The sequence below is a fragment of the Cinclus cinclus genome, chromosome 18 (assembly GCF_963662255.1).
Source record: "Cinclus cinclus chromosome 18, bCinCin1.1, whole genome shotgun sequence".
NCBI classification, from domain to species: Eukaryota; Metazoa; Chordata; class Aves; order Passeriformes; family Cinclidae; genus Cinclus; species Cinclus cinclus.
In genome coordinates this window covers 10,375,135-10,518,649 of record NC_085063.1, presented here as the reverse complement: position 1 = coordinate 10,518,649, position 143,515 = coordinate 10,375,135, and the positions used below count along the sequence as shown (strand labels likewise).

The 143,515-nt window shown below is 46.0% G+C and overlaps 2 protein-coding genes across 2 annotated transcripts; both read left to right on the top strand.

The window, feature by feature from the left end:
- Window positions 1-44,054: 44,054 nt before the first annotated feature.
- SLCO4A1 (solute carrier organic anion transporter family member 4A1) lies at window positions 44,055-56,584 on the top strand. Its single transcript, XM_062505137.1, has 11 exons — window positions 44,055-44,880; window positions 46,128-46,218; window positions 47,143-47,264; window positions 47,579-47,690; window positions 52,030-52,184; window positions 52,865-53,060; window positions 53,583-53,748; window positions 54,355-54,527; window positions 54,915-54,979; window positions 55,495-55,643; window positions 56,435-56,584. Exons 1-11 carry the CDS (start codon window positions 44,055-44,057, stop codon window positions 56,582-56,584), a joined length of 2,205 nt encoding a protein of 734 aa, XP_062361121.1.
- A 28,459-nt stretch (window positions 56,585-85,043) lies between these two features.
- Window positions 85,044-134,825, top strand: NTSR1 (neurotensin receptor 1). The gene is made up of 4 exons (XM_062505128.1): window positions 85,044-85,703; window positions 122,183-122,384; window positions 132,124-132,214; window positions 134,576-134,825. The coding sequence occupies exons 1-4, from the start codon at window positions 85,044-85,046 to the stop codon at window positions 134,823-134,825; spliced, it is 1,203 nt and encodes a 400-aa protein (XP_062361112.1).
- Window positions 134,826-143,515: the final 8,690 nt, after the last annotated feature.

The window sequence follows — 143,515 nt, the reverse complement described above, 5'->3', positions numbered from 1 at the left end:
AGAGGCCACACGAGCCCACAGTGGCTGTGCTGGCTGGGCTCTGGCCACTACATGCTCACACATAATTCCTGACCTCAAGTCGAAAATATAATTCTTTCTGCCACATCTGACATTTAGCTGTACAGCGATCCTTGCCAGGAAATTGCCATCGTTTCAGTTCTGCTCCCAGCTACCCTTCTGATTTATATTTTTGTTTTTATCCAATTTTTCTGACTTGTTTTGGTAGGGTGGACAAAATGTTCTCACTCAAGACAGATGACAGTTTGCCGATAAGAGGAGCAACTTATCACCAACAGCTCTGATTCTTTCTCAAATGCTTAGTCTGTTGGAACAGCTTTAAAGTCTAATGTGATATCACAGGTTAGCCCCAAATCTGCTTCCCCTCCTGTATTGCATACTTTATGGCTCTGAGCATCACTCCTTTTAAAACAAAACACTTCAATCTTTTTCAGATCATCATGGCATTCCTTCCACTTTTTTCCCCCCTTTTTTACTTCCCTTTTCTTAATTTAACTATTTAAAAATTCTTTGGGTATGGCAAATAAAATAAACACCAGAGATGAGTGACCTCTTAGAAGCTTGGTGTCCTTGAGTCTAACTTTAGAAATCATTTGTCACAGGCACAGAAATGTGCACTGCAATCAGAATTAGCTGCCAGATTTTTTTTTTTTCAAACAATGATATTGTAATTTGAGTGACATTCTTGATAATAGCTCAGGTTCTCCAGACTTCTCCCCATGCCCCAACAAACCATACACTAAAAAATAAAACTTCTCTCTGATTCTGATTTTTTTTGTTTTTGTTTTTGTTATTTATCATCTAGAAAATAAATGAGAGAGAGAAGAGAGACAAGGAAGTTGAACAGCTTTGAGCTCTGGAGATAAGCCCAGTAGGCTAACAAGGTATTTTGCAGTTGGGTTTAGTTCAGCAAAAAACAGGACATTCTATGAGAACTAGGTGAATAATTTGCAATTAGTAATTTGGGACATAAAAATCCAGGTTATTTCGCAACATGCAGCTTTACAGGGTGAAATGCCCTCTTCTGCTCGTGGTTGGCATGCTAGCAAAGCACAGCGTGTTCTGATCAGGGCTTTCACTGCTTGGAATTGTAGATATTGTGGCAAAATTACTTTTTATCTGAAAATGTGTAATTCCTATGTGAATGTTTATCACTCTTGCTCGGGCTGCGTTGATGCCTTGCACAGGACAAGAGATGCTCTGGGGTTTGTGAAGGGATCAGCCCCTGGGGACAGGTCCTCTATGGATCCAGGAGCAGCTCCATTGGATTGCTCCCTCTGCCCTGCATTAAATGGTTTCCATTTTTTTTTTTTTTTTACATCAGCACAACCTTCAGTTGCTGAAACCACCCTGTGAATGTGCAAGAGATCCCTGCTGGGTGCTCATCACCTGCAGGGCAGCACTGACGGACGGGGGACATCACCCTCCTTGTCTTCAGGATCAGTCGCTGCACACAGAAAATCCTTTTGGATTTTCACGGCACCTGAAGTCCTCCTGGGAGCTCCTGCTCCCACCCAGAGCGACTGTGGGTGGGTTTGCATCACCCCGGGGTACACGGGGTGGGAAGAGCAATTCCTGATCCCTGGATTTGGATTATGGATGAGAACTCCACGGGGGTGACTCACTTGAATTGATACACCTTTTGTGAAAAGCCTCTGGATTTGTAGCATTATGTGAGAGCAGGAGAGAGACGCAGTGTGCTGAAATTAGGGTTGCTGGAGCTGCTGCAAGGTGGTTGTTCAGGGTCAGGTCTCTTGGAGGATTTTTAAATTTCGAAAAAGCTTTCTGGGAGCTCAAAACACAGCTGCCAGCCGAGTGCCATCACTGCAGACCCCTCTGCAGACGTGGGTCTGGCAGGAAGGTGTGCCATGAAAAGCGAAGCTGCCTGTCCCCACCGAGGGCACAGTGCCAGGGCAGGGCTCATTCCTCAGATGTGCCACCATGCGTCCCCAGAGCAGCTGCACCTGAGCAGCGTTAACCTCTCCCAGAAGGGATTCCCCAGATGTGCCCTGCACGATGTGGAGCATCCCAGAAGGCACAGAATCCATGGATCCTGCCCCAGCAGGATCCTGCATGACACCAGCAAACCTCTCCCAAGGTCAACCCCCTCCACTCAGCGCAGTGGAGCCTCCCGGGATCCCTAAGACTGAGAAAGTTTGAAATTCAGCTCTAAAAATGTGTTCAGCCAACAGGGTGCCTCCTCGACACCTGGTTGTTATCTGGAAATAGGACATGAGGCTTCATTTTCCCTGTGCTTGAACCCCCCCAGTGCTGGTGACTCCCTGTGACTTTCCAAGCCCTGAACGTGCAGAGGGAATTGCAGGAGACACTTCCACATCTCTGTGTGATGGAGTTATCCTCCTGCCACTAAATAAATGCCCACATGTGCACTTCTAGCCTGTATCTGAACAGGAGGCACTGTGTGCCCGACTCTTTCAATTTTTCATCCTCCCGGAGGAAAAATATGATAGGAAAAGCCTAAAAATTAAAAAAAAAAAAAAAAAAGACAGAGTGAACAGCTATACCTAACACCTTTTTCAGCACAATCCACCCAATTATTTTCCTTTCTCTGGCTATTTTAGTTTTAAAGCTTCCTCCAAATGTAGGTCCCAGGTCAGCAGGGCATTAAGGCACCCCTGAAGTACTTTGACTTTAAAACATATCTCGTGGAAAGGACAGTAATTATCTCTTGCATCTTTAACTAAAGATACAGCATTTTATCTGGGATCCTGAGTGTGCCTATAAATATCAGGCAGGGAAATGCTTGATCCATTACAGAAATGAGTAACCTAAATCCTGGAGCAGGCTGGGGCTCACCCAGGGTTAACCTTTGTCCTGGGAGGGAGCTGGACCAAAATTTGTGCATGGCAGGATGTCCAGGTGATATTACAGAGCCAACAGCACAAAAAGCTGTTTCTGTAAAGATGTCCAAAATAATCTCATCTTCTCCAGGTTGTCTCACAGCCCCATGGGCATCTCGGGTGAGAGGTACCTGCCCCAGTGAGAAGTGATTGCTGATCCAGAGGTGTGAGGGTAGAGGACACATCTGGAGGAGACCCTTCAGAAAATAAGATGGGCAAAAGCCTCTTTCTCATCCCTTCTGCTGGTGGTGGGTGACCATAATTAAGATAAAGAAGGTGATCTGCTTGCCATCCAGCTGTACCTAGATCACAGGTGTGCAGCACTTATATATAGCTAAATACAGCTAAATTCAAAACTTCATGGCATTTCAAACCTTTTAATTTTGGCTAGCATTTTCCTTGCTTTTTATTATCCTAAAACCAAATTTTTTTCAAGGCACTGGTCCCCTAGAGAAGGGAAACCTCTCTGAGAGCACCAAATCAGCCTTTTGTGAAGCAGAGTGGGCTGTGGGTTGGGCTGAACAGATCTCCCTTCTTCCTCAAGCACAGCTGGGGTCCCTCTGCACCCCAAGGCAGATGCTCACCTGTAAAGGCTGTTCCCAGGAATGTGGTGGCAGGGACAGTGCCAGCCCAGACAGCAGGAATGCTGCTGCATGTGTTATTAGAGTCATTTGTTGTGGTTAGTGAGCAAAAGCACCCAAGCTCATTTCTGTTCCATTAGAGGAAGGGGGGAAAAAAAGGAATAGAATAACTCACTTCGAGGTAATCTGCTGGGGATTTTGTGTATGATCAAGAGGGTTGTAAAAAGTGGGAACACTTAGAAAAGTTTGATATGTGTCTTGAGAGAAAAGTATCACAAAGTTATCAAACATGGACAAAGTGAGACCGAAGTGAGTGGTTTTGATGCATTTTGCCCGTCTACAGATCACAGAGTGCCCCATGCTGGTCTGCCCAGCCCACAGCTGCTTTTCTGGATAGTTTGATGAATTTCTGATGAGATCTCAGAGGAATGTCACCGCACTGCCTGGCAGCTCCTTGGGCAAGGATTTGATCCTGAGGTTTGGCACGTGCAAGGTGTGATCTTCCTCTGTGATCAGCCACCACATGGACCTGCCACAGATCCTGATTCTTTCCTATGTTCCCCACAACTGGGGAAGTGAGAGGAGACCCACAGTGAGCAAGGGACCCTTCCCATAGGACACAGAACATAAGGAGTCCCTCCAAACATGGACATAAATTCCAAACCACCACCAAAAGACAGCCCATAAAGCACTGGCTGCTCTTAGAAGCGAACTGGAGATTTCTTCTGCTAATTATAAAAATGGCAGACAAAACCCTGCACGATATGATTTCTTACATTAAACAAATTTTATGGTGGAGAAGACTTTTAGTGGCACTATTTGCAGAGCTGGCCTTTTGCCAGCTGTCATTAATTCCACCAATCTTAAGTATCAGCTGCACTTACTCCAAGGGGCTATAAATAAACCCCTGAAGCCTATTAAAGGAGCCAGCTTCCTCAGGCTGTTTGTCAAGCCTGGACAGACTGACATGGGCAGTGTTCAGGCAGCTCTGGCCAGTGCTGAGCATGTCTGGGTTCAGGTCTTTCACATGCTCACGTATTTATCTTTCACCTTGCTGGGCACATGGAACTTCTTATTAAAAGAAAACCTCACTCTAGGCAGGCCAACAAATAGTGCTGGCTCTGTTAAGGCTGGGCAAATCCTTGACCACATGCCTGAAGCACGGAACTGTTTGAGCTTTGCTAGCTGAATGGGTTAAAAATGAACAAGAGGTTGGGAAAGGAGAAGAATTGGAGCTGATATTTTATAAGACAAGGAGGTGTTTTAATGTAAGATATGGAGAATTTACCACTCCCAGGACGTTTATCAGTCACACTTGCACTCAGGGCTGTCACCATCCTGGCTCTCCTCTGGCATTTGCCAGGTGAAAATCCAGGCCATGGGTTCCCCCCACCACCCTGAGGAGCCCATGGGCTGCAGGCAGGATATTCCAGGATGCAGCAGCCATGCTCTGCCTCTCTGGTGCAGCTCCTATGAAAAATGGGTGGCAGTACTAATGTGTGCTTAATGACCCATGGTGCAGAAATGACTACGATGCAGGAATTAAATTTACAATCAACTTTTTTTTCCCTTTTTTTTTTTCTTTTCTTTTTTTTTTTTTTTAATCCCCTTGAAACCAAAGTTCCTAATCAGACAAGTCCATGTAAGTGCCTCACTGCTCCCAGGCAGGGCAGGTGACTGCAGGCAGCTGCAGGATTAGAGCTGGTGCTGTCACCGTGCCAGGCGTGACATGGGGCTGCTTCAGTGGCAGGGTAAATTGATGACACAATCTCAGGAGAGCTCACTAGTTGATGCCAGGCTTATTTTTGTAAGTGCAAACTAATGAAATTTAGAGTTTTAATAAAAAAAAAAAAAAGGGAAAGAAAAAAGTGGAAGCTACAATTTATAAATGGAATTCATCATGGAGCAGAGTGCCAATTGCATTAAGGAAACGAGCAGCTCAGGCTTTTACCCAGAAGAGCCCCCAGCGTTTGTTTTTTGTTTTGGAAAGAGGCAGGAAGTTCCAGTTTGTCCCAGTGAAGCTCCTGGCTCCACACTGTCCACCTGTCCTGGCCTCAAACTGGGGGAAACCACCATGAGGAGTTTGGGATGATGTTTGTCCTGGAGCAGGCACTGACCTTTACCACAGATCATTTATCCTTCTCCCATTCCCACACCACTCAGCCGGGGTGGACCTTGCTCTTCATGTTCTGAATTTGAAAAGGTAACAACAAAATTGTTTAAAAGGCAGTGAAAGGGATGGAAATTTAACCATAAACCCACAGCAGAGGCATCCCAGAAAATGAAGGTGAGTATCCAGGAGGAGATAAAAAGACGTCTCCCAAAAGGAGGAGTGTGCAGTTCAGAGCAACCAGGAGGCTTTTTGTAGCTTTTTTTATTTTAAAGACTTTCTGCTCTCTTCTCCTGTGCTTCATCACCTCTCTACTCAGAGATTTGCCCCTAAATACTCGGATGGATTGAAGAAGATGGAGGGGGCTATTTGCAAGAGTGAGAATAGGCACATCCTCAGGCACAGAGCCTGGGTATGGCCAAACCTAGACAACTGCTGTAGTTTGATTTTTTCCAACGTGAACAATTCTGATTCTATGAGTCTATGGCTCTGTGATTCTGGGATTCTGTGTTATGGAGTCAACACAGCTTGTCCCGAGATGGATTCAAGCCTGCACAACCTTGGAATACACACCAAAGGCAGGAGATGAGGAGGTGAGAGGGAACCTTCAGATCTCCAACCACAAATGCAGTGCCCTAAGCAAAAATCTTCCTCTCTCTTGGCTTGTCTTTCACAAAATAGAAATCTGGAAAATTTGGGAATTTTCTCTGTGGATAAACTCTGGAAATCCTCTGGGGGCCAAAAGGCAAGTGAGATTTTACCCCAAATGTGATGTTTCCGTGGAAGCCAAGGACAAGCACTTCTGTGGGCATGGGGAAAGGTCCCAGCAGCTTGAGCTGAACATGGGAAGTGGCTGCCAGAAGAAATTGTCAGGTTAGGGGGACTGTCAGCAGCAGACTCATGACAAATTGTTCCTTGAGTCATCCTGCATCCACTGCCATGGTGACCCTGGAATCTGTGCTGTGACTGGGCTGAGGTTTTCCTTTCTACTGTGCCAGCTGTTTGGGCTGGTGACCTTTCTGGAAGGAGGGAACTTGTAATGGATGAGCAGGAGCAGGCACTGTGAAGGAATGTGAGGAAGCACAGAAATGTTTCAGCATCCGTCCCTATCCCTTGCCCAAGTAAGAAATGAAGCTATGGAGAAAAGAGCTGATGAATAAACCTTCAGAAGTGAGGAGAAGAACATTAATTGGCTGTACAGCAGAGTCTGAGCAATAAGAAGAACTGGGAACGACTAATTTGTGAGTACAGATTCTTTTTGGAGACTATGGCTTGGGGAGAAAATCCACGTGCCTGGAATATCAAAATCAATAGTTTTAACCTATTCAGAAAGAACTGAGTGGGCAAAGAAGGCACGGGAGGGATAATCAATACCTGAAGTGACATTGCTGCGTTCTAGTGCACACTGCTAGAAACTGAAGAGAAAGTGACCTCACATACCAATAAAAACCAAAAGAAGGCGTTTGTCCAGACCATCAACTCTCACTAGAAAACAGGGATTGCTCACTTCTTAGTCACATATCTGTAATATTTAAGAAAACTTCCCTGTGCTGTCCTGGGGAACTTTAACTCGAATGATGTAAGCTGGACAGGTCACAGCGCTGATTTGGGAATTTTCTAAATGTCCTAGAAGAGTGTTTCCTAACCAAAACCAGGAGAATTCTCAACAGGATCATCTTGACAGCTGCAGGACTGTTTATAGACCCAAAAACTGGCTACAGCCAGCTCAAAGGTGACCCCATTTCCATCATATATGCAGGGCATAGACAGGAAAGCTTGGGCTGACAGTGGGTCCCTGTGCTTTTCAGTGCTGTGAGCCAGGTCACCTGGAGGGTTTTTAATAGAAAATGTGAGTGATGCTTGGCAACTCCTTGATTAAAGAAACTCTGGCTTCTAGGAAATCTAGTGAAACCTCAGAGCTGGGAAAGAGAAGGTTATTCTGGCTGAAAAATGAAGCTCAAAGGACAGTGAAAGTAGGCAAACTCCCAGAAAGAAGGAAGGGAAAGTGAATAATAATGAACATAAACCAGCCCCAAGCAGAAGCCTGTCAGGTGAAACCTGTGGCTAGCAGAGCTGAGGGCAACAGGGGTGTGCTCTTTAGATACAAGAGACTCAAAAGTAGTTGTCTAGACAGAATAGCAGACATGAAAAAAAAAAGAATACATAAAAGGCAGACACTAAATATTTAATTTCTCTATTTTGGGGGGGAGAAAATGCTGAGTGAAATAGCCGTGTAATATGATGACATGGAATATCTTCTGCTCCAACTCAGGATGTTATACAGCTGTTACTACAGCTAGAGGATTTTTTTTTCTTTTTCAGCAGCTCCAAATATTCAGTGCCTGAGAGTTTTAAAATCTGTCCCAGGAGCGCCCCAGGCCAGCACAGAGCTTTCTAGAAGACTGAAGCAGTGTTGACTTTGAGCCAACAAATAAATGTCGATGAGGAGGATGACTTGCGTAATTATAAATCTGATTGTTTGATGTTGATTTTGTGGAGAAAAAAATAATGGAAGGGCTGATAAGGGACTTGATTAATAACAATTTAAGGAGAATAACTAATTACAATCAACATGAGTTAATGGAAAATAGATCTTATTAAATGAAATTGATATAATTTTTCAAGAATGTGATTATAGATTTGATTGATTTAGTACATTTCATCAACACTGTTACGTTTGACTTCAGCAAGGCATTTAACTTAATGTTGTCTCATTTATTAGGAAGCTAAAACAATGTAAAATCAACACAGCCCATGCTAAACGGATGAGAACCCTGGTGATAGGTTTAGACATATCCGAGGAGCATCCCAAGCGTCCGTCTTTCTGTTCATCACTTTTAGCAAACGGTAAAAAATCAAAGCTCATTATGGTCAAAGTTTGCTGATGAGATTTGGAGCTGGACCGTGGCTAGAATGTGGCTGGGTCTCTGCCTCAGACCTGCACTGCTCCTGAAGCAGAGGGAAGCGAACTCCAGTTGGTTTAACACAAAGCTGCACTTCCAGGAACCAGGATCTCACCGCAGAGAGGAGGGATCCTCTTACACAGCGCTGGAAACCCGATAAAACAGTGGAGTGAAATATCTCTGGTGTAACACCTAATGGGACACTGCAGCTATTTCTGGTGCCTGTGACTCCAGAAGGAAGGTGATGAATGGGAGAGGGCACACGGGAATGACTGAAGCGTCACAAAACATGCCTTATAGTGACAGACTCAAGGACCCCCATGTGCTTAGCTTAACAAAGGGAAGGTTAAGAGATAGCTTAATGACAATCCAGATGTATTTAGACAGGGTACAGGGATGAAGAGAGGGAGAGCCTTTCAGTCTAAGAGACAGAGTGATAAAAAGAGCTGGTGACTGGAAGCTGATGCTGTTAAATTCCATCTGGGAAGGGTGTGCTTTATGTTTGGCAGAAGTAACACCAGAACAACTTCCCAACAGATGGTTTCATCATCACTGGCCATTTCAAACTCATGCTGTTTTTTTCCCTTTCTTCTTTTTTAAAGCCATATCCTGGATCCACCAAAGATCACTGGGAATCAACACACAGGCACCCACACTGCATGAATGGGATGGGCCTTTTTGGGGGTTTTAATCTTCCTAATAATGAGTATTTAAGCCATCATCCTCAAGCACTGAGTGGAACCATTCCCTTTCCCCAGAGTTATTGGTCTGGCCTTGGTGGGCACTCATGCAGACACCTCAGTGCTATTTGTACCTCATCTTTGCCAGTGGAGAAGCTGGAAAAGTCCACTAAAATCCATAAAACAAGCCCAGCCTACATCCCCCTGCTATACAAAACCCCAAAATGCAGTGCCAAAGAGAGCAGCTCAAAGCTCAAAACTCAAAATACATGAAGAACGTGCATTCCGGTGGTTCAATAAAATCCTGATGATCCCCATCTGCTGCTGTAGCTTGATGGACTTTTCAGGGAAATGACACATCTGTGTTCCTCAAGAGTTGCTAAAATTGTGAGTGGAAAAGGTGTAGTTTCATAACAGACTCATCTACACCCAGGAAAACACAGAACGAGAGAGTGCTGCAATCCTGGGGACTTTCTGAAGGAGCCCCATCACATCTCAGCTCTCTGGTTGGGAAGCTGCTGAAATTTCTCCTTCCATGGAAATTATTCAGCAGAAATTCTGGCTACGGACCCCTCAGTCAGGAAACTCCAGGAGCCATGTATGGACTTCTCTTGGGACTGGTCTGCAAGACCCAGCTGATATCTTACTGTGCATCCAGATGTACCTGGGGACCAAAGAGGGATAAATATATATACATCTATCATTTTTTTCTTTGGGTACTAGGCCATTATTTCTGTGTTTTAAGCTCAGTAAACAGTGTCACAGAAAAGTTTTCCCTGTAAAGAAACACTGTGATTGGTAAAAGTGATCAGATAAGAACTGATATGCAAAAGCTGAACAACTGAAGTTGTTTCATAATTGATTTCTATATACAGGACTTTATCTTCTGGTGAGGTCTTTACCTTTAAAAGCAGGTCTGTACCTTATAGAAAGGATAGAAAAGAGAGGTCATTTGTTATCTTATCTTGTAATGAGATCAGGAAAGACTGAGTTTTAAGGCCCTCCACAGTTTATTCATGATATCAGCATGGTTCTTCAATTGCAGGATCAATCCAGGTGTAAATTGGGATGCTGGGACCTTGTCTCTTCCCTTCTGCCCACATCAAGGAGCATCTGGGACCATGTCTGTGGGTCCTGAGTAATTCTGGATTTACCTCTGGTGTGATCCAAGCCATTGCTGCTGTCCCCTCTGCCTGCCATCTCTCTGCTGCTGTCACCACAGTTGATAATCCAGATTATCAGTGAGTAGGGAGGAGGCAGCACTGCAGGATGTCACCCTCACCCCCACACACACACCTTTGTGCCTCCTGCTCAGGGCAGAAGCCATCACCCAGAAACTTCTTCAGTAGTTTCAATTCAGTCTGCCAGAGCCCTTTCCTCATAATGCCATTTAATCCAGTTCCTTGTTAGCTAGCCAATAAATTTTTCACTGATATCAGGTTTTGGCCCAAGAACAGTGCAGATCCTTTTGAACCGACATCTTAAGCACAACACTTACATTTTGTCAGAAAAAAGCCTGAACCAGCAGAAACTCTTTTAAAGCCAGGGCAGCATCATTACCATAGAGGCAAACACTAATTTAATGTGGTTCACAGTAACAACACACCATTTATTTAAATACTTCACCCTCTAATTTATTCAGGATTTTATATTGAAGAGTATTTTCATTAGGATTCCTCTGCAAAACCAAAGAAGGCATTAAATCATTTAATATACTGACAACTCGCTTAATTTATTTAAGCACAGGAGTCTAATTCAAAAAAGCCAAACCTTATACAGAGCCCTGTCTTTACAGCCCTGGCATACAAGGGCCTATTAATTTCAGGGTAGTGTGTTACAGGAATTTATTTTGAGATCCCAGTACGTGTTCTCCTCTGGTCAGCAGCCTGCTGTGGGGCTGCACCTGCCAGAGCTGCCTTGAGGAATTCCTCCCAGAGCACACCAGTCCCACTCCATGCCTTTTGCTTCTGCTAATGCTGGTGAGCATCCAGCCCTTTGCATTTGTCACCTGGCTGGGTTTGTTTGGTCCCTGATGTGCCACAGGGTGACCAGCATGGCTGGAGCAGCAGAGGTCAGCAGGGAAACAGGGCAATCAGCAAGCACTGGGGTCATCAATGATGCCTTCAGTGTAACTCTCATTAAATGGCATCCAGAGCACTTGGTAAAGTCTGGGGGATCCACTGCAGTGTACCCCTGACTCAGCTGATACTGAATTAAGCAGAGACACTCAGTTCTGTGGTGAGGCCCCTCCAGCCCTGCTCTGAAGGTGCTGAGCAGCCTCAGGACTGTCCACAATTGTCACATCAAAGCTCTCGCATCCTGCCTGAAGCAAATCCCCCACTTGGTATTCTGGGTGCTCAGCTCCTTGGGCAATCCAGTCCTTGTGGCTTATTACTGATGTCCCCAGATGTCCCATAACAAATGGCACAGAACAAAATTGTCACCTACGACAAAGCTCTGGGTGATATTGGGGTCCCCAGTGGCTCCTGGTTTGGCTGCTTTCCTTGATTGGTGCTGAAGCAGAACCTGGGAAACAATAGCACATTTTCAATAGGATGCACGGGGTGACATTAATAAACATTAGGGGGCTTGATATGATCAGGCAAAAGCAGCACAACGAAATGAGGTACCAGAAGCAGGCTGGAGAGGAGGGGAAGGCACCTGAACAGGGTGTTTAATGACTTGCCTGGCTGTGAAATGCAGCAGAGGGCAAGGCTGGGAGAGAAAACCTTTTAATGAATTCAACATGTGTGCACCCTTTGAAGGCTTAGCTCCCCATTCCCCAGTGGTGTTTGACCCACCTGTAAATACAGATCATACAGAAAATAATAACCAGTAAGTAATAATAATAATAGCAATAATAGGAAGAGCAGGACCTTCATCTCCAATTCATATTTATAATCCAGCAAATATCTCACCTAAAGCCACAAGATTTATGGGTTTGCATCTATAATTAATATCCTTCCTTAAGCAGGAAAGGGTATGTTTTCCTACAAATAAATCTGGTGGTCTAGACCTGGATTTTGAAAACTAATATTTAAATCCCCAGCAAGACACAGTTATTGATTGTATAGATGTCTACAACAAAGACTCACCATTCGCATTTATAGAGATAGCATTGTGCAGCTAATTTAAAAATAAATACAGTTCCTCTCTTAAATGTAATAGATGAAGCTTAATAAAGAAAAAAAAGGAGGAAGATGGGGAGGTCGACTTGGTGTCTGCTCTAAACTGTCCCTATTTCCCAAAGATTTTGTTTGCATCAGGCCCCTTGCTAAAAGCAGGGCTGTTCCTGGGTGCCAAGACACGTAAAGGGCTTTGAGACAAAGGTAATCGATTTGGTTTTAGTGTTATGAGGAAAATAAACAGTTAGGCTGATATAACAGTAAAAGGGTCAAACAGGGCCAGGGCTAATGAAGTGACTTACGGCAGGTTGGAATTAAAACACCCTTCCTTTTTTCCATCCTCCCCTCCAGGAGTGATCTCTGTGATCCCTGTGTCCCCAAAATCACACCTGTGGGTGACAGCAAAGCACCAGCTAAGGGTCACCCGGGGCTGGGCACTGGACTTGCTTTGGCTGAAGGTTTCCATGTCCAGCAGCACCTGCTGAGCTATGGAAAACTCCAACCAAGGCAATCCCTGCCCTTCATATTCCCATCATGGACCACAGCCACTGCACATAGCCAGGGAGGCTCAAAAAATCATCCCTCCAGAGCTGAACTGGCCACTGGTGGGTGGAGGATCCCTTTGAGTGTCTGTGGTGTAGGCTTGGAGCACGGCAACCTCAGGACTAGCTTGGGTCTCGAGAAACAACCACCTTGCTACCCCACACTGGGTCAGCTTGCCCAGCATTTGCTGGCTCTGGTCTGTGCTTAAGAGGTCTCCTCACTTTCTGAATATTTTCAGAAACAAACAAGTTTCAAAGGTTTTATTTGGGTTTTTTTGTTTGGTTGGCTCTTTTCCTCAGAGGTTTCTTTTCAATTTTGTGAGTTGTAATGAACAAAGTGGGCAAGGAACCAAACCTGGGAAAACACAGCTTCTCTGGAGCAAGCATGGATATATCTGAAAAAATATTGAGAACTACTGGAAATTTAAACGTAGGCACTCAATTAAGGTCAAGAGTGGAATCATCATCTCCCTTAGTGGTGGACTTACCAACAGAGGTAAAACACTTCTAAAGAGTAAAGACATGAACAGAGCCCAGATACTTGCATTTATACTGTCCTAAGGCATATAAGACCCCCATTTAATGGAGATTTTAGTTAGTTATGTTTAAATACTATTCATCAAAAATCTTTAAAAAGCCTTTGTGCACTCAGTCATTTAAGGAATTCATCACTGACTGCCTGTGAGAGCCTCATTCAAACCTCATGGGGAAAGAGCTTCTCCCCATATTATGGGCTCCCAGAAGGGAGATTATACCCAGGGGAAGGAGAAGGAAGGAATTGGCTATAACACTTGTGTGGTGCCACAAAGGGGTGGGGGGCTGGCTGCACACTGCTTTGGGGAGTCAGCTCCATCACCCATGGATCAGAGATGGTCCTTCCCCCAAATGTGACTTTCAAGGATCATGAAGCCTCTGTGGAAGGAGGGAAAAAAAGAAGCAAAAGAAACCTTCTGGCAAGCACTGTGCTGCTCCAAATCCTAGACCATGGAGAAGCTTTCCCTACAAATATGCTGTCCAATGCAAATCCTCATGATTTTTATCTCCGTGAAGAACATGGGCTGTGGGTGCCCAGACACTGCACTTCTCTGCAGCTCTGAAAGGGGAAGAAATTCATGGCTGTTGCTCTTCAAGGCCAAGTACCAGTAGCACAGGGGCTTGGGAAGCTGCAACCAGTGTGGGGTACTCAGCCAAGGCAAAGCTTTGGTTTTCATGATTTATCATTCCTGCTGTAAATAATTGATACTAATGTAAGTGAGATAAGAGACAGACTGTCTGTGGGCTGGGAGGAAGTGGATCCTGGTGACATCCACCTGGAAATGTGCTTGCGGATTTGTCTGAAATAAAAACGTTGAAAAGCCAAACACAATGTCCAAGAGGTGGGGAGGGAGCAGGGATGGGAAAGGTAATCAGTGATCAGCTCGGAGCACTCTCATGTCTCTAAGAAAAAGCTACCACTAAAAATTTCCTTAAAAAGAGAATTCTTGCACTAACTAGCACTTCCTCTCTCCCTGAGCATGGCTCTCACACTAGTCCATAAGCTGTGTTCCTGCACTGCCAGAGAGCTGGGTGGGTGTTAGCACAATTTATGGAATTAAAATGTCATTAAGGGGGTGCATGGAGCACACCCTTCCTGGTCGGACACCATGCCAGCAGGAAAACGCCAGTGAGCTCAGCGTGTCTGATGCCTTTGCCTTAGGTTATCTACAACCAGCTGAGTACCAGGAAGGAGCTCTCCTGAATATCAGGCTTTGAAACCGGAGAAGGTAAAATTATATCTCTGGTCCTGCGAGGGCGGCCGTGAGACGGGCGATGGAGACAATCCTGCTGGATGGTGAAGGGGAGATTTCCCTGCTGGGAACCTTGGAATCCAGCACATCCCTGGGACCATTACACCATATCCATTTCGAAATCCTGATTTGGAGGCTGCTATTGGCGTTTTGCATCCTCTGAGGAGTCTGTGCCCGGCAGCAAACCGACATTCACTTCCCCCCACATGACATAGTGCCTGTTTTCATCCTGTCTAGTGGATATTAAAAAAGATAATGTCAGCTGAAAAAAAAAAAATGACATCACTATCGAGCCACTTTACAGCTCTCTGCTTCTCTCTCTCCTCTGTCTCCATCTTCACATCCCGCCTCTGTTACCTGTTGCTCATCAGCCCAAGGACTTTCCCACAGCTGCTGCACAAGGTACATGTGCCTGATGGCTTTAACTTGCTGGAGGATTCAAGTGCCAAAGTGAAAGGAATTCCTTCATTTTGAACTATTTTCTTGTAAACATAAGGAAGGTCCCTCATGTCCTCTGTCTGCCATGCCTACAGCAGGCAGCTTCTACTCCTCTCCTGAAGGCCATGCCTTTACACACAGCTCTGGTAAGCACATATTCAGGGCTCTAAATTTGTTTTAAAATACACTTCTTAACCTAGAGATTTCATGCAGAAAGGCAGAGGAAAAAAGCTGCTTTGGAAATGTAAGGAAGGAGCAGCATTGACTCATCAGTGATATGAATGGGGAAAACCAGAGGGACCTTCTCATCTCTAATGTGATTTTATGATTCAGTGAATAATGCATATTAGCATAATACTAACTAAAAAAATCCATACTCATCATAGAATCTCAGCTATCAACATTATCCTATTATTAATTATTAACATTTACACTATCAATCAGCCCCTGGCTGACTGATAGCTTAAAATCTTGCATAAAGATTGTTACAACAATAGCCACAGTACATCACGTAATGTGCTTCACAGTCAGGTTGTCATATCCTCATCTATAAAGCCTTTTACTAATGCACTTTACAACATATCTTACAGTACATGGATGAAGAATGTGGCTGCACCCAGTAATAATTCCATTAATTATGAATAGAGCATTTACAAATGACATCCTTATTTAAAATTAGTGATGAACACATTTTGGTTTAATGCAGATGCACTGTGTAATTTGTAATTGGATAAAAAGCAATGTTGGCATCATGGGGTAAGGAAAAAGGGCCAAGATCTTATGATCTTTGCATCAGCAAGGAAAGGGGAGGGGGGGGGGAAACAGTGAAGAAAATGATTGACAAACAACAAAACATTGGCATAAAGCTGACCAAATTCCAAGGTAATGGTTGAAAGTAATGATTAAAGGTGCCCTGCAGAGCTGAAAGGGAAAAATCCTTACCCACTGACCTTGCATTGCAGTTGTGTTAATAAAACTCACTCCTATATTAATAAAGTCTATATTTTCATTGCTTTCTCTCATTTTAGTGTTTTCAGCTGGCTGGCAGCTCACCAAGACTCGTTAGCCACGTACAGTTTGCCTTTGCAGTACCTTGGTACTGCTTTGTCCTGTAGGCTCTTGGAGATGGCAGAATATTTATTACATACAATATTTCACTGAGGCTACTTACGTCAAGAGGCTATAAATACATTACTCTTCCTAGTTTACTTAAGGGATAAAAAGTGAGTAGCTAAGTTTACAGAGCAGGCTCAGGCTCTATTAATGTGTGGTCTGTTCATTTTCATATAGATCTCAATTGTTTGAAATTATTTTGCAGATTAATCCTATGAGTGATTCTTGCCTTGCTGATCATTTCTGAGCACTGCTGGTCTACTTGTGCAGTGGTCATATTCAAGTTATTACATGTATTATGGAAGAAAAGTTAATTTAAACTCATCAAGCCTTTTAGTAATAAAGCTGTGAATATTTATGTGGTCATAGATTTCTACCGAGACCCTTATGCTAAGAACTTCTTATACTGAGGTTCAACTGTTTCAGTGTGTCCCAACTGGGGATGCAAAAATCCCAGCAGCTCACTTCTGGCCGCACTGGTAGGGGAACAAGAGAACTGGTGGTCAGGAGAAAGTCAGCAAAGTCCTTTCAATTTTATTTTCCTTTCATTTCCCCAGTGTTTACAGCAGTCTGGATCAACAAGGTGCCTGGATAATGCACAGGCCATGGTGTCATGTATCTCTTAGCACGGAGCCAGAACTGTGCATAGTGCTGGGTGTTGAGGGTGGTGCAGGGTTCTGCAGACTCAGAGAATCAGAGAAGAGAGACCTGGATCCATCATATAAAGTGAAAAGAATTGCCCCTGGAGGGACCTAGTTTTAGGTTCAGGCAGATCTTCTTACACATTTTCCAAGGAGATGAGATTGCAAACCAGAGCTAAGCCAGTCAGGAATTCTCTCTGAATTATCTTCACATTCTGTTTTAGTGTCCCATCCACGGGTGATACGTAGTGCAAAGCACGACGCCTGACATGGCCCTTTCCCCATATTTCCAAGTTAATAAACATAGTAAAAAATAATATACAGTGTTTATTGCCAGCACTGTCAAGGAGGACACTGTGCATTCCCCCTCTCCTTCCAAACCCAGGCAGTGTAGGAGAGGCTGCTGAAATAACAGGTCTCCTTGTGCAAGACTGCTTTGAAATTCCCAATATTTCTTCAAACCACCAGCAAGTTGGTTTTCAGAGCTGCCTGACAGAAAATTTATTTATTAAGGTCTTGGCTGTTTGCAGCAGTGGCTGGGCAGCAGCAGTTCCGCAGAGTTATCAAAAATCTATTCCTTCGCAGAGTCACAAGTAAAATATCAAACCCCCTTCGAAAAGCCAAGAGCAACATTTACATTTTAATCTCCCCGAACACTTTGGTTTCTGACAAACTGGGTTTTTTGGTCTGTGTGTTATGGAGAGGAAAGGCAGTGTGGCTGGAGGAGGCAGGTTTACAGCCCTGGGAGGAAGCGTGGGCTGCTCTGAGTGTGTGACACTGCTGGCGTGGCATGGTGACCTCCCCGTGAGCAGGGACTGACTGCAAGGTCTGTCACCCTTCAACACTGCCAGGGCCAGGTGGGAAAGAAAAGCAGCCTGGCCCCACAATCTAACAGTGCAGGAGCATCAAACACTGGCTGGGCTAGCAATCACATGTATATGCAAGGAGAGCAGCAGCTCTGTGCTGTGCTGGGCACAGCCTCTCCTGGCTGCAAACAGCCCAAATGGGGGCTCAGCGTGGACTCGTGTGGGGCTGGCAGTGGCCACTTCCAGCCACTTATCTATAGGGGCAAGTAACCCTTATTTCACTGTTTATTCACACCTCTGCCCACAGGTTAATTGGGATGAAGTGAAGGAGCTGGCTGAACCCAAGCTCTACAGTTTGCAGTCTGGCAACAAAAGCAACTCTGGCAGGGTGAGGTTCTGTGCTGCCTCTGTGGAGTCACTGCAGCAAACCATGAATTATGGATGACATGAGAAACCCCAGCCCGGTGCACAGAGGGAATATGCAAAGTGCAGAGAGATCACCTGTGTGTGTGAGCCTTGCTTTGTGCCACCTTCACAGGCACGAGCCCCAAAATGCCCCACTCTGCCTCAGCCCACAGGGCTCAGGATTCCCTCCTCCCGAGATGTGGGCTTTAAAAAGGTGTTTATTAATTTGAAAAGCATGTCCTTGTGCTGGGTGGGATCTTCCTGAGGGTGCTGTGTGGATAAGCTGTGTGGAATTCACGTGCAGAAGTGCAGGCATCGGGCAGGTGTCTGGGATGGGCTTGCCCTGGGGAATCTGGCACGATGCAGATCCCTACTCCAGGTGTGTTCCTGAGCACATAAACACACATTTACAGGTGAGGTGATGCAGGACTTCCCACCCAGGCAGGCTTTGAGAGCTGAGCCAGGCACAACCTTTCCACACAGAGGTGACAGTTCCCAGCAGAGCTCCCTTTTCTTGAAGCAAAGTGCTGGAAAACTGCTTGACAGGCTCTGACTTTAAGACTGTGATTTAGGGAAGCTCAGTCTTTCTACTCATAACTTCTCCTTCAGAGAGAAGATGACTTTCAGGAGGCATTTTTAAAATGTCTTTTAATTTTTAAACACTTTAGCTCCTCCCTTGCAAATCCAGCTCTCTGCTTTTTTGCACCATCTAATAATGTGCTTCCACACAGCCATTTCTGAGTGTGCAATATCAACATCTGTGCTAAAACCAAGCAGAAATTTTTCCCTGAAGCAAAATTTTGCTCTATATTATTGTTACTGTCTTTTTTCCCCATTTAATGGTTTGCTTGTCTTGGGGCCTCTTCAGCCTCTTATTTTCAGGAAATGAAGGTTCTCTGCCTCTTGCTCCTTGTCAAAGACACCCTGGCAGGCTAGAGCATCATCATCTTTACCCCACCTCCTAAATGCATTTTACTTAGTGCTCACTAAAACTGTGTTGCAATAAAACACCTCACTGAACTGAGTGCCTGATATGCAGTAGGTTGGCAGAATTAATTTACTGGTGTTTGTACAGCCTTTTGAACTTCTCCTGTTACATAGGTGTCAATAATGATGATAAAAATAAAATCATTATTTTATTGTTATTTTTATTTTTATTCTGACTTTTCATCATAACCAATGATGAACATTCCTCTGTGCAGGCATTTAAGCTATCCAGTGGGAGAAGTTTTGTTCTTAATTTTGATTATTTTACGAAGTCCTTTAGCACCTCAAACAATCTCCCTGCGCGAGGATTTACAGGAAGGTCTTGAGAGCTGTCAGAGTAATGTTTTTCCAGCAGTGAAAACTCAACCTCCTCTTTGATTTTCATTTCTGTTTTGTCCAGGGTGTAGCTGCAGCGAGTGCTCCGTCACAGCCATCAGGATGGAGGAGATGTGTTGTCAGTTGTTTTATTTTTGATCCCATTTGAATGTGTCAGTCAACTGCCTCAAATCAAAGAAAGTGAGAAGGAGCCTTTAACAGTTGTGATTGAAAACTTCAGACTTACCTTTTTTTTTTCCTTATTTTTTACAGACACTCAGTAAATGGTTGGTGGGTTCTTGTGAATCATAAAATTTCTAAATATATAAAAGAGGCTTTTTGCCAAGCTGCTGGAGAAGGTGGTGTCTATTCCTATTGACTCCTTTCTCCCCTTCAGACTACTTTTGCATTTAATTTCAAATCATAAAGCAAAAAATCAGGGACTCTTAACTAGACTGGCTAAGGCTGTGATTAATGAAAGTGTAATGCAAGCTACTGTACAGCCATTAGAAACCAGTTAGTTAATTAGTGTAGTCACAGAGGTGGAAATAATTAAGAGACCATAAAATAGAGGTAACCTAATAACAACATTTTCGTCTGACCCAGAACTGGTGAGAAAAGGATGTTTTGTTAGGTTAGGAACGGAGAGGAGTGAAGATGGAATATTCTGTGAGTAATCACTGTCAGGGAGGTCTCAGAGCACAGACAAGTAAAACAGAGCAGATTTTACACCAACATAATCCAGACTGCAGCAGAATCCTCTGGCAATGATGCTTCACACCTCTGCATTCATCTCCCATCCCATGCACTGCCACAATTCAGTGACAGACAATCAAGACAGGGTGAGGCAGGAGCAGGCTGCCTTGCTCTTTCTTACTTTGTTCCCTTTCTTCTTTCCCAGGTTAACAGCAAATATAATATTAAAACTAACTTCATCTTGCAGTGCCTGAGTCGATCAGGTTTGGTTTCAGGAAAAGGAGAAATCAGTGTCCTAAGGTATTTAAGTAGAAAATCCTGTTAGAGGATTCCCTATATTTATAGAGCTACTCATTTATTTATGTATGTTCTTCACTGTAGTTCCACAGGACTCTACAGCTGGTTGAAACATCCCATGCTAAGAGGGAAGAGTCCTTCTGGGCAGGGGAGAATGTTGCAGTGATTGAGGAGGGCAGCAGTCACTTCCAGAGCTGCTCCCAGTAGATGGGTGCCAAGCAGATGTGTCAGCCTTTCAACCTTCATCTGCTGCCTTTGCACCCAGGGCAGTAGCAACACACTGGATCCTGAACAGCCCCAAAATGTGCCCCAGTGCTCCCCATGCAGGACTGTCTGGGTAAACGAGAGATGTGGGACAGTGTGATGGGCTGGATCTCACCCTTGGGGATTAGAAGTGACCTACCACCGGCTGCCGGATGAAACAGCTCCATTTAACAGGCAATAAAAATTCCTAACCTGTAATTTTCCAGCTGGAATGGGTCACCACTATGACCATCCCCGTTGGTTCTTAGCATTTCTGCCACGGTTTGTGTGTATTTCGTTTGACCCGGGTCTAATGAGCAGAGAAGAGGAACGAGCTGCAGACGCACAATCAAGGCTCAGCCGCCGAGGCTGATGAGTCTGCCGAGACTGCTAAGTGGGTATTCATTAGCTATTCACAGGCGAAGAGCTACCCTTATTTAGTCTTCTTTCCTAGGTGAATCTATTTTTGAATATCTTCTGTAATGATCTTGTCTGGGGAGGGTGGTGGGGAGATTGGATGGAGTGCACCACTACTGCCGGTTAACCAGATTATTGTCCTGGAAAAACAGGCTGTGACACCAGGCTGGCAGCAAGCTGCAAAGAACAAACAATGCGATGCCATTTGGAGAAGGAAGGAATCATTTTCCCCTGTGACGTCTCTGGTGGGAGGCAGAACTTTATCTTCTCTTTGCAGCTCAAATGAAACATCACAGCAAGTAGCATTAACTGTGCATCCACGTTTCCAGTTTGTCTTTTCATTAACTTTTTTTTTTTCCCTTTGTGCTGTAGCAGGGAACACTTTTCCAGGGAGGGTTTGCGGGTGAGTCACTGGAGCTGCAAGCCCAGGATGTCCCAGGTGGGTCCCCAGGCTGTGGCGCTCGTGGTGCTGCTGCAGCCAAATAGATGAGCCTGGGAGTCTGCAGTGAAGAAGAGAAACCTGATTTTGGAGCAGCAGGTCACGGTGAGCCTTGCTCCAGGTGTGCTTTTGTCCCGCCAGCTCGAACATGTGGATCGCGTCCTGGGACATCCTCGAGGACGCAGTGGGGACAGTGCTTGACCTCCGGCAGCACCACCGGCTCCATGTTTCATATTAACAAGCCCCTTTTCCACGCTGGGCGCTTAAACGCTCTCCTTTAAGCTTTTCCTCGGGCGGGGCTGGGCCGGAGGGTGCAGATCCTCCCGCCCTCACCTGCTGCGGCTAAGGCTGCCCTCTCCCGACGCGCCGGGATCCGAGGGATGCGGTGGAGGAGCAGGGCCGGCATCCCCGGCAGGGCCGGGATCCGAGGGATGCGGTGGCGGAGCAGGGCCGGCATCCCCGGCAGGGCCGGGATCCGAGGGATGCGGTGGCCGAGCAGGGCCGGCATCCCCGGCAGGGCCGGGATCCGAGGGATGCGGTGGCGGAGCAGGGCCGGCATCCCCGGCAGGGCCGGGATCCGAGGGATGCGGTGGCCGAGCAGGGCCGGCATCCCCGGCAGGGCCGGGATCCGAGGGATGCGGTGGCCGAGCAGGGCCGGCATCCCCGGCAGGGCCGGGATCCGAGGGATGCGGTGGCGGAGCAGGGCCGGCATCCCCGGCAGGGCCGGGATCCGAGGGATGCGGTGGCGGAGCAGGGCCGGCATCCCCGGCAGGGCCGGGATCCGAGGGATGCGGTGGCCGAGCAGGGCCGGCATCCCCGGCAGGGCCGGGATCCGAGGGATGCGGTGGAGGAGCAGGGCCGGCATCCCCGGCAGGGCCGGGATCCGAGGGATGCGGTGGCGGAGCAGGGCCGGCATCCCCGGCAGGGCCGGGATCCGAGGGATGCGGTGGCGGAGCAGGGCCGGCATCCCCCGCATCCCCCGCCCTGCTCCCCGCTGCACCCCGTGCGCAGCCCGGCGCTGTCCCTCCCCGTGAGCGCAGACCAGCTCGGCCTCGGGCATCCCCCGGGCTGCAGCGGCCCCATCACCGCCTGCCTCTGACGCTAAAACAGCCTGCAAGCCCTCCGGCATCTTGGGGATGCTGCTTGAGGAACCTCCTGCTGATTTCCTTTTTACCTGACCGATCCCAGCCCTTCCAAACCTGCCCAGTACTTTTTCCCTCGTTGTTCGATTTTTATAATCTGGTAGTGTAGGTGTGAATCCCGTAGTCCTCTGAGTTTGTGCTTCAGACTGTGTGGGTGACACCCTCGGGAAAGCCACGTTTAGCAGCACGTTGCTCCAGGAAGGTGTTTTTATATGAACAGAGATGTGAGACAAACTCTTGCACCTCTAGGGTTGGCAAACAGCTGATCCATGAGAGATGACTTTTTTTCCCCCCTTGTGATTTTGACCTTATTTGCTGAAAGTGAAACATCATCCAGCCTTCCAGGAAATACCACAAATCTTCTATCTGACAGGAGAACATAAATCTTCTGTAAGGGTTCATCCATTCTGCATCTCAGGTCTCTGGAACCAAATTGTGGACACTGGAGTGGGAATCTCAGCCTCCTGAACCCAGTGCTGCTGAACCTGAGCCCCTGCACCTCCCCAACCTGGGCAAAAATATCCCCATAGGGTTGGCCTTTACTGAGCTGGTTCTACACCAGTTCCTCATGGACAAAGGTGGGGGGGGGGGGGGGGTGTCTGCCTGAATCACCTTGAGCGTCTTCAAGTTTTGCAGCAGACATGAAACCTTTCCCCTCCAGCTCTGTGTGTCTGGCTGAAATAAAACACAGCTTTACAGCCCAGAGTAACCCACCTCTCCATGCTTCAGCCTTCCCCAATCACCTCCTAAGAGAGGCTGCTGAACTGCAGAGGTTTTGGGCTCTGCACCCCGTGCTCAGCAGGGCAACCCCAGCTCACACCTCCAAGATCAGATTTCCTGAGAGGATGCCTGCAGGTCCCTGACCTTGCCTGTGCACCAGCCTTCACGGGTTGTGCCCTCACCCTGCTTTTTGGGGGACCACAGAGGCTTTTCTGAGAAGGCAGTGGAGCAGCCACTGTGGGGCTCACATGTGATTATTTGGCGATAAGAGGATATTTGTAGGAAGACGTGGCTGCAAAATTTCACACCTCCCACCCTCCACGAGTGGTTTAGGAGGTTCTTTTGCTCAAGAAGTTTGTGCTTTTACTTTTGCTCCCCCTGGGCTGTATCCCTCAGTGTGCAAACCTCTTTGCTTCATGGCTCTTTCCCAGAGTAGTGGCACCCCAAATCCCGCTGGACCCTGGGAAGGACTCAGACCCACCTTTGCACTTTGCTGTGTGTCCCTCTGGATCAGCTCGGTGACATTCCCAACCCTCAGCGTCCTGGGGATTATGGCTTTAACTGAGCCCACAATGATACCCCTTCAAAAGCTCCAGAAAGTGAAAGTTTCCTTTTTTTCTGGCTGGACCACTTTTCCTTGTTTTACCACTAGATGGGAGAGTGAGACTGGGCTAACTCAGCTGCTCCCCTCCTTATCCCGGCAGGAATTCCGAGGGGACAAGAGAACTGAGAAATGCCCGAAGGTCATCCCACAAATCCTCCCACCTCAGGAAGGGATCAGGTAACTCCCAAAATGTCTAGTTGTTGCTTAACCCTAAAAGTGCACGGTTAAGAGGCACTAAAGGCTTGCCTGGTGCATTCCCAAAATACCAGGAACCCCGTGGTTCCTCTGCCTTCATGGAAGTGGGATTCACTTACACAAAGACTGGATATATTCTTGGGTTGAAACAACTCATATTTTTCTTCAAATCCTCCTGTCCTAGAGCAGAGGGAGATAGGGGAAGCACTTGCAATTCATTCCTCTCCTCCATACCCCAAATCCTGCTTCCCAGGAATCCAGGTGACACCAAAATTTGGAGAGGTTTGGAGAGGTTAAAAAGTCACAGAATGGTTGGGACTGGAAGTGACTTTTGGAGATCTTCTAGTCCAACATCCAACAGGTAAATATAAATAAAACAGAATTGTCTCCTCCTTTCCTTCTGCAGGATTTTCTTTCTCCTATAGGATTCTTGTGCAAGGATCCTCCCAGTGATACCATTTTCCTGCCGAAAATAAAACTGGATTGTTACAATGATTGCTTGTGAAGAAGAATTCATGCCTTGGTCTGACACCACTCACCTCGGGAGCTGCTGTGGGTGAGGGAGGGGACAGCCCCTGCTTCATTAATGTCTTAGTAAATTTACTTTAACTGCAGCACTTCGCAGCTCCTGAGACTTCTCAAGGTTATGCTGAGACTCGGTTTATTTGGGAATTCCATAGCTGCAGAAGCAGTTTCTCAAACCAATCAGATTGTCCAGTTGGACTATTTTTATTATTGTTATGTTTGGGGCTTTAAAAAGGAACATCTTGCTTCCTGAGATTTCACAGATTTTGCAAGAAACCTCACAGTAGGCAAATTTTCCAACTGCCAGTGTGACTACATCAGAAGATGTATGTGGAAATTATCTTTTTGGAGGATTCTACCCTCTGCCCAACCTTCTTAATTTGCAAGTTCTTTAGAGAAGTGACTCATCGTATTTGTTTAATGCCTGGCAGAATTGGGCAATGAAATGTAATAATTCTAGTAACTTCCCTAACTGCAGTACCCTTGTTTCCTCCATTGGGGTCTCCTGGCTTTGCCAACACAGGAAATATCTGACATTATCCTTCTAGACAGAAATAATGTCTTCTTTAGAAGACAAAGTCTGTGTTTTTACTGGATCTTTCTACTCTTATTTTCCTTAAGCAACAGCCACCCCACCCTGGAGGTGCAATGAGGCCACTGAGTCACCATGAAGGAGTGACCAGCTCATTCACCTCCCAGGGGAAGACCAAAAATCCCCTCCAGAGAAAGGAAGAGGCATCTTCCTTCAGATGATGATTAGAGGTGGGGGGAAAAAAAATCCAGACCTGGATTTTTAAATTCAGCCAGAACTAGAGTGATCACGGCCTTATATGAGATAGAGACAGAATTTAGCCTCGTAGTTTCTTTTCCGTGTTTGCAGGGATAATATTTTTCCAGAGTTCAAAGTCTTCCTCTGAAAGGAAGCATATGATTTGCTTTGCAGTCACACCATATTCTGGTGCTATGAACAATTAAAGAAATCAATTTCTGGAGCAATATTTTCTATGTTTATAATCTGTGAACTAATTACAGGGCTGGAAAATCGATAGCTATCTGGAAATATTTCCAATACGGCCAACTAAGCATGCTACAGATCATGCTGGAATATATTCTTCCCAAACACATGCTGCTTCTGACCATCTCCCAGATCCCACGGGCAGATGATAGCACTGTCAATAAAGCTCTGTACCTCACTGCACTGCAATGGCAGTATTTACCAAAATCTGCAGGGGGCATTGGGCTGAGAAAATTGCTGAGAGCTGGAGCAATGCTTGTGCCAGCAATCATTTTGTCATTTTAAGCCAATGACAAAAAAAAAAAAAAAAAAAGTTGAAAGACTGAGTTAATTCAACAGGAACCTAAAAAACGAGTGTGAAATAAAGAAATTTTAAATCCATGCCTTAGTTATAACGCTTTTTCATCAGGCTTTACTTTATTAAAATAAAAAGTAGTACCTTTGGTGACCGAAAATAACCTCCTTCTCAAGTTTCCTAGCAAGAGAGAAGCAGCGTTCAATGGGCAGTTTGATGGCGATTACACTTCAGGAACACACCTAAAGAGGAAGGGTGTTGCTCTAATGAACAGATCTCCTCTTGCTGTACAAACACTCTGTGTTGACCGTGGCAAATCAGCTGGAAGCAGAGCTCAAACCCTTGTGCTGGTGCTCTCCTCACTTCCCACACACTGCAGGCATTGCCAGGATCCTCTCCAAGATGCTGCCGCCTCCATCGTGCCCTGTGAGAGCTCAGGGTGCTCCTCCTTGCTGTGCTGGAGTTTGTGCTGCTGCTAAATGAGGACAAATATTCCCACTGGACACGGTGCCAACAGCACAGTGAGTGGGTAAGAGGCACAGAACAGAGCGTGAGGGGTTTTTCCACACACTCCCATTTGCACTCCTGCTTGGTACAAGAATGTGATGGATTCTGAGCTGTCACAATGCCACAAAGTGTTTGCTTTGATTTCATATGTTTTTCTCTGATTATTTTTCATAGCTTTTTCCTTCCAGTGAACTGAACAGAGGAAAAGTAGGACTGGGGCACATCTCTGCCCTCACTGCCTCTCCAAGCTGGGGGATTTCCACAGCTCCCCAGATGGGTGATCCTCATCCTGCATTCCCACAGCTCCCCAAAGGGGTGATCCTCATCCTGCATTCCCACAGCTCCCCAAAGGGGTGATCCTCATCCTGCATTCCCACAGCTCCCCAAAGGGGTGATCCTCATCCTGCATTCCCACAGCTCCCCAAAGGGGTGACCCTCATCCTGGAATCCCACAGCTCCCCAAAGGGGTGATCCTCATCCTGGAATCCCACAGCTCCCCAAAGGGGTGACCCTCATCCTGGAATCCCACAGCTCCCCAAAGGGGTGATCCTCATCCTGGAGTGGATTTAGCAGCCCATGGAGTAAGGTGCAGCACATGCCTTGTCCCAGCCCTCATCTCAGGAGACAGGCCATGATTTATAGTCCCTCCTAAATAAGAACTTGGCAGGTTGGTTATGCTGAAAGAATTTAAATTTTGGAGCTGAACATGACATATTCAACGATCTGGACTGTAAATTTTGTTATTGTTAATTTCTGTTTGCACTTTTGTAGCACTCCCACGTGTAATTAAGGAGCTCCTGTGTACCTTGGAACAGAGGAAGGAGCCCTTGAGCTGCTCAGAACAGAGAGCCCACACCTGAGAGGAGCCAGGGGAGATGATGGCAACAGCACCCAAAACACACCAGTGGTGTGGCTTGGCTAATCTGGGCTGCTTTCTGCCGAAAAACAACAGTTATAAAAGCATCGTGTTTACCATCACCACAGTGCAAATTCCCCTTTTAACTGCTAAGGCTGAAAGGTCCTTGGTGGGGACATGGAGCTGCCAGGTGCCATGCACTGCTCAGGTCTGCAGGAACACACCTACAGCTGCTGCACTCAGCTTCAGCGTGTTTTCCCTTCACATGATGGTGTCTTTGGACCCTGCTATCACTCTTGAAATGTTAATGTCATATTTCCTTCAAATAAAACTCAGCTGGAGAACTCGCTTCTGTTTCCCTCTTAGGAAAGGAAGGCTGCAGTGTTTTCACATTACCTAAAGGGAAAGATCTGCAGAAGAAGAGCTTAGACCCTTAAGAAATTTTTCAAAGAGAAATCTCCAACTCTCCCTTACCTCTTTTAAAATTAACACATCAAATTTTGCATATTTACACATCATATTTATGCTGAGCTACAAATTTCCTAATACAACTTCCTAATAACCCCCAGGCCTGGTGGGGCAGTGCTGTTGTTTTATAAAGAGGGTGAGACCAGGACACTCACTCCCCTGGCCAGTGACAATCAGCAGCTCAGGGTCACCCTGAACTCGAAGTTTGCACAGAGATTATGGGGTTTTACAGCCACCAAAGCATATGTCATGCATGAATTTGTATAATTCTTCCTTAAACACCGTTACACTTTCGTCTCTGTGATGCCTCTGTCACCAGTTACTCTTGTTTAATCAGCAGCCACTTTAAACCTCCTACCTCACCACTTCATTTACAGGAACCTTTGGTCTTGTAATAATGAAGGAAGCTCACAGAACTGAGCAGGACAGATTCTGATGGTCCTGTTTGCAAAGGCAGCAGTGTCTCACAACAGGATGACACAAAGTCTGGTAAAAATCCCAGGGGGTGATTTTCAGTAGTGTTTTTCTTGCTGCAATCCAGCACCAGCAATCTGGGAAAACCCCATTCTTATTTTCTATTTATTATATGTTTCCTGCAAATGAATTTCTGGCTCAAATTAGACTTATAATAAAAATCTAAAAAATTCTGCTTTTCTTTTTTTTAATGTTATTCCTCTGTTCTTCCTTCCTGGAGATTCACTGCTTGTTCTGCAACAGGAGATGTGAATCATGGAAGTATTTATAACAGCAATATTAGGAAATGATCATTCAGGCACCAGAAATCCATAAAAGACATTATGGCTTTAAATAAATTGTTTGTTGCTATGTTAATTTAATCTTGTAAATACGTGCACACTTAACTATATTAAAATGTAAATGCTCCCAAACCTGGGCTTCACATGATGAATAAACAACTCCTCTTTTTTGCCTTGTCAGCTCTGTGGGTCTTGGAAAAACAAGATTTGATGGGCATTGAGAAGGTTGGTGTCTGCACAGATTTAGCCAAATTATTGTCACAATCATCTCAGGGCCCACGTGGCTCACAGGACTGAACTTGAAGAAACCTCTTTCAACATCTGCTCATGACAGAGCAATTGCAGATCCAGGAATGCCTCCAGACAGTGTCTCCCCTTCCGTGGCACTGAATTTGCATTAATTCAAAACCCAGAGTTTTAATGATTTATGGAAATCTATAAAAAACGGCAGCCCAGAGCTGCTGACAATCTCAAAGCTTCTGACAGGAGTACAACACATCATAAATCCATCCTGGTGTGAAATATTGAATGAAAACTGGTGCAGGCATATCTGCAAGTGTTAACATGGCCCATAAAATAAAGGATTCTGGCAAACTAAAATTATCAGTGTGCCTCAAACCCGAGGAGATAACATATCTAATAACAATAGTATAACAATTACAATGTTAGTAATGACACTACTAATAGAGTTACGAGTCTCCTTGCCATTGTTCATTATTGTCACTGCCCTGATAATTCTCAGCTCTGAGGACAGAGGACAGAGGCAGACTGTTTCTCATGCTTTGAGAAACAACCTCTGTGCTTTGGGAAACAAATTCCAGCTTCTGCTATCCCTCAGAACAGCTACCTGGGATCTTTGGGATAACAGATCTTTGGGATGAGCCCGGAAAAGCTCTGGAGGAGCCTTCTGCCACTCACACAGCAAGGTGTGCATTGGTTCATGCTGAGCCCCAGAGTTTGAAAAACTGGAGTTTAAACAAATATGCCCCTAGCACAGACTCCTTTTTATGCACAAATGAATCAGAAGAGATGGCAAGGCTGATTTACAGTGCCTACCCAGCATCTCTTAGACTTTAATAGGAGACAGACTTCTTCCAGGCCTCTGTTCTGCCTTGCCACACCTTCCCCCTTGGTTACTTTATCACAGTTGCTATTAGCTCTTGCAAATCCACCGTACAAGCTCCTTATCTTTGCATCTTCCTCACCCAAAGGTAACCTACTTTGAGATGCTGAGCAACAACAACAAAAATCACTAAAAACTAAGTAAAAAAAAATTACTTTGCACCTCTGAGGACAGCTTCAGCCAAGGCAGAATGGACTAAAATACATGTGGAGAAGTGAGCTGAGCTGAGCTGAGCTGAGCTGAGTGAGGAGCAGGATGCATCCCCCTGCAGCCAGAGCCAACGATTCCTCAGCTCTGCATCTTGGAACTGGAAACGTGGGGGGGTTCCCCAGCTTGGATGCCTTTGATGTACTGCTTCACCTTTGTATATCTGTTGTCCTTTCCACCTTGTTTATTTAGAATAAAAAGGGTTTGAAGAAGTTCCTAATAATTGGTGACTGCACAGCACCAACCAACACAACACCCCAGCTTTGTTGTGCAGGAAATGATTTGTATATAATAAAGCAATATAAGTTTGTACACATATAGCAAATGTTTCCTGGTTTGCCTGGCCACAGCCTGTTGTAAAAAAGCAGTCTCTCTCTACACCTCATTTTATTTTAAAAATAGATTCAATACCTCCCAATTTAATCAAACCCCACAAGATCCCCATCTATTTCCAGCTCCAATGGGAGCAAGGATGGCACAAAAAGGCAGCACCTTCCAGCTGCATCTTGGAGCCACAGAGGATGAGGAGGAGGCAGTGATGTGAAGAGCACATCACCGCAGCCCAAGATGAATTCTGGGTCTGATTCTGCCTCAGCCTCTGCCCCAGCTCTTGGTTCCTTGTGTGTCCCTGAGCTCTGGTAGCAGCTGTGAGAAAGGTGCCCCACTGCTGTCCCTGCAGTGCACAGAGAGGGGATGGCAGGGCTCGGCATGGCAGCTGGATGTCAGATGTCTGCTCACGGCTTTGCCCTCCTCTCTGCCCCGTGCAGCGTTAGCCGGGCTTTTCCATTTCCCCGGTTATCCTGTGCACTCCGGGAAATGGAGTGCTGATTGCACTTCGGGAGCTAAACATGCAGGGCCTGAATTATTTATCTCCGAGTGTGCAGAAATGAGCCAAATCCCCAGGTGATGTGAAACAGCTCTTGGAAGAAATGCAAAAGGGATGCAAAGGCTGCACGGGTGGGCATGAGGAGCTGCATGGTCAGAGCCCCACACGTGCACATCACATCTGCTGGGACTCTTCCTGCCCAGGTGGTTTGTGTACTGGAGGGCGAGGAGTGCTCAGGTGTGGGTTCTGATCCAGACACTCTTCTGTGAAACTGCTCAAGAGCCAGCTGTGTGCCTCAAACCAACCACTGTGACGGCAAGTCCCCAAAAAGCAAAGAAAGACGCCCAAACAAATGTGTTAATACAAATGCAGGGGGGTTGGGGCGTCCCACAGCTTTCCTGCTCAAGCTCCCTCAACTCAGGAGGGATTGTGGATCCTCTGCAATCACTAACTCAGCCGTGCCCAGCCTGACAGAGCCTGGCACACTATGGAACCGTGCAGATAGTGCCACGATAGCCGTGTTGGTGACCCGGGTTCAAAAACGGCCCTGCACCTGCTCCTGCACTTTCGCTTTTACAGCAGCTCAGCTCCAGCAATAGCTGGAGGAAACACCGAGCTCCTGTCGTTGCTCTCGGCCGCCACAGAAGCGGATGCAGCTCCTCCAGCACTGTTTGCCCCTCGGTTTAGTGCAAGAATGTATCCCAGAATTTCTCCATGAGCCTGCCGGGGGTGCAGGGAGACTGAGATAGCCCCGGATAAGGATGGGCGGCCCGAGCCTGGGGTCTGCGAGGCTGCAGGTGCGTAGGGGGCCAGGAAATAGGGGGGGTTTGATGTGATGCCCAAGCCCTTATCCCTATCCCTATCCCTATCCCTATCCCTATCCCTATCCCTATCCCTGCTCTCTCCTCACCCCCTTCTTCTCGCACCCCCACCCCTCTCCTCCTCTCCTTGCTCCCAGACACAGGACCCTCTCCCTGCCCTTCCTCACCCATCTCCGTCCCTCTCCCCGCACTCCTCCCGTCCCTCCCTCTCGCTCGCATCCTCTGCCTTTCCCCGCTTTCTCTTCGGCCTCAGTTTCCCCCTCATTGGCCCGACCGGCGGCGGCATCCCCGGCGATTGGAGGAGGTTTCCATCCGTCAGAGCGCTGCCCGCCCCGGCCCCGCGCCGGAGCCCGGAGCGGAGGCGGCGGAGCGCGGGCAGCGGCGGCGGCAGGTACCGGGCACCGGGCACCGCAGCGGGCACTGCAGCGGGCAGGGGGTGCGGGGAGGGATGCGAGACCGGGGGATGCTCGGGCGAGCCTCCCCGCTCCTCGGCAGGACCTGGCGGGCGGTGCCCGCAGGAGCCCCGAGGGCGCGGGGTGGGCGCGGGGGATGCGGAGCGCACGGGGGGCTCGGCTGGGGCTCAGCCCCGCTCTGCGGGCTTTTGGTGGCCGCACCGCGTGGTCCGTGGCGGGAACAACCCCGTGGATGTGACGGGGGGAGAGTCAAGGAAATGGCCCGAGTCGCTGAGGTTTTCGCTTTGAGATGATCTGCGAGGATGCTGCAAGGCTGGGTTGCTGCCTGGAACTGCGTTCGGACTGAATCACTGCGGTTTGGGGTTTCCCTTACAGCGTGACCGTGTCTTTCTATGGAAAAATTAAATGATGAGGAGAAAAGACAGAAAGTAAGGAAAGGTAGTAAAGTGGCATGGCAGGATCCTTACAGGAAGAAAAATTGTTGCGTTAATGGTAAATTAATTCCTGTTTCACAGGAGCAGAGCTGAAGTTAGTAGCGGGCAGGATGCTGGATGGAATCGGAGCACTTTAGTTACTTGCTCTGTATTACTATTATAACCCATTTGTTCAGATGATACAAATCAAAAGCTGCTATAATAAAACCATATTTTACAGCTCTGCAAGCCTAAAAAGCACAAGTGGACCTTAATCACATGATTTTGTTGCATTAACATGTTATTACCATTTTATTGGCTGTTTGATTTTACCAGGCAACAAACTACAAACCTAAAGTTATCCCTGCCTGGCACATCTTTATTTATTTATTTATTTCTGGGCTGCTTCTTTCTGTAGTGCCACTTGGTTGTAAAAACACACATCAAAATAGCATTTGAGGCAGAAATGAACACAAAGGAGATCTTCAGAAAAGTGTGTCAGAGCACTTGTAAACGTGAGAAAGGATGAAACTGCCGGGGGAGCGGGTTACTCATATAATGAAAAAGGGTGTGTGTGGGGGGGGAAATGTAGTTATTTATATGCAAAGAGATCTGGCTTGCAAACTGCCAAAAGTGATCGGAAACTGAAGCAGCCTCTCTGTGCACTGGGCGGGCTGGGAGGGACAGATCAGAGTCACCTGCCCCGCCAGGACTCCATCACAGCCCTGCGGTGAATGCTGAGCGTGGTCCGGTGTCCCAAGTGCCACCTAAAGCCCTGGGAAGTGGCAACTCCACTGATATTCCCTTAAACTGTCCTGCACGTGGGGCAAACCCGCTCGGTGATAGTGGCAGAAACATTAGTTGTGACCCTGGGATGAGAGATGAGGCTCGGAAACAGCGATTCCTGCAAGGGTTGGGTGTTCTTGGCCAGTGGAAGCAGGAACTACCTGAGCAAGTACTCGCTCGAAGTCTTTACAGAGATTAGAGATTGGAAAGGGGAAGATGGGATCAGCCACGAACAAAAGAAATACCCACCGGCTTAGGGAGATCAGCATCCAGCTGCTCGGTGCCTCATGACTGCAAACTCCTCCAGGCAGTTTTAATCTCTCTTTTTTTGTGCATGTCTTTGCAGCACGGAGCATGCTGGGGAGGATCCAGTTCTCCCATTTGGGACTTTACACCCTGCAGTAGCAGGGAATCTTGGTTCTGTTTTATGCTGCTCCTTTTGCTCAGTCAACCCCAAACAGCAGCACTGAGCACTTGCTTAGCTTTTCTTTATTTTAATTGGGTGTTCCAAGCCCAGAACCCCACCTTTGCACAGATGAAGGTGCTCATGTGCAGGATGCCATACATTCTGCTTTACCATTTGGGTTTTTTGTCTTCCTCACATGGTTCCATGAGGTGCTGCCTGTAACTTGATTATTCAGAGCCTGGGACATTTGTATCTTGCATAATCACAGTGAATGGTGGAAAAGTTTTGCAAGACTCTGCACCCACGAAACAGAGTTGGCAGCTTTTTACTAGTGTGTTAGTGAAATGCTGGGTATGATTTCAGGGGAAAGCTTCCCCCTTTGGATTTTGTGCTTAATGAATTGAGGTTGCTGTGTTAAGGCAACATGTAAGAGTTATCAAACACACACAGGCTGTTACGGGCGTGAGCATCGGCCTGGGTTTCTCTGGCCACCCTGAAGGGTTCTCTGCTTCCCCAGCACAGTTAAAACCTGCATTGTCTTGGTCTGGTGAGGGGCTTATCCTTGTGCAGAGAAGCAGAATTTGGGAGCTGTAACAGCCCAGAGCACACCACAGGCAGGATCAGGGGCTTTGTCCCCAGGGTCAGTGGCAGCGTGGCTCTCCCTGCACCTGTCCCCAGCTATCCCAGCCCCGTAGCTCTGGGATCTCCTCTCCTGCAGCCACTGTCCTTTCCCTTTTCAAAACTGATTTATTGCTAGACCTCCCTGCCACAGAATTAGTTTTGTTCCATCTTGGCCTTGGGTGACCTCCTGGCGTGCGAGCGCGGGCGCTGAACGGCGGCACTGGAGAACAGAGTTCCTGCACACACGTTCTGGGGAAAACGCTCCAGAGAGGTCAAAGACTTCATCTGCTTTATGAATCCCAGACAAAAGCATCCATCCTACTTCAGTAGATGGGATAAGTGATTGTAGACAAGCACTCAGAGAGGGGCACTAACTGTAGTGGATTTTACGTCAGAGGTCTCTCTAGTACAAAGCAGAGCATGTGATGAGGCAGTGAAGTGTTTAATAATAGCAGAGCAGTGTTCTAACCTCAAATCTCTCTTCAGGTTCTACAGTGTTGCTGCTGACAAAAATAGTGTCGTTCCACCTCTAGATTGTAAATGAGCTCAAGCAGTGGGCATATGATAGCACTGGGAAATACTCTGTTTATTCTGGTTCAGCAAAGTGCTGAGCCTTTCCAGCAGATTTTTTCTGGAGCAGTGAAGTCCCCTTTCTTCTCCTGTGCTATTTCACTGATATCTAACCAAATTTAATTGATGTTGTTAATGGCATATTGCTGTATGGCATCAATAATTTTCAGTCACTGGAACTCCCAGAGCTTGGCTTGGTTGCTGCAAGAAAAAAAAAATGCCAACCAGCTTTGTTTAACTGTGGTGGTTTGAAGGAGTTAGGGAGTCATTTTCATGTTGAGAAAGCAAGATCAAGAACTTATTTCCCTAAAAAAATGCTTTGACTTTGTAATATTCTGTCTGAAAGAAAAATCCAAGAAAAAGTACTTTTTGTCATTTTTTTATAGCTTCATATTTGTCAGTTCAAGTGCTTTGTATATCCTCTGTGATAGGTGTTTATTTTTCTAGATGGGATTAAGAAATAGAAAATATACATTTAGATTCTAGAGTTTTGATAAATGGTAGCTACCCATGACACAGAAATAAACAGTCCCCAAAATATCTGAAGGACCTGAGCTCTTTTAGACATTTTCTCTCATAGCCTCTCCTTGAAAAACTGCATCAATCTTTTTAGCTTGCTGTATTCCAAATAAATCAGATTTGAAATTTTAACTCAATATTCTTTTGCTTTAAAAACCCTGTAGGAAACAGAATCTCAGCCAGTCAGGGCAGTGATGAGGCTGCTCTACCTTGCCTGGGCTGGAAGGGTTTGCCCAGGGCAGATGCTGTGGAGCTTTATGTTAGCATAAGAATTCCCAGAAATAAAGGATTTCCTCAAAGTGCTTTCAGAGCTACTTTATGGTCTCCTTGGGTTGCTGGAGTGAATTCAGTTGTTGAGAGTTTAGATCTTTGAGCCAGATGTGGGTCTTGGTTATAGCAGAATCAGCCTTTTCTGGAGTTCCCATATAACCCTGAGTAACCTGTGATCCCTTTAGGGTTGCATATTCTCCTCTTATTTGGCAGTAAACATTGAAAAGAGTTTAATTCAGAGAAACTGAATTAAAAGGAGTGAAAAGTAGGTACCCAGGTTGTCATACACTGATTGCCTGCCTACAATATTCTTGTTTTTAAATAATTTAAATTTTGAAATACTGCCTTTTTTCAAGAGACAATAAAAATAATTTGCCTACTGCCACAAACCTGCCAGTTGTTGTTCCCATGAATTCCCTGTTGCTTTCTTTGAGCGATCTTGGGAGCCCTGCTTGGATGCCTTGTGTGAACACACACCACCCTGGTTGAGCAGCAACGGCAGGATCTGGACCATCATTTCTTAAGGAACACGGGTCAAACTCAGTGTCCTCCTTGAGCCAATGGCCAAGGACAAGGTTATTCTGCTGTTCTATTTCTCCTGGTGTGGGGGTTGTGGGATGTGAACAGGTCCTCACCAAGGAAAGCAGAAAAGTTCCTGAGCCAGCAATGGAAACCATACCACGCTACTGCATGGAAGTGGGAATCCCTTGAAGGCAGCTTCCAGATTTCCAAGTGAATCCTTCCTCCAGCATCTGCTGTCCGAGGCTGTGATTCCTGGTGCATGAGAAAGGGGAGGGCACGAGGCAGAGTGTGTCTCCCACTGCTCAAGGAAAACTTCTCCGAGTCCAGCAGGTGCTTGGGGTTGACAGTGGGAACATTATATGCCTGTTTGTTCCTTTATCTCAGGAAGAAACAGCAATTTGGCACCAATTTGCTCCCTGGCATTTGGAATGAATTGCTGACCTGGTTGAGCAGTGTCAGATGAATGATGTACCAGCCTGCAGAGCCTGTGGTAGTTGCAGAGAGTGTGCACTCAGCTCTGGACACCTCTTCCTCTGTCCCTTAGTGTGGATATTGATGTGTGTGAGTGTGGAATTGCTGTTTCATACTGACCTGGGGTTCTCAGAGAGGCCTCTTAATGCTGAAGGATATGGCTCAGCATTTTTCCACCTCTCAAAGGAGTCAGTGGAGTCTCACCTCTTCTGATGGGGGGGATTTTTATTTATTCATTTATTTAGAGGCATCCAGCCATGGGAGAAGCCAGCACCACCTGCCCATTTACAGCCCCATGTGCTCTGTGGCTGTGCTTGAGGTTTTCAGTGCTTTCTGCATGAGATATTGCTGCACCCTCTGCTAGAACTTGGCAGTACAAGGAGTTGCCTTTGGAACGAGTCTGAGGTTTCTAAGGGAAGTACCATGCCAGGCTGGCTTCTTCCCACCCATCCTTGGTGGCAGTGGTACTGTGCTGATCTGTGCTGCCACTGTGCTGATCTCGTGCTCTGCCCCAGTTCCCCTTTGGGCCTGAGTTCCTGCCTTTTACTTCATAGCTGCTCTAATTTTTGGTTGTGGTACTGGTCTGGGATTTTGAGTCAGATAATGAAGAGGAGTCATCCCTTTGAAAGTGTTCATCATTTCCTCTTGATGACACAAATAGGGATCTGCCCTCTTCAGAGAAATCCCCCAATATACCACAGCCTGTCAAGATCTAGGGTATTGCATGAGCAAATGCAAATTATCTGCAAGCTGACATTCTGTTTATCTAAAAGTATGAAATAAAATGAAGAGTGATGTCTGCTTAGCTCATCTTTAGGGGGTGGATGTACTTTAAGGGGAGTACTTGCTATCAGGAAACTTAGAGGCTGCACATGCCATGCCAGAAATCTTACAACCATGTGAGCCTGTGCCAGTGCTGGACCAAATTCCCTGTGCCACATCAGATTTGTGCTGAATGGGTTAATTTTGCACCATCTGGCTTTGTGCTAGATCAAATATTGTTTCTGTTGTGGTAGCCAACATAAGGCCAGAATAAGCTTGGAGTAATATCCTCAGCTAATCCAACAGAAATATGATTATGTACATGTTCCTTCTCCAGATCATATCTGCAATAATGGGTGATTTAGCAACATAAAATATTCCTTCTGGAGGCAGGGGAGAAGACTGAGGGTGGAGTACTTCTGCTGGGAATACAGGCTCTGACAGCTGGGGTTGTTCAGCCTAGAGAAAATATGGCCCTGGGGAGACTTTAGAACCCCTTCCAGTGCCTAAAGGAAGCTGGACAAGGAACTTTTTCAGTGGCATGGAGTGATAGGACAAGTGGGAAGAGCTTCAAACTGAAACAAAGTAATTTTAGGTTAGATATTAGGAAGGAATTCTTCCCTGTGAGGGTGGTGAGGCCCTGGCACAGGTTACCCAGAGAAGCTGTGGCTGCCCCATCCTTGGAAGTGTCCAAGGTCAGGTTGAACAGGGTTTGGAGCAACCTGGGATAGTGGAAGGTGTCCCTGCTCATGGGCAGGAACTGAGGTCTCTGAGGTCCCTTCCAATCCAAACCATTCTGTGATTCTGTGACTTGAGGGCTGTGGATAACCCAAATGTGATAATCTCCTTGCAGCTGGCTACAGGGACACAATAGGAATGTCTGACTCAGATTTGGTACTTAGCTTTAAACAAGTCATTATAGGCAAAAAAATTGCAGTCCTAGAGCAGAATGGCTTCCTGGGGAGTCACCTGAGACACAGAAATGGAGGTGATTTAACTTTGCATTTTGCACACCGCAGTGACCTCCAAGGTGCTAATCTGAGGTTAACCAAAGCAGAACAGCTGAAGTTCTACTGCATTTTGAAGTATTGCACCTTTCAAGCAGTGAGTTCATTTAAGTGCTGTCTGGGAGGCTCTGCTGCTCCCCTGCTTGGCAGGAATCTCAAGACTAATACCTAAGAGGATTAGGGAGCATCACTGGATGTTAAACAAGATCCAGGCTAAGCAGTGTGCACCGGTGAGCTCGTGCTCCCAGGGCTGTTTGGGGAAGCTGTTACTTGCTGGTCTAGAAAAAATGAGTGAATTTGTGGGGAAATACCCTTCCCTCTGCTGAATCCTTGGCGTGTGTCTTTCATGCTCCCACCTGGCTCCATGTTTCCACCTGCCCATCTCATGTTGTCCTGTGCTCACTGCAGTGCTGAGTGTTGCAGGAGATGCTGATGAACAGCAAGTTTGTGTCCCCATGATGATTTTAGCTCTTCTAATGTGCTCCACTGAGCTCTGTGTTGTCTGGTTGGACATGAATGAGTGGGAATCCAGCCCACCAACACAAGGCTGAGCTGCAGAACCTGTCTTAGAAAGCTCAAGCTAAAGTCTGTCCTTGGCTGGTAGAGCAAAATGACCTTATGGTGTGTGATTTTCCCCACAAAGTCCCCATAGTGCAGAGAAGAGGTGTTGGAAGGGAAAAAGTGAAGTTCAAGGTAGTTTCATGGTATCATTCCATCTGGTTTTCTTTTTTGCTTCTACCTTCATATTGATCAAACCGTAAGGATGAAAAAGTGTCAAGTGCCTGTAAACCGTGGTAGATGTCAACATTACTGAAATACATCTATTCTGAACACAGCATCCTTGAGTTGTATAACATAGGATGCTGCATTTTTTTGCATTTTAGTTCTTCTATCTTTAGAAGCACCAGAGAATCACATGTCTCACATTCTTTATTTGGGTTTTGCTCCTTTTGTTTAATTCCTTACATCATAAAGGATTTGCCTGAGTCTTCATCTTCTGCTTGGAAACAAAGAAGGGACAGCTGTAGGAACTAACTGGTAATTTTTGGGAAGAGCTGACCAGCAGCTCATGCAGAAAGAGGGTGCTGAATATAGAACATCCTTTAATGTGTTGCAAGAGTCAAAATGATGGAAAATAACACCATGCAGGGCTAGAGGTTGGGAAATGCTGGTGGTGTATCTGGAAACACCCAGCTCCATGGGCAGTGACAGAGAGGGAGAGCACAGCACTGTACCAGCACAGAAACCTTCCCAGCATTGGTCAAATGCATGGAAAGGAAAAAGACATTAAAGCCAGAGTGACATTAGGGAGGGAGAGTTAGGAATTATAGCATAAAAGATTCTTTTGTTTGGTTAATCTGTGCTATGACAAAAAGTAGTGTCTGGGTTAAATCTGCTCCATACGTTGGCACTGCAAGTTTTTAAAGATGGTCTGAGGCAGCTGCAGCCAATTGTATTTACACAGATAAGCTGGAACAAGTAAACAGACTCAGAAAATCTGTCTAGATTTATCTTCAAAGCATTTTCAAGCAGCTAATTGAAAATTATCCAAGCCACCTTCCTGATTTCCTGCATATTATTGCAATAATTTCCCGGTGAATGGAAAGCACTTGGAAAACATACAAAGGGTTTCTGAGTGCTAAGCTCCACTGTTTGGAATTTATGTAATTATAAATATGTCCTTGCTCATGTGATAATTCAAAGCCAGTTTCTGCTGCTCACTTCCATGCTTCAGACTCCAGTAGGGCAAATCATGTAAAAGCAGGTCTCTGACATGAGAGGTGGGTCAGGATATTCTTATTGCCCCCCATTCCTAGGAACTTCCTCCCTCATCCTCTGTCTGTCCCTGCAGCACTGATGGTGAGCACTGCATTTGGTACACGGTCAGCTGGCTGCTCTCTGGGTGTGTTTCTCATTCTTGAAACTTTTCCATGTGTGCAGGACCATGCTGTTCCCACAGGAATTGCTTATCAAAGGCTCCAGTCTGGTCTTGGTGCCAGTCCACAATAGCAGCATCCTCTGTATTGCTGATCCAAAGGGATGCTTTCTAAAAGTGGGCTAAAAATGTAAGACTTGCATGTGGTGTGAGCTGGGTGAAGTTCCTCAGCTGCCCGGAAACCAGTTCAGTGTTACTCAGAACAACTCACTCATCCCATTCTTGCTTTTATCTCCCTTGCACTGAACCAGTGCCCTAAGGACAAGCCCTGTTCACAGGACTGGGAGGTGGATTTATCTCACTTCTGGGAAGCTTCCCCACTCCTAAAGCAGCCTGTGGATTACACTTGACCCATATGGTGTTTATCAGCCATGACAGAAGGAGTGCTGCTAATCCTGTGAAGCCAAACTCTCCAAGGAAAATTCAGTGTGTGTTACCAAGAGAAGTTAAATGGACAAAAGCGAATGGATTTATCCCTTGCTCCAGTAATATGAGCTTGGTACTTGGATGTGGATTTTCCCAGATTCTAACTACTTGATCAGTAAGTCCAGGCTGACTCACATGTTGAGGAAAATACAAATAGAGGAGACCCATCACAGCCACCAAGCATTGCCTGGGGCTTCTCCTCTCCTGTTTGCAGCATACTTCCTGACCATTTTTAATCCCTTCCCTGTGTTCATTAGTAAAAATCTCCATGTATGCAATAGAATTGAAAAAAAATGCTAAACCTACTCATAAACTGTGCTTAGCTATGGAAAGCAGAAGTTATGTATAGATGTTATTTGCCACAATAATACCATATAAAAGTCAAAAAACAATAATATGGAAGGGAAGATTAACTATTATTGGGCATGTTTCAGCAAATGGGATTATTTTGCATGTCAGTTATGAGTTAATTTGCAACATTAATCTCATTGCAGTCCTTGGCAGAAATACAGAATGTTTTTAATTGGTCCTGTGACTTTTTAAATGATCACCTGATGAAAAGCTTGTAAGTTTTACTATTGATTTAATGCTAAATATTACTGGGGGGGGGAAGTCCTTACAGATTTCATCAGAAAATACAAATCATGCTTTCATCGCCTTGCTGCTTTTGCTGTGTTGACTCGATAATGTTGGCACTCTGGAACCAGCTGTATGTGGAAAAAAAAGTAGAAATCTTGCAGCAAAATGAGGAAATCTATGGCAGAGCAATAATAGCATTTGGACTGATTCAGTATAAGCAAGAAATCACCCGCTGAGTCATTAAAAACTGAGATGAATGGGAGGCAGTAAATGGATGGCTCGGAAGAATATGAATGATTAGGAAGTGCATGAAGTTGCTTGGGTTTTTTCCCCCTGAAGATTATATTTTGTCCTCTAAAGTGGCATATGGCTCCTGTGGAAGCTGATAGCCACAGTGAATTTGTCACAACCAGTTTATCAATGCTTCAAGAGATGCCAAGCAGCTCGGGGGACAGCTCAGAGCAGGAGTGGGCTCCCTGCCCACGGCACCTGAGCACGAGTCATTAGCCCAGGTCCTCTGGGATGTGTACAGGGAGATTGTTGGGGCTGAGAAGGATTCTGGTTGTGGGGGAACATCTGCTGCCTGGAGGAAAGGCTGGCTGCTTTCTTGGAAGTGTTTCACCCTGTTTGATGTTAACTCACACTAACAGTGGCAGGAGTTGAAGTGGGGATGGTGTGGTCACCTGGGCTGGGTGACCCAGACTGCTGCCACCAAGGGGAAAAAAAACCCCCTTTGATGAAGAGCTATAATCTCTTTCCTGACTTGTGAAATAGCAAAATATCAATATAAATTCATGAGGTATCAAAGGAGAGATCCCAGTGTTTAAAGGGTGGACCTGGGCCAGTTTGGGAGCTCACGACTCCTGCTTGCGTATCAGGTAATAACAGAGATGTGCTTTTCCTGTCTGCTGAAATCAGTGAGAGCAAAATCAATCCCCAGCCAAGAAACCTTCTTTACAAGTGCAGTCAAGTGTAACATCAGACATGAGTCTGATACAAAGTTTGATAGGAGGGTGCAGCTGCTGTCCGGGCTGCTGTGCAAGGAGGCGTTTGATTTACATGAGCATGAACAAGTCCGCCCCTTAGAGCCTGATTCAGCGCCTAATAATCACTCCTGACTTTAACAGAGTGCTAAAGCAGGCTTATTTATTGCTTCCTATATTGCATCCAAAGATGAGAAACAGATTTAGAGCTGTAAGAGTCATAAGAACACTGGAGAGGCAAAAAAAGTGGAAAAATTAGATCCTTGCACCAAGGCATCTTTTTTTTTTTTTTTGTGCCATCACATTACAACAGCCTGTCTCTGCAGCAAAATTTCAACCCCTGCAGTCAGATTTTGCATTTTACATTTTACACATCAATGTTATCTGGCTGTACTCAGCCAGTGAAGGTAGGAGTCACCTGGAGGAGTCCAGCATGGATCTGCAAAGCAGTGCCCTCCCAGCCACCAGGCTCACCTGCCCTGCACTGTCATCAAATCTCTGCTGGAACCTGGACCTTGAAATGGGAAATAGTCCATGCACTCTGCTCCTCAGGCAGGGTAATTAAGATAAAATTAAGTTGGACCTCATTTGTTTAACGTACTTTAAGGACTAGACGTGCTGTAGCACTACTGACATGAATGTTTAAGATTTGATAGCACACATGGCTTGTCCTCTGCCCTTCTGGGGTGGGACCATCACCTTCTGTCCAGTCCTTCTGCCCCAGTGCCTGCAAAACCTGCTGGTGCAGAGAAGCACACCTACTTAGCAAATGTCAATCACTTTTTTACAGCAACACATGGGTAAGTATTAAAGTCTTCACCAAAGGCTGCAATATTCCCAGGTTACAGCCATCTGAACATAGTTCACTTCATCAGGGAAAAAAAAAATGCCCTTTTTCCCTCTTCCATGCTGATGAGGCTGTCATGTCAGGGGGAAAATTTTTGTGGGAACCTCTCGAACAGATATTGGCAAAATTATTGAGAAATAGAGGATGCTTTGAGCATGCTCTCTAACACAACAGTTCTTGCCCAGCATTTGTTGCATATTTAAGACTAGTGTTCAAGGGAGAAGCTTATTATTTTCATCATCTATAGTTCAACCAAGGCATTTAAGGAAAAATACTCTTGGTTGCTGGCATGGTCAGGTGCTGCAATGCACAGGAATGGGGTGAAAGCAGGCAGTCTGCATCAGTAATCAGGTTAGAGTCAGCTGCCTCTGCCCTCCAGCCTGCTCTGAAATGGCATGTAGTCTAATTAGTTATAAAAAGGATTTTACTGAATAGTTGTAAACAGATCTGAGGGCTTGGAATAAAATCAATCTGACTGTGGAAAGTTTTCAGGATAATTATAAACTGCTATTGGCAGAGTGTGAAAGAGAGACCAAAGGACTTCTAGCAGTGGGAAACTTGTAGCTGTGTGGGCTGTTCTCTACAGGGGGAAGAAGAGAGATGGAGTTTGTGGGGTCTCTCCAGGTCTTTATCAGAGGAAGGATAAGGGGCTTCAATCAGTGAGGACAGTTCTTTAGAAGTGCTTTTCTTTTAAGGCTCTTGAATGTTTTGTTCTTTTCCGTAATGTTAGCGATGTCCTGACACCTGAGGTACCAACACATCCCATGGTGGAAGATACATGACCAGGTGAACTGCACAGTGAATGCTTATACTTGTGGGAAGAAAAAAAAAAAAAATATATATATATATATTCAAGGGATTTGAGCATGTTTTTATATAAAGGCATGTAAAAATTATCTTTGCACAGATCAGAATGGTCTTGGCTCAGACCTTCACCGTCTCCCTACTGAAGTAAGTGCTGAAAATTGCATCTCCTGGACAGGCTGGTCCTCGCTGCCCCACAAAGCCACCCTAGCCACCAACCCACCTCAAACTGCCCCTGGACTCTACTTTCCCGTTCATGGCAATGCCCCAGAACTCCACCAGAGAAAATGGCTTTTGCTTCACTCAGCCCCTCGATTTCTCCTGCACATCCCCTCGTCCCGGCGAGGCCGGCCGGCCGTTCGGAGCAATGAGTGCCAGGGATGGCTGCAGCACCCCCCTGAGCAATGGCATCGCATCCTCGGGGGCTCCCAGCCCCTCGGACTCCTGTGCCCAGCCCCTCTGCGCGCCCGCCCCGGCCGAGGAGGAGACGCCGTTGGAAGAAGGGGTGAAATACGTGTCTGCTGAAGGGGAGGAGCTGGCCTGCGGCTGGGGGGGATTCACCCCCGGCTGCTTGCAGCTCTGCAACACATCCAAAGGGGTCTTGTTCTTCCTCTGCGTGGCCTCCTTCCTGCAAGGCATGACCGTGAACGGCTTCATCAACACCGTCATCACCTCCATCGAGCGCCGCTTCGACCTGCGCAGCTACCAGAGCGGGCTGATCGCCAGCTCCTACGACATCGCGGCCTGCGTCTGCCTCACCTTCGTCAGCTACTTTGGGGGCAATGGCCACAAGCCCCGCTGGCTGGGCTGGGGGGTGCTGGTCATGGGCTTGGGCTCCCTGCTCTTCGCCCTGCCCCACTTCACCACGGGGCAGTACGAGGCGCGCTCGGCGGCCGAGGTGGGTGTCTGCGGTGGGAACCAGAGCCTGCCCTGTTCCCAGGCTGCCTCCAGCCTCTCCAGGTACAGGTTTGTCTTCATGGCGGGGCAGTTCCTGCACGGCATGGGAGCCACGCCGCTCTACACGCTCGGCGTCACCTACCTGGATGAAAACGTCAAGACCAACTACTCCCCTGTGTACATTGGTGAGTGGGGCTGAAGGGGCAGCTCCAGCCTTTGAAAAGCAGGGTGATGGGAAGGAGGTGATGGGAAGGAGGTGATGGGAAGGAGGTGATGGTCCCTCTGCCTTGGCCAACCCACACTGGGAGCACCTCTCCCCACGCTCCTCAGCCTTTTGTTCCTGTTAAGGGGTGAGGTGGAAATCAAGGACGTGGCAGCTGCTGGGGAGGTTTTGATTATTTGCCAGGAGGAAAACTGAGCTCAGCTGGGTGTTCTTCTTCCCGCAGCTCCTGCCCTGTAGATGGGGAGTTCCTCCTGCTCCTGACATGGGGCCAGCCCATGTGGCATTATCATCACAGGCAGACAGCCTTAAGGCCATACCCTCACCTGTGCAAGGGAGCATAGAATCACAGCATGATTTGGGTGCAAAAGGACCTTTAAAGGTCATCTAGTCCAATGAGAAGGGACACCTTCAACTGGATCAGGTAGCTCAGAGCCCCATCCTATCTGACCTTGAATGTTTCAAGGGACGGAACATCCACTGCCTCTTTGGGCAGCCTGTGCCAGTGTTTTATCACTATCATTTATATCTAACCTAAACCTTTAGATCATCATTCCTTCAGGCCTCAGCACAGCAGGGATGGTCTCTGAGCTGCTCAGCTACTGCTGGTGCAAAGCACAGCCAAGAGAAGAGGCTCAGCTCACTCCTCTGTATCACTGGTCACTCAGCAGCTGCCAAACACTTACAGTCCTGGTGGTGAAAATGCCAAAAGGGTGATCTTCTAGCAATTTCAAAATGTATCAGTCTGCCCACGCCATATCAGAAGGCTGTGTAGTGTGGGAAGGAGATCACAAGGAGATCATCAGCAAGTTGATGATCTTTCCATGTGTTGTGGTTTAAACAGCAAACTGAAATAAGTGCCAGTGTGCCGTGTTTAGTGTAGACATTTTGTGTTGTCAGTGGGGAGAGAATCCTGCTGCTCATTGATGTGGCAGTGGGATCAGCTGCATCCCTACTAAATCTGGTTTATTCCTGAATCAGTTTTACCTGCCCCATACTATAAAACCTCTCAGGCTGGATGCAAAAGCTTCCCTGAAAGAGAAGTGTGAGAGGAAATGTTGTTGGAATGATCTGGGTTTGTGTCTTGGTGATTTAGGGGGAAGGGTGTGAGGCAGCCAGAGGCTGAGCATCCTGCATCTAGGAGGGAATTGGGCTGGGGATCCCTGGCTGACACACTGCTGGTTGTCTAACACGACTTGTTTTCCCTTTCAGCTGTTTTCTACACTGCTGCAATCCTTGGGCCTGCAGCGGGTTATCTGGTAGGAGGAATGTTTCTAAATATTTATACTGAAATTGGCAGAGAGTAAGTCGTTAAAAAAAAATCTTGTTCCTTTCCCTTTCTGCTCTGTGTTTCCTTTGTTTGGTAGAAAAAAATTATAACAATGATCTGGAGCAATGAGCTGGTGGCTGGGGGGGAAGTGTGCCTGGGGTGTTGTGTGCTGTGACTGCAGGCAGGGAGGCTGGAGTGGTGGTTTGCATTAGTGCTGCTGCTGGAGGGAAATTGCTGACAAACCTGTCAGCTTAAATCCTTCCTCACGCTGCACTGCCTGTGCTAATGAGGCTGTGAGCAGCAGGTGAATTTTTTGAATGAGTTCCCTGATGAGGTGGTGCTCCCAGCAGTACTGCTCACCCTCCCAGTCATCCCACCAGGATGCTTAGTCCCTCCTTGCTTTGTAAAATTTTTAATTTATTCTTGTTTCCTTACAGCTCTTTGGTAGGTCATAGAATCACAGGATGGTTTGGGCTGGAAGGGACCTTAGCGATCATCTAGTTCCAACCCCTCTGCCACAGGCAGGGACACCAGATGACCACATGAATGGGTTAAAAAGGGGAAATGGGTTTCCAGGGAAAGAAATGGATTATGTCCACCAGTTTTCTTACACAGGGTGTTTTTGGGGTGGAACAAGGATCTTGGCACAGATCAAACAGAGCACAGTTGAAAAGGAGTAAGGTGAATGTGCAAACGTGAGATTAAATGAGAATCACGCCCATGATGTTTCATTTATCACACCATGAGAATGAAATGGGTGTGATTTCCTGGGCTGGTGAAGTGCTGTGCTGAGGCAGGAGGGATGGTAGATGAGACATCCCCATCAGATCACTCAGTGTTCTTCGCTGTCACCCCCCGGGCCCCTGCCAGCCTCAGGGAGAGGCACACGGAGCTGCCCCACTCCGTCCCCAACCAGCGCCTCTGTCCCTTGTGTCCCTCTGCCTTTGCTTCTTGCAGGATCGACATCGCCCCCGAGAACACGCTGTGGGTGGGGGCCTGGTGGATCGGCTTCCTTGGGGCTGGAGCTGCCTCCCTGCTCATCTCTATCCCCATCCTGGGCTACCCCCAGCGCCTCCCAGGTATGGAGCTCCTCCATCGGGAGCTGGGGCTGGGACTGCGCCGTGCTCCCGCTGGCCCTGGGGCTTCCATCCTGGTGCACCTGTGTAGCTGGGGACGTGGGAGAAAAGGAGGAGCTTCCTGTGTTTAAGTTGTAATTCCTAAATGGATTTCACCCCTTTGGCTTTCCATCTGCCTCTGTTGCTGCATCTCCCTTTGCAGCTCTTGGTGGAGGGAGGATGTCAGGTTGTGTTTTCCCCCTGCAAATCCACGGCTTCAGTAGCATCCACATCCCGTGTCTGACACGCTCCTCGTTCCCTTTGCCTCTCGTTTTCAGGATCCCAGCGCTACATCGTTATGAGGGTGTCAGAGGCTCATCAGCTGAAGGATGGGAGCCACCAAAAGGCGTCGGATCCTGACTTCGGGAAAACAGTGAAAGATCTGCCTCGGTGAGAAAACCACCCCACACAGAAGTTAGGGAGCCCTCCGCAGAGGGGAGAGAGTAATGAGCCCAAGCTGAGCTTCCTTTCAGCCCTGCCAGCTCAAAGGTTTTGCCCATCTTCAAACAAAGACACTTTCTTTCAGAGGAGGTGCCCAAGTGCCTGGTCCTGTCAAGGTCTGGGAGCATTTGGCAGAGAGGCTGAACTAGAGCTGGTGCTGGGGATCACATGGGGGATCAGGGGACAAGTGGCCAGTCCCATCTGGCCTTTCAGAAGCTCGTGTCCACCTGCAGTCTTGTGCCACACGCTGAGTTTCCCTGAGAGTGCCTTGATGCCAAGCTGTAGGTGATGGGAGATGCCCAGGCATTGCCAGCTCCCTCCCTCTCCCCAGCAGCATTATTTCTGCTTCTGCCTGGCCTCACCTGGCCCAATTGCATGTTTCCAACAGCTCCTCCTCCCCAGCCCCTCAGGGTTTTAGTCCTTTCCTCTATTTTTACTTGTGTTAGATCCCTGTTTTGTCATTTTTAATGAGAAACGAGATGAAACAGGCCCTGTGATTCTCACAGCTCCATTCCAAACAAGATATATCACACTGTAACTTTCAGTTCCCATTCTCTTTTATTCTTTGTTTCCTTTCTTTTCTTTTGCCTTCACATCTTCCAGCACCTTTTATGTGCTACTGCTTCTTATCTCTCCAGCAAGGCAGTGACACAGCAACTTGCCTAATCCTGAGCTGCTGCTCAGCTCTGTGATGGGAGCAAAGCAGGGGCCAAAATAAATGTGGTCTTTTAACCACAGATTTTTGTTACAGATTTTTGAAATATTTTATGATTTTTTTTTTGTTGTGTTGAGTTGTGTTGAAACAGAGGGCAGGGGGAGAGGTACTGCTTTATTTATTGCTTGGGGTTAGCTGGCATGGAGGCTCTGGATGGTGCAGAGATACTTGGGTATTGATTCCTTTTGGAGCTTACAGTCAATAAAGGGATCTTTTCTTCTTCTTTTTTTTTAATTATTTTTTCTCCCAGGACCATTTTTAGGGAGGAGATTTTATCCATGTGTGATGGTTGCTCCCTGCAAAGGCAAATGATGCCAAACCCCAGGCTGCTGCCAACAATCACCTCTGAGCTTTAGTTGTGGTCTTTGTTGTGCTGGCAGAGGAGGATGGAAGCAGGTGCTCAGAACAGGAATTTTCAGCACCAGTTGTGTCAACACAACTCACACCCATGTGAAGTTCTTGGAGACTTTGTAGGAAGTTTACCAGGGGTTAAGACAGTTTTATGAGCAATATTACGTTGAACAGATTTCATTGTTGTTATTAAATGGCATTCTTGACTGGGTGCCATTTTCCGAGGTCATGGCTTGTTCTCCTCACGGAAATTGAATTCAAAACCTGCATTTAAATAACGATAAGGCTGTGACTAAAACCAGCACAAACGGGGCAGCAGAGAGGGATGAAATTTAGTGGTTGATGCTTTTCTTGCTTGTCTGGAACAAAACTGTCCTGTCTGACAGCAGGAGCAGAGACAATCCTCCTCCAGGAGCATCTTTCACTCCTCTTTCCTGAATAACAACTACCCAAAGTTGGGAACTTGTATCGGACAATTCAGACCAGTCCAGATCTCAGTGTGGTTTGAAAGCAGGAACCCAACAGACTTTTATGGTCCCTGGTTTTGATTACTAAAAGGGAAGTGCCTTCAAGGCTTTCTGCTCTGGAAACTTGCATTAAGGAGGAGATCCCATCTGTGCAGGCAGCTCTTGGGGACATGTGGACCAGGCTGGAGGGTAAGGCCAAGGGACACTCACTGTTCCTTTTGTGTTAGTCAGGGATCATGTGCCACACATTTTCTCACACAGGCAGTAATAGTCTCAGAGAGATAAGCAGAAAAACTGATGAAATAAAATACTGTTCCATGCCATCAGGTCCTTTCTAAGTGAGGTTAATGAATTGCTGCATTCAAAGTGCTGCCTGAGAGAAAGGGTTTACAGGAATGCAGCCCACACAGCCTAATCCTCTGCCCTGGAGACACTTCTGTCTTAACTCTTGGGTTGAAAAGGCCTGATAAAATAGCATTTTCCTTTCTCTGCTTCCTTATGATTGCTCTCATGGAGTAACCCCTCCTGTCAGAGCGGAGGGACTCAAAGGGAAGTCATGTAGAGCTGTACCAAGAGGAGGCTCTGTCCCTGCAAGCTGCAGGGTGGAGTTTGTGAGGATCACTCCCTGGCCTGGCAAGCCCTGATCTTCAGCACAAGGAGTTGTGGTCAATATTTCACTGATCACTCCTGGATTAAGTGCAGGGTGGGACTTTGTTTCATCTCATGGCTTTTCTACAGCTTCCCCACATGGCAAAGGGAGGTTGGTTTATGTTCCTGTGGGATGCATGTGGTGCCCTCTGTTCCCTTGGTGCTGGTGACAGTGGATGGCAATATGTGCTATTCACATGCTGTAAAATTGTATAAATATCTATTTATTAGTGACTCATTAGCTTGGGTCTGTTCTCTGGTACAGTCTGGGATGTCCTGGGCATGCCAGTGTTTCTCTGGAGGAGAGGAGCAGGCTCTGATCATGCAGGTGGTCCCAACCTGCTCAGAGAACCATTATGTGAGAAAGAGTTCCTACATGTGCCCATATCAGTAAAGCCTTGGAGGGTCAGCTTTTTTAGGTGGTGGGATTCTTCTCTCTGCAGTGCTGGGCCTCCTGAAATCCCTTTGGCTGCAAGAACTGGGCACTGCCAAGGCTGTTCAAGAGTTAGGTGATTTCTGGGTGTGTTTAAAGTCCTAGTGATGTAATAAAAAGGTTTGTGTTGTCTTTGGTAAGATTTTATGTGCCATAGCTCCTCACAACTACATTTTCTGTCTTCAGACAGATTAAATTGAGTAAATCCTTATTCTTAGTGCTGCAAGGAGTTCCTTTGCATTTTCCTACTTGCAAGTCCAGCCTGTAATTTTTGGGCAGAGGGCACAAAGTCACACTAGTGCCAGAGAGCAACTCTTCTCTGTAAAAAGGTGAAGGAACTTTCTGTTTTGGTTTGGCACTTTCTGAAAAAGGTTTTCTGCCTCAGCCACCAGATCTACAAGCGTTTTCTCACTGAAATATTAGGCTTTATACTTCTAAATTAAGCACAGTCAAAAAGATCTGGAAAATAAAATAGTACATTAAACTAATCCAAAGAGCTAGGCAGTGTAAAAGCCCCCTGTAGTCAAAGTACAGGAATGTGTGGTATTTTCTGTTTTTCAGCTTCTTTGTTCTTTTGATGTAATGAAATTCTCCACTTCATGTGAGCAAAGTTGCATAAATCTGACTCTGAGCCTCAGCACATCTCTCCCTTGTACCAAGGCAGGTTTTCTCTGATCTCACATTTCCACCAGAGCAGGTGGTGACTGCCTTCCTGCTCAGTGAGCATCCCATGGCATCTCTCTTGCAGGATTTGTGCCCATCCCAGAAATGGGATAACCCATGGCACTGGTCTGGGCTTGGCCAGGGGGAAGTCATGGGGCAGAATTTGAATTTCTTTACAAAACATCCCCTACAAAGCAATGTCAGTCCTCTTAGTCCAATATCCGAGGTAGTGAGAGATAATTGAGACCATTCCCTGTGCCTGAGGGCCTTTCTGCATCTCAGGGATGGAATTGTTGCTGGATCTGCATATAAATGACACATGGCAATTTCTCAGGCATATCTGCAGCTCTCTCCTAAATCCCAGTGGGTCAAAATAAAATGGAGTTACTCAATTTATACATTAAGCTTCAAGTAAAACTGGCCTTAGATTGTGGCAGAAAGATTGCTTTCTGTTTTTTAGGTGTCTTGGAGGTGTTTCCTCCATATAGAAAGGCTTGCTTGGTATTTCCCCTTAGTTACAAAACATCCATGATTATCAGAGGTTATTATTTTTCTGAGAGTGTTGGTGCGTGTGTATGTGAGGATGTAGCACAAGTTTGCTCTTGCTTGAATCAGGAGTCCGAAGATAACTGCCAACAGGCCCTAATAAAACCTTGAAATGACAGAGATTGGGTGAGGAGTAATGTCCTCTCAGTATTTAAACAGAGAAAGTACTCAGCCTGACCCTAAATGTTGGAAAATTACTGCTGAAATCATCCATATAGAAGTCGTGGGTGCCCTTAGTGTGAGTTATATGACACACATACATTCTTTGTGTCACTGGCTGAAAGAGGAAAGAGGAAAACCTCTTTCAAACCCCAATAAGGTCCCTTTTGTTGTTTTTCCTTTCAAAGGGTTGCAGGATGATGGGATGCTGCCTCATCTTACATGTGATCCTTTTGACTTAGAAGACCTGAAATCAAAATGTGCCTGAAATCAGTGATTCAATTCCAGTATATTTGTCCTTCCCAGGTCAGTGCTGCTACTTCTGAAGAACCCCACCTTCATCTTCCTCTGCTTAGCCGGAGCAACTGAAGCAACGCTGATAGCTGGGATGTCCACGTTTGGACCCAAATTCCTGGAGTCTCAGTTTAGTTTAAGTGCCTCTGAAGCTGCCACATTTTTTGGTGAGGAAGCCATGTTTTTGCAATGTTTTCCCATTTTGCCAACAAATAGAAGAGCACTTTTAGCTCGTTTAGAATGGAGACAGATGCTTTGCAGTTTAATTATGGACTGGTTATCCTCTTCAGCTGTTAGATAGGATCATTTCCTATCAGCACACCTACACCCAGTGCATTTCCAGAGCTGCATCTACTGTCATCAGGAGGAAATGTGTCACTTCTCTAGCCATCTGTTACCCTCTAGAAGAAGGCAAAATAATTGTAATTCCTCCTAGTGCATCACCAGGAAACACTGGCTAAACTTTTCCTGTGAGGAAGGATGTCAGAGCTGGGGGGGGAATATTTTGTCAGCTTCCAGAAACTGGGAAAATCCTCATGTGAGTGCCATAACATAGACCAAGGGATGACGTCCAACAAGCATCAGCACTCATGATGTGCTCCTCTAAGAGTCAGTTATAAGACCTCTGGGTAGGAAAAGCTGCCTTACCAGGCTCGTGCCACATTACCTGAACTGTTAGAGGGGACCACCCACTACAGCAACATCCACTGAACTCCCACCAAGAAGCCACACAGAAAACAAGGAATCATTTATATGCAAAATACATTGCAATTAATGTATTCAGACCTGAAAACTGCTTGTTGACATTTCTAATCTCACTTGTGCGTTTTTTCCTCTTCTTTCTCAGGTTATCTGGTTGTGCCAGCTGGAGGGGGAGGCACATTCCTGGGAGGGTTCCTCGTGAATAAATTCAAACTGCGCTGTTCAGGAATCATCAAGTTGTGTTTGCTTTGCACAGTGTTCAGTCTGCTGGCCATATTTGTTTTTTTTATCCACTGCCCTAACATGCCCATGGCAGGAGTAACCCAGATGTACGATGGAAGGTAACAACCACCATCCTGTCTGTCTGTCTGTCTGTCCTGAGGGCCTCTGGTCAGAAGAGAAGGATAGCTCAAACACACAGTGCTAGTGGCAGTCATGTGTGGATGTGTTGGGGGTGAAAGTTGGTGTCTGGTCAGTCCTACAGGCGGATATTGAGGGTGAGACACAGGAAACAGATATCCCAAGATTTGCAGTGAGATGGAGTTTTTGGAAGAGTTTAATGGGAGATGCTCCACTCTAAAGCTGCCTTTGCAGCAGCCCCCATCTCCATCCAGGGATAAACTGGATCAAAAGTGGGAATCTCCTTTCTGAATGGAAGTATCACTCTAAGAGCTGGTCACTTAAAGTCCCTTGGTGGCTGTGGGAGAGACAGCTCCAGGGCATGGCTAAAATTTGGTGGGACGAAAACCTTCCCTAGCCTGGTTTTATGCTCCCTGGGGATCTATCACAACTCCCACTGTCCTGTCCTCTCCTCATGTCCTCCTGTAAAGTGCTACTCACTGACTGCTCCTGTGTTCCCGCAGTGCTTTGCCAGGTGGGCACCTCAACCTGACAGGAGCCTGCAATGCCCAGTGTGGCTGTTTGCAGGAGACCTACAGCCCTGTCTGTGGCACTGATGACATCATGTACTACTCCCCCTGCCACGCTGGCTGCAAAAGGGTGTCTGAAAACCTCAGGAATGGCAAGAAGGTAGGCTTGAAATCTGGTGCTGAAAGCACTGTGGATGAACAGGGTGGTGGCACATCTCTGGAGTGATTTGGCTGGCTCTGCAAAAGGCTTGAGCTTTGCTGCATATCTGTGTAAAATCAGCCAGGGCAGGGTGGATGCTCTCAGGTACCATGTGAGATGAAGGCAGAAGGTACCCTGAGGTCGCCCTGCTTTTCTTCTCTCATTTTATCCAATCATCTTTGCCTCATTCTGGGTCAAACTGTGCTGAAATCCACGGAAAATCACGCAGGCAGGCAGGGAGCTTGGTAAACACCTGATTTCTGTCCTAGGGCTCATTTTGGGTCTTGGATGAACATGATGCACCTCCTTATCCTTCCAGCATGTTGCTCATGGAGTCAGGCAAAGGCTTAGGGAGGGTAGAGGTGACACTCAGCAGCCTGGCAGAGTTAATTTCCCTTGCTTGTTTGACCTGTTTGGAAACAGGTGTGTCAAAAATGCAGCTTGATTTCCATTTCTTTCTGGCAGTTTAACCAGATGCTTTCTGCCCTCCCTGAATTTCTTATTTTTAAAGCTTTGACTGTCACCACGCTCTCCTCAGCAGAGCCCCCACCAGCCTTTCTTTCCCAGGTCTACCATGAGTGTAGCTGTATTGACAAAGCCCTCCTGCCTGGCTTTGGCAAAGCAGAGGCAGGGAAATGCACCTCCTCCTGTGTAAAAAAGCCCTTGCTCCTGTGCTTCATGTTCGTTGTCATCCTCTTCACCTTCCTGAGCAGCATTCCTGCCCTGACTGCCACTCTGAGGTAAGCACAGGATGGCCTTGTCCTCTGCCAGCACTCCAAGAAACCTCAATATCCTCCTCTCTGCTTTATCCTGCTGGATCCAGCATGGGAAAGGTGTGAAGGGAGCCATTGAGTTACTGGCAGCCTGGAGACATCAGGACTAATTCTTGTCCCGGTCTAGCTGGGAAAGGAAGTTTCAGCACTGGAAGCTTTATCCTCTGATATGGGATACACACATTTACAGCAGGGGTAGAGGGAATTGCACTGAGGTTATCCTAAATCTCCAGGGGGATTGAGGTCCCAGGTGGGCTGGAGGTCCCAGGTGTGCTGGACTCAAGGACCTGGAGTTGTGAGGCAGGGAGGTGCAGCCTGGCAGCATTTTTAAACAAATCCCTTTTTTTTGCCCAGGTGTGTCTCTGACAGACAAAGGTCCTTTGCACTCGGGATCCAGTGGATCGTGGTACGAACACTAGGTATGGAGCAGAGGGAATTTGCACACCAGAATGGTCTGGTGGTCCTGGGAGGAATGTGCCAAGCTGTCAGCCAACAATAGAACACACTGGGTTGGAAAAGAAGGGAGTAGGACACATATTGATGAATAGAGGAAGCTTTCTTTCCTTTGCTGTCATCCAGGACAACTTAATTCCCTTAGCACGTGATTTGCAAACTGAACGGAGGGTTCTGTAACATGTCACAGGTGACAGAGGTTCAATGGCCTGCCAATGTGCCCTTATGCTAAGGAAAAGGAGCAGAGGTGGTAAAGCTCCTGTGAGTGTCTTTTGGCTCTTGTGCAATATGTAAGTCAGGATGGCCAAAAGACCTGCTGGACTCTCAGATCTTGAAATTCAGCTTATTTTTGATACCTGGTGGCTCTGGATGCTGCAGGGTGAGTTCTCTTAATCATGGTACCAACAGAGCCTGGTGCTTTCCTGCTAGAGCTGGTGTGTAGGTGCTGCCCAAACTGAAGGTGTCCTCTCTCTGCCCACAGGAGGCATCCCTGGCCCCATTGCCTTTGGATCCATGATTGATAAATCCTGTCTGCTCTGGCAGGACCAGTGTGGTGAGCAGGGCTCCTGCTACGTTTACCAGAACTCAGCCATGAGCCAATACACCCTCGTCGCTGGACTGGTCTACAAGGTGATGCTGCTGCTTAACTCCACTCCCTCATAAAGCAATCAGGTCTTCAGGACACAGTGTTTTGCTCTGGAAAAGAATTTTATAAAATTGGGTTGCCTTGATCTGCCCCACACCCAGACAAAATTAAATTTTCACGCAAGAAAATTCTCAGGGAAGGCAAAAGCCCTGTTTTCTTCTCATCAGGTAATGGTGCTCCAGGCCCCATCATTCTGTTAAATTCCCGTAATTTTCTAGGCTTACTGCTTCTATTGCATCATATGAAATAACTCCTTCCAACAGCAACCAAGCTGATTTTTGCTAGAAATGGAGTAAAATATCTAAGTGCAGTGTATTAGTGAGAGTGAGGGATGGCATTGTGGGCAGGCTGTAAATAACCATTCCCCAGTCACTGCTAGAAAATAAGAGAGCTGAGAGCTGTGGGCTTTATTTATTAGCAGAAAACCATCATTTTAACTGCTCCCAAACAAGCACTTGCCCTAGATAGTAATGTTTAGCAGCTGCTCTGATAAAGAGGTTTTCAAAAGCCTTCCAGCAAAAGGCTGAGGCAGTGTTGGCTCATGCAGCACTGTGCTCCAGGTGTTCGTGTGGGGCTGAACTTTTCAAGATTCCCATTGTTTCGGGGCTGGCTAAATTCAGATTTTTACCCCCTCTGGCTCTGTGTGCTGCTCTGCTTCCCAGGCTGGCCAACATCTCCTCCCCAAAGCTTGGTCAGCAAAGCTCATTGCAGATGTGGGGTGGGCCCCTGGTTTTGGGGGAGAGCAGACAGTAATGGGGTGTCTCCATGGCTGCAGGTGCTCGGGACAACCTTCTTCATCGTGGCTTGTTTACTCTACAAACCCCCACCTCCAGAGTCAGCCCCAGGCAGTTCGGATGCATCCGAAAATGGCACCAGTGGCCTCCAGGAGCACAAGCCTTCACTACCAGCTGAAGAGGATATATAGTGCTGTCCATGTACAAGTGACTTTCTCAGCCTCAGAAATACCATGAAAGGACATTATGCAGTCTCCCAAGGGGTTTTTAAATCAGCAGTAATATTTTAAATTTTTATTCTTTTTTTAGTTGAGGATAAATAATTTAAGTAACCACTGGTGTGCTTTGCTATTTTCTTAACGGCAAAAGCACATTTAAAGTTGTGTGCTGGTGCCACGTGCAGTTATTTAATTTTATTTAAAGAAAGGGCTACTCTAGCTTTATTCTGTGTCTGTGACAAGCCAGGACCACGTTCTCCACTTGTGGAAGTAATCACTGGTAACTCCAATGGAGCATGTGGGGTTTAAACCACCAGAGGATCTGGGCCAACTGTATTGAATATCTCAATTGTAAAGCCAACTGTAGCAAAACTCCTGCTGGGACTTCCAAGCTTGGGAGTAACACTGCTGTCCTGCAGTCTGTCTGCACTGCAGAGGGGTCAGCTGGCCCTTGAACTGCTGCATGCAGAGCAGACAGGCCTGGCAGTGTCCTCCTCCTTCCCATGCCAAACAAGTCACTCTGTTCAGGAGCAGCTTCTCTCATTATGCAAGTTCCTGTTACTGGGAGAGGAGATTTGATTAACAAATCCATCAGTACACTACAGGCAGCCATTCCCAGAGCTGCTGAGCACTGTACACTCACTGCCTCACTCATTGCAGGGTTTACACCGTGGTGATACTTCAATATTTTTATTTGTGTTGTTTAAAAGTGATGCCTTTTGTAAAGTATTGTGCAAAACTTGAACTTCTTGCTGTTTGCTGGGTGGGAAGATGTGAGATATAGATCTATGCAATGTTTATCTTGAGTTGTTCTGTAAAGACAGTGGTTTGGGTAAATGGAAAGGCTGGAGTGAATTTAGCTGGGCTCTAGACCAGTGGCCTGAGGGATGGGTCTGCCTTGTGGAAGGGGCGTGCTGGCTTGTAACTGGCCTGCTTGCAAGGAGAGAGGGCAGCGTTCCCAAAATGACCTTTGAATGTGCACTTGCAATATTGATCAAGCCCTTTTTGAGGGACAGAAGTGGAATCGAGGCATGTGTGAGTCTGGCTTCCCTGTCAGTGCAAATCAGGCCAGGTTAGTGCTTGGTGTGCCAGTGTTTGCACAGCCACATGGTGATCCAGGTGCATCCCCAGGGGAGGCTGTGGCCAGCCCTGGAATCCTGCATTGTGGAACGGCGTTCACAGGGGACGGCACCGGCGTCGCTGAGCTGCAGAACTGGAGCTCCAACTCAGAATTACTTTGCAGTTATTCTTGTATATTTTGTGTATTTCTGCTTTCACAGATGGACACAGGATGGGCATTTGCTTCCTTCATTAGCAAAGGACTGACTCTCAGAGTGTTCCCGTTGCAGACAGGGATGGTGGTGCTGGGAGTGTGGTCGATATTCAGGTTGATGAAGGAAAGCAGCTTCTTCCATTTGCAGATCCCTTTCCACCACAGCCACATGTTGACTTCCCTGCTTCCAAAGCCCTTGTTTCCATCCCCTGTTGAGTGCTGGGACACACTGTGCACCCCCTGCCCCATCCCTGGAAGTGCTCAGTGCCAGGCTGGGTGGGGTTTTGACCAACCTGATCTAGCTGAAGACGTCTCTGCCCACACCAGGGGATGGAAACAAAATTATTTTTAAGGTGCCTCCCAGCCCAAACCATTCTATGATTCTGTTTCTATCTCTAGGAACTGCTGGAAAAACTAAAAGTGGCAAGGGCAAGATGGATGGTGGCTTTTGGCTGCTTGTGGATGGGCAGCTGGTGCAGCTTTGATGGGGCACAGTGCACAGGAGAGCCCTGTTTTTCTAGGGAGGCAGGATCAGACCCACTAATAAAAGATTTAACCCCAACACTGTCCCAACACTTTGGGTACAAGCAGGGATCTTAGATGGGGAAATGCATGAATGTATTTTGGGAGCATATTTTATGTATAATCTATTTATGAAAGGTTGATGTCTTTCATTTTATATATATATATATATATATAGGTGTATATGTGTGTATATATATATATATATATATATATGGATATTGCAATGCAATTTTAGTGTTTATAAAATGAGCTTCATCCGATTGTGTTGTTTCCAGAGCTGAACAAAAGGTCCTGGAATTCTGGGCATTTATTGTGTTGGTGTGGGACTGGTAATTCAAGGATTTTAGTAAGCAGCAACATGACATTCCTGTTCCATAAACAGGCTGCTTAGGTGTACAGGCAACTTAAAATATTTGGATGTTTCCCAGTCTGGTGTGAAGTATTATATTGCTATAAAAGCATAGAAATATATCCACTATATCCATATTTCAAAGATACTTGTGTGTGTGTTTTTCATCAGTTGTCACCCTTTCCCAGCTGCAGTTCTTGGCAGGGGTGAATCCATGGTGCCATTTGCTGTAAGGCCACCGTGGGATCTCCGAGGAGGAAGGTTGGAACTCAGGTTTGTGTTTAATTTGCAGTGTTAATGAAGCCCCTCATGGCTACAGGAGCTGCAGGCATCAGGTGACACTGAGGATCTGTGGGTTGTGTCTCCTGCTGACTTACCCTCTCCTCCTGAGACAGAGGATTGTTGCTTTTGAGGGCAAAGAGGTTTATGCTTGCTTGGGAAGAAGAATCATTTCCCTTCTTTGTCCACCCACCCTGTTAAAGCCATGGAGTATCTGCCAGCTCTGCTTTGGGTAAAAAGAAGTTCTGTGTCACCTGTGGTTTGCTCAGGGCCATTCGTGCTGTTGGGGACTGCAAACAAACCATGGTTGGTGCTGAGGAGAGCAGCAGGGAAATGAAACAAGTGAGCGCCCAGAGGGAGGGCAGGCAGGAGGAACTGCATGTTATTTATTGTGGGCAACATCCCTGGCAGTTTCTCTGTGCTGAGGAGTTTGTTTGGAAGCTTCCTGGAGGTTTTAAAATGCCATTAAATAAAAGCTTTGAGTGACACGCAGATGGTCCTGCAGAGCTTCCCACCCTTCTGTAGCCGTGGTCTCTCCTACGCCTGGATGTGCAGAAGAGCCTCGATGCCTCCCTGTCCCAGCAGCTGCATCCTTTGGCTTCCCCTGCCCCATCCCTGCAGCCCTCCTGTGCCAGAGACAGGAACGGGAGCAAACACCAACAATTCACTTTTCATACTTTGCTCCATATAAGACAGGAGAGAGAAAAGAAACACCAACCAACCAGAACGTGATTGGCATGATGTGATTCCAGCAAAAGGAAGAACCCCTCCTTCACCAAGGGTGAGCCCCTGCTCTGGCCGTGGGTCAGGGTTTGTGCATTGCCAGGTGGGAAGGGGGAAGGTGCCACTAGATGGCAATGGAACACGGTGCCATGGCCAGCATCCCCGTGTGCTGCTGGCTGCGGCTTCCTGCGCTGTATGGAGAGGGCAGAAACCGAATCTGTGCCCCGGACTGCAGCTTTGCAACAGCAAAAACACGGATACGTTTTATGAGATGCAGATAAGGTCCAACAGTAAAATGTTAGTGTCTGGTGATTCATTATTCTAGGGAAAATGCACAATTTGTAAGCAGAAAGCTGTGCAACAGGTGAGGGTTCAAACAGAGAAGCTGCATTGTTTCTACAAAAGCTGCTAAGTTCTTATTTGAGGCGTTCCCTTTCCCAAGCAGGGATGGAGGGCTCTGAGCTGTCATTCAAAGGGCAATTTTTATATTTTGATTTTCTTTCTTCAGATGTTATAATTGGGGTTGCTATTAGCCTGATCCTTTCACCTCACTCTGAGACAAGCCTGCCTGTATTCCCCTGAAGTTAAAAGGATGTTTGGTTTGGAGCACAGGAATAGTCCCAGGTGTTTTGACCCAGGCAGAACACCATGGCAAACCTTATACTGAGCCCAGTGGTCTCTGGGTCAGGCTCATAATTAAACATTTATCTAACTTGCTTTAAAATCAAACAGGAAAAAAAAAAAAAAGAGGAGTGGTTGGTTAAAGGAAATATGTGTGTTCTACCAGCTAGGGCAACCTCAACCCAGCAAATGTGAGGGTGGCCAGCAGGTGTGAGGGGTGGCTGTGGCCCTGCTGTGGGAGCAGAGCTGGGTTTCCATCACACAGTTACAGGGAATTTGAGGAAGAAGAATGTGCCGGCATTTTCTGTGGTCAAATAATTTTCTCTGGAACAGAATAAACACCAGAATTTTCTTGTCTTCCCTCTAAGTTTTTGTATTGACCTACAAGCAGCATTTTTAGAAGAGGAAAATGAGACCATTCTGTTCCTTCTAATGAGGTACTGCATGTGTTCTCCAGCCAGGGATCAGCTGTCCAATTTCCTAGAGATGCACAGAAGAATGAATCTGACATTAAATTAGAATTTTCTGTGGTGTTACATCTCGCCTGCTTCATTACCAAGTAACACTCTGCCAGTTAAGAGCATCCTAAGAAACCTCCTAAAAGTGCATACAGAGGGATGAAGCCACCACAAATTCTCTTACAAACCTCTCCTTCTAGTAAGGGGGAAGCAGAGCTGCTGTAAAATGAATATTGCAGTAGTTCAGTGAGACACTGATGCACAAGTAACTATAGAAACTGTAGCTCCAGACGTGAGTGTTCAACATACTAATGTGCCCTGATTCAAACTAATGTGAAAAATGTGATCTCTTACTATTCTGGCTTTCTGTTTTAAAAATACAAAATCTGTTCCAAGTGGAGCAATGCTCTGAAAGCTGATGAAATCACAGATGTAGCCTTGCACCTCAACAGGGGGAAGAATTGAAAATCCTGAGCTACCCAAGTCTCTGTGCATTGCAGATAAAATCTGCCCTGTAGTTCATAGAATCATGGAACCATGGAATGGTTTGGGTTTCAAGAGACCTCGAAGATCATCTCATCCCACCCCTGCCATGGGCAGTGACACCTTCCACTATCCCAGGTTCCTCCCAGCCCTGTTCAACGTGGCCTTGGACAATTCCAGGGATCCAGGGGTAGCCACAGCTTCTCTGGACAACCTGTGCCAATTCCAACTGTACACTTACCACCTAAACAGTAGCAATGAAAGCATTTTTTAGAGAAAAAGTTAAGTACATTTTGTCTCTGCATGCCTTCATTCCTAAGGAGAGATTGGCAGAGGATTTGTCTTGGGAGTTACAGACACTGAGTTTTGTTTTTCTCTGTGAGGAGGAAAAGAAAAAAAAAACTGTTAAGGTGGAGCTTGACGCACAAAAAAAATAATATATTTTTTTTTTTTAAATCAAGCAAGCATTGTCCATCTAACTTATCAAAAACTTGCTGTTCCCTGTTCTCCTGAGAGACAGCCCAAGCTGCTAAAGAAACCCAGCCAGGGGCCTTCTGAGATGTGGTTCATCTTTCTTTAACAATATTTAAAGCCTTTTTTCACCTTTTTTTTTTTTATAATTTTCTTTTTAAAATGTGATAATTCCCAGTTCCCCACCAGCAATGTTGGAAGATCATTTGTGCAATCCTTTTAAGACTTCAGCTGGATTAGCTCTGAGAATATTCCCTCATTAAGGCGCCGCAGCGTCTTTCATTTTCTCTGTGCTTGGGAGCTGGGCCCTCAGCATTGTGTTACCTGCATCTGCATAAATCAGATAACCAGAGAAAAACTGATGAAGGCCCAATTTATCAGAGTTTTTCAGGGATCTCACACTCTGTAGGTCAGTGGACTCGTGAGTGTTCCTGGCACCTTATCTGCTTGCCTTGCTCTAAATCTTCTGATGCTCTTCTCTCGGAGATAAAGCTCCTGTCATTTTTCCATATCTCTGTTATTTTGCTGTCCTGGAGATCCCAGTAGCTCCACGTGGGGTGATTCCTGGGAACGTCCAGTGGGGTTTCAGATTCCTTGTGCACCCTGTGAGCGCTGGAGAACGTCTGAGCTCCTCTGGAGCAACGCGCTCCAGGGATGGGGAACTGCTAAACCTCTCCCTTCAGCCTCAGACATTTAAAAGCTGCGGGGAGAACTAAAAACCTTCCCCACGCTGCTCTCCTGCCCGTCCCCAAGGTGTGCACGGGGGCCGTGGGCACAGGCAGCAGATCCCGGGAAATCGCATCCCTCCGGAGCATCCCGCAGCCAGATGGGCGCTGCTCCCCGGGGGCACACCCTGGAGGGATGGGGGGCAAAAACCCAAGCGGCTCTACTCGTGCTTTGCTGATCTAATTAGGCAAAAGAACATCATTAATACTCCGCGTGCCTAATTGATTAACATTCCCGCTAAGCGCAAGGTTGCTCTCATTAGCGGAGTTCGGGAGCCGCGAACGCCTCTTTGCCCGGAGTTGTAAATGTGTTGTGTTATCTCGAAGGCAACGTCTCCTCCCTGCCTTTGTGAAGTACTTTGCATTCTTACAGGGCTATTAGTGATGAGGGAAAAGGGAGGAGATGGGGGAAAACCCCCGAGTACGGAACAGCAGAAGGTTTTGCACAACGAAGGTTTATCTTTTGTGCCTCGTTAACAGTGAAAGACAGAGAGATTCTTATTTTTTTTTTTTATCTCATAACAATAATATGGTTTTTGTCCTACCCCAAAACATGACAAGATTTTACATTCTGCACAGAAAAAAAATAATATATATATATATATATTAAATGGGGCTTCAGAGAGCTGAAAACCTGGAACTGTAAAGCTTATATCCATCGGAATGAATCAGAACTCTAAATTTTCATTTTGCAGGTTTCTTTCTTTACCCCCCCCCCCTTTTCTTTTTTCCCCTTCAGTTTAATATATATCTGTATATTTGTTTTTGCTTATACCAGGAATTATCAGTTCCTAAAAGGATAAATGTGAGATGATTTATGTCTCTTGCCAGACACACACTGACCAGAGGAATTTCCCAGGCTCCAGCAGCTGATCTGGGTGTAGGAACAGAATTAAACTTAGACCATCATATTATTCCTTTTGTAAGAAACCAAATGCAAATTTTGGTCTTATTTTCCCTTTTGCTTGTCCTACCAGAGGGATAAAAGAAGTTATAAAAATATTAAGAGCTCCTGATTTTCTTAGGGAACTTACCAAGAGGCTGGGTTTTTTTTTTCAGACAGTTTTGTCCTATTTCCCAGAGAGAAAACTGTTTCCCAGTTTTTTTTCTCAGTTGTACTTACCTGGCTCAATTTTCCCCAGCAGCAGAAACCAATCTACAAGTTACACATGGTCCATCTGAGCCCATCCAGGGCAAATAAAATCCCAGGGTGAGGCCGGGGCTATAAAACCTCCCTAAATGTGGACCAGCCTCTGCATTCCCTGGCTGTGTTTGGTCTCATTCCCCAGAGTGGTGACAAATCCCCTGTGAATCTGGGTCACACCAGGACAGTGACAAAGGAGCAGCACAGGCTCTGTGTGCTGTGGCTTCTGCTCAAGGACAAGCTGCTCTCCAGCTGGGAAAAATAGGTTTATTCTTCAGGAATGCACAATAAAAAAAAAAAAAAATTGCAAAGCAGATTAATGCAATCAATTGAGTTTCATGCTCACTTCCTATAGAGTCATTGCGGAATTTTATTTCTGTTTATTTCGGGGGAGAAAAAGGCACTTCCAAGAAGCAAATAATTGTATTTACAGAATTATTTTTGAGTTCGTGGGCTCCTGGAGGGAAGCAGTGGGAATGAACTGGACACGTTGTGATCTGACTCACAGATAAACTGCTCAATGGACCCACTTCCCAGATTGCTGCTGCTAATTTAGGTTGGCATTTTTTATTATTTTCCTTTCATGTTGCTCGTCTCTCTAACGCCCTCCTGGCATCGCCCACACTTCTCATTTCAGCAGGACAAAGCACAAGGCTCAAGATGTTAAGGGAAGATCCCATCACAAATGCTGTCCTGTGCCAGGAGGCAGCTGCAGATTTTTAAGGTTTATTCTTATAGTTTTCTGGCTACCCATTTCCAAAGAGCCACAGCTCAGGGAAAGAGTTTTCCTACCTGGATAAGGAGTCCTTTAGTGCAGGAGGCAATGGGACAGAGGGGCAGCAGCTTTGGGAGGTGATTTATTAACCCTCCTCCTCCAAACAGCTGCCCTCGGGGTCTCGCCCACCCACATCCCCTCCTGCCACCTCTCCACCATGCAAGCAGGGGATCCCACATTTATTAAAATAAACTCCTTTTATGTCTCTGCAGCTCAGGAAAAAGCACCCATCCTATACCTGGAGTCCAGTTCTTTTAAAGCATATACTTTTGCATGTTTGCAGCCTAAAATAGGTTTTCTGTGGATTTGGGGGGTTTTACCCACATCTATGCCAGATTAGATTTTGAAAGAAATAACGTTTTATCTTATTCCACCCAGGATCACAGCAAATCCTCTACCTCTTGAGAGCTTTAGTTACCAGATTTCATAGAATTCTTATACAAATCCTGTCAGTAGATTAAAGGCAGATCTGAGCATTTTATACCCTCTGGGGTTTCAGGGCCAGGGCCCCTGGGTCCCCCTGTGGCCTGAAATGGGGGACAGCCCTCCCCAGGTACAGTGCAAAAGCTCTCACCCTCATCTCCTCAAAATCCCTGAATAAAATAAGCCAGAGAAGAGGTTTTCATCATCCCCTGGAGCATCTCAACATCAGGAATAATTGCTGTGACACTGTGATTTTCTGTCTGCTCTATTAAGCCAACCTTGGGGACCATGGTCCCCACGAGGATGTGACCTCCCAAAGGTTTCCTGTGACATCTTCCAGCCCTTCTGGGGATGCCTCAGCTACCATGGGGAATTCCAAAGCAGCACATGATGTGTGTTCAGGCACCTGAATCATTCCTCAAATGTCAGCCTCCTTTGGAAGTTTCACACTGCAAAAATTCACCTCACTTTCCCTCTGGCATTAGGTTACATTGTGGATTGCAAGAGCCCTGAGCAGGAATATGCATACACGGGGCTAGAGGAAGAAAGAAACACTTTAGATGAAAGATCAGGTCATGAATTAAAGATAAAGGAAATGTGATTACTGCAGAAACCAACTGAGAGCAGGCAAATGCTGAGATGGATTAAGGAGGAGACGCTCACTGAGCGTTGCCACATTTGCTTCCGTAACATTCTGTTTATAGAGATAGAAACAAAACCAATATGTAGTCTGAAAAGAGCAACATTTAACTTCCCCCGTGCCCAGTCTTTGATTTAGCCTTCTCTTGATGTGCCAGATGTAATTAAAACTCCTAAGCAGCTGTGGGAATAGTGGAAATCCATCCTTTCCTACCTGCAGCCAGTTGAAGGGTGGCATTGGAAGCAGGTGGTTGAGAAGGCACCAGGGAGAGATCATTCCTGGTAACCTTTTGTCTGACAAGTGTAATGTCGGGGGCTTCCCTTCCCTCCCTCTGCTCCACAGCATTCCCCAGCTCACTGCCTGGAGCTTTTCCCTTTCTCTCACACACAGGCAAGGAGTGACACTGCGCAGCCCTGGGTGTCTCCGGGGAAATTCACCCTGTGCAGCCTCCTGACAATACACAGAGTTCAGAGCTGCCTCCTTCTGCTGTCCTGCTGCCTAATTAGGTATTACATACCTGGGTAATGACATTAAACCGACCCAGACTGGAAAGTATCTTGGAAAAGACAAAAAAAAAAAAAAAAAGTTAAATTTTGACTCAATATAACATGAAGACCATGGCAGATTATCTTAGAACTCTGTACCAGACCCAAGTGCTGCTAAACCTTGACAGGTTCAGTTTTGAGGTCATGCAAACACTTAATTTTGGAAGCTTTAGATCTGAGTCAAAACCAAAGGAGGGGTGGATCTTACATCTTCTTGCTCTGCACCTGATAATCCAGGTGACTTCAACCCCTGCAGGATCTTTGTGCTCAAGCCCCACCTCTGGCCTGCTCCTAAACTGAAAGTTCTGCACAAATCTTCCCAGAACTAAGAAGTTTTACTTGACATTTTAGAAAATCACTCCAGGGAGAGAGAGTTAATACAAATCATACTTGCCAGCCAGCAGTACATGTTTGGAAAATAGGCTTCATTTCACTAACTCAGTTTTTTAAAGCACTATTCCTGCTGGAGAAGATGGCAGATAGCAAAAACACATGGTGGAACCAGGAGCTGAGAGCGAAATGTTCTTGTCTCATACTTACTCATTTATACCCTTAAGTTCTTATTTATCCCATGTCCACCAGCTGCTTTTCTCCTAATTAATCCCCTTTGGAGGGTAAACCTTCCTCCCACTGCCTTCCCCACACATGGGCTCTTCAGAGGTGCCCTGAACTCTCAGCTGCAATTAGATTGTGGTCCACAAAGCCTAAATAAACAAAGAATCACTATTTGGGGGATCCTGTAGCTACAGAGAACAGAGGGGACTCCCCAAATCCCGTGTGTTTTCTCCTCCTGCCTGGGACAGCATCTTGCCAAGTCTCAATGGCACTTGTCTCACTGCCATCACACCTGGATCTGAAAAGGTTTTCTGTGTGCTCTCTGCTGCTAATTTGGATAATAGCATCACTGTAATTAGAAGGGGATAAAAAAGCACAGCAAGAAAAGAAGTCCTGGGGTGTGTAGGGGAAACAATGAGGTTTGTTTGAGATTCCTCATTGCTTTCTTGATCTGATCAGTGGTTGCAGTAAATACACACGCACACACACGTACATAAATTTTCAGTCTAGGTTTTTCCACAGCTTATTCTCCACAGACAGAATGTAAAAACCATCATCATTTGATACTATAAAACTACTTGACATTCTTCATTGTGAATATCAAGATTGTTTTCTTGCCACTGCAAATCCCTGCGGATGCGTTATGCCCGGTTATCTCAGCTCAACACATTTCACAGGAGGACATGTTTATAAGAGTGGCAAGATTGACAAAAATAAAAATTCACTTGAATGTAGAAGGCAAATCTATTTCTTGTTTGGCAGGCTCTGGCAACTGGTGCTTAAACAGCTCCTCATACATTTCTGATGCACTCACAGCACTTGGGCAGAGAAATTGCTGCCTCCCAGCCTGGAGGAGAGATAGGCACTTTGCACCACCCGTCTGATCATGGATCATCAGGGCTAAAGCTGCACAAAAGCTGCTGCTTAAGTGCATTTCAGCCTGGGGAATTCAGAGCTGCCTTTGTAACACATTGGATGCTGTTGGTATCAAAGTGAATTGGTTTAAGCGTTGCCACTACCCGGGGCAGAGCAGAGAGAGGGGTGGTGGAGTTCTTGCTGCCTCCAGAAAGCAAAGCAAATGGACATTTTGTACCGTTTCTGGGTGCAAATTCCCACCACTAGGAATGGGGGCTGGGAGAGCTAAAACCCATTGCAGGACTCAAAATATTTTAAAGTACCTTGTCCAGCACTTCATTCTGGTGGAGACTTGCCTTCATCAGAAAATAAAAACCTAACAAGAGCTGGATAAGAAGAAAGAGATGGTGGGACAGGCTGAATGCTTCCAGGAAGGCTGGTGGGATTTTGGGTTTTGTATTCTCCCTGGACCCTTCACCAGTCAGCTCATCTCCTGAGCTGGCCATGGTGCCCAGAGATGTGGGAGCAAAGACTGGGGTCCCACTCCATGGCCTGACAGAGCTGAGAGCCAGCTGTGGGTGCTGGGGTGGCAGCTGTGGGTGGCACCAGGGTGGCAGCTACAGATACTCACCAGCTGCTGTCCAGATGTATGGAAAATGGGCAGGAGACCTGGCTGGGTCCCCTGGGTCTGGTGAGCAACAGTCCCAACACTGAGTGAATCTCAGGAACACAGTGTGCCTCATTAGAAGAGCTCCTCATAAGTTATTCATTGTTATTTAGACTCGATACCAGACAGCAAAATTTAATCAGCCAGTATTGTGAAATAGCAGTGAGGTAAAACTGGCAAGCAGCTCCACATTTCCAGAGGCATTATGAAATGGTCCCTGTGGCTTTAGCTACTCATTTTGCTAAGTTTGTTAGCAGTCCTGCTCTTCCTGTGTTATTCCTGCTAAGCAGAGGCTGGTTTCACTCCTCTCCACAGCTGGGAAGGGCCCTTGCTCACCTGCTGGGACATGTCTGCCTGAGTGGGACTTTGTGGTTGGTGGTGCACGGAGAGGAGAAGAGTAACAGAGAGTTTTTGAAGGATGTACTGACTACACCGTGAACACACTCAAAGCCAGCTGACCTGGTCCTTGGACATTTAAATAGAGAATGACTTTCAAAGTGACCTGACCCAAAAACACAATTAACATGGATTATAATGCAAGAAGATGCAGCTTTCCTCTTCCTCTTTTTCTATTTGCATTTCAAGTCTGCAGACCTGTTCTCGAGGCTTCATTCACTTGTCAATAACATTAAGATCCCCATTCACAGCTCCTCAGGATTTTTCTTTCCCTCACTGCTGCTGTCCCGGGTGAACCAGAGAGTCCTTTAAACTGAAATGGTGATTAATTACCATCTTTGCAAAGAGATGTTAAATTTCCCAGTTGTGACTTGATGGCTGATTTGGTTTGTGAGAAGAGCAGAAAGGACCACTGGGCTCTTCTCACCAGTGTTTGAAAAGCGACCTTTTAATTAAAGTTAGAGGCACCGGAGAGGATTATCCTGTGTGCAGTGCCAGCTCTGAAGGGTGAGCACAGCAGATGAATGGGCAGGGGAATCAGCACAAGACCACTGCTAAGCTGAGGCTCAGAGGGAGGGAGGCACCCAAGCTGCCCCCCAAAGAAAGGTTTGGCAGTCACACCTTGCCTGCTGCAAGCCTTACTTGAAAAAAACTAGGATAAATTGTAGAATAAACTCAGGTTTTCCCTGGAGCTCACGGGGGTTGCAATTGCTTTGGGAAAGATTGTCTGGTGTTCAGCACAAGTGAGGCCCTGAGAACCGTGTTTGAGTTTCCCATGCTGTTAATAACAATGCATGACATTACTCGTACTGCCAGGGCTTGTTGCATCTCCACCAAGAAGGAAGGGGAAAACATTTCAGTAATTGCTATCATTGGCTTGTGGCTATTTACAGCACCTTGAGGGACAGCATGCCCTGTCAGAGAGCTTTGTGATCCTTTACCTGAGTCCTCTCTTCAGTTAAAATTAGAGATATTCCCTTCTCATTTCCCTGATGTCCTTGGCAGGCAGCAAGCCATATGCTTTTTTAGTACCTGTTGGTAACAGAATTTCCAAGTGCCCCAGAAGTCTGATATTTTTGTGTGCCTTTTTAAAATGGAGGGGTCACATTAATTAATTATTTAATTCCAGGACTCAGGAGAAGCTCCTTGCTTCCCAGCTACGCAGTCTCAGGGCTGGTTCCCAGTATCCATATCAAACCATGCTGCATCACTGTGAGACAAGGAAAAGGAGGGTAGCAAATCCCCCCGAGCCTGAAAGGCTGATGCATTAGCTTATTGCCTCTCCTACCCTCACTAATGCCATAATCTGATGGAATTAGGAGAGATGGTCCAAAAACCAGGAGAGTGGAACCATTCCCTCCAAAGCCATCGGTACCCGTGGACCGCTACCACACATCTCCATCTTTGCTGGGCATCTCATGTGAGAAGGGAGGCAGCATTTATCCCAGCAGATGTGGAGGAGCAGAGCCATATGTTTGAGTGGTTTATGGCTCCCAGCGGGGCTGCTGCAATCCCTGTCCTGTGGACAGCAGCTCTTGTTGAGAAAGATAACACAGAGGCTGAGGCAGAGCGTGTGGCTGCAGGAGATGGTGTCACAGACGTAAGGAAGGGGTGTTTGAGGGCTCTGGGAGTGCCTGCAAGAGGTGACAGAGTTTTCTCACTGGCTTGGCCCATCTTCCCTTCTCCTATCAGCACTTGGAGGGGCTCCATCCTGCAGCTTCATCTGCTTGGCTTCCTTCAGCACTGCTTGTTCACAGCCAGCCTTCTGCTCTGCTTGCTGCTAATGAAGTAATCCAGCGTCTCTGCCAGCCACCTGGTGCCTTTGTTAAACGGGGAGGGAGCAGCAAACTGCTCTCAGCTCATCTCTAAGCTGACAACTTTCCTCAAGTGTAGAGTCATAAATATGTAGGAAATTCAGCGACCGCATCAAATGCCTGATCCTAGTTTAAGCCTGACTGCCAAAGAAAGACATGGCTGCTCAGAAATTGCCTGTCCTGAACTTTGTTGTGCAGTGCCTGCTCTCTCCTGTGATCTTTACTGTGTCCCCACTTGAGTTCTCTTTAAATGAATAAATTCGTACCTGTTAGTGCAAATTGGATAGAGAACCCTGTACCAAGTGGAGGATTTTGTGAATATTTAATCAAATGGAAGAACAATGAAAAGTCCCAAGGCATGCACAGTTTCAAGCAGGAGGTGATGGAAAGCAGGCATGACAGGCTCTGCTGGTGGCTGGATTTGACGTGGCACAGGGATTCCATGATGGGCCATGAAGTGGTCTGGTGGGGAAATAAGTGATGAAGAACAGAGCTGGACCAGTCCATCCATCAGGATTCAGAGGCAATTTTATGTACTTTTAGTCTCATGCATGCTCGTGTTGATTTCCCACATATTTTGTGTTATTCCTGGTTGTAGCTATAACTATTTGGCTGTGGAAATTACTCTGGATGGGTCCTGGTCTTTTTCCCAACCTACAGATAATGGTGCTACTCTATTGTATCCACCTGAGTGAGAGATCTGAGTGTGAACAGTGTATTTTGCATGCTGGAACAATATAAACTTATGGAGCCTGTCAAAGGTCACATAATGATGGAATTGGGACATTATAAAGGTACTGGAAAAACTCTTAGAATATTACCCCAAGCCATGAGAGCACTGTCTGTGTTGTGTGATTCATTGGCTTTGGGGGAAAATATTTTGCCTAAAACCCTGCAGGACCTCTTGAACCAGAAGGACTTTCATTAAAACACAAAGGAGTTCCATCATGTCAGCATTTCCTTTTTCTTCTTTCAGGAGTTTCTTCAGAGTCTAAGATAGTATTTGTAGGTCTAGCTGGAATTTGGTAATTAATAAATAAAGATGAAGAAACCAAAAGGAAATGAGTAATTAACTGCATTATACACCCAGGCTAGCCCTTTGTACCAGAAGTGTAAAGAAAGTGGGTGAATATGGATTAATTAGACTTGATCTTCTGGTTTCCAAAGAAATATAAATTTGCCATGCCATGAATTTGTCATTTTTTTCATATTTTTTATTTTCATTTGCCTGTAACAGAGTTTTAAATACTGATTCCAAATGTAATATGCTTCCAAAGCAGCATTAGTGCTGAGTCTAAACCAAACATTATCTGATTAAATCTTGACCCAGATGAGTTTGTCTACTTTCTAAATGCATATTTACCATATGTTACCTCATATGCTGCTTTTGTTTTTTGCTGAATCTTGGGTCCAAATGCTGTAATAATCATATGTTCCTTTTAGTCACAAGTCAAACAAAGTTCCAAGTTTGCAACCACGTTTGCAAGCCTGAAAATTTATGAGCATCAACATACATGGTCAATCAACACCCTGGTCAATCTTGATGCTGTCAATTCTTCCCAGCTCCAGAATCAGCAGCCAAAGCCCCAGTGGAGGTGGATTTTTCCCTGTGCTGAGACGCCCAAGCACACAGCACCTTGCAGCCTCCTCAGGACTCCTTTTATGCTGCAAAGTCCTGTATTGTTTAAATTTATCTCATTTTCAAACAGGAAGCCGTCCATGGCTCCAAGCTGTCCTTGGTGCCTCAAGGGAGGAGGTTTCATCCCTCCTGCCCTGGAGGTTTCATCTCTTTCAGCCACTGGACAAAGCTGAGCAGCTCTGGGGATCGGAGTCCATGGTCACCCAACACTCTCCAGCTGGGCAGTCTCAACATCACAAGTCTTTGAGCAGCTGCTGAGCCTCCAGCCCCAGGTCACAGTTGAACTGTCAAATGGATCAGCACAGAAATGTGTCAGATTGGAGTGAGGGCTTTAGCTGTACTTGGCTGGTCCCTGGCTCCTCTTCTCCAGCATCCGGCAAGGAAAATGTGTTTTGTCTGCTGGGGAGGGCTGTGTTCTCCCACCTCTGCTTCAGTACAGATTATAACCCCCTGCACACTCCCATGAAGATTCTCTTTTTTGTCCAAATTTCCAGAGCAGTCATGAGGAGGCTGTATGAAATTTCTAGTCTGCTGCTTAAAAATATCTTGCTTTTTGGGCTGGGTACAAGGCTTACTAAGCTGCATATTTATACAGAGTATTCAGACTTCTTCGTCGACTTGAATCAAATTTGACAGTGCCTACAAAACCTCTGAGTATCTAGAAAATCTAAATCTTTTTTAATGTGTTTAAGAATTTGCACTGTTGAAATGAAAGTGAACATAAATGCTGGTTTAATATTTATCCCTGTTTGTTCGTGGATTTTATTTTCAAAGCTCTGTGACAGTAACATAAATGTAAGTTATTGCTGATACATATTCAGTCTTTCATTCCTTTCTCCCAAACCTCTTTATACTTGTGCTACTTATTCTTGCCTGAGCTCTCCCTTTTTTTACCTGTTTCCTAGCAAATTATAGTTAGAGGTGAAGCATTTTCTAGTTCAAGCCTATTTCTAGAATTATTCAAGCATTTAATTTAAGGAAAAGCATGCAATTATAGCAAAGTACTTAGGAAAATTTTAATCCTTAACTAAGAAGATGCCTTGGAGTTTCTGGGATGTACATCCCCTCACCACAGGCTGAACTGGGAGCCCACAACAAAACCCATGAGCCAACATTCTCCAGCTTCAGCCCTGTGGTTGTGCTGTAGCAGACTCCACATTGATTTTAGCTGCTGCAATGCTGGTCCCATTATATACACCTACAAGAAAGCCTCCCAAGGGAGTGGGTTTCTGTCTGAATAGCAGAAGTTGCTGTGTTTAATTTAAACATTTAACATCAAACATCCTCTCACTCCAAGCTCAGAATTGATTCTAAACCTCAGGATTTATGTCTTCTTTCTGTGAAGGAAAATCCTCAGTGGGCTGAATTGGGGAAGGAAAGTAAAGGCTGCTGCTCCTCCTGTGGGCTTAAATCCACATGAGCTGGACAAATGCCATTATGCAAATGCTATAATGCAAAATATTTACACTTATTCTGCATCCCACCCATAATGATCTGCCTTATTGCACTGCAGGTGCTCAGCCTGGCACTAGGAGTGGCAGCTCTGAGCAGTAAGAACAGGTTTCCTGCAGGTTTATTGCAACCTGCATCTCTAACCCTCTATCTCAATTTATTCCAAAACAAAAACATTTCTCTGGATATCATCAAACAAATTGAACTTCATTCATCTGTGCCAGGTTAGAAATTACACCCGTGAATGGGCTTTGCTGTTGGAGTAATGGAGAAACCACTTAATGTCATTTAAGCCATTTGGGACCAAACCTCACGGTCATGACACTCTGGAGGACAAATCCACGGGCTGCAGGAACCAGGGAGTTTCAAGGCAGGTTTGTTTGAGATGTTTGCTCAGTGCCAAAGCCAAGCATGAGGATTTGCTGCTATTTTATAGGTTGGCAAAAAGATCCACATAAACACAAGCTGTAATAGTTTGCTTGAGGCAGTAAGACACAAGTGCACTGAGTTAGAGGAAGGGAGTGAATTTTGGCCTTGTGGTTGCTCCACTCCTTTTCATTTAGATGGTGGCATAGAATCATGGAATCATTAAGGTTGGTAAAGACCTCCAGGATTGTCAAGATCAATCTTAATGGAAATACAAAAACACATTGGTGGTGGTATCTGAACCCAGCCTGTTTATCTCCCAGTCAGTTGGGATGTGGCAAAAATAGGAACTCCTGAATTCTGGAGCAGGTCTGAGCAGTCAGGGAGGCAGGATCAGGCTCAGATGTGGAGCTCTGCCACTGATTCCAGATTCTGGGCAGAACAGGAGTTCACTGAGGCTGTGTCTCCATCCTTTCTCCACAAACTAGCAACATTCAAACCTAATTTGCCTTGTAATGATTCTCATCCTATGTTTTTTCAGAAACAACAGCGAAACGTGTGATTTCATGAAGAGAAAATCAAAGATGCTCACAGGGTGTTCCTGTTACTATCGGCACATTTTGGGCTCTGTCTGTGTGATCAAATAAAGCAATTAGAATGATGATGATTATTGTTGCCACTTGCAGCTCCTCTCCAGCACAACCTGCCCGTGATCAATACCAGTGTTTCTGGATTCCCATGTTCCTGCTCAGCCCAGGCCAGCTCAAACCTGGCACAGCACGACAAGGTGTTACAGCAGGTCTGGATCTGCTCCTGCTTCCTCTCCTGATGAAACACAGCACAGCAGAGACCCTGCACATTGCTGTGCTTTGATTTTGCATTGCTGTGCATTGATTTTTGGAGAAGGGGGGACAGGAGTTCTGTATGCACCAGACACTGCAGGGAAGCCACTTTTCATTTTGGGGACAATGCCCTCCTGATCCAGCTGGAGGTGGTAAAGCAAGGGCACTTTTGCTTGTGGGGGTAACTTCACAAACCAGAACCATGACTTCAGATCCCCCTGCATGTCCTGAACAGTCAATCTCCAGGAACTTGGGGTAACATTTATTTTTTCCCCACCTTTATCAGCTCCCTGGAGCCAGTAGGACCATTCCCTGTGGCTCTCTGGTGTGTGAGCAGTTGAAGCCTCATCTGTGAGGATACCCTGGCTGGAAGGGTCACCTCCACCAGCAGCTGCTCTTTGCCATGGAGCTGAGCAGAGCAGCTCCCTACCAGGCAGGAGAGGAAGAAAAGGATTGTCTCCATGAAATAACTGTCTCTTGGAGAAGTTATAATAGTAGGCTATCACCTGGTGAGGCTGGTGGGAAGGTGGGCAGAGCCCTGCCAGTGAAGAGTGATTCACTGGATAACTGTTTTACAGGAGAACTCACAGCACTAATCACAACTTCTCAGTTGCTAGTGGCTGAGAAGAGTTAAATGTAGAGTAAAAATAGCTTCATGTCTTCTGAGTCCTCCACGAGCATGGCACTTGTGAGGAAGTCTGCAATTAGGCAGACTGAGAATCTATAGAAAAATGGATTCAACTTATCTCCTTGACTTTTAGCACTTGAAGAAGAAATTCAGCCTGTCAGGAGCTGAACATGAGACTATTGCACCCCTCCTGGATTCGGAGCATCACCTGGTCTCAGATCCTCTGTGATTAGGTTCAAAAGCCAAACAGGATCAGGAGTCACCCCTCAAGCAAAAGAACCCACTTGGGCTCCCTGTCTCCAGCTCTCTTCTCCCTTTTTCTGAGGCTGGAGCCAGCCAAAGGGCTGTGAGCTGCCCTGGCTCCAGCAGAGTGATGTGCTGAATGCCCTGGGTCAGCTCTCACCATGGGCTGCAGGAGGGAGGGGACCAGCTGTGACAAGACCCTGCAGCTGGGTTTGCTGTGGGCTGGTTGGCTGGTGAAGGTAAGATTGTCACATTTTCTGTCTCTATTTACTGTCAAAATCTGTTCTAAAACAATTTTGCTTAAATTTGCAAAATTGCTTCCTCACATCATCCCTTTTACATCTTGAAGTAAGTGTGCATTTGATCAAAATCTTTCTTTTTATACTTGGAGCTCAGCCTGTGACATGTCACGCAGCTAATTCAATACCTACACATGCCCTTTTATTCCAATAAAAGATGAACAGATAAAGTGATCTCCTCATATTGCAACACAAGATGGATTTTATTTCTTGCAAGTTTGCCCTTTTTCGAGCATATCTCAGATCTCTTTATATGGCAGACTATAAATTTCTCCTTCTAGCTGGCATATTAGGCTCATAATAAAATGTGTTTGCATACTTATCAAGGGAAGCAGAGAGTCTCACAGAGGACAGGGATATATTTCTGAGCTCTTTGGAGGGGCTTCTGGGAAGTGAAGATCTCTGTTAAGGTACAGATACAAGCAGGTGGGAACTACACATCTTCCTAATGCACCCAAAGCTTAGTCCTCACAAAGATGAATTTAGGATTTGTTGCTTGCTCAGCTCGTTTGCCAATGGTTTCAGAGGCTCATCAATGCTGGTAATTTGTTATTCTCCCAGAAATGATCCACTGAGATGTCTCAGGTGCCTCTCTTTCTCCAGGGAGACTCAAATGAGACACCCCTCAAGACAAGCTTGTTTGAGGACAACAGGTGAAGAACCCCTAAAAGTCTTTAAAAATAACTCCTGGTATTTATAGTCAAAATCACAATTTTTAAAAAATATGTTCCATATTTATAGGCCCCATACATTGGAAAAGCATTTCCAAGCATTGGCCTTGCTGTGTGAATTAAGCTGTAGAGGCGACAGGAAATGTTGCCTGGGGACTTGTGCCCTCTGAAAGTATTACTTATGCAAACAAAATCTGGGCAGATCCAGACACCCTGACTTCGGCTTGACTTTTGGCTTTTAATCCTTGATTTTCATAGCTCTGTTTCTCATTGTGCCTCTCTGGCAGAGCAATATTTCTCCTTGCACTGAGGTCAACCTGCTCATCTTGCCAGCATAGCTCCAGGTAAGAGAAGGGCTTTAAGGGTCTCTCTGAACCTCACACAAAATCAGAGCCAAGCTGACCTGTGGCTGCAAAATTTGCTGAAAGATCAGAGCAAATTCTGGAGAATTAAGTCATTTAAATAAATAATTTTGTTAATTGAACTCTGCTCAGCTGCCTGCCAATTCATCTCACAGATGCTTTCTTGGAAGTTTCTTTCACTGTAACTTCTCTTTGCTACTGGTGAAATATGACTTATTTTGATAACATGATCATTACTGAGGAAGAAGGACTCCATCTAATTTTTTCTAACCTATTTTACATCCTTGTCACCAGTGTGGCTTTGCTGATGTTTAGCAATTCCTTGTATGAATGCACCCTTCTACCCAAATCATTCTCCAGACCTTTGTCCTCCGGCATCCAGACCTGGGTTCAAGGCTGGGTAGGTAACTTTTTCTGTTCTGCTGTAAAATCATGTATTGCACTAGAAGTGAGCTTGTTTTGGTTTCAAGATCTGTACACATGGGCTTTGTAAACAAAACAGAAAAACTGTAGCCTGAGTTTAGGAAAAAATGAGGCTCTGGAGTGACCTGATTGTGGCTTTCCAGTACCTGAGGGAGCTACAGGAAAAATGGAGAGAGACTATACATGAGCATGGAATGACTGAACAAGGGGGAATGGCTTCAAAATGGCAGAGAACATGTAGAGATTAGACATTAGGGAAAAAGTCTCCCCTGTGAGGGTGGGCAAGGCTGGCGCAGGTGCCCAGAGCAGCTGTGGCTGCCCCTGGATCCCTGGAAGTGCCCAAGGCCAGGTTGGACATTGGGGCTGGAGCAGCCTGGGACAGTGGAAGGTGCCCGGCCCGTGGCAGGGGTGGAAACATAACCTTTAAGGTCCCTTCCAACCCAAACCATTCTGTGATTCTGGTTCAGCAGTTCTAGCAAAGACACCACAAGATCACCCCTTTGCTTTGGCATAAAGCTTTGGAAAAAATACACAGGTTAGGCAAGACAAGAAGCAGAGCAGGGAAGTCTCTAGAAGCAAAAATGAAAAGATGCTGGAAGAGCAGGCATTGTTTTCTGTAAGATGAAAAAACTCAACTTATTTTTTAACAGTGAAACAGTTGGAAATATTTTCCCTTGGAGTCAGAACAGTTTGTCTGTGATTTATGAGAATGTTTAGAAAGATAGCTATTGTCCAGAGAGTTCCCCTTCTCAGTAAACATATTTCCACTAAATCAACCAAAGATTTATTTCCCACAAGCTGGGCTTTCCTCCCCCCACCACCATTTCTTCAGTACCTGCAGCTTCCCAAACACTCTGTATGATACTTATGGAAAAAAAAAAAATTCAGGTACTGAATGCAGCCCCAATTATCACTGAAAGGCATTGAATGAGCTCCCTCTCTAACACAGGATGAAAGGAATGAATGTCCCTGGCCATTTTTTGGGCTAGATGTTTTTCCTTATCTCCTGCTTCCTTTGGTTGTTTTCTTACAGTTTAATTTAGAGCAGTCCCAGGGCCGCTCTACATTATAGAGTCTCTGGAATTGGAGCTTTTACCTGATTATGGAAGCCTTTTCCCTTGGGTTGGGTGCAACAACCTCTAGGCCATAATAGAAAGAAAAGAAAATCCCTCTCCAGGGACACTCTGCTCACACTAACAGGGTTAATACTGTTTTTGTCATCTCTGGTCCAAGATGCTTGAACTGAGAAACTGTGTGAGTAAATCTGGCCAAGGGGAGGAAGGAAATCAGCACAGGCTGAGGTTTGAGATGTGGCTGGGAGGTGTCAGGCTGGGCACAGGGCTGGGAGCTGATGCCTCTGCAGATCTGCTGTGGTCAGCAGGACTGTGCCTGCTCGGAAACAAAGAATCCCAGGCAAGCCCACCAAGCAATCCGGACAGTTTCCTGGCCACAGGAGTGTGAATAAACCCTTCCTCTGAGTCTCACACTCAGCATCAGAGCAGCAGTTCCTGCAGTGACATCAGTGAGGAAACAGCAGTATGGAAACTGGGATTCTCCAGGCTGAGATCAGGCTGTGCCCAGGGGGCTACAGGGCAGGGATGGAGCTCAGCAGCCTCAGCAGCTTCTTACTCTTCCTCCTTGTGATGATCAGGAAGGACCCTCAGAAGCTGCAGAACGATGTGAGCACCCTCTTCTCACACAGGGATAGGGATATCAACATGGGTTTGAGAGCAGCCCAGGCTCAGGGTGTTAATGCTTGAAAAAATAGGAGGATGTGGGCTCTTAATAGGAAGAATAGCAAGAACGAGCCAGATTACAGGGAACCAATAATAAACATTTGCACAGGTCACAGCGTGCTTTGGAGGAAATGAAGTGCCAAGTTTTTGAGTTTGAAATGTCACAGAGGAACTCAAAGCCAGTGTAGGTAGTCCCAGGAAAATTTCCACTGGGAACATTTCTGATGCTGACCCTATGCATCCCTCAATGCCGGTCTCCCTGGAAAAGGAAAGGGACTTTCTGAGTGCAAGAGACCAGGGTGAAGGGTGTCTGAACACATCCTGTTGTTTGGTGACGTAGAGCCAAGGAAAAAGCTCTTCCAGCCCATGGTATTTCCAGCATTTAATATAAAAGCTTACACCAGGAAAGAGCACAAAACAGGCCCAGTGCTTTGTGTGTTTCCTGAAATCCAAGGCATTCAATCAGGATCTGTGAGCACTTCTAAAACATGGGAAGGTCACTGGGGAAAGACAGTAAAGAGCATTTGGCTGCCAGGGATTTTTGCTGTGCTGCTTTTTCCTTTGCATTTTACAATTGCCAGGCCTGCCGCAAATTTGGAAAACAGCATCAATTACTTGGAGGAGAGCTGAGAAAATGAGGCTAATCTGCGAATTGAGCCCTGACACTTCCTGAAAGATGCTGGTGTGGTGTGAGAGGAGAAGGGACAGAAGGGAGAGTGCTGGGCTGGAGCTGGAGCGCTCCTGGCAGCCAGGGCTGTGCTCCGAGCCGGCACCGCTGCGCGGAGCTGTTGGAAGCACGGCTGGCAGAGCCACTGCCAGGGCTGCAAAATCAGATTAAACCCCTGGGGAACAGAGGAACAGCCCATCTGCTGGTGCCGTGCTTGGGGCTGCGAGGGAGGGTCCCAGCCACAGCAAGCACAAACTTTCCATTTAGACTCTCTCTGACAATTTTTGTGTTTGTTCTTGGAATAAACCCCAGGATTTCCAAAGAGAAGCCCTGTGTGCAGCATGACTGTCTGTGTGGTGAGCACTTGTACTGCATATATGAAGACAAAATGCATTTATTGCCATGAGGAATCAGGTTTGGACTTGTTACAGTACCAGACCAAGGGGCCCCAAACTCCTTTATCTCGAAGCTAAAGCAGTTGATATCTCCTCTGTGTGTCTAGTTAATGTGTCAATCTCTGATGTTTGAGACAAATACTACAGGGTCTGTCAGCCAGTACATTCATTATCTTAGAAGGAGTTTTGTCTGTGTAAAGGACTGAATTTGACCATGCAACACGCAGAATACAGGACCTCTAAAAGGTGTCTTGACACTTTCTTTCCCAGTTTTTCCTTCCCAGAGACTGATCCTTCTTCAGAGTGATTCTCTTACCAATACACATCACAGTGTGTTCTGGGTTTTGGGCTGCCTTTTTCTTTCTTAAAGCTGCCCAAGACCAAATGTGCTGGGATGTGTGATCATTGCTCTGCTCTGGGCATGTCTGTCCACTTTGCCAACCCACACTTGCTCACGCTGCAGAGCCTCAGCGGGTGAATCTGCTAGGAAAACCAGAGTCAATAAACGTCCTGTGCATCAACTGGTTTGATTTAAAATACTCTTCTGAAATCAGTCCAGCCAAAGGCAGTAAATATTGTTTATTGTTCAGCCAAGCCAACACTTTATTTTGCAGTAAGTTGAGTGTAGGAGTGCCTGTAAGTAATGATCCAGTCAATACTGCCACCAACAATGCGGATCGATGTCCCTTTTTCCATCACCCCTTTCTCCCTCACTTCCTTGCTTTTCAGGCACAGCATGCCCCAACAAAATCCCTGTACACTCCAGGATTTTATCTTCCCAACCCATCTTAGACACTCCTGACTTTCAGGGGAGAGGCTGTCTATAGTGAGCCCGGTGGGAAGCGATTTTAAAGGCTTCGATCACTCCAGCATCCCCCACCTCATGAACCTGCTCTAACAGGGGTTTGGGGCTGGGTGCTCGATGGGAAAAAGGTTGATGCTGTCTCTTAGCACCAACCTCTTGCAGAGCTTTCCCTCTGCTGTTTCCTGTGCCATTCCGAAAAATCCCTCCCTATGAAATCAGACAGGAATAGGATTAACACGAAAAATTCCCAGTGACTGAAATCACCTGGAAAAATAAAGGATTTTAAATACTTGATTCTATATAAAAGGGGAGTGAGGCTTCACATCTGAGGTACTGTGGGACCCTCAGTTCGAAGTCCAGGCAGTTTAAATAGATAAGGTTTTTGGGTGACATTTTCCAGCAAGATTTTAAGTAAATGCCTTGCTGTAACATTTGAGATCAGGCGTTTCTTGGTTTCCATGATTCTTTTCCTTTTTTAAGCCGCAGACACACACACACAAAATATATTAAAACGAGCCCAGATTAGCTAAAAGGTCGGCCGGTTCCGAAACAAACAGTGGGGATTTATGGTGGAGGCTTCGGAGCACCAGAAGGAAGCGGTTCATCCCCGCCTCTGCTTTGGCTGGAAGGGGAACGTGGATTAAAACCTCGCTGGGAGCAGAAGTGAAGGTGAGAAGAGATGCTTTTGTCATTCATTTTGTAGAAAGGGAATTCACAAATCCCCCAGGGCATGCAATGGCAAAGGGGAGAGAAAAGAGGTGCTACAGAGAGAGGAAAAGGAGTGGGTGTGGGATGGGAAAGGGGTGGATATCTTGGATGTCTTCCTCTGGCAGGCTCAGCCTCTGCCTGCTTGGAGACCAGAGCTGCAGGGTCTCAGGCTGGACCAGCCTGTAAAAGCGAGGTGAGGACAGAAGGGAGAATCTGCCTGGGCAAAAACGTTCTAGAAAGGGGGAAAGGTTGATCCCTGCACAGGGAATGCAGGGCTGCATCCCAGGAGACAAGCTCTGTGCTCATCACCCTGTCTGTGAGAAACAGAGCTGTCTGCTCGTGAGAATCCTTCATGTGTGGTTGAGGCAGATTTACCAAAAAATTAATAGACTTTATTAAACTAATTAACTCATAAAAATGGACTGGTGAGGTCTTTCCTGATGGGACCACTCAACCCACTTTTGGGGTGGTCCCTACCAACTTCTGGGGTGGTACCTTCCTCATGCATTTTTAGGAAAGGAGAGATTTGGCCGGTACAAACTGCACCAGTCTGTTGAAGTGGTGATTGTAGATCAACAGCCACATTATTTCCAGGTACCTGCTATTTCAGTCTGCAATTAGAATTATTTTCAAACTATATCTCTTGATATTCCCTGCCAGAACTTGGCATGGAGGGAAAGTGGAAGAGGCAGCACATGGAGCACTCGGGAAGAGCTGCTGGGGCAATTCTCTCCTTGTTGTCAGCCGTGCCTGAGCATCATCTGTGTGCAGAAACATGAGGCAGCAAAACCCAAACCAGAGCATTTCTGCAGACAGCTATTGATATAAACGTGCACATCCACACTGCAAAATTAGACCAGCAGATGGGTATCTTGTTTGTGGGAATAGCAACTGCTTTTTAGAAGGCCAAAACGAAGTTACAGCACCAGAAGGGACAATAACTCTTTGTTACAGATAAAGATCCCAACAGAACTCACTCACTGCATCTGTGGGAGAGCTGCTTTAGTCCATAATTGTGGGTTTGTGCTTAAATCATGGGGCTCTGAGCTCCCCCCAGCTTGGGGTTTGAGGGTTGGGGGCAGTGGGTAGCCAGGACAAGGTTTGCATCCCAGTTGCAGCTCTCCTTCAAACATAGTACACCGCATCAACTTTCTTCATGTTCCACTTTCCTTTTCCAGGATAAATTCTCTTGATCCATCCCACGACCTTGTCCAAGGGTTAGGAGCAATGGGGGAGACCAGTTGGGAACAGCAACTCTGACAAACTCCTTTCAACTAATAGAAATTTCATAACAGAAGACCTGAAATAAAAGGAACACTGGTGTTAAGAGATTATTAGTCATTCTCTAAACTAGAGTGGGATGAGTGCTGGAAAATATTTCTCTCCAAATTGGTATGAATAACATGATTAAATAAATCTGATTTTGGTTATTCTTCCGTGGTGTTCTTATTGGATGGATGGATGGATGTATGGATGGATGGATGGATGGATGGATGGATGGATGGATGGATGGAAGAAGAGCAAAACTGGGGGGAATATTGACTCTTGGTAGATGGCTGAGGAAAGTTTGCTGCTTGTATTCAAGAGATGATTTGATTGACTGAAGAATTAGACATCTTTCATCAACTAGGTAAGCAGCCTGGGTGAACACTGAGCCCACTGGCTATTGGTACTCAGCACCTGCTAATGAACAGGAAAAATTATGGCTGTCTTTGAATAAACCAGTGATGCCCTGAGTGGGATTTTCCTCCATATCCTCTCTTCATTTTTAAATATTTTTATCTCAAAGGAGACTGAGTGGACAAACAGCTCACCACAGCTTTACAGGGTGGCAGAAAGGGTAGTCCCATCACAGACCACCCATCCTTGGGGAACCTTTCCCTTTGGAGGATCCATTTGTCACCTTCAGCATCACCAGGACACCCCCACAACCCCTGTCCCTGCAACAGAGAAGCTCATAGAGGAACCCACATCCCCAGATATGAAGATATTAAGGGAAAAGTCACTGATAGGGACCAAAGCAAAGCAGCTGTGCCACGGCGCTGAGGGTGCCCCAAGCAGGTCAGGGCACAGGTAAATATTTTTGGTGCATTTTCCCCTTCATTTACATGTATTTATGCTAGCAGCAGCAAGAGCTGAGTGGATATTTGGGAATCAGCAGTACTTACAGATGTACAAGAGTGTCAGAGCACCCCTGATACCTCTCCTCCCCTATGAAGGAGGGGGTTCTGACCCACGAGCAGCCCCTTACAGCCCTCAATTCCATCTGTACCTCTGTGTCTGACTTAGTGAGGGAAGGAGAAGGTGTGGGGGGAGTCTCAGTGGGGAGCGGCTGTGCAGCCCAGCCCGGCTCCTGCTCCCCCTCTACCCCTCTATCCCCATACACGGGCCACACTTTGGGGACCGAGCTGGGGCTGCAGAACCCCTCTCAGCAGCGGGGCCGGGGGTGCTCTGCAGTGACCGGCGGGGAGAGCGTGGCTGTGCGGGGCAGGAGTGGGTGTGTGTGTGTGTGTGTGTGTGTGTGTGTGTGTCTGTGTGTGTCTGTGTGTGTGTGTGTGTGTGTGTGTGTCTGTGTGTGTCTGTGTGTTTGTGTGTGTGTCTGTGTGTGTCTGTGTGTGTCTGTGTGTGTGTGTGTGTGTGTGTCTGTGTCTGTGTCTGTGTGTTTGTGTGTGTGTGTGTGTGTGTGTGTCTGTGTGTGTGTGTGTGCGCCTGTCCTGGGGTGTGTATCCCTGTCCCGGTGTCTATCCCTGTCCCGGTGTCTGTATCCCTGTCCCGGTGTGTATCCCTGTCCCGGTGAGTATCCGTGTCCCAGTGTGTGTATCCGTGTCCCGGTGTCTGTATCCCTGTCCCGGTGTGTATCCCTGTCCCGGTGTCTATCCGTGTCCCGGTGTGTATCCCTGTCCCGGTGTGTGTATCCCTGTCCCGGTGTGTGTATCCCTGTCCCAGTGTCTATCCCTGTCCCGGTGTGTATCTCTGTCCCGGTGTGTATCCGTGTCCCGGTGTCTGTAGCCCTGTCCCGGTGTCTGTATCCCTGTCCCGGTGTGTGTATCCCTGTCCCGGTGTGTATCCCTGTCCCGGTGTGTATCCGTGTCCCGGTGTCTGTAGCCCTGTCCCGGTGTCTGTATCCCTGTGCCGGTGTGTATCCCTGTCCCGGTGTGTATCCGTGTCCCGGTGTGTATCCCTGTCCCGGTGTGTGTATCCCTGTCCCGGTGTGTATCCGTGTCCCGGTGTGTGTATCCCTGTCCCGGTGTGTATCCGTGTCCCGGTGTGTATCCGTGTCCCGGTGTGTGTGTGCAGGGAGCCGCAGGGAGGAGGGAGCCGGGGCCGCGGGCGCTCGCACCGAGCGGGGGGCGCGTCTCGCACTCGCACACGCGCGGCAGCCCCGGGACCGCCGGCTCCTCCCGCCGCATTAAAACGAGCCAAGTTCCCCGCCGGGGGCAGCGGCGGCTCCGGGCGGTGCTGCCCGGCACCGGGGATGCACCCGAACGCCACGGCCCCGGCCGGGCCGCTGCACCCGCACCCCAGCGGCTATGCCAACGCGTCCAACCGCTCCGACCTGCTCCCCAAAGTGCCCGACGAGGAGGACCTGGACGTCAACACCGACATCTACTCCAAAGTGATGGTGACCGTCATCTACTTGGCTCTTTTCTTGGTCGGCACCGTGGGCAACTCCATCACGGCGTACACGCTGGTGCGGAAGAAGTCGCTGCAGAACCTGCAGAGCACCGTGCACTACCACCTGGCCAGCCTCGCCTTCTCCGACCTCCTCATCTTCCTCCTCTGCATGCCCATCGAGCTCTACAACTTCATCTGGGTCCATCACCCCTGGGCTTTCGGGGGGGCCGTTTGCAAGGGCTACTACTTCCTCCGGGACGCCTGCACCTATGCCACGGCACTCAACATCGCCAGCCTCAGCGTGGAGCGCTACATGGCCATCTGCCACCCCTTCAAAGCCAAGAGCATCATGTCCCGCAGCCGCACCAAGAAGTTCATCAGCTGCATCTGGATCGCCTCCTTCCTGCTCGCCATCCCCATGATCTTCACCATGGGGCAGATCTACGGCAAGGACCAGGATCCCGACTCCCTCATCTGCACCGCCATCGTGGACACCTCCACGCTGAAGACGGTCATCCAGGTGAGGGATGCTCGGCAGCCGCCTCCTCTCCCGGCTGGCCAAACTTTGCGGAGCCGGGCGGGGCAGGAGGGGGAGGCTGGACCGAGGACCGGCTCAGGAATGGGGATGTCCCTCCCGGGCAGCCCTGACGGGACGCACCGGCCCAGGGTGCGCTCAAGGAGGGATTTATGAGGGTCTCGGCTCTGCTTGCTGGGCCCCTCCCGTACCCGCTCCTGCCCCACCACTCTGAGCAGAGACCTCGCACCGGGGTAAATCCTGCCCCGGCCCCGTGCAATCCTCCCCGGAGCTCCTTCCCGTGCTCGGAGCTTCCCTTGTCCCGCTCCGGAGCTCCTGGTGCCGCACAGCCCGGGACAGCCGGCCCCGCTCCGCCGTGTCGCGCCGGGGACTCTCAGGTCCCCCCTAAAGGTGGCAGATCATAGCCAGAAATCCCCAAATCTTCACACTTTCTCTGCATTTTCTGCATCTCCTTCCCTTCTGCTCTAAAGCACCCAGCAAATTCAGGGGAAATAAAACCACCTCTCCCCTTCTCGCAGTTCCTAGTGTTGATCCAGAGCCCTTTCCTTCAGTATAGTGACAGCTCCTAATTTCAGAAAGTTTTGGACACAGGGTGTAGCAAAGGCTTCTGAAAAGGAGCTGCGTCGTGGAAACCAAAGGCTGCTATTTTTGCTATTTGTTTTGGGGAAATCCGCAGCTGGTTTTAGCAGCCCCTCCTGACTTCAGCACGGCTTTGCTGCTCTCCACGCAGTGCTAAATCCAACACGCCCATGCGTGGAAAGGATTTCAGCATCAACACTTGCCGTGCTCCAGTGCTCTGGCGGGTTGAGGCATTTGTTTACTGGAGCATTGAGCTTGAAAAATGTAAGAGACACGGAAGGAGGGACAGAAGAGAGCAAGACACCAATCTCCACAGTCCTTTGGCTGCCAGGCTTGCATGTGATAGCTGCTCAATTTTTTATTTGGAACATGAATTTCAGGTGGGGTTAATCAGCGGGCAGTTGGAATTTAAAGCTGCATGTGTACTGAAGTCGTTGGGATGTTCCCACACTTGAAGGAAGGGAACTTAAATGGAAATGAGTCAGAACCATTACTTCTGACTAAAAGCAGGTGAGCTGTATGTGCATTTAGATTTAAGATCAGAGTTGGTAAATGTTTAGACATAACTCTCTCTGTCCCTCCCCCCACTCCCCAGCCCCATACTGTTCCAGTGAACCAAAATCAAGCCCTGATAGAAGCCCTGGATTCCCTCTGCATTTTGTCATGATCCCTAACTTTCATCTGAGGTGGTGAGGGCTGCATTTCTCCTGTAGATGCCTGGAAGGTTTTGTCAGTGGCAGCCCAGTGTACTTAACCCAAATTCTCTGCTCTCTGAGGAGACGTGAGCCGTCTGATTTGAGAACAATGGGACTGAAATGCATTATTTCTACTCATCTTCCTTCTGGGATTAAACTGATACTCATTGTTAGCATGGTAGGGCTAAAACAAGAGGATTATTTCCTATCCATATCTTTGGAGATTACACTTTAAGCAATTCTCAGTGTACCTTACAGTCTTGAAATTATTCAGGCTATACCTTATCCCATTAGCCAAGTCAGGAGTAGGAAGACATGAATGTATTATGTGTATGCGAAGTTCACCTGTGGGCTTTTCCTCATACATATATATATTTAATGAACTAGTGGATTAATTTAAAAGTTAAAAGAAAGAGGCAGAAGTTGGGAGAGAAGGAAGAACGAAACCCCAAACTATGCTAAGCTGTTCCTTCTCGGGGACCTGGATGCAAAAGTGCCTTTGCCAAGACAGGAAGGTTGTTTCATGGTTTTGCTCCATTCCTCTGAGCACAGGGAAGCATCACACAACGTGAGCCAGGGCCCTGGGCTGGGGAGGGCTCTGGAGTGAATAAGCACAGCAGCTGCAAGTCAGGTTTGAAGTGCGTTAATGGAAACCACTGCACAGCGTGTGAGCCGGAGCTCTCACGGCGTAAGATGTGCAGAGGTTTAAAAAAAGACAAATGATGGAAGATCCAGGAGAGAAAGGGCAGTGCTGATGTGGAGTGTGACGTGCAGAGGTCTTGCTGGGTGGCAATCTGGAGCCCTGGTCTTTTGTGGTGGGTTCAAGCTGCTTTAGAGCGTCTCTGCATCTCTTTGCATTCATTTTCTGTCTTTAAATCAAGAAGAGCAAGGATGCACTTGCTCAAGCTGGCGAATCACTTGTAATGAATCACTCAACATATTTCACTCCTATTCCTGTTTGGCAAACTGTCTAAAGCAAACTGGCTTTTTAAAAAAATTTTGGAAGCTGCTAGTTCTCCAAGTGGTTTTATTTGTTGACTGATTGAAAGAAGTTCAAGTTCTGTCCCAGAACAGGGCATTGTACCAATTTATACCCTCAGAGACCAGTGTGAGCTATGGCTTTGCTGGGATCATTACAGGAGAATGATCCTCTCTGAACTGGAACAAGCTTCCTGGAAAAAGTATTTCACAGAATCGCAGAATACTCTGAGTTGTAAGGGCCTATTTGATTGTAGTAATTTAACATCTCTGATTTTGAAAAAGTTCCTCTGTATTTTCTTTGAGTATTCAAATTTTAATGGACATTCCTGAGTGAAATAAGACTGAATGTGAACAACAAGGATTCCTTGTAGTAGTAATAATAATAAAAAAAGTAATCATTCAAACAATACTCAGGAAATTTGGTTCTTGCACGCATTAACTTGCACCACTTAAGCTCCGTAACAACTGTAAGAGGTAATTACTGATATTCTTCTAGCAATTACAAATTGTTCAGGGCAGCACATAATCAGGATGAGCAGTAGGTGAGATGATCTGCAGGGTGACACTGTGTGTCCCCACAAACCAGGCACATGTCACCTCTAGCCATCGAGGCATAAGCGCTGTGTGGCTTCCAATATGGAATTCTTAGAACTCTTTCCAGTTTTGCTCATCACTGTCCTTGCAGCTGCTTCAATCAGCCTGTGAATCTGGTTTATTATGTATTCTCCATTGCCAAGTTTTCATGGTGTTTCTGCTGGACAGGGATGTCTGCTTTGGATCTTGGCATCCACGTGGGATCTGGTACCAGGAGTAAATCCATTCTAGCCACATTATTTAGGTCTAGTAAACTCTTTAGCAGGCAAACATCCTCTGAAATGCACTGTTGCCAGTTTTAGGTTCTTTTTCCACATAGATTAAACACCTCTTAACGTCATACAAGTAAGTTCGTGTTTTCATGGCACTTCAGCTGGAGGAGATTTTAAAGCTCCTCGTTGCAGCAGCAATAGATATGAGAGTTCTGGGGGAGGATGAGAGGTGTTCCCTGTTCATTTATGAGTTTGTGCCTCTGGAACCAGGTTCCTCAAAAAGGATCCCTCTGACTGTCCTGATCTACGATATGCAGCCCTGTGTGCTGTTAACACTGCACAGTCTCAGCCCTGATTTTCAAAAAGCTCTGAATTTTACTGGCCAGATGCAGTGCAAATTGATTTTCCTACTTATTACTTTCTTACCTTCCTACCTGTCTTATGGAGAGGTTCACAGCTGAACCTGGGGAAAGAGGGGAAGGAAATACCTGCAATCCTGGTGCACCATCAATCCCCACACACAGAGTCAGCAGCTCCTCAAACTAAAATCCCAGGATTTCATCTGAGCCTGGACTGGGCACATGTGCAAGGGGAGCTGAGTGTGGGCAGCTCCTGGCACCCCAAAATTCACAGGGGGAGATGTTTTCCCACTGGTGTGGCACACCCTGTGCCTGGATGGCTCTGCTGCAAAATGTCCCCCAAGTTACAGCGAGTGCCTGGGTAGAGTGTCTGACACATGCTAATGTTTTATTTGCAAGGACAGCTGGTGTGATCCCATTTATTAAAACACATGGCAGCAGGCCCTGCTCCTCCAGAAACTGCCACAGCTCCAGCAGCTCCGAGTTGCTCATTTGTTAGGGCAGCACTTGGGGAACTCCTCTGGACCTCCTCACCCTTTTGAAAGATCTCTGTTCCTCTCTGGATCTGCCCTGCCTCAGCCCACCCTGCGTGGCTGCAGCTCACCCACCCCTCCAGAGCCCTTGTTTATTATGTTTTATGAAGGCTGCTCACAGTTTGGATGATTTGTAGAGTAAATAACTCTGCACATGAAACAACTGCTTGCCCAAGTGGCTCCTCAGCTTTATTTCTGCCTACATTTCTTCATGCAATCCCTTTGAAGAGACCTGCCAAAGAGCCTCAGGTGTGAAGAGGATGGAAAGGAAGGACCAGGAGCCTTGACATCCATTACCATGCTCTCTACACACTCTTCCAAAGTCATCTATTTAATTTCCATTAGTATGAGAGCCTCACAGAGTTGCTAATTCAATGTATGATGCTGAAAAACCTCCCTTTGCACTTTCTCTGGTGAGGAGCACCATGGTAGGGTGTTGGGATGTGCTCCCTGCTCTGGTACTGTGGAAGGCAGGGATCTAGCCCACCATCAGATTTGTGATTCCAAGTAAATATGCATGACAAGTATTTATCCATATTTCGTGAAAATAGCAAGCTATAAAACCAAATGGCTGAATTCTTTCCAGATTTGCTGGCAAATCCTATCCAGTATTAGTCGGTGGTTCAGGAATCCTGTGTTTATACTGGTATTGACTAGAGGAATTGAAGTTGATTTCTCTTCCTTAAGTCACAGCCAAAACTCCTATTGAAGTTTTTAATAACCTTGCTGTTTTAAATCACTCACTACACCAGAGAAGCCCTGGGTGCCACTCACCCCTCTGATGGCACCACAAACAGAACCTTTGTGGCAGGACTGTGTCCCATCAGGTAATGGTGCTGCCACACCCTCAGGTAGACAAGAAAATGAAGATATTGGTGTGTAGATGTGTCTGGATCCATCCCCACAGTGGTGCAGAGGGACCCCCACCCCAGCAGCAGCGCCCATCTGTTGTAGTGGGAGCATCCCTAAAAAGCCTGCCTTTTTCTCACGGACTATTCAGGGAACCAGGGCTTTAACTCAGCATATGCACGACAGCCCAGCCTGCCTAATCCCAGCCCGTTTACACTCTGCTCTGTCTCGCAGCTAGATCTAATTTAAATAAGCTCTTGTGTTCATTGCTTTACATAACCACTTGGCCTGCTGTGTTTTGCCAGTTCTTACATAATTTCTTCTCTTTCCCCCCCCCCCCCCAATTGATTTTAATTCACTTGATTTATTTTTCCCTCCCCCTTCCCAAGATGTCAGCCAGAGAGATAACAAAAAAATGAGGAAACGTGGCCGATCAATTTAGCTCTTAGGTCTTCCTCTTACCAGCAGTTTGTGAAGGCAGAAGAGATGAAGGTAATCTTGTAGTTGCTTTTCCCAGAGGAAAAAAAAAATCCTTCATCTGCCTTTAATCTTTCAGATCATTTAAAACAGCTATTTAATTGTCATCTCCCTGCTTCCCCCCCTCCTTTCCCTTAAAGACTTTCACTCTCGTCTCTGCGCAGCATCTGCTGGAGACTCACAGATGGCACTTGTGCTTCCTGACGTTTAGAAACGCTTCTGTGTCTTCCCTGAGGCAGGCAGGATGGGCAGCATCCCCCTGTGGGACACAGGGGAGCCTGGGTGGGGGACAGAGGGGAATTTGGGCTTCCGTGGTGTCCCAATTGCTTTTTCCCTGCCGTGAGTTGTCCCTTGCTGAGGGCTGTGGGATGGTGACACAGCAAAGGTGACTGGAGGGGCTGGGCAACATGGTGGGGTCCTGGCCTGATCCTTCCCTGAGGTGGGAAGTGTGAGCCTTAAAGCAGAGAACATTAAATGCCAAATCCATCAGTCCCAGTGCTGACATCCCTCCTTCCCCTCACATGAAGCAGATGAATCTGGGTTTTTACATTCCCAGTCTGTCTGGTTGCTCTTTGCCCTCCAGGACAGCCACTCTCACTGTGTGAAGCTGGAGATGCCTCTGATGCTCAGCTCACTCATCATGCTCCAGTAACATCTCCCCCATGTCTTGCTTCCCATGGATACCATTTCTTCTATTCAACTGCAAAGTCTCTTAGGTGTGGGATTAAATAAACCCCAAACATATAATGATGATAAATCAGTTGAGCTGATGAGTTATTTGGGGAAAAGAGTGCTTGGGTTTAGAAAAGATGGTGATGGTGGAGTACTAACCCTGACTAAAGAGAAAATATCTGAGCGGACAGTTAATTCCCAGTATTTTCCTGCATTCGCTCATTTTCTGTGAATGGGAGGACAATATTAGTGAGACAGATTTGTATCCCATTATTCAAGTGCCTTGTCTGTGGAGGTCCATCCTGCTCCTCCCTCCCTGGGGTACCAGAAACTCATCATCACCCCTGCTCCTGCAGGACAGAGGATGCTGTGGCACAGGGCTGTGCTGTGTGACTCTCATCCTTGGCCTTTGGAGAGGATGCATCTGCTGGGCTGGAGGAGCTGCTCACCTGCAGGTGGTTTCAGCATGTGAGATTTGCTCCTCATCTCCTGTGGCTTTTTCACTTCAGTAATTCTCAGTGCAGAGTGCACTGCTGGGCACAGCTCCATGGGAGCTTTTCCTCTCCCAGGGAAACAAAGATAGAATGGACAAGGCCTTTGTAGCTGAACCTTTTCCTTTGAGGAAAAGTTCAGTGATGTTTTTTGAAGCTTTTGTGTTCTCATGGGCTAGGGGCAATTGTCAGCTGAAGACAGGAATCAAAGAGATGAGATTTTCCTAGCAGAAATGGAAAAACAAACTAACTAACAAACAAACAAGGAAAACTGTAAACTTTCATAAAGCCTAGTATTTGAAAGGGGAGAAAAAGCATCTATTTTATGCAAAATGCTCATGGAAAAGCTGGGAGTACCTCTGAATGGAAGAGTCATGGACAGAGCAGAAAGCATATTCAGAATCACTAAATCAGGGAGGCATGGCAGGGGCAGCTGTGCCAGGGGCCGTGCCCTGGGTTGGGTGGCACTGCTCATGGCTGTTTCACTGGCAGGGGAGCACAGTTCACCCATGGAAGTCCCTGCTGCCTTCTCCTCCTGGGCAGCTCAGCCCTGCTGCGGGTCCCCTCCTGCCTTGGGCTGCTCTCAGGGTTTTGTGAGGTGTCAGGCAGCCAGAGGAAGAGCAATCTCAGGGCTTCACCGTCCCATTTTCTTCCTCCTTCTACCTTGAATTAAGGGGTTCATCACCTTACCAGCTTCACCCAGACCTGGGAGCAGGGACCTGCTGCAGATCTGCCACGAGCACTTTGATGCAGGATGACATCTGGCTCAGCAGGCCCCTACTTTTGATCAGGACTCCAATGAGCTAATTAATATAGTCATTGCGATGCCACATCCCATTAATTTTAACTTAATCAAGAACAAAGCATGTCTGCACTGCTGAACTGAGCAAATATAATCTTAATATGTGGCAGGACTTTCATACCACCTTGTTCCCTTAGAGAATTTGTTTAATAAGTCCATAACTCTTTGAGTATGTTCAATAAGAAATTAACCCACTTTCCCCTCCTATTCAGTGATTTTTTCAAAACCATCTTATAAAAATGCAGCTCACACAGCTGCTGGGAAAGTTTAACTCATTACTCGCATCACTATTGAGTCCTCCTGCAAAGACCTTACATTTTATCTCCACGGGGGTAATTTATACATTTTAATATACTCATTTAATTCAGAAGAAGAAACTCAATCCTTTGAGTTTCCCATGCTTCGTTTTTTATTGCTGTCAGTCATGGGCTCGTGATGCTGTCATACTTGTTCCTTAAATCCAAGTGTGTCAAGTTTGATAAAGCAGTGTAGGCAGAAGAAGGATAGGTTTAGACTAATAAAGAGATTATTTGACCTCAGGGTACAATGATGAGGAGCTGTGTATGGCCCAAACACTTAATAGACTGCATTTACTAACCCAAGGAGCAAACTCTGCCTTGGGTTTGTCTCCCAGGAGTTTCCTGGCCAATGCAGGATGGAAAATCTCTTGAAATGGAAGAAAGAAAAGGCAGGAATTTGATCAGTAAGTATCTCAGAGTGCAGCAGTCCAGAGGAGCCAGGCACATGGCCAGCCTGGCACTCTGAACACAGCCTGGAGATCAAACCATGCCAGGAAACAAACCCTGTAATACCTGAGGCTCCATGAGAGGAGCTGCAGCAGAGAGGAACACGGAGGAAAAGCAGCAATAAAGTAACCAAGAAGTTCACTTCTCCTTTGGGATAAGTCCTTTTTTTCTCTCTTGAAAGTCTAATTGAATTTTCTTTGCCCCGTCCTCAGCAGCCCAAGGGGAGGCTCCAGCACAGTCTCCTGCCTGCTCAGCCTTTATGGAGAAAATCCATAAGCAGGAGGTGGGGATGGGCAGAGGCAAGCAAAAGCGTCCACAATGCTTCCAGCACTGGCTGACACCTTTAACCTCACAAAACACATCAATTTCCCCTGAAAAAGAGTTTCTCAGGGCACCAATGATGGAACTCTCCAGCCCTTTTCCCTTCAGCAAGTCATGCAGATGAACAGAGCTGCACAGTCCACTGTTAACAGCTCTCACACTCAGGGATGCAAGTCAACAGGGGGACAGTGTTGGACTTAAATATGGCCTTTAATTTATTTATAACTGCATGTTCACCACTCAGTATCATATTTAATGCAAATAACATTCAAGTGAAATCCCCACTGAGAGGCACATTATGAAGATTAACACCCTGGCTTTTCTATTACCCTGGTTTATACACTGTGGATTTGTGCCCTGTGCTTTGTAGGCAAGTGCTAGCAATATTTGAATCCAGAAATCCATATCTAAGCATGCTGTTTTGCAAAAATCAGTGTCCAAGAGCCTGCTTGTACTTCCACAGGCAGAGAAAAGGGCTGGAGGCATGAAAACCTCTGGGAAATGCTGACATCCAGGTAGGTGAGAACCTAGAAGGGTTATTTTTGCTGGTCACGCAATAGGGCACTGGCGAGGGGTTTATTTCTTTTAATAATATAAACCACTTTTCTTTTAAACAGGCTGTCAGGAAAATTAATCTCACCAAGTCTGAGATTATACCGAACATATTCTCATGCCCTGAAATTATCTGGGGCTGGTTTATTCCTTTGGATCTTCGTGTGGTGAATTTGTCAGGTGTAATGCCATGGGCCCAGCACCTCATTATGGAATTTGCTAGTAGGTTTGCATGGGTTTGTGTCTGTTTTGGGTCCTTCTCTGTTTCTCCTTCTGTGCACCTTTCATGGGGGAGAAATGTGACCAACGTCACACTATGAAATGTGGCTGAAGCTGTTTGTTGCCCCACCAGAGTGATGCCACTTGCTCCCTGTGTTATCATACTGGCTCTGTCACTGCTGCTTGCTGGGAGCTTGTCTCTCGTGGCAAAGGGGAAGGGAAACCTGTGCCCTCCATTCTCCAAGAGGGAGTCAAACAGTGATGAAACTCCCAAGGGCAGCTGCTGCTGGAGGGCAGCGCTGGGGTATCAGAAGGAAACAACAGCCCAGCTTTAACAGGAGAGAGGTCAGTGCAATGGCAGCATGGCCAGAAACTCTTCCTGATCTGATGGTTTTCCAAGAGCATCCTGGAGCCAAGGAAATACCATTTATTCTTTAGTATCTAGCAAGAAAGGGAGTTTGTTTGAAGACAGAGCATTAGCAGCTGCAATAGCAATTTTTCTGAGTCAAAGAAAACAGCAGAAGCCTATTAGACCTTGTGTCACTGCTGAATGCTCTGCTTGGGAGCAGTAAAAAGCTCAGGGAATTTCCATCTGAGCTCCATTATGGGTGCATTTTCCCTCAGTTCACCACAAGCCAAAGTACTGGGGTGTCACCAGCGGTGTGTCCCAGGGCAGTGCTTCCAGTGAGAACAAAACCACAGTTACCCAAAGAAAAGGGCTTTTCCAAGGGGACAGGGCAGAGAGGGGATAATAACAGCAAAACAGAGAGGCTGTGGCTCCCAGCACCCACTGGCCAAGCTCATCTTCCAGCCACAAACCCTCCCTGCTCCTCCCAGATCCCATCACGTTGCACTGGTGCTTCCTATATTGTCTTTTTTCAACAAAGCTTCAGCTTGGTGCAATCCCTTGCCAAGCTGCTCTTCCAATTCCCCCAGTGTAGGGCAGTTCCCACTGCATGAGGGGCAGGCTGGCAGCTCAAGGAGATGCTTGGAAGGAAGAGGAGTGTTTCAGGATAAAACCAGGGATGGGGCTTTAGGACAGAGCGGTGCCTGAGGGAGCTGCTCTGCTTTTTGATAAGAAAGAACAGGTCTCTTGCTCACCAGTGGTATTAATGTTAGGGGTCCTGCAGGAAAAGAGAAGGAAGATGAAGCATGGCAGCAGCCATTTGTTTTTGAGAATGAGATGCCAGCTGCATTATTGCTTTGCAGTTCTGTCTCTCCCCAGCAAATGAGTCTCCCACTCCTGTCCCTCCTTGCCTAGCCTGAGTTCCTCTAAAAGGGCCTGGAGATGTGATCTGCAGGGAATGGCTTTATCAGAGGGAGATAAGGCAGAAGCTCTTTCCCTTTTATGATTGCTTTTATCTTCCCTCCGCCCCCTGTTATCAATGAAGCTACTGCAAGAATGTTATAGTGAACAGCCAGAAATAAAGCCTGCTGGTGTCTTCATTGATTTAAAAAGAGAGTTTTTGGGAAAGGGAAAATCGTTGGTCATGCCCCAGAGGTTTTCTCATATCATGTAGTGCTGGGCTAAACTTCATCCCTTAAATATTGCCCAGGAAAAAGCAGCTTCTAAGGGCCCTCAGGAGCTTAGAACCCCTCACTGCGAGGTTATGTCTCTGTGCTCTTGCACAAACCAAGTTCAAATAATGTTTCTGTTTTCTGCTCCAAAGGCTGGTGTGTTTCCCCCCCCCATGAAATAATGGAAAAATTTGGTAAACTCATCAACTATTTAGGGAAAAATACAATTTACTCAGTTTCAATTAAAAGAAAACACCCAAAGCAATAAAAAACCCACTGGCAGCCTGTAAGAAGTAGAAGCAAAGAGGCAAGGTCAGAAACAGGGAAAGAAATGACAGTTTTCTAAACCTCCTGCTGGGTAGGGATAGAAGAGGTCTTTGTGCCTGCAAAACAAAACTGTTTTTTCTGTAAAGCAACTATTGACTGGAGCTCTACAACTGCAGCTGGAGCTGTGCACAGCAGCCACACGCCTGCAAACAGACTGGCTTCCTCCCCACTGAATTCAGGAGAGACAGGCAGTGCTTTCCCTTGCTCTGAATCAGAGCTGTGCTCTCAAATTAAAAAAAAAAACAAAACCAAAACAAAAACAAAACAACAACAAAAAAAACCCACAACCTTAACATTCCAGGTGATTTTTCAGGAGTTAGTTCAGGTGATTTGCAAGTCTTCCTTTCCCCCCCCCCCCCCCCAGTTTCACAGGGCTGCAGCAGCGTGGCTGTGCCAGGTGCCTTTTGCTGGGGCTGTGCCTGCCAGGGTGCAATGCCTGATTTTCCCTGTGGATTTACAGTAACACCTTTCCTGAGCAGCAGAGAGGAGCTTGCTTCAAAGGCCACGTGTATTGATCGGGCTGTGGAGATTATCTTGACTTGTGACCTGTGGGTACAGTTGAGACAAGGCTGAAGAACACCTGAAAATCTTCTGGGCATTAATTCCATTCCAGCATTGGGCTTCTTTCCTCTTTGGGAGGCTGGTCCACACCTCAGTTCCTTACTCTTTTGAGGGTCAGCTGCTGCTTCCAGGCAATGAGTGGTAGGATGAGGTGAAACAGCCTCAAATTGCACCAGGGAAGGGTCAGCTTGGATGTTAGGAAAAATTTCCATATTGAAAGATTATTCTATGAAAACCTTAATAGTTAGCAGATTTACCTTTATTTCTGTAATTTTCTGTAATTTTACCTTTATTTCTACAAATTTCACAAATTTCCAAGCACATTTGGAAAACCTGCTGGTGCTCCATGGAGCCATCACCTCGACCGACCCAATCCTCCCCTCCAGGTCCAGCATCCTCAGGAGCAGTGCTGCTCTCCTGCCAAGACCCAGCCTGTGGCTGGGGCCTCTCAGGCCAGCATCTCAGCAGCAGGGAAACCACTCAGATGGAGAAAGAGCCTTTCTGCTTGGCTGCCTTCACTTATAAACAGACAGCAGTCCCAAACAGGGGCTTGGTGTTGATGTGGGGCGAAGCTGGATTCCTTCCTTGGAGCTGGGTGATCCCAATGTTTGGGAACAGCCCAGGAATGGGTTTGGCAATCAAAGACCTCTTCGCCAGCAGTGAATCATAGAATAACAAGATGATTTTAGTTAGAAGACCATCTCATTCTACCCCCCTGCTGTGGACAAGGACAACTTCCACTTGACCAAGGTGCTCCAAACCCTGTCCAACCTGGCCTTGGACACTGCTGTGCCCAGCGTCCCAAGAGGCTGATGGGGACAAAATCCTCCAACCCTTTCTGGGAATTAACTTGATGAAAATTATTACCAGCAAACATCAAGAAAGAAGCCTTGAAAAATTACTTTTTGGGCGGTGGCAGTGGTTGTTTTGACAGAGTTTTGATGCCTTCATTCAATATTCCATTGAAACTTTGCTGGAGATAAGTGATCTCATAGAAAGCAGGGCTTTTGTGTCTGGTCACAAAGAATGATTTTCAAAGACTGCTGAGGGAAGTAGAGTACTTATCCAGAGAGACAAGAATTTCAGCTGTAAATAACAATGGCTTTTTCATTTATAATTCTAGCTGCAACTTGTCAGAAATCTACCTCAACCGAAGCTGGTTAGGCTGGAAATGGGGCAAACCAGTGATAAAATGTGGACTGGCCACCCCTAAGAAAACAGATTGCTCCAAGACTTACTCACAAAAATGCTTCCAGCTTCTCCTTCTGCTCACAACGTGGTGTGCACCAAAACCTGGGATGCTTTTAGGATCACATGGTGAAGGAGGTAATGCAGATGTGAAGTGGAGCTGCTGCCCTGCCAGCCTCTCACAGCTGTTGGGTGAAGTTTTGTGTTTAAGTTGTTTTAAGGTGAACGAGGCAAACTTGCCTGGAGCACCAGCACCAAGCCCAGCAAAAAAATGGACTGATTAAATAAACAGAGATTTCCCTGTCGTTAGTGCTGTTTAGATAACTTTGAAATGCTTATTTTTCAAAGTAAATTAATTACATAACCCTTTCCCCTATTTTTGGCTCAAGAAGGAGTCAGTGAATTTTCTGTTTCAGAGCAGAACATTTGTGCTTTTCACCATGATTCAGGGAACAGTTTTTAGTCTCACACTGGTGTATGGATGATTCACAGTGACATATTTGGTGTTGGCAGCAGGCCCCACCTCGAAAGCCTCGATGCACGGTGTGCTCTGGGCTGTGCCTCTCCAAAATTTGGGCTTCAGGCTGCACAGAGTCTGAGGGAACCAGGCTGATCCCTGGACCACACCAGAGTGCAAGCTGGTCTGTGACAGCCTTTCTTGTCAGAGTACATCCTTATACTTGTGAAAAGTTTCATGAGTTATTTTACTTGCAGTTTTCCCTTTCTTTTGCTCTACTTTCCATCATGGTTTACATGTTCTCCTCCATTTTTGATGCTTTCTGGGCATCTTTTGGTTTGGAGCTCTGGGGCATTTTTTTTTTTTATTTTTTTTTAATAAGCAAAACAGGCAGGGTTGGAGTGTGGGCTGGATCTGCTTTCCAGAAGGCTGTCCCTGCTGCACTGGAAGGAAAATAATTTCCTACCCTAGCTGTCCCTGGCTTCCATCACTGAAAGTGAGAAGAGATGGGATGGTGCAAAAAGTGTTGTGGAAACTGTGCTGTTTAACTCTCCCTTTAGTGTGTGGTCCATCAAAGTAATTACATGTGGCTCAGGAACCTCAGACTGCTTCAACAATGGCATTCTCCTGTAGCTTTTCTATTTCCATCTAATTAAATTGTTATTGTTTCATTCATGTTAGTTTGCATTTTAAATAAGGAGACAGGGACAGAGTGGCTGATTGGTAACTTATTCTCTGTGTGAGTAAAGATTAGCACTAATCACCTTGTCATACTTGTGCTTTCCTCTTCCTTATGCATCTCAGACATCAAATTGCAAAAGAAGAGGGGAAAGAAGCTGGGGTTTGATGACACTGATTTATTTCCTCTGTTGGGTATCAGGAGGGGAAGGTGACATGCCCTTGCTCAATGCCTGGGTAGTCACTGCCTGCACAAGCTACATTTGGAGGAGTGAAGGAATGTTCATCCCAAAATAAAGCTCTGCTTTGGAATTTAATGGGATTCCATCCGCTCTTGCCTTTATTTTTTGCTGTGTTTTATCACCTGCCTCTTCATTGTGTCGAGAGAGGGCAGGGAGGAGAGGAGGCTGGGCATGTGTGGAACCATCCCTATTGACAACATAACTTGAAATAATCTCCATTAAAACGTAGCGTGGCTCAGCAGCACCTCAGAGCCAGGATTTGCTCCCAAAACACCCAGGATGCAGCAGGCACCATCCCCACCACCCTGAGGAGGCTCAGCAGCTCAGGCTCCAGCAGCCCTCCCCACTGCCTGGCCACAAAGCCTCTCAGCCATGGGCACAGAGCTTTGGGCACATGAGTTGGGAGCAGAGGTGTGATACCCAGCCCAGCTGGGGATGCAGCTGGAATCTGGCCATTTAAAACCTCCCCTGCTCCAAGGGTTTCTGCAGCCCTGGAGCACGGGTGCTTTTGGAGGGTATTTTTAGCAAACTTCAGTTTACTGAGGGCCACAGAGAAGTAGAGCATCAGCATCTGGAGGAGCTGTCATTCCACTTCCAGTCTTGCAGGAGTAACACATTGACTTATTTATGAGAGCAGTCAGCTCCCCTCTCCCTGTGTGTAACAATCTGCTTTACCTCTCCCAGCTCAGAGAAATAATTTTATTGTCAACCATTCTGTGCCTTAAATAAAACCTTAAAACAAGTTAAGCAAGCTTGAGGGAAATGGAAATGCTCCCAGATTTTATTTTATTTTATTTTTTCATTCTTTCTAAAATAACCCACTCTTTCACTGTCTAAACCAGCAAGCAATAATCACTGCTCTGGACGAAAGGAGGGGGAGGAAATTACTTATTTTACAAGACAACTTCCAAATGCATTGTGCCCAGTAGGAGAAGCTTAATCTGTTAGCTGGAAAATGCCTGTGTCAAGAATGACTAATCTGAGACCAAATGATACCTGGAAAATGAAGATATTCAATGCTCCCTGCAGAGAAAGATCCATCAAAATGAAAGGACTGGCTGCTTTCTCCTCCTTTGTTTCAGTCCAGATGAACTTTCTTCATTTCTACACTTCTTTTATTTTTCTGGATGGGGGTGGGAGAGGCAAAATACTCTGAAGGCACTGGTGGTTCATGCTGGAAAACAAAGTTGCCTTGCTGCCACAATCTCTGCACCCAAATGCTGATCCTCACAAAAGCACTGATGCTTTGGGAGAAATCTTGACTTTCTCTGCCATGGCAGGAACCCAGAGAAATGTTGGGTGAGCAGGCTCCAGGTGAGCTCAGAGCAGATGAGTGATCCCCAAGGGCTCCCAGTGCTCGTGGGCTGGAGTCACAATTTCTCCTTCCTCCTCCCTTTCCCCTGCAGATGTTCCTTCTGCACGTGGGAGAGTGAAGAGACTTGTGGTTTCATAGTGAAGTAATTTGTTTTCAAAGCAGAAAAAGGAGCTTGGGTCAAACCAAGAAGAATTACTTAAGAAATTTATCAGGGATGAGTTAAAGCAATTAATTTGGGGTTGACCTACAGCACTTTGTGTGCAAATTAAGCTTCTAGTTTGAGCTGAAGTAGATCACCTTGCTTCATTTTGGGCTTATAACCCACCTTTTTCTTCTTCTTTTTTTTAGCTTAGGACAATTCTGAAACAAAGCAGAAGTTCAGCATATTTTCTTATCTAATATTTTGCAACGAAATATGTTAGTGTTTCCAGGGAAAAAAAATAAGTGTTTATTTGAAAACACTGAAATAGTTCAACATTTCCCCCCTTTTTTTCGGTTGTGTATATTGAATTATGACAAGCAGCTTTTGGTTTCTCTCCAAAAATTAATTTTGCATCAAATTCACTGCTCTCTTGAGGAGATTATTTGTCTGTAACTGCTGCATTCCTAAGCAAGGGCTGTGTCCTGTGCCCCCAGGTTTGTAACTCCCATCCTTCTGCCTCAGCCTTCGTGGGGTGGCTGGTTGAACTGCTGGAGCTTGAGCCAGGAACCTCCAAAAGTACAAGCACAGGGTTTTACCCACAATTTAGAGACTTCATTCTGCTGGAGGGGTCCAAAAACACACTGCAAAAGCTGTTAGAGCAGCTCTAAGTTATAGCAGATGTTCAAAGCCCGTAACACAGGTACAGGAGGCTTCTAGGGCCACAAGATTAGCTTTCACCTTTTCACTTCATTAGTTTTTTTTTTTCCAATTGCCTTTAGTCAAGGCAATTAGAACTACTTCAGCTATTAGAAACCCCTTGCAGGACAGAAACATTTTTCAGTTGTTTTTATAACTTGTGTTCTCACATCTCCTCAGTGCCTGTACTTTTCATTGCCTCACAACAGCATGTCATAACTCCTTAAATGCACAAAGATCTTAAATTCTCCAAACAGTTCTTCCTGGTAATATTTTTGTACGGCTTTCATTGTGTGACTGTGATGAGTCAAAGCACATCTGATTTGGCTTTATCATTCCCTGAGCCAGGTTCCACTTCTTTTAAACATTTTAATTAATGCATAATAAATAGGTAAACTGATACTTAAGTTGTCCCCTAGAAGTTAGGCACAATCTTCTTGGCATTCTCTTTTGATTCGTATTGTTTGAAGTATCTCTCTTCAGTGTGTCTTTTTTTTTTTTAATTTATTTTGCTTTTGCTCGTTCACTGGTAAAGATCAAATGTTTTTCCTTGCATGTGTCAGGCACAGACCAGAGAGGTCCTGGGGGAAGAGTCTTTAATAAGATCTCTAATTTGTTCTAAATATATTAATCCAAACAGCACCAAAGTGGCTGGTGCCCCCGTGCTCTTTATTTTGGTTCTCAGCTTGTGAGACTGGCTGCATCATTAAAGATCAGACCAATCCCTTTTTTTTTCATCTGTATGATCTCTGCTTTACCAAAGGCTATGCAGTAAAGCAGAATTTCTGAATGTCTATGCAGCAACAGAGAGATCCTCACCTGTGAAGTTTTGACACATTCGAAGCAGGTTTGAACTCTACCTTTAGGAGTAAAGGAGGTCCATGCATGTATTCATACAAACAGCCATTTTTTCCTGAAAAAATTGCTTTATAATTCCACTGAAACAGGATTCTTGCAGAGCCAACAGCTCTGTCTGCTTGTAACAAGTGCAGCTGCAGAGACCTGCATGTAGCTGGGTGCCCACAAGTTAGGAGGGACCTGCACTTCTCAGTTCCCTTGTGTAAGCTGTGAACCTGAAAAAGTGGTCAAAGTTGCCGTAGACTTGTCACTGCAGCATTTTTTTCCAAATTAAGCAGTGCCAGGAAACAGAAGGCAAAATGAATGAGAGCTGTAAGTATTGGAACAAGAAGCAGCAGTGTGTGTTAACCATCCCCACAGGAAAACATCTGCAGAAGAAATAGTGATGCTCAGCAATTCCTCTGGGCTGGCTGAGACCTGGCTTTGGTCACTGTCCTTTTCTCCATCATTCACCTCTTGATTGTAAACAGCACCTCAGCAGGGAGTTGAGTTTTGGGAGTGTTTAATTTGTATCTTAAACAAAATCCAGTGATGGCTCTCTGAGCTGGTAACCCAATACAGCCTACGTGGAGACCCTGGCACAGGATACCCAGAGAAGCTGTGGGTGCCCTATTCCAGGAAGTGTCCAAGGCCAGGCTGGATGGAGCTTGGAGCACCCTGGGATAGTGGAAGGTGTCCCTGCCCATGGCAGGGGTGGAATGAGTTGAGCTTTAAGGTCCCTTCCAACCCAAACCATTCTGTGATTCTGTGATTCCCACCAGATCTACCTGCATTGCTTTACCTTTGCCAGCATTTAAGTGCAGTATAGGTGAAGGAAGCAGCATTTGTCTCCTTGCTAACATCTATTTTTGAGCCAATTAAGAGACAGGAGGCAATTAGAAGGAAAAGGTGCCATGACTCTCCTTTCTTTGCCCACAATGCTGCCTTTGCTGAGAGCCGTTTGCCCGAGACTTTGTGAGTCATTGCTACACAAGAGAGCTCCAAGTTCAGTGTGAAATCAGCAATTTTGTTCTTGCAGACTTTTATTTCATGTCCCTCCTCCTCCTTCAGCACTCCCAGTGCCAGTGGGATGATTGAGAACATGGATGTTTTAATTTCCGTGACTCGGTTTCCGTGTTGGCAACAGAGGGGTCAGTTCTCCAAGGTACTGCAAATTCCTTTAAATAACCATGACAAGGCCCGTTTCTCTGTGCATTGGTGTAAAGGCAAGATTTTTGTCCTGAAATCCAAATTTCGCTTCATTCATTTACAATATTCATGCACTCAGTCTGCCCGCCTGGCATTTCAGCTCCCCTGTGGTTGTTTTTATTGCCTTTAGTCAGGGCAATATTGCACAGGAGTTAGATTGAGGCATGGAAAGTCAGACTGCAGGGTCACTTGAAGGTTTCATTTATAAATAAACCTTGCTAGAAAACAGAGAAAGTCACTGCGGAAATGTTTGGGAAGAAGAGGTTTAGGCCAGACCTAATAGTTTTCTGCCTTTGCCTATTTACCTGAAAGACAGGAATAATAAAAACTTTCTTGTACCCAGAAGGGAATGGATAGTTTTGCTTAATGAATCACTTAATATCTTCGTCCATAAAATGATGCATAAATCCATCATACTTCCACCATTTCAGCGCTGTGTATGCTATTCTCTCTCCATGAAAATTCATTGCAGTACCTGAATGCTGAGTGCTAATGAGAATTCTCTGCACTTAAAGGGCTGAAATTAAAATACCGCAATTACCAAAGTATCTTCCATTAGATGGAATTATTTATGAGAACTTGTCACTTAAAAGACTCTCAGATTTACTGAATCAAAAATCAAGATGTTTCAAGCCATTGTCATGTCTTTTTTTCCACCAGAGTGACACAGGATCATCTCTTCTACATTGCCATGAGTTAGTTGTGAGAACAAAGTCCAGGTTATCTTATGAGTCTTCTCTAACCATTGTGGAGTCTCTGTAAACAATTCAGAGCTGAATCACTTCATTTCATCAGTTTTGATGCTCATCCTTCTTATGTCTGGTCCTCCATGGAAAGTGAATCTGGAAGGGTTTTGTTGTCCTGGATTAAATTTAGTGCTAGGCACTGATCAGAGCGAACATCACCCCACAAATAATTACATTTTTCAGATTTTTTGGCAGAAAGAGCCCTGAAATTGGCATCCGTGATGTTCTATGGTCCATCTCATATTTTCAAAGCTTGGCGTTTTAAAGGCTGCACTCAGATCCCAACTGAGTAGGGCTTTACTGCAAGCAATTCCTTTTCAAATGGAAGAGGTAAATAATATCAGAAGTGAGCCTGTCATCCAGTGTGAACTATTACCTTGTAGGCAGAGAAAACACCCTTTATTAAAATAATGCACTGAAATGAAAAACAAGCAGACAAAGTAAAGATTGGGTTGAGTTCCTGGGAAAGCAGATCCTTCTTTGATCTCAGGTAGGAGCAGACACCATGGTTATGTACCAGAAAATCAGTCTCAGTGTAACTGTGGTGCAAAGATGCTCATGCAACAAGCCAAGGACACTCTTGGAGGCAGCAGAAGGTACATTTGAGGTACATATTTATTGTCCCTGGAGTGGGGGTGAGCTGGAGGCATCTAACATGCCATAAAAGCAATGTCATATTCCATCTTGTATTAAAGCCCTGGCGGTGGCCCATTTCAGAAGCAGATGTTTATGTTTAAAACAAATGCCTTGGTTTAAGGGCAGAAAGGGTCACAGTGCATCTCCATTTTTTACTAGCCTTTTGGAAATAGAAATTATTTTAAGAAATGGGTAGTGACAGTGTTTCTTCTCTGTCCCTGCCTTATTGTTGAAAGAAGGAAAAAGACTAGAGAAACTAATTACTTTTGAAGTGCATCTGATATAAAAAAAAAAAATTGAAGAAGCCATCAGTCACTGAAAGGAGGAGAATGTTTCATTATGAAGCCAATTTGCCCTTTATTGTGACTGATGTGTGCAGGTGTTTGCCTGCTCTATGCCTCAGGGTTGGGCTCTGAGACTCTGAGCCCTCTGCTCAACACGTGAGCTGATCCTGTCCCTCTTCCCATCCCTCCCTGACCACGCTCTCACAATATCCTGGAGAAAAAACTGAGCATCTTTAGAGCACTCAGAGACAGAAATTGGCCCCCAGAGAGACCCACACCAACAAGGGCAGGGGCTGGAGCATCTCAGCTCTTCTGCTTCTCACCTGGGCTTCTGCTCAGGGAAGGGAAAGGGAGTTTGGCACATCACCCCCGAGAGCTGCCAGTCCCCAGCACAGCTTTCTCCTTGGTCACTGAAATGGCGTCAAAGCCTGAATGCATGTGGGGGCTGCAGAAGAGCTACCAGAGGGGACAGGGATCCTCCTGTGGCCTGGCTCCTGCTGCCTTTACCTGGGATAGCTGTGGCCAACATGCTCAGGTGTGGCACAGTCGCCCTGGGCAGGGAAGAGTCAGCGAGCTCACAGGGTCACAGCCAGGCAGCACCAAAAAGGCTCTTTCCCCTCAACCCTGGGCATTCTTTGAGCAGGCATCTCCCCCGTGCCAAGCTGGGCTTTGTCCTCACCGTGGCCACGCTGAGTGAGCTGATCTGCTGTGTTGTGTGGCTGTGGAAGCCAAAATGCTGTCCCTGCCCAAGAGCAGAGGCCGGGCACAGCCGTGCCAGCCCCGCACGTGCCAGCAGCTGCCCTTGCTCCGTCCCCCATGGCACACGCCAAAACCACGGCAGTGCATGGCAGCAGCCCCTCCTCACAGCAGCTTTTTGAGAGGGGATGGAAGGGAAAGGATCAAAGGGATGATTTTGCTGTCAAATTTTGTTCGGCGGCATCAAACAGAAGCGCGGTGTGCCGGCTCACTGTTAGGTGGCAGAGCCAGATGCTCCCAGTGTCTCGAATAAAATGTGCTTCATTTCATTCCTTCATCTTGCTCTGGAGCTGGATTTTAGTAGTGAATTAAAAATATAAAAAAAAATTAAAGACTGAATACTCGATTCTTGGCTATGAATATTTATGGAAGTATTGGACTTGCAAATCAAAGGTAATTTAAATGTCAAAACTGGTGTAAAGTCTCTCCTTTGGAGGATAAGTCAGAAAATTAAACTTGATTACAAGCCATAACATTTGGAAATTAGCATCTTAGGGTATCAGTGATAAACACTTCTGTACATCCCCTTTTAAAATATTATATTTTTAAAAGATGAGAATTAATTTTAATAAAAAAATGGTCCCTTAATTAACGGTGAGGTAATTAACAGGGAAATCCTGGTTGCATTCACAACACCATGATTACTTCGTCTTACTAAATCACTTCCCCTTTTGCAAGGAATCTGCCTCCACAACTATTTGGACAGGAATGGTTCCTACCTGAGACAGTCTTGTGTCTGGGCAGCCTGCCTTAGGGATAAAAGCAGCAATTTTTGCGCTGAAATTTTTGTGCTTCAAGAAGGAAATAATTTCAGTTAATGCATAGCAAAGGCTGGTGAAAGTAAGTGCCAGCAACAACAGCTGCAACATCTCTGTGAGCAGAGAGATGTGAGCAGGGGGATGTGACCAAGAGCCATGCTCAGAGCTTTGAACAGCACCAGGAGCTACTGGGTGCCTGCAGAGATTTAGCTCCTGATTCCTGCATTTCACAAGTCAGGCATTGGAAGCTGATACCTGCTCCAGGTCAGCATTCTCAGCCATTCCTCCATAGAGCTCTGTGGTTTTGAGAAAGGTAAACCTGAAAAACAACCCTCCTGTTAAGAGCCTGCGAATTGTGCTGCAGGAGTTTGAGATGCCATGGGGAAGTGGTTAGAGATTCTTCTAAACCTGCACACAGAATCTTGATTTGAGGAACAGCAATTTATGCCTTTGGTCCATACACAATCCAAGGAATTCTTTAACCCAGCACCTCAAGCTTCCCTTATCCATCAGATTTTTAGCAAATCTCAAATGCTGGCGGCATCCAGGTGGGTACCCCCTACACTTTGGGGTAAGGTCCAGAGGAATTTATAACAGCAAAGAAGCCATTTCACAGGCAAAACCTCTTTCTCATGCCAGTCATTAGCTGGCTGGATCACGCTTTAGAGTGAAGCAGGTCACATAAAGTCTCTACTCAGTAATGACTCCTCAGCAGAAACAAATCTGACATTTGGCCTATTAGCCTCATTTGCAGTCCGGTCCTATAGCATTTGGTCTCACATGTTCATTTTGTACTTTAATTTGGAAAAAAGAAAATCAATTTTGAGAAATGGGAAAGCGTTCAGGGCTTGCCTGTGTTGTGGTTTGCAGGGGAGAGCTGTGACCTTCTCGATCTGTTTTGCCTTGGGTTCATTTTCTGAAGGAGTGTGTGGATTTGGGGTTAAGGGGCCTTCCAGCTGCCCAGTCAGGCTTTGGACCCATGGCTTGTTAGCACCTGACCTGTTCCATGTAGTGGCTTTTAATTGGCCAACAGAGACATTGTCACCAGGGAGAGGTGGCTCATACCTGCTTTTCTCCCTGCCTGTGCTACATTTAGGATTTTTCTCTCTGCCTGTCACTTGAACCAATGTGTCCTTCCATACTGTCCCCACTTTTTGAGCATTTCTCTGCTGGTTTATCTTCATGGCTCTGTGAGGGGGCAGGGCAGCAGCCTGAAACCAGGAGATCCTCTGAGCTTCATGGAGATGCCAGGTCTCCCTGCACCCCTTGTTTGTCTTGCGTGCCTGGCAAAATGGCTTTTCTCCAAAAACCAGCCCCCCATACACACCTCCTCAGGATGACACCTGTAATTCTACTGTAAGAGCAGCAGAGTGCATAGTATTACTGTAAAAATATTAAATAGGCCCTTTCAAGTAGTCTGAAAGCCAGTGCATGAATAATCACCCTGGTGTCTCCCCAGGAGCTCATGGCTTTCCATGCAATAATGTTCCCAGACCCCAGGTGATGTCTCCACAGCAGCCCTGGATGCCCATTGCAGCACAGGTGGATCCACGTGGAGGGCGGTGTTGGCTGTGGGTGGAGATGTCCAGGATGACTTGTGTCCACTGGGGACCCTCTCAGAGCAGCTCTTTTCCCTGAAAACCCCAAAACTGCAGTGCCAAGATGCCTAAACCATTGCTCACCCTTGTGCGCCCCTGTGGCTCCAGTTCCCAGCTGGTTCAACACTTGTGTCCATCTTGCAGAGAGAACAACCTGTCCCAAAGCTTCAGGCATGGGAATTGCTCACTCAAATGGAAATGCATTATTTCATCCAGTTCTTAAGCCTCCTTTGAAAAAAAAAAAAAAGAGCTCTGAGTGTCTCTGGCTATGAAGCTTTTATTTGCATCCCTTTACGCATTTATCCAAGCCATTTGTATTTCATCCTTACAACACAGAAGAAAAAAAATGAAAAAAAAAAGTGATAGACACATTGACTGATAGTGAATGGGCTTTTTTTCCACCCTCTGGATTCATTCCTTTTCCTCCTCCAGCTCTTCACATCCTCAGTTCTTCAGCTCTCTTTTTCTGTAAATATCCTTAACAATGAATGGACTCAGGAAATGCACTCAGGAACACACAGTTCTGTGGAGAAACCAACAGCCACACTCAGATCACATAGTCTGGACTAAGAAAGCACCTAAAAAATATGTTGATTATTAAAGCTCCTTCCCAGAATGAGAGGCAGTCCAGGATGGAGGCTGTTTCATCTCCTGAAGATGCTGGGGATGCTGGGGCCAGGAGCAGGACCAAGCAGCAGCCACCAAATTCAGCAGAAGCCCTGGGAAGTCAAAGGGACAGAGTTTCCTTCTGACCTCCCTGCCTTGCCCCAGGAAAGCTCCCTGGATTTCACCACAATGAGCACAAATTTTTTGCTGGTCTGTTTTTTCCATAACAGCCACAGCAAGTACCCTGCAGGAAAAGGAGCTCGTTTCAGCAGGTCCCAAAGTCAGCAGGAACAGACCTGGAAAACAATATAACAACAAGTCTGTTGATTTAAGTGACATGACCAGAGCAGAAGTACTGACACACTCTAGGAGCACCAAAGGACCAAGTTGCTCCCATTTCCAATTGCATTCCTATTTTTCCCCCCACTGGCATTCATCTTAAAAACTGGGGGATGCAATGTAATTAATGGGTGATGCAGAGCTAATGTGTGATAAAGACAAATCTGGTTTTGTGTTTGGTTTATGTCTTGCCCACAGCAAGAGTGGGGAAAAAAAAAAAAAGATTTGACCACTACAAAGGAGAAATTAAATACATGAAATCCATGAAATACAAATGTTCTTTATGATTTCCAAAATAGAAAAAGTGCAGGGCAGTGACTTAAATTTTATCAGGTTAAGATCACAAAGAACCTGAGGCCTCCATGAATAGCGCCTTGATGATAAATCAGTAAAAGAAGTCTATAAACAAAATGTGCTTTGTGATTTGCCTCGGTCGCACTGCTCAAGTGCAACAAAGAGATAATTTTAGTCTTCCTCAAGACACTGCCTAGTCAATACTTTTCCTTGGTAGCTGATCCAATCACCCTGATTATGGGATGCTCAATCAGGAGAGGTGAGTGCAGCCAGCGCCCTTGACCTCACCTGTGCTTGCGAGGCAGAAGTTCTTGAAGGAGAGCTGGAGACCTCTCCAGCCCACTTCAGAGCCTGATGAGGAGAGGGACAGACAGGTACTGCCTCCTGGGAAGGACTGCCACAGAAATAGGGATGTCAAGAGGGTGCTACAACATTTTCTGAGAGAAAGCTCAAACCTCACTCTGCTAAATGGCACCACTGTCCCAAAGTCTTTATGGCAACCAGGGGAGGTGCTGGGGGCTGCCCAAGCTCTGGAGCACTACTTTAGGCTGCAATCAAAAATACCACTACTTTAGGCTGCAATTAATTTGTGTAAACTGGGGAAAAAAGTAAAAAAGGGAAGGATTAAATAAAAAAACAAAGGGAAACAAAAACAACCAAAGGACATAAAAATCCACACTGCCACAGCTTAATAAAGCTTGGGCATGAACTGTAGCATTTTCTTTGTAAATTGAGGTATGTTCCAAACTTCAGCTTTAAAGTTCAGGCCCCCAGAGAGATTGTTAGATTTTAATTGCTACCTTAATCAACATTTATTAGTGCTAACCAAAGCTCCTCATGGATTTAAAATTCAACCCAATTGTCAACTACTAATTACTTTAAGCAGACAAGCTGTTATTTTACCAGCTGTATTAATGAGACTTTTCAGCATATGTGAAATATTGCAAAAAGCTTCAGAAAAATTGATCCTGAAATGTAATTCAACAGATTTTATTTTTTTTTGTCTTGATATTACTTGTCCCTCAGACACTGTAGCATCTCTTGCCCTCCTCTACCTCCGCCTCACCTGGCAGAAATGCAAAACCAGAATTGGGTCTGACGTATTTTTTCAATAGGAGAATTATTCTTTTCCTTTCCATTTGTTTGGGTTTTCGTTTAAATTAACTTTCCTTTGGATCCTCCTGCAGAGTGTTCCTCATGCATCAGGCTGAAGACTGTAGTCCTTGGCTGGTTTATAACAAAGTCTTTATCTTAAATCTACAGCATCATCCTGGGGAATGGAGCTGATTTATTAATTACCCTGTGCTCTACTGAGTTTCTGCTCTCCTGTCAGCCAGCTGCTGGTTGCATCCTCATCTTTTCCCCACACAGGGCAGGACAGAGGGGTCACTGCAGCTTTGCCCACCCAGCCCCTGTCCCCAAAGAGGGAGCTGGCTGCCAGCTGGGTGGCAGAGGGGAGCCCAGCACCTGACTGCTCCACACTCATGCACATTCCAAGTGTAAAACTGGAGACTGACAGGCACCAAACAGACCCACACTTCTCTCTGGCATCATCCACCTACCAGGAGAGTGTGGGAAGAAGAAAAGCAAGCACCATTTGATTCAACTGTTTGCTGCTCTTCACAGTCAGAAATCTCTCTTGTTATGCTCCTGAGCTTGTGTCTTTGGCTTTGTTTCCCTGCTAAAGCAGACTGTTTAGTTAGAATTCTGAAACAGTCACTGCAAGTGACTTCATGCCCATGTGGGCAAAAGCCATCCATTTTGACTGTGAGGGATGAAATGACTCAGTATTGCCAGAACAGGAAAAGTTGGGGGATGATCGACTGTCACCAGGGTTTGAGTATTTTTCTTGGTGCTGTCTGTGAGTAAATATCCAAGCATAACAGTCCCATTCATGACATCAGCCATCCCAAGCATGAACCAAAGAAGAATGGAATAACAGGCACAGGTTAGAGAAGCAAGGATCTGGATGCTGGCTCACAAAATCAGCTGCTGTGAGTTATTTATGTGCTGATGGTGCCCTCAGACACACGTGCAGCCTGTGCTGTCCTTAAGGCTGTGGTGGCTGCCCCTTCTGCAGCATCCCAGGCTACAAAAGCCACACAGCAGTGTCAGATGTGCTGAGCACTTGCAGTTGTGGCCAAGAACAGAGGAAAGAGGCTGATTTCCTGGGGTTTGACAAGGACATCATCAGCCACACTCAGCAGAGAGCATCGGTCTGCTCCAAAGGAAGCACCATGGAGACATTTTCCTTAGATGAACGTTCAGCACACGAGCCCCCACAACTTGGGCAACCCAGTGGGAAAGAAGAACCAAAAGAGGATAGGCAGAAAATAACTGCAAAATCTGGATTAGGATTACTCAGCTGTCAGGAGCATTAGGCACCGTATGAACATTTATTAAATTATTTTGAGGGCTGACAAGCAGCAGAGTTGGAGAAAACCAAATATCTTGTGAAAGGCAATAGGCAATATCCCTTTGGCAAAAACAATCAGGAACCAAAATACCAGCAGATAGTGAGAATTGAAATCCAACTGCACTGGTAAATTATTTATGTATTTCCAATCTGTCATTTGAAGTTGAAGTATTATTTCCCCTTCAGTAGAACATAGCTTCTGGGGAGGGTGAGAGGGAGACAGTAACAGAGACCTGTGTGTTCAAAGGGAAAAGCATGAACATTATTCACTGAGTTTTTGTTCAACCAAAAATACTGCCCTAAATAGTGCAATGGATCTGAGGAGCAAGGCCGAGGCCAGCCAACTGACAGCATATGAATTGATTTTATTCCTGTTTGCAAGCAAAATTGGGTAAATTGAATTAATTTACCTTGTAGCTCACTGTACCAGTCACAGGAAACAAAGAAGGAAGGAGCTGGACTCGATGATCCTTGTGGGTCCCTTCCAGCTCAGAATATTCTGTGATTTCCTGAAGGAGGAAGTGGGGAGGGTTTGAAGCTTTTGGGTTAATGGTGATGTGATGGAGGATCATCACTGCTGCTCTGTCACTTCTTCTGTCCTGCCTTATGAAGTACAGGAAGGGCAGCTGTCCCATGCCAAAACCCTTCCTTTTTAAATTCCACACATCCCTCTTAAAACAGTGCCAGGAGGCCCTAAATTAACTGAAGTGAGATGGGCAAGGCCCCAGATTCATCATCTTCATCAAGCTCAATCCTACAGAGAACTTGGGTTACTTGGTTTTTGAGGTCTTTTTTCTTTGGCACTGGGATATTTTAATTACTCTTCCATTTTTTCTAAATAAACATTTTTCCTTCAATTTTATTAAGGGAAAAAGCTGAGTATCCATGATATACAAGGCATTTCTAGTGCACAGTGATAAACCTTAGAACCTTCCAATTTGTATATTCTCCAGTCCATTATTTCCAGGATTTCCTGAATTTCCCAGTTTTTCTTTCTCTTTGGAAGGTGGATTCAGCAGAGCCATTCAAGTTTGAGTTTGGTGGGCAAAGACCAGGAAAGAAGGAATTTTTCTCTTAAGAACACTTACAATGGAGTAGCTTCTCTGGCATTTAGGGAGGTAATGAAAAGCTCTGAGATCCCCAGGGAGTTCAATATTTAGGTGTTACCCTTGTGTACAATTAGCAATAGCAAGATCTATATGAAACACTTACAGATGAATCACATCTTTTGCTGTTACTTACAAGAAATAAATAAATCTGAAAGTAGTGCAGGTTACAGCACTGTAACCATGCATAGAAATGAGGTTAAATGATCCTTTAGGTATCCAGTCATGAATGGATGGCTCAGGAATGCCACCATTATTCAGTGCAATGACATCTTTCTCAACCCATCGTGAGCAAGAGACCCATTTAAGTTGTTCTGCATCAGATGTTATTTTTTTATGTATAAATGTTTTCTCCAAGGAGGGAAGTTTATGAATGGGAATGTTTTTGCCATAGATATGATAGATGTTTTTTGTCAGTACACAATTTATTTCCATCTGTTCTGTATCTGATTAACTCCTGCAGAGTATGTGATTAACTCAACTTCTCAACATCATTAGCTGCTCTGCATTCCCATTATAGTTCATCAGTGTGGGACCACACACAGGCTTGAAAATGGCACACGTTGGTTATTCTTAAAACCTTAATCCACACTGCCTGGTTATTCTCTGTGATGGCCACGGATCTACAGAGAGAAGCCAGGAAAACATCACTGCTGTGGAGCAGACACAAAATGCTAATGAAAACAGAGTTTAAGCAGATCCTCTTTGTGATCTCAATGCTAGAGCTAAATTAAGTCCTTTGGAAGAGTTCATGGCTGGTGTTATCCAGCTGGAGACAGCTCTGGAGGCATCCAGCCAGCACAGAGAGAGGAGAGGACCACTGCCCTGTGCATGGCCACGTCCTCCTGCTGTGCACCAGGTTGTAGGTACTTGCCCCTTGTAGATCTCCAAACACAGCACAGACTGCAGTCAGTGCACGCTGCCACCCCAAGCCTTGTAGTAACACAGATTTTCTTCTGATATAAATATCTACCAATGCAAAACCTGAAACTCCTCCACAGCACCGAGCAGCCAGAGCTCAAGAACAAGTCTTTTGCATTATCCTCTGAGTTATATTTGGAGGGGTTTTCCCTCAATGAGTACAGCAAGCAAGTAGATGTGTCAGGAGCAGATGCTCACATGTCCTTGCCTTGCAATTAATTGATCTCCAGCCTCGCTGACACAAATGGCTGCAGGGCAGCAGCAGCATGGGCACAGGAACCACCCAGTGACTCCATCAGTTCCATCTGATAATTTACCTTCAGATTCAGCTGTTCTCTTTCTTCAGCTCAGCAGCAGTACCTGCAGTCCCCTGTTCCCAGGCCACATCCAAGGCAGAGATAAAGCTGGGGCTCCTGCAGAGGTCTGAAATGCAGAGTTTTGGCCAATTCCAGCTCCTGTGGCTGATGCCAGCTGAGGTCAACAAAACCTGCTGGGTTATTTAATCAACAATGGATTGGACAGGATGAGCCTGTGTTTCAGGCTTTTCTTTGGGATTTTTCCCCCCTGGATGAAAACTCTGGATGTCCTGCTCATGTCTGTCATGCTCATACCCTCATCACTGCCCCAGCTCCTGATGTTCAGCTGTTTGTGACTGCCATCCATGTGTCCCCAGGCAGCTGTGTCCTGGCTTCAGGCTTTGCCTCCATAACTCAGAGCTGCTCATACGTTTTGACATCAATACCTGTGACTGGGAGCAGCATTTTACATTATCATAACCTTTCTTTGAAGTGTCTGGGCTTGATATTCAGCGCTTTTGAAAAGGTCTCTCTGAGGCAGAGGGAAGGTGGTCCTCAGTCTCTCTGGGCTCCTGCAGCTCCAGGGGGTGAACAGGGGAGCTCTTTGGGATGAGATCAGAGGAATTCACACAGCCACACTCTGCTTCCTCGGATAACGTGTATGGAATGTGTACTCACCTCTAGCTGGGTAGAAGAGGTACAGGATATACCTGGAGATAAGAACCAGAGGCTTTTGTGGCCAGTTCTCAGGATGTTTCAAAGAGAAAAATAATAGCTGGGTTTTGGTATCTTGTCTTGGATTATTCACTAAGCTAATGATGGGATATTGTATCCTGGATCTACACAGAATTTTGCATGCTGTCCCTCTCCAGGAGGAAAGGGGAGGGTTATGTCCCACGGCTGAGATCAGTGGGTTTGTGTCACTGCTGCTGTGAGGGAACCCTGCAGGGATGCAGGATTCCACCACACCCTCGTGCACCCACCAAAAGTGTCTGCACAGGGCACAGAGTGCCTCCCACCATGTCACCAGCCAGCCTGTGTCCGAGGGTGACAGCTGTGTCACCCCTGCCATGCTGTCAAGGCTGCTGGAGAGAGCAGCCGCCCGAAATGAAGCGTGACAGGCAAACCTGCTTGAGCTAAAACTGGCAGCGTGTAAAGGTTGAGCTCCTGCTCAACTGCACTGGTAGAGCTCCAGATACACACACAGGCTGTGGCACTTGGCCAAATATTCCTATTTACCCGGGATTTGTGCTCCCATATGAGGATGCCCTTATCCAAGGCAAGGACCAGAGCCAATACCTTGCAGTACTGGTCCCCTCAAAAAATTCCAGAAGAGATAAATTCCCTTACTAGGCTGTAGTTTTCCAGCTTCCACGTTTTTTCCTGTGCCAGTTACCGGATCCAAAAGCAGAGGTTATTTTCTTCTATCACTCACAAACACTAACCTCTCCTGCCCTGTTGTAGCTAAGGAATGGCATTTACCTGACAATGGTGAGATACTTGGCATGGGAAGCTGGAGAGCTATGTAAAGGTGGGGTTAATTAGATGATAATTTATTTACTGTGGGGAAGAAAACCTGTGGATGTTTTTTTTTTTTCCATCAGACACATCCTGTGAACATCAAACACGAGTGCCATTGCCAAATGCTCCCTTTGGCATCCCAACATGATGTACCTTCCCCTTCCCTGCTTTGTCTTGCACAGATTGCTCTATCCTGGAATGCGGTACTGTGCTTATTAACAGCTGAAATTATCCACTGGCTGGTTAAAAAAATGCTAATTCTGGCTACTGAGTGAGATAACCAGTAATTTTGTAAAGTACATTTAGTCAAATAAGATTTTTTGGCAGCCAAATGTTGTTGTAGCAGAATGTGCTTCCCTGATTGACATATGCTAACAATACTGCCTCCACAGTCAGGGGGAGGATAATTTACTTTCCATTTCCATTGGAAATGAGGTGAACCAGAATGTGGTAGATTGTTAAAATGTAGCTCTGTGGTTTAATAGATTTGCTCAAAACAACAAATCAAATGATGCACTGATATCCTCAGTCCTCTCCCTGTCCCTTCCAGGAAACCACAAGGACACATCTCCTCCTGAGTCAATTTTCAGCTCCTTTGGGATTTCTCACCCATTTCCCCAGGTACAACCCCAGGAGTTTCTGCACTGAGAATCCTCCCCAGAAGAAAACAGGAAGGCTGTAGCCACACCCAGGTGTGCACAGGAAAATGAGTTGTGACAGAAGCTTGGTGGGAATAGATGAGGTTTTACCAGCTCATCATCATCCACAATTCTCTCCATTTTCATTGTCCTTCCCACAACCCTGAAAAGAAAGGGAGAAAAATCACTCTGGGCATCCCAAATCACTGCTGGAAAGGGCCATGTCCCTGGAGAGGCTGTGCTGACAGTGACCAAGGATCTGGCTCTGCTGTCACCTCATTTATCAGGCTACAAGGGAACATCTCTCATCTCTGACACAAAATCTCTGTCATAACCCAGGGTTAAAATTATCCCTTAATCTCATCTGGCCCCCATGTCCACTCCAGGGGCCCTGCTGCTGCTGGCAGAGCATCCCAGCTGCTGCTCCATGGGATGCACCACACTGTGCTGCTGCTGTGACCAGCATGTCATGCTCCATTGCCTTTGGGGGATTTTATTTACTTCTCTGGGAAAAAAAGGCATGAGGGAAAACACAAGACCCACGTTCAAAATTCTTTTATGTTCTCAGTGTTGGAACATATTCTGTTTTCTCGTCAAAACTCTTTCAATTAAAATGTTTGGATTATTTCTGATTCTTGGCTGTTTTTATCATAAATAGTTACAGTGTTGAATTTGCCACTGTATCTCTAGAAGAGCTTTTAGATTAACATTTTTGCTTTTAACCACTTAAGTTCTCCAAGACCTCACTCATTTTTTTCTGTGCCTCTCTAAAATCGTGTGTTGATGGACCATGGGAACAGCTGCAGGTGGCTCAGGTGATGGAGTTTTGCTGGGAGCAATGGTGACCCATAAACAAGTGTAAAACTCAATAATTTTACCCTCCTTGCCTTCAGATATATCTAACACAAAAAGTCTTGGCTTGTAGTAGGGATCCAAACCCCATCCTTATCCAAAGTGACCTTTGAATCTGTGTTCTTCCAACCTTGGAGCATAGAAGAATAAATCTTTGCACACCCTTTTATTTACAGGACTTGTTGAAGCCCTCTGGGGAGTTCCTGTGTGGAGTTCTGAGCTCATCTTCTCCATCACAGCTGCGAGGGAGCTGATGGCTGCTTTTAGTGGTAACCCAGGGAAACTATGCAGTCAAAAAATTTGAGGGACTTGGCAAAAGTGAATCACGTCTGCAGGAAACTCAGCAGAGCCAGGGGAGCAGTTTTCAATGCAAAAGATTTAGGAAGAGTCACAAACCTGAGAACTGGCTTTTGTGTCCCTTTTGCTGTCCCTTTCCCCGTGTCTCTCCCACACTCTTGTTTGGAAGGAATAAGTGAACTCATACAAAGTTGAATTCTCCGTCTCACACAAAGTCTGATTTTTGTTGAGCTAACTGTGAGGCTGATAGCTGCATCATTTTCCCTTCTGGAAGTCTGCACAAATTTCCATTTATCTTCTCATGAGCTTATGAGGCTCCATCCTCAGCTCTGCTCCATCTCCTGCATCCTGCAAACCCCTGCATAATTGTAATGATTCCTATTTCATATCAAAATCACCTTTGGCAGTAGATAGCCAAGAGAAAGGTGGGATGAACATTATCATTAGAGAGTCAGGAAGGCTCAGTGCTGGGGCAGGGCAGGACCCCAAGGCCTGCTGGCTTTGATGGAGCTGGGAAGGTCATTGTCACCACCTGGGGACCATGAAGGTGACATCAGTGTTGTCATTGTCCTGCTCAGCACAGCCAGAGAAGAGAGATTTGGGTCTCTGGCTGTCACAACTCAGGCAGTGCTGGAAGGAAAGGTTGTTGTTCTGTACGAGACAAAACACATTTTGGTCCTGAGCACTAATCCCATCCCACAGATGCTGCCAGCCTGGTGCTTGAGCAGCTTTTAGGATTGCACTGATTCCAGCAGTGACAGCAGCATGGAACTGGGTTAGTGGTTCATTCTGTCCTGCTACTGGCAAACATTGCAATATTGGATTTTTTGTCCTCTCTCTCTTATGAGGATTTAGCACACAGTCACAGGGCTTATGGTGTTGTGTTTGTGTGGGTTTTTTAGCCTAGAGAGCCCAGCTAAGCCTTTCCATGCACAGCTTTGGGCTCCTGCACTGAGCTCATTCTGCGTGTTGTGGTGCTGGGCTCTGGTGGGTTCACTTCGGTGCAAACACATCATTTTTGAAGGAGAGGAGAATCAGACTGAACCATGCTTGGTGAGAGCAGAGATGGGGCCAGACCCCTGTGCGTGGTCACCCAAACAACCCTGAGCACAGGATTAGTGGAGATCCAGCATCCCACAGACTGTGCTTTCCATGGTGAGCCAACATAAATCCAAGACTTTCAGGTCAAAAATGAGCCTGCACACTCTCTAACCTTCCTTCCTGGGGCCAGAGTAGTCTTTAAAGACCTATAAAGCTCCAAAGGCTCCCATGGGTGTTCACTGACAGCTGTAGCCACTTTAGCCCACTGATGTTAAGAGACTCTGCAAAAAATCCCACTAAACACCTCTACAAGTCTTCCTGCTCCTGAACTTTCAAATATGTAGCCCTGGGATCCCAGACCAGCTCCTCTTGAGCAAGTGGGATATTTTCCACTGACTTTGAAGAGCTGATGGAGGTACCAGCTCCAGCAGTGTGCAAAGTCACCTGAAAATGAAGTGTTGCTGCACTGATGAGCACAGTGTGCTGGGCTCCCTGCAAGCAGCTCAGCAGAAAAACAGGGAATATAAAGGGTTTGCTTAGGAAAATTGGCTTTTCTAGCCCTTATGTACTTCAGGACTTTGTGTTTGCAAATAATCAGTAATTCTTTCAACAAATTAAAACATTCTGCTACTGGGGAAAATATTTTTTTTTCATTTTTTTTAAACAATATAAGAGTTTTCCTACAAATCAAGGCAAGGAAAAAGTCTTTAAATATAACCTTTGATAGAAAGTACGCAATATTCCCACTTTTACCATAACAATTCCTAAAAGAGAAAGTCAATGCTATTCTAGACAATTCCTTGAACTCTTTAAAAGACTTCACAATACAATTATTGAACGAATCAAGGCTTTTAAGAAAGCTTGGAAAAGACTTTTAGAGTTCTGCAAAATTATATCAAGAAAGTCTAATTTACAGCTAGAGTAAAATTTTAGAATGAAAACCAATAAATCCTGAATCTCAGGTGACAGAGTGAAATTTCCAGAGTTAAGTGCTGCATTTTGCTGATGTGCAGACGTTGCTCAACAGTGGGGAAGAAGAAGGGCTTTCTGCAGCTAAAGCAAAATTTGGAGTGAGGAGCTACAAGGTTCGTTTCTTAGTCTGACCTGTAAATCTGAGTAATAATTTCACCCCTATGTGCACCAGCTGTTGCAAAGGATAAATAGTTGGTCTTTACTGCTTCATGATCTGTCTTAGCCTGTGGAGGCAGCTCCAAAAGTTAACTCTTCTTTATATACAGGATGCTGTGAGATCTTTTAGAAGTGTAGAAAACTGCTTTATACTTAACAAAAGAGGCCATTAGCAGCTTGTAGTGGTGGGGTGTATCTAGGAATTCACCCAGCCCGCAGAGGAGATCTGTTGTTATTACCAGCATAAACGGAGAGTATGTTCTCACCATGTGGGTGAGAGACAAAACCCAGCTGTTCTTTTGCTTATCACGCTGAGCTCCGGAGCACAAAGTTGTAGGGAGACTCCATCCATCCAAAGAAAACCTGGGCAACAACAGCAGCGCCTGTCTTCACCTAAAAAGGACTTTCTGCTTCAGGTTTATGGACAGAGAAAGCGAAGTGCTTCTGATGTGCCTCTGCTCCCATGTGCTTATGTGATGCCCGTTTCCTTTACGGATGTCCTGCAGCATCTTGGGGGTGTGGTTGGGTGATTCCCGTTCACCTCCCGCGTTTCTGAATCCCTCCAGAGCACAGAGCCCACAGATCTCACCGGACACCGGGTGTACAGAGAACCTTGTCCCCCGGGCTGCTGGTCCAGCAGGGGTGGGTGGGTGGAGAGGGGATATCTCCATCCCAGCACAGGGAGTACCTGTCTCAATCTGCAGAGGAACCTGGCATTGGCTTGGAGCACAGGGTTGTTCTGTGTCCTGCCTCACTGAGGTGGAAGATAAGTCTCTGTCTGGGGAAGAAGTCAGCCTGTCTTGGAGCTCTCCCACTGAGCAAATTCCCTCTTGAGTTTTGTAGTTTCATCTTTTTGTCATTTTATCACTTCTAATACAATTGCTTTCATGGTGATTTGCAGCACGGTTTAATTCTTGTCAATATTTTGAAACTCTAAAAACTTGAAGGGCTTTTGATTTGTTCCACACTCACCTGAGTGATGTGCTGAGTCTCCTCCTGTGCTATCCAGCACAGAGGATGTGCTCTTGGGCTTAGCAGAGCAGCTCCCCATCCCACCATGGCAGCCTTGCAGATGTGCAGGCAAACCCCACACGTGCCTGTTTCCCTGGGCTGCCCTTTGCCAAGCTCAGTTCCACTGAGGTTTCTAAAACAGCAGCTTTCCAGCATTTGATGTGAACTGTGACTTCTACTTGATTCAATCACTGCTTAATTTGATCCTCCATTTAATTTTATCAAAATTGCGGTAATCAAATAATTTGTACTAAAAACATTATGATTTCCACTTGTTTATTCTGATCAATTTTAATCCTTTAAGGCACAAGGTTTATTTAACTTAGTTATGAGGTAACAAAACGCTGTCATTAAATCTACAAGGGAAAAAAAATGTAGTTAAAAAGATCCCAAGGAGCGCTCATAATGCAGAAAAGACAATAACACACTGTTATTTAGAAGTCACGCTATGCATGATGAAAGCAAAGCAGCATCCTGCTGGTTGGGAGATGAAAAGATCAATGGTGTGTTTCAGTCGAGACATTTCTGGCAATGAACTGCACTGAAAAGGGGAAAATAATGTAATTAGATATGAATGATTTTGCCTTTTTTGGGTGTTGACCTACATGAATGAACCTGCGTCATCAGGGTTTGAGTTCTCCCTCTGTACAATAAACCTTCAAAACCAGCTGAGTAAGAGGAAGGAAAGATTTCTACTGCAGGCTGGTTTGAGAAATAAAACCCAACCTCCTATCCTATCCTATCCTATCCTATCCTATCCTATCCTATCCTATCCTATCCTATCCTATCCTATCCTATCCTATCCCATCCTATCCCATCCTATCCCATCCCATCCCATCCCATCCCATCCCATCCCATCCCATCCCATCCCATCCCATCCCATCCCATCCCATCCCATCGCATCCCATCCTATCCCATCCTATCCCATCCTATCCTATCCCTGACTGTGCCCCATCTCTCCCCTGCAGGTCAATACCTTCATCTCCTTCGTGTTCCCCATGGTGGTCATTTCCGTGCTCAACACCATCATTGCCAACCAGCTGCTGGTGATGTTCAAGCAGGCGGCCCAGGAGAACCAGGTGTGCACCATTGGTGGCCAGCAGACCATGCTCAGCATGTCCATGGAGCCCAGCAGAGTGCAAGCCCTGAAGCACGGCGTGAGGGTCCTGCGTGAGTATCGCCTTCCCTCGGTGTGCGACCGGCCGGAGGTGTCTAGAGAAATAGAACTTGAACAGTGGCAGCTGGAAATTGGAAAACACTTTCACCCAAAACACCCCCTCCTTCCATCTTCGCTCGTTGGTTTGCAAAGCTAACAAGCAGGCCTGCTCACTCTGGAAAAGCAAAACCAGCATTTTAATGATTTAGTCGACAGAGGTTTAAGCCTTGCTTGTATTGTTTCATTACTTCCCTTTTTCTGCAGACCTTTGGTTCAGACGGAGCTTAAATAAAAGATCCTGCACTCAGAAACGGAGATGTACTGAAGAGTAGTGGATGTCTTGATTAAATAAGCTGAGGAAAATACCAAAGAATTTGGTAACTTAACCTTAGGAGGATAAAGCAAAAGTTGTTCAAAAACAGTGCTCAAAGTAGCTAACAAAGTGTGCCCATAGTGGTTTTAAGCATTGGATGGGGACAATTTGTTAGCAGAAAGTTTTCTGATGTTCTGGTGGTCATAGAAGGCTCTGGGTTGACAGGGATTTTAAAGTTGACCTAGTCCTAACCCTTGCCATGAGCAGGGACACCTTCCAGTATCCCAGGTTGCTCCAAGCCTTGTCTGACCTGGCCTTGGACACTTCCAGGGATGGAGCATCTTGTATTTGAAGTGCTTTGGCCCAGACCATGTTTCCAGCAGAGAAATCCCTAGGGAGGGCACCAGGAGCCTCCATGACAATTTTCCAGCTGTTTTCACAAGGAATGCAGCACTCCCTGCCCATGCCACAGGTGACCACTGTGTGCATCCCAGATTCCAACTGGGAAATGCCCACTGAGAAAGGAAAGAAAAACACAGGGGACATTAAATTCCCCACAATTATCTTGTTTGTTTACTGTCTCTACACCCCAGTGAATTGTTATCCGTGGGTGGGTGAGGAGGGAGCCTTGCTTCTCCACAAGGACTCTGCTCCTTGCTATCCTTTTCTGTTTTTTAACACTCCTGCCTGCTGCCATGAAGTGAGAAGCTGCCTTTTCTCACTCGTGCTACACCACCTCACACCTCTCTGTCTCCTTTTAGTATTGTGTCCTCTTTGATTATCAAGAAGAGAGAGATCGTCATGAATAATAGCAGAGAAAGCTAAATTTATACCTGGCATTCCTCACCACTGGAAGAAGTGCACCCCTCACCCACAGATCCACATTTCCTCTGAGGCACTGAAAAACAACCCTTTGCTTTCTGAACAATGAGCGTAATTTTCTTCTTCATCTTCTTCTGCTTCCTCTTTTTCTTCTCCAGGCAAATTTTTGGGTTTGCTGTGTACTGCAAAAGCTGAGAATATTTGGCAAAAGTGAGGATTTCAGTCTGAGATGGTTCAAAACTGGGTCAGATGTGGCACCACAGGGCCCTTGTGCAGTGATGCCCAGGTATTCCAGGCATCTCCTCAGGGCCACCCCGGCAGCAGGACTGAGCTCCCCTCCCTGCTGGGAAGGCAATGAGAGGACAGCTGTTTGTTCCATTTCTGTGCTGAGGAAGATTCAGCAAATAAAAAAATTCCTCCCTCATTATGGTCTGTGATTCACTCCACCATGCAGAAATGCTCTCTTTATCTAGCAAATGGGAGTGAAATCCTGCTGCACTTCAGTTTTTCAGATGCATTTGATTACGAGAGGTGCTTGATTCACACTCACATTTGTCACCTGTTTGTCATGAGTTATATTTTAATAACCCAGGTCTCTGAGCTGTCTGAAAAGTAGCAAAAAATACACAAGGATGCAGATGATTTATCCTGACATCCATGACAGTCAAAATCATGGATGGAGTCTGGGCTCATTTATGGAAGAGGGTGGGAAAAGAAAAATGACACTCGTCTCCCCTTATAAAACTGTGGGCAGAGTGTCAGAGCTTCATGGGGGTAAAAGTATTTTCCACTTCTAAAAGTGGACTTTGACCTGAACAGCAGAGGAGCATGATTTGGGTTTAAGGATGAAATGTTTCAGAACTTGTAAAAGTAGTGCTTAGAAACAATGTTTTGTAGTTCATGGTGTGCAGAGCTGTTGGATAAGATCAGAGAAGCAGAAAACTTCCTTGCTCCAAATGTACTGAGATTAAGTATTTGTTTACATTGAAATAAGAGCTGAAAGTGTCCAGGCTAACAGTCTCATCCAAAACATCCACAACAGAGTTTTCATCCTTTTTGGTAGCATTTGTGTTTCTTGGCTCTGTCTGACTTTGGTCATGTACAAAAAAAATGGATGTTCAGGATTAAGGAATGTGTGAGGCCTGTTGCCTGGGAGCCACCTCATTAAGTCAGTAGGCATGAGATTCCTGATTGTAATTCCCTCTCTGCTGTCAGAGTTCACCAGGTGTGAGGATTTAAATTCAGACGGCTCTAGGCACTTGCATCTTCCCAGCTTTTTTCCTGAGAATAACAGGGCAAGCAGTTCTGTTGTTAAAAATATCTTCCAGCAAGAGATTTCATACCTTCCTTCATCCTTCCATTTCCTTCCATTAAACCACCTCCAATCTGTGTTGCTATTCCTTGGCTATGCTGGGGCCTTGGAATGCTGAGTGTCCCAAAGCTGTGTGATGCATCACAGAACATTCTCTGTGTGAACGTTCTCTGATTGCACAGCCTGATATCCCAATCACTTGATAAAATTCTAAGTAATCCTTAAGTACTCGCATGCACACACACAACACACACCAGAGCAATCACAGAACCATGGGATGGTTTGGGCTGGAAGGGACCTTAAAACTCATCTCATTCCAGCCCTGCCATGGCAGGGACACTTCCACTGTCCCAGGTTGCTCCAAGCCCTGTCCAACCTGGCCTTGGACACTTCCAGGGATCCAGGGGCAGCCACAGCTTCTCTGGATACCCTGTGCCATGGTCTCAGCATCCTCACAGGGAAGAATTTCTTCTTAATATCCAGTCTAACCCTTCCTTCTTTCACTTTAAAGCCATTTCCCTCATACTGTAACTCCAGGCTCTTGTCCCAAGTCTCTCTCCAGCCTTCTTGGAGCTCCTTTAGGCACTGGAAGGCTGCAACAAATTATTCCTGGAGCCTCCTCTTCTCTAATGCTGAACAACCCCAATTCCCTCCACTGCTCAAAAATCAGGGTGCATTTGAGCTTGGCTCAGGATGAAAGCTCCGCTCAGCCAAAATGGCAAGAAAGGGGCCAGTTTTATGGCATGGACTGATACCTCCAGCAGTACACCTGCCTGCAGCCCCTTCTCCTGCAAGCAGCCCTCGGCAGCTCCTGGCTGCCTGTCAGATCAGTTCCCACGTGGATGGAAGGAAGGCAGGAATTACTGAATGGTGCAGCTGAGCTCTGGTAATGACTGATGGACATCAAGGGGAGGCTTTGCAAAGGGACCTTGGCTAAGCCTATTAAAATGTAATGAGGTCCAGGTAGTGTGTGCTCTGTTACTGAAGCTGCTTAGTGAAAGCAATTATAAAACACTTAGAGGTTTAACCAGTTAAAAAAAATATCCTTCAGTCTCCCACAGCTGGCTGGGTGATGCCTAAGTAAAATACTTTTTAGCAGATGAAGTCAAGCCACATTTTTTACTGAACGTCTGAATTTTTAAATTATGATTTTGGGGCCTCTGCATTTTGTCAAGTAATACAAGACAAAGGCCAAGAATTAATGATGTGTCCATGAATTTCATTAATTTGTGCATTAATAATTCCTCTTCTGAACAAATATTTTGAAGAGTCCATTCATTTCTCCTCACCAATGCTCCAAGCCAGAGTTATTCATTTCAGGAGGAGAATATTGCCATGAGATTCAGTATAACCAACCTCCAGACAGGAATAGCTCGTACTTGGCAACCACAATATACAGAAGAGCACCAGTCTAAAACTCCTTAAAGAGTTGTATTTCATAATTCCTATATTCTAAGGAAAGCAGATTTATTTGTTCATGAATAATTTCTTTTCAAGAAAAGAACAAAATGCATGGCAGTTTGTATCTCTAATAAAAAGTCAGCAACTCCAAGTGGAGCTCAGCAAAACCCCTGTGACATTAAGCTTGAGTGGAAGCTGATTTTAAAAGCTGAAGTGTCACACTGAAATTTGGGAGGATAAATTACCTATTTAACAGTTGTATATATTTCCCAGAGACGTTTGTAGTTGTAGGTTTACTTTGCAGCCTGCCAAGTGAGATAAAACAAGCAGCATTAGAGCACTCTATAAACACCCTCCAAAGAGCAAAAACCAGGGGTGGCTGCACCTCTGCAGAAAACTCCAGGATTTTCCATGCCCTGAAAGCAGATTTTCCAGGTGTTAAGCTGTGACAATGTGAGTGTTTTAAAAGTGAACTAATGTGATTCTAAACATGCAGTCTGGCCAGGACTTTAGTCAGTGTAGAAGCATGCAGTGAATACAGCTCCAGGGTCCCTTTGATGGGCAGAAACTGTTCTGGGAGAAACAAAGGATATGTGAAACTCAAAACTGGAGAGGAAAGAAGAAAGGGATGCAGAAGAAGCCAGTTCAGTTCACATCTGACCTCACTAAGCAGAAACAGCCTTGAACCTGATGAGGATGAGATGGGATCCCTTCTCTACCTTTCAAAAGGGAAATTCTCTTTCTTTTTTCTTCCTTCTCCTCCAAACATCCAGACATCCCCAGGGGAAATGGCATGAGTGAAGTTTAAACGGAATCAAGCAATGTCTTCTCTAATTTCCAAAATAATAATTATTTTAGAAGGAAACTTGGGAAGAGACCCCATTTTGCACTGGGACAGCAGTGATGTGCTGCTTGCTAGTGCCTGTTCTTGGGCCAGCTTTAATCTGTATTTTCTGCCTTGCTCCTTATGGATGAAACTGGTGCCAGGGGATGATTTAACCGCTGGCGTGAGCTGGGGCAGGAATTCATATCTATTTTCAAATCTGTCATCTGAAGTCATTAAAAATCAGGAGTGGAGAATATAGTCTGAGTGAAACATGTTGAGTTGGAATGCCAAAAGGTTTTTGCAGTCACTGTGCTGTCTCACTTTCACTAATAAAGAAGAACTTAAGGTTTATTCAAGAGCATTAGGAGATTGTATCCAGCAAATGCTGTGTGTTTTCAGTGATGTCTAAAGAAGCTGAGGACTTCCCAAGCTCATTGTTGCTCTCCTGAGTATTCCTGGTTCATGCTGGTGGTCCCCAATCCCTGCTGATTGTTATCAACTTTTATGGAAATCCTTTATTTCACAGCCTTATGACCCAAATACCAGCAGAAGTAGTTTTAATTTTACTGAGCTCATACCCACCCTGGCAGCTCCTGCATTCCCCACTTTGGGGCCTGCTGATATAAATATTGCCAACAGCCTGTCAGGTGGAACATCATGTTAATATAAACAGCACCTCGAGGTTTAATGAGGCTGTGCCAGCTGTGCCTGCACTTGGCCCAGCTTTCACCACCTCTCATATCAAACAGCACTTTGAGAGAGGTTCTCCTGTAATGGCATCAACTAAATTAGTATATAAAACCCAGGAGCTTGGCATATACAAGGATTGCTTCTCCAGAAATCAGTATTACCCTGACACAAGCCCAAAAACCTTTTGTACTCCTCATTACTGCTGGTGGGTGTGCACCCCTTGGGCAGCCTTGGGGATGAGTCTGAAGCACAGAAAAGGCTGAGAGATGTTGTTCAGGGAGGTTAATACCCCCCCAAACAGCTGCTGCCTTTGCTCAGAAATTCCACCGTGCTGTTTCACACCTGTATGTGGCTCAGCTCCCCTTCAAATGCAGAGAAAAAAAAAATAAATTGCTTGAAATAATCTGGACAAAACTATCAAGGGAAGATGGATCTGAGCCCCTCTGGAGGTCTTACAGCAGCACGGTGGTTATAAGAAGGAGCAGCATCCCTTTTCTGCCTCTCTTGGAGAGAAAGGAGGACAGCTCAGAGGGATACCCTGGCCAAGGGCCACCCCAGGCTGCAGGGCTGTGACTCAGCAGTCCCAGAGGGCCGGAGGACCCGGAGGGAGGAGGAGGTCAGCAGCCCACCAAGTGCTCTGTGCCACAGCAGCTCCCCAGCGAGTCAGTGGCAGTGGCTCCTCACCCACTGCTGTCCCGGGCTCTGATCACCCCCAGCCTCACATGGCCCCTCCAGGACACGGGGGCTGGAAACCCCTCCTGGGCATCACTCCTGAGCTCAGTCAAACCAGCCAAACTTCTTCCTCGTGGTGCCTTGCCCATGCACATGCTAACCCAGAGGTGGTCCTGGAGCAGGGCAGGTTCCCAGCCTCAGCCTGGGACACGCAAAAGGCAAAATAAAATACCCAGTGTGATTTAATAGAATTTACCTTCCAGGATTGCTCCCCACACCCAGTTTAGTCTGAGAATCTAGACTGGCACAGTTTAAAACTCCTGTGCAATGAAAAAGATGTCAGTCAGAATTGATGTTTCTCTCCGCAGGACTTCCTGAAGGAAAAACAAACCAGGGCTCGTCCTCTGCCACTCCTCCTTCCTCTCCCCTTCTTCCTTGGCTTGCAGCTCAAACAGTCAGAGAAAAGAGCCATTATAAGACAAAATAGAAAGATACAGGATGTAATAATTCAGGGTTTAATACACATTTAAATTGGGAGTTTGATTTAGAAGGGAAATGAAGGCATACATTGGTGGAAGGAACATTCTCTGCCACCCCTGGCAAGCTGGGGTCATCTTGTTGGGGTCCCACATCCACTCCCCAGCCTTGAGGTTTGGCACCTCATTTGCTCAAATATAGGAAATATCAGAAGCTCATGGAGCAGCTCTGCTCCTATTAGAACCTTATTGAATTGATTAGAAGTGAAGGATGTGTCTGGTTTATTTTTAGTTCAAAAAATAAAGGCAGGAAATCTCCAACCTCACAAACACCATCCTGGACAGTCACTCCATCACACACTGAGTCAAACCTTTCTCCTGCAGTGCTCTGCTCCAGCAGGCTGATCTGCTTCTTCTTACTCCACCAAAGGAACCCATATGTCAAGCTTTTGATGATTAAGAACATCCTAGGAGCTGGTAACAACAATAAAATATAATTTTGGCAGACAGTTTGTCCAGGATTTGTTTTAAGCTCAACCATTTTGACAGGCAGGTGCTCAGGGAAGAACAAAACAGCAGGAAAATGAACCAGGTATCTGGGAGAAAAGGATATTTTCATTCTGTATTAGGTGCAAGTTAACACAGTCTTGTGTTTTGTATTCCTCCCAGGGGAGAGGACCCAAGAGGGCAGGATTGCCACCCTAATTCTGCTTGATCCCTTGTATGAGAAAATGAAAACATACGGATTAAGGGTGACAAATTCAGGTCGGGATCTCCTAATCTGTGCAGCACAGAACTGCACAGTGTGCCACCCAGCTGGAACTTCCAAATCAGACCATAAGTGTCTCCAAAGCACTTCACATGTTTAATAGAGTTTTAATTGCAGAGTGATTGCATGTGATATTACAGAATTATCACAGATTACTTAATTGCTGATGTTAAGCAGCTACTTCTCTCAATATGTGTTTTTGTTACTATAGATCCATATTCTTTGGCACAGCATTGCCTGAGCAGCAGAAGCAGAGACCATTTACCAGGAGAAAACCACTTTCATTTAACGTGTTGGTAAATTTAACAAGCAGATGTGTGAGATTCTTATAATTGGCTGTTGGAAGAATCCGGATCCTGCCATTCCTAAAGAGCTGCACACAGGGGTGAGCAGCTAAGGAGTGCCAGTGCGTGGAGGTTTCTGCAAAAATTATGGTATGCCTGAGTGAACCTGTGTTTGGAGCCATTTGGGAAGCTGCTTTTGCAGCCTGAAAATGCAGCTAATCCTGGGAGAGCAGATGGGCTGGAGCTGTGATGTTGGCTTGTTCCCATTGGCCTGAGGCTGATGGATGGAGGAGAGGATGGAGAGTGCTGCCTCTCCTGCAGCCCCTGGGAGGGATCTCCTGGAGAATCACGGGGACACTGCTCCATCCAGGGCAAACCAAAGGCCCATCTGACAGAGAAAGGAATTTCTGGAGGTGGCCAAAAGCAGGGGCTCAGAAATAAGAAGGAGCAAGGCAGGCATCCATGTTCCCTCGGAGCTTCCCAGGGCATGTCCCAGCCTCTCCTGTGCCACGTGTGATGCAGGGACTCTCCCATCAAAGTCCCACCAAAGCTCCTCAGGGAAGGATCAGACCCAGGTCAAATTCATTCACTTGATGGCATCTGAAGGGCTGCAGGCTGTCTGGTGATGAATTACATCTGTGATCACTGTGGCCAGAGAGCAGCCAAAAAAACAATTTGAAAAAATTAATTTGCTTGGACAAGAGAATAAAAACAGACCCTCTAGCCATCTGTCCAAAACATGTCCCTTCAGCTGCTTAAATCTTTATTGGATAAATGGTTTTTGCAGCATTCCTCAAGATACCGTCATGCATCATGGAATAGAACCTTCTCTGTTGTTAGCTAGGTGTTTAATGAGAGGGAGCTCATGGAGTTGGAGTAGGGTGTGATTATGGAGCTGGACACCAGGGATTATTTCATTCCTGCTCTCCTGTGCCTCTTGGCTAAGCATCAGTGATGGGGAGATGCAGCCACAGCCAGACTGGTTCCTCCTGGACTGCATTATCCAAGGGAAACACATCTTCTGCACATCTTCTGCTTGAGCTACGACATGGTTCCTGTGGGATGACAGTGTCTGGGTTTGGGATGTATCCACATGAATACTCTCAATCCCAAGGCAGATAAAACCCCAGACTTTGCCTCCGTGTGCCAAATCCACATTGTACTTGTGGTACCTCTCTTTGGAGCAGAGCTTTGCTGCTTCCCAGCCCCTTACAGGTCACATAAAGGACAAGAGTGATGCGTCGCTTGTTGTCTGTTGAGCAAATTTGGGTCCAAAAATTAACTTAGTTTTAGTCTTTATTTAGTCTTTCTTTTCTTCTTGCCTTTTATTGTGTTATGTTTTAACTGAGATTTCTTTATTTCCTGCTAGGATACTGCCAGAATCCTGCTGTTCCATTCAGAAGTTAAAATGTATACTACAAAAGGAAACAAATCTTTCTCTTGATTGCCTGATAGACCTACTTTTTAATCCAGACTGACAAATGCACTCTATGAACAGTACTTTTATGCCTCAGAGTTGTTGCATTTTATTTTCCCTTGTTTGACATGCCTCAGAATCTGGAAAGGAAAAAAGCAATGGTGCCTTTCTCTGCTTACCCATAACTGATCATTTTTACTATGGCAAAGCCCAGACCCAAACACACTGTAATCTCAGGTGTGGTACAAATGTAGACCAAAAGGACAAGCCCTGCCACTGGAAAGAGCAGTTTAATGATGCTCAGCTCTGTGGGGACTGTGGCCAGTGGCTCCACGTAACCAATTAATAGGATTAGAGTGGCCCTGGCTCCCTGTCTACCTGGATGGAAAACATCACCAGCTGTCTCTGTGAATACTTTGGATGAAATACCCAGTGCCACAAGGGCGTGAAATACAGATGCAAACAGAGTTTCCTTTAAGCCAGTGTCTGAAGTAGGCATTGCCAGTCCTTCACCTGCACCTTCTGTTGCTCCTAATGTCCCTGCCCCAGTGCTTAGTGCTGCTCTCTATTACTTCTGTTTTGCTTGTTTGTACAGACATTTGCAGGCTGGTTGTCCCTCAGGGTTATTAATTCTTTGCACTACAGCAATACAAGAACAAGTGGGGCTGCAGGAAAACAGTTACAGCAATTCTACCCAAGCAGACAGGTCCCCTTTTCACTCTGATGGAGAATTGCTCACAAAGTAAAGGATTTTTTTTTCCTGCCTTGCAGGTGCTGTGGTGATTGCCTTCGTGGTCTGCTGGCTCCCCTACCACATACGGCGTCTCATGTTCTGCTATGTCCCCTCCAGCCACTGGACAGAGTGAGTCACACATGGGGGACACAGCATGGTCCCCCCATGCCAGCACAGGCTGGGGGCTCAGGCTGGGGCTGGGGATGCCAGGGCACCCACGGGTGTGGAGATGGGAACAAAGATGTTCTCCAAATGAAGGGTTAAAGTCTCAAACTCCTAATTGCTGGTCTTAGTTGTTTGTTGTTTTGTTTTGGTTGGGGGTTTTTTTTGTGTTTTGTTTTGTTTTGTTTTTATGTCTCAGTGCTTGCCAGGCAGATTAAGAGTCTTTGTTTTACCTAAATCCCTCAGACACGGGGTAGGAAGCATTACCTTGAACTAAAACAACAACTCCTCCTCCTCCTCCTCCTCCTCCTCCTCACCCCTGCTGGCAGCAGCCATGGGGCTTCAGTCTGGCAGCCCTTGATGAAATGATATTTGGGCAGGGGGATTGGTACATCCAGAGTGGATTTCAGTCTCCGTGCCAGACATACTGATCCCCAGCCCTAAGATGCAGCAGCTCCTGTCAGCACACAATTTAACTCCACGAGGCCACATTTCCTCTCTGACAGGGGAGATGACACAGGTGGGGGAATAACTGTGCTCCTTACTCAGTCTGGACCAGGTTATTTACTGCGTTTTGCAGGGAGTGGATCAAAATAAAATAGAAGCAGTTGCTGCTGATTAGGAAGTGCCCAGATTGTCAGAGAATTCTGGGATAATTGCATGAACACACCTGCACTGCTCACAGATGTACAAAGGCACCCCATGAGCTCCCTGCTCCTTTCTGAGGCAGTAGGCCAGGTTCTCCAGCAAAGCAGACACCAAATTAATTATTATTTTCAAATATGTCGTTAAGAGCTAATGCTGTTGGGGACACACACTGAGGAAGCCTGAGCTGCCAAGGGATGCACTCCTGTGTCTCCTGCCATTGTGTTACATCCCTGTTCTCCCTGAGACCAGGGCTGTTTCTTTCAGGGGAAAGAAAAAAACATCTACAATACCAAAAAGCAGAACAACAATAAGAAACTAAAATCCCATCAACTCCAAACACAAATTATAATGAATTAGGATATAGCAGTCTACTGAATGGAAGTATGGATCCAGCCATAGTAAAATCCAAAATCTATCTTCAGTCATGAAAACAGAGCTCTAGGCACACACTGGGACAAACTCTTGTTTCTCCTTTGCTTTCCTATATGAAAAGCACTTAGGGCACTGTTCAATTATGTAATGACTGTGTTTGCTTTGAGCAAGAGGGGTAGAGAAGTCTGTCTGCAATTAGTGGGAATTTATGCATCATGGCTGCGTTCACATAATATTTTTTTCTTCTTTTTAAAACCATGAGTGATTTTAGGAAAACACTGAATTTACTGAGTGATAGTGAACTATCAGTCTGTAGGCTAACCAAGAGTTTGCAGCAGCTTGGCATGTTCATTTATAAACACATGTTCCTTTGCCCCTGAAGAAGAGAAAATTTTCCAATATTAATTCTTCACAGCTACACAGAGAAACTCTTCTTGTAAGAGCTGGATGGGCCATGCAGTGCTGGGGGGGGGGGGGGGGGTGTGGAGGGATAGGCAATGTAGTCCAGCACTCACCTATTTATCTTTTGTTAGACACTGCTCAAACTAGAAAAACGGTCTGCAATTTTCACCAAGATGAATGATTCTGAGAAACATCTTCCTGAAAATGAGACCCATGATGTTTATAAATGCTTTACCAGCTGAGGGTTGTTGTTCTCCATTGGCCCAAGGAAAGATATTTCCAAAAGTATAAAAGATAAGAAAACATTTTCAACCAGTTTTAGTTGAAAACATTAAATTGTGGTGGTGGTTAGGATGTGTTTCAGAAGGATGCTATCACCAGCTTGCCCCCAGAAGAGGAAATGCTGTCCCACATTATGGACAAATCCCAACCCAGGGACCCATTGAATGAGCTGATACTGCTCTCACTGCCAGAGGGAGGAGAGAGCTGCATCTGTTACTGGAGTTTGGCTCTTCTGCAGCCTCTGTAGATCAGAACTGCAGCCAAAAAAGTCAAGCTAATGCGTATGTATGACACAGAAGCAAATTTCCATCTGGCTTCTCGGCTTCTAGAATGCCTATTTACAAAGAAAAAAAAAATAAATGAATGCCCGAGGTAAATATCTTGTCTGGCTCCAGGACTTAAATAAGTCTCTAACTGCTGATGAGTGGGGCAGTATCTCCATAGAGGCATCTGATCCGTGTTTGACCAGTTGTAGCTGTAGATGGGTGGTGGTGGATCAGGCAACACTGCTAAGCTCATGTTTGCAGCCTAGAAAGGTTAGCTGGAAAGCAGCTTGTGTTTTTCTCACCCTTCTGACTTTGAGCTCTTCACACTCAGATTTTTGTCTTTCATCTGTTCTTCCAGTTTCCTGTACAACTTCTACCACTACTTCTACATGTTGACAAACGTCCTCTTCTACGTCAGCTCAGCAATCAACCCCATCCTCTACAACCTGGTGTCGGCAAACTTCCGTCAGATCTTCCTCTCCACACTCACCATCCTGTGCCTGCCATGGAGGAAGAAGAAGAAACGGCTGGCCTTCACCAGGAAATCCAACAGCATCTCCAGCAACCACACATTTTCCAGCCAGGTCACAAGGGAAACTACATACTGAAGCCAAAGGTGGAGGAGGAACACAATTCATCGTGGAGTCAAAACTTGAGAGAGGCCTCTGTGACTTTCATGCATGGTCTCCAAATTCACATAACACAAATGTGTTTAGCAAAGTCGTTTTTGTTGGAAAAAATAGGCTTTGTTCTGCCAGTAACTTTGAGGTTATTTTCGAGCATTGGCCTTGCCTCTTGTGAGTAATGTCTACATGTATTGTAACTTCAGTCTGGCATAAATCCAGGTGTGGTGTTAACTGGGAAGCCAAAATGTGTTCAACTTAGGCAAAACTGTTCTGCATTTCATCCTTTTCTCAGTGCAGAGATGCCATGTTCACATCAAAGGGTTTGAGATCCTGGTGGCACCGAGCAGAGAGTTGGATGAGGAGAAAGAAGCTTTGAACAGAAAGGGCTGTTCTTGGAGAATGGATATGCTCATCTGTGGGATGTTCGATAAGTGAGGAGTGAAAACTCAGGGAGCCAGGTGGTTATTTTAGAAATACATCTCCATTGGGAGTAATATGACCAAGGTGCTCAAGAGAGCCGCTCTGGCTCCTTGAAATTAAATAAGAACAGATGATGCCTTACCTAGGCTGGGGTGGCTGTGGCCTGGGGAGTGGGGTCACCTTTGGCTTTAGGGCATCCACAGTGCCTGGCTTTGGTACCACTACACCAGTAACAGAGTCCCTGGCAAAGTCAAGAACGCAGAGGCTGTACCCAGATGGAATGCTGAAAATGAACAGAGATGGAAAATCTTCCTTTTGCCATACAGTCAAATCCCACTTTTTACCAGGGAGAACAGTTTGCTGGCCTGCATTAAGAGATGAGAAAACTCTGAGCTTATGAGGGCTCCAGGCTGCTGAGATGAGAGCATGATGAGTTCTGCCCCAGTTCTGTGGGACTTTTAGATTTTTCCCATTCTTATTCCAGTTTTACTTGTTTCCTCACCATTTCCACAAGGCTGACATCTCAGTATATAGCAGCTGTAGGCAGCAGGTCCTCTCATCCTATCTTTTCTTTTATTACTTTTTACTACCAGAACTGTTGGCACACTTACCTGCACCCCCAATATTCAGATAGTTCAAATGCAGAGCACGAGAAAGCCTAAACTGGGGAGTCTTTGCTCTAAACCCACTTTCTTTCAACAAGCTGGAGGAACAGAAACAAGACCTGAAAATTCTCTTTGAAATTTCCCAGCTGGTAAGGAGAGGTAGCATGAACTTTTCTCCCTTATGGTTCCACCTCTAACAGCCCCTTCCATGATACAGGAAATTGCTCCAGTCTTTACTAATGAAACAGCAAAGCTCTGGGACAAGCTAAAGGGCTTTTTCCCAAATGGTCACCTGCATGAACCTGGAATGGACCTATCACCCTGTGCAGCCTCTGCTGCTGGTGACCTGGTGTCCCCTGTCACACCACACGTCATCAGGAGAGCAGGACATGCCTCTGTAAGGTGGCAAAGTAGAAGAATTGGCTGTTTGTCTTTCTGGGCTTTGCCCACCCCATGCCACCCTTCAGCTAATGAGCACCTGTGGTGTCTAAGTGAAGCCACAGTGCTGGAGGTGTGGATTGGCCCAAGTGAGGGTCACGCAGTGATGGAGACCAGTGACCGAACCACTGGTGACATCTGCTACAGATATTGCATCATGGAATCCCCAAACAGGTCAGGTTGGAAGGGACTCTCAAGAATCATCGAGTCCAACTCCTTGGACTTGTGCTTTAGGTCCTGTTGGGCTCAGCACCTTTCAGAGGAAACACCCATTTGGGGGCATTTGCTGTGAGCTGTGGGTAATGAGTGACTACTTTTGGGGCATTTATAACCTGCACCCAGCTGGCCACCAAGGCAGCCCATCAGCCATGACCTGCAGCCTCACCTGCCAGGCAGGGGAGATGATTTTAATGCCTAGTACAGAACCCCTGCAAAAGAAAGAGCTCAAAATAAAAGTCAGTGGGGCTTTCTTTTCTTCTGATTCAGCCAAACTGCAAGCTCTGTTCTGTCATGTCTTCTTGTGATTTCTTGCCCTGGTTGTACCAAGCTGAGGGCAGAGATTCTATTTGACCAAGCACTTTTGTTGCTCACCGACTGTTGACTCTTCTTTGGCAAAGAAAACAGGTAGTGGCAAACAAATAAATAAATTGAAACAAAGAGGCAAAAGGAAGACGGGTCTCTTCAGAAGGAAATCTGAGAAACCAGCAAGTATTTTCTGAGTATGGTGTCTGTGGAATAGCTTGGGCAGGTTGGAAGAAGAAGACCTGCTCATCCTGCCTAGTGGGAAAATCCAGGTACCATGAACAGGAGAGGGGCAAGATCTGTCTTGAGAGGAAGAGGAGTCTTGATGTCACACATTTAACATTGGCCTTCCAGGCATGACACTTCAAATGTTTCTGGATGACCCAAATTTTTTTACTTCACCTCTAAATAGCAGCTGGGAGGAGCTTTCTGGAAGCTGTAACTGCATTGCTTTGACTTTCATTACAATTTAACACCCTGCATGTCTCATTTGCTTTTGAAATATTAAACATTATTACTACACTTGTTCAACCCCAACCTGCTGAAATGTGCTTGATTATCTTAGAAAACACTGTACAAAAATTGTTGTCTCACATAAGATGCTTGGTTTAGACTTTCACTACTGAGATACACTGGCAGTTTACAGAATATTTGATCACAACTCAGAGAAACTGGCAGGTTTATTTTTGGTTCAACATGACTGTGGGAAAAAGCTGGAATAAAAGTGAATTTATCATAAACCCTTTCCACAGTGTTGAGCCATTCAAGTGCTGAAGAGCTGGGGGAATTTGGGGGATTTATCCAAGTGGTTTGCTGACTTCTACAGCTCTGTTCTTGCAGTTTAACAGGAAAGCAAACCTGGGTCCATGGCCTTAATCTGAGATTGCAGCTCAAAGCTACCTCTTCCACTGGCCAAATCTGACAGCCTTGAGCTGAGCAGTGTAAGTTACAGCAGCTTTCATCCTCTCTTCCCTCCTCACCTAATTTTCCTATATTCAGCTTAGAGATGTGGTTCCCTTGAGCTCAAAGAAGTGAGGATAGCAAACCCCAATGGTTTCCAGAGAATCACTAGACAGTTTGTGTTGGAAGGAACCTTAAAGACCATCCTGTTCCAAAGCCCTGCCATGGCCAGAGACACCTTTTCATGAATGGTTGCTGCAAGCCCTGTCCAACTGGCCTTGTAAAGGAAAGCTGATGCAGCAGAGAAGAAAAAGGTACAAACTGCCCCATATTTTCCAGAGAAATGGTTCTTTGCATGCTTTGTAACAATGATTGAACTGTTAACTCAACAAGGTTTTTAGATTTAATCTGGTGTGAATGGCTTTTGCCATTAGACAGAACAAAAACTCCCACTCACAGAAGCAGAGGTGAGTGCTGGGGCCTCTGCTCATCTATGCAAATTCCCTGTGTTTGGAACTGTTTGTTTTGACTAAAAAAAGAATAAATCTGTGGAATCCACAGATGTGAAGTGCTGACAGATTGATTCTGAGAAATTCCATTCTGAAGAGAGTCTATCAAGTGACCTCTTCAAACCTTATTTTGAGGATTGTTTCTCTTCACAGTCCCCTTGCCAGAGCCATCCATTTGGCAGAGTGTGAAATCAGGTTTATAAAGTCATTTTGCTATTCAGAAATTTCCCCCAGACAGGACTGTCTCACCACAGGCCCAGTCCATCAGTGCTGGAATGCTCTGCTGATCTTGTCTTTTTCTGTAAGGTGCATGACACCTTAACCTCAGCGAGCTTTGCAGGAGGAAACTCAATGGAAGATCAGCAAGGTGGGTTAGCAGGGCACAACAATAGCAGGACCTTTGCATTTCCAGCATCCAGCGTTCAGTGAAACAGCCCCTGAGTGTGCTGCTGCTGCTGCTGCTGCTGCTGCAGACAGCTCGTGCTGCAGGTTTGAACCCATCCCCTGTGCAGCTGCATCACCTGGGCAGGGACAGCAAACACCCACAGGGCATGGGAGCACTTCCCTGTGCAGAGCTGTGTCAGTCCAGTGTCCCCCTGGCTGTGTTGTGTGGTGACTCTTTAACCAAAACTCTGTCTGCTAGAGCTCTGTCTGGTTCTTCACATCACAGCTCAACCACTCTTCCTGTTCTCAGTCTGGATTTGCTTAGTACAAAAGCAGAAATTGCTGATCCAAAATTTCATGATGCTGTTGTCCTGGTTTTGTGATCCAGAGTCCTTCCTCAGCTGTGCCACCTGATAGTCCTGCACATATTGTATTTACGGCAAATATTTTTTACAGTGCACCTTTTTATTTTCAATTTTTATTCTGAGATACAAAATGTCAATGTGCTTTATTTTCTGTGGCCTGTTGCTCAATGGGGAAAAAATGAATGTTAAAAGTGTGTCAGTGTCTACTTTGTAATATTTTCTGTGACAAAGGGAAAGAAGAGGGAATCGTTCTGTGTGGCAATGGGAAACACTCTTTCAATGTAACATGCTATTATTGATACTGTATTTACTGATCAAAGTGTAATGAAATGGTTAATTCCTGGTATAGCCTTTGTACTGTATGGTATTTTATTTTGTCATTTATTGATCCTAAGAAATAAATATCCAAATTGAAGGCTTGGGCTGCTTTTGCTTGAAGTGGCCAGCGTGCCTTTATCACACAGCCTGGTTGTCAGCACAGGCACCCTGGCTGGGGTCTAAACTGATGAGATCCCATTGCCTTGAACTGGGATTTGCAGCTCCTGTGCAGAAGGGCCCTGAGCGCTCCTGTCCCTGCACTCTGCAGCACGAACAGCACCCAAACATCAGCAAACAAATAGGGGGACTAGCTGGATTTGAAGGACACTCCTGTCAGTGATGTTTGCCCTGAAAAATCCTTCCTGAGGTCTGTTAAAAGCACCAGATCTTGGCCACCCTGCTCTGCTGTTGGGCAGAATGATGGAGAGCATCCAGCCCATGCAGGGCTTGGAGCATGTGGAGTGCAGGAGCCTGAAGGGTGGGAATGACACCTGAGCTCCCAGACTGAGCTGCTCCGAGTGCTGAGATCCCAGTGGCACTGCAGGGGTCTGAGCTGCTGCCTTGCCTGTCTGACCTGCTCGCTTTGTCTTGTTGCAGGGCAAATGTTGCAGATGTTGTATCTTGGCCATTATTCTGCAGCAGCTTTGCCCAGAACACTGAGCAGGTTGGAGCTTTATTGCACAGGGAAGGAGTCAGTCCTCACCCCAAATAATGATGACAAAGAAACAGGTTTATTGCATCTTAACAGTGAGATTTCCCCTCCTATCTTCCCATCTTTAGTGTGCTTTTCTTCCTCCCTGGCATTTATTTTTCTAACACAAATGCAATTTTGTGGGGATAGAATGCCTGGGTATTAGCCATGATATTAAAGTGTCCTTACACTAAATGAGCAAAAATCAGTCACCTCCATCCTCCCTGCAGCTCCTGGTTAATGTTATGTTGTGCAATAGCTGAGCTGAGCCATAAAATCTTCGTAGTTTTTAGCCATTCAACCCTTTTGTTTTGATTTCTGATAGAGGGAAAGGTTGCTTGGAAAGCAGCAAGAGAATAAAATTTAAATATTTAGAATCATTCATGCCTAGAAAAATCCATTTTCTAAAACCTGGCTTCAATTCACTGCCTCTCCAAAGGCTTTTTGGTGCTGCTTCCAGATGAGAAGAACAGCAGCCTCTATTGTCCCTATACCATCAAGCATTAAAAGATCAAAATAATTTATTTTATGGATCCTTTTATTTGGTATTCATCTCTCCTCTGCTCAAAGGTGTATTTTCAGTCTGCAGCTCATGTCTTGAGCAGTGGAAATCCACAGCACGTGGCAGCATCCTTGTTTCCTGGCTGCAGGAGATTTCTGTGCTGGGCACGGTGCTCCCAGTGGAGCCTCAGTGGCTCATGCAGAAATCCAGCCCATGTTCAAGATGGAGTGAAAAATGTTGCTGTCTGCTTGTGACTTGTCTAGCTCAGGGCTGACTCCTTGAAAAAGCCAAACCCAGGGAAGCAGAGCTTCCCATTTCTCCCAAGCCATCCTCCCCCCCCCGGTGTCACGCAATCGTGCACCATGTCATGCACCGCAAATGCGAAGGAAAACAGAAGATGTGGAGAGTCAAATAATTCTTTTTTTCCTTTAGAAAGTCACAAGGACTGTGCCTTGAGCCATGAGAGATGCTTTCAGATTGGCCCTTATTTCTCATTTCAATTATAAAAGCAATTTCCATAGTTCACGAGGGGAAAATTTCAGGCACTTTTCGGAAAAAGTTACGTTTTAGTAAATGGCTTCATAAAACTTAATAAACATCCATGCAGAAGTTAATTTATTTAAAATATCTTTAAATCCTGCTCTGCCTTATTGAATTTGTTTGAACTGTAGATCAGGCTGGAGTATATTCATGAGGGCATTTAAGCAATAAGGCAGCACATCACAGTTATTATTCCAGGTCTCCTGTGGGCTGGAAAGCACAAAGCAGAACCTGAAGTGATTTTGGGCACTCAAGTGCAAAACCCCTCCAGAAGCACAGGCAGAGGCATGGCCCAAGTGCTGCAGGGCAGCCAAACCAAGCTGCTGGGACTGTTTTCTGGGAACAAAAACATGCCATGGGAGCCCACAGCAGCCAGCCCAGCATCCATGGGCTGCCAGCTCCATCCTGGGCTCACTCAGCCAAAGGCCAGTGGGAAAGGATCATAGAACCATGGAATCACAGGGTGATTTGGGTTGCAAGGAACCTAAAAGCTCATCTTATTCCAAGCCCCTGCAATGGGCAGGGACAACTTCCACTATCCCAGGTTGCTCCCAGCCCCATCCAGCCTGGCCTTGGACACTTCCAGGGATCCAGGAGCAGCCACAGCTTCCCTGGGCACCTGTGCCAGGGCCACACCGCCCTCAAGAAATTTCTTGCTAACACCTAATCTAAATACAGAAGCAGAAAAGTTAGTTAAACACCGTATCATTGGTGATACAAACCAGCCAAACCAGCCAGGACTTCCAGAAAGAGGAAGAGAAAGGACAAAAATCTGTGTAAGTGCATGTGTGAGTGCTGCAGCAGGGACGCGGGGATGATGTTTTGCCCTGGCTGTTCAGCCTGGAGAAAAGAAAGCTCCAGGGAGACCTTAGAACTCCTTTCAGTACCTAAAGAGGCTTCAAGAGAGCTGGAGAGGGAGTTTCTCCAAGAACCTGGAATGACAGGACAAGGGGTATTGGCTTTAGGCTGAAGGAGGGTAGCTTTAGATCTCACCAAAATTTCACAAACATAATAGAGATGTAATAGCCATGGTTACCAAGATTTAACATCATTAGCACACTTCCAACAACCCAGCACACCCCATCCATTTGTCTCTGCAATGGAGCTCTGGTTTTAGGGATGGATTTCAGGCACGGGAACTTCTGGGACTCAGCCAAGGGTCACAGTGAAATCTTGTAGACCAGAGCCTCAAACCCCAGTGTTTCCAGCAGTGAACTCTGCTTCATCTTTCCCTTCACCCAGCATCAGCAGGTACCTCAGGAGCTATATTAAGCCTCCATTTCAAGACACATATTAGCAAAACATGCCAACATTCAGCCATTAAAAAAGCAGCTTCTCTCTGGCTGTCAGCTACAGCAACAACCTTGTCACAGCACTTGGCAGCTCTCAGAGTGTTCTTGACGGGGCTGTTCTCCTTGGTATCTGCTCCGTGCACGTTGCAGGAGAAGGTGAAGCACTGTGTGCTGAATTTAAAAAATACCCAAACAGAACAAACTCCATTAAATGGGAATGACCTCAGCAGTACCACGGGGAGCTCTAACGAAATCTGTGACACCTGACATTTTCCATGTTTTAGTTCTCCTGTCCAACTGAAAAGCAGCGACGACTGCCAACAGCATTATTAGTACAGCTCCCACACAGAGCATGAATTCTTACAAAGTTTCGCATTACTGCAATAAATCATTTCTTGTCTTCCTTCAGACCAGCAATTGGAAAAAGATTAATTTCTCTTTACCATCAACACAAGCATGAAATACTATTTTTCGTGACCAGTCCAGGAAAACGCCTCATGTCATGGCTGGCGTTTTCTGACTCAGAACTTGAGACTTAATCCCTCTCCTTCCTCTGGGTTTGAGCCAGACCAGAGCAAGCAAATGGTACAGGGATGTTAAAGGTGGTCACCAGTGATACCTCAGCAAGGCAGACACAATGTTTAATCCTCTTGCCCTAAAAAGTGAGCACCCTTCAGGAGACTGATCTAGGAAAACACGTAAACACAAGTCTACAGGCTTTTCAGATTAAAGAAAATACAAATTTGTGGAGCATTTCTGAGCCTTGAATGCCCACCTGCACAACTGGTATAAACCTGTTTGCATCTGCAAAGAAACCCAGTTTGTGTTTGTAAGTGACCCAATCTAGCTGTTTGTTTATTTTTTCTGAGGCTTTTTTTTTTAAATGTAATTTAGCAGGGGAAAATGATGCTGTTTGTTCTGTTCACAACTCTAGTCTTAAATGCCAGAGGTGCTCATCAGATTAAAACAGAAATCAGAGTTCATAGATTGTGTCTGTAAGGAATAAAGACTCTGGTGCTGATTTTTATTGAATACAGGACAATATCCCTTACTTATTGTATATATTACAGTGGTGAGGGGGAGAGCTTTTATCACAGCATGGCTCAATGCTTTCTAATATGTTGTTCATCATTTGGGGCTCACTGGCATTCACTTGCAGATTTCACTTTGTATCTTAAAAAGTTTT

Bases quoted from the DNA above. Each gene is read 5' to 3' on its own strand.
- NTSR1 (XM_062505128.1), top strand. From the start codon at position 85,044: ATGCACCCGAACGCCACGGCCCCGGCCGGGCCGCTGCACCCGCACCCC. The intron at 85,704-122,182 runs GTGAGGGATGCT...TCTCCCCTGCAG, and splicing joins CGCTGAAGACGGTCATCCAG to GTCAATACCTTCATCTCCTT. The intron at 132,215-134,575 runs GTGAGTCACACA...CTGTTCTTCCAG, and splicing joins CCCTCCAGCCACTGGACAGA to TTTCCTGTACAACTTCTACC.
- SLCO4A1 (XM_062505137.1), top strand. From the start codon at position 44,055: ATGGCAATGCCCCAGAACTCCACCAGAGAAAATGGCTTTTGCTTCACT. The intron at 54,528-54,914 runs GTAAGCACAGGA...TTTTTTGCCCAG, and splicing joins GCCCTGACTGCCACTCTGAG to GTGTGTCTCTGACAGACAAA. The intron at 54,980-55,494 runs GTATGGAGCAGA...CTCTGCCCACAG, and splicing joins GATCGTGGTACGAACACTAG to GAGGCATCCCTGGCCCCATT.